We start from the raw sequence: 106953 nt of genomic DNA, 5'->3' as shown, positions 1-106953 counted from the left end.
GGCTGGTAACTCTAAATGAACTTCTCTGCATCAGAGGTAAATTTCCCCGGGATGGTCTTCACGAGGGCCAGTTTTATCATGGTGTTTGATGGGTTTTCCAAACGCACTTGATAATACTGTTCTTGCAAGAACAATTCCAGAACAGCTGACCTTTGTGTCTTAAAATAACAACTAATTTGACTGACTTGTTGTTATTACTTAATAACCTAATGCCATATGTTTTATTTTCTAACACATATCATAACACATATAAATCCAATATATGTGGAAATGTATAAATTAAATTCTAGAAGGTATAAAATAAATTTTAATCCAAACTTGTGTTCAAACTTTTGACTGGTGCTGTATTGTATGTTCATCTTCTATTAGATTAGATTAGATTAGATTAGATTAGATTAGATAAGATTAGATTAAATTCAACTTTATTGTCATTACACATGTACAAGTACAAGGCAATGAAATGCAGTTTAGGTCTAACCAGAAGTGCAATTAGCAGAAAGTGCAGGATAAAGGTATAAGTTCTAAGTACACTTAAGAGGGATATGTGCAGGGAGAAACTATGGGTAACTATTACAGAAGGATATTATAAAGATTGCTGGTAACTATACTTATAAATTTACATTGGATGAGCTGTATATACAGGTTGTTATTAACTGTAGTCAGAAATTTGCAAATAGGTATGAACATAATGTGTAGGATATTATGTAAGCATAGTATACATATTGCAGGTAACTATAATTATAAATTTACAGTGGGTGGTCAATATATACAAGTTGTTATTAACTGTAGGCAGGAATTTACAAATAGATATGAGCATAATGTACAGGTTGCTATTTTCTATAGACAGGAATTTACAAGTAGACATGCACAGGTGGATATGAACATAATGTACAGGAATTTACAAGTAGGCATGTAGGGGTATATACTCAGTCAGAAGTTTACAAATATATTGTGCATGGATATTTGTATTTTCAAACAGGTATGTACAGTGTAGTGCAGTCAATATTAAATAGTGTAAAGTGTAAATAGTGTAATGGGAGGAGTGTAGGGGTGTGTGAGGGGTGGGCAGGTGTCAGTGTGGGGCAGAGTTCAATAAGGAGACAGCTCTGGGAAAGAAGCTGTTCCTCAGTCTGCTGGTTCTTGACCTGGCACACCTGAAGCGCAGTTTGTGGGCGGAGTGAGAGTAATCCTTAAGAATACTGTGTGCTCGTCGCACACAGTGTTTCCTTTAAATGTCCTCAATGGCTGGAAGTGGGGTCCCTATAATACGCTGGGTAGTTTTTACCACCCGCTGCAGTGCCTTACGCTCAGCAACAGAGCAGCTTTCTATTGTGCAGCGATAGAAGTTCACCAGAGTAGTTGAGGACAGCTGGTTCTTCTCAAGAAGAATAGGTGTTGGTGAGCCTTCTTGACCAGGCTAGAGCTGTTAGTGGACCAGGATAGGTTCTCCGAAATGTGGGTCCCCAGGAACTAAAAGGATGAGACAGGCCCAACAACCATCCCGTTGATGTGGATGGGTTGATGTGAACCTCTTCTTCCTTTCCTGAAGTCCACAATGAGCTCCTTGGTCTTATTGGTGTTAAGGAGCAGATAATTGTTCGTGCACCAAGTGGCCAGGTGCTTGATCTCCTCTCTGTAGGCAGACTCATCGTTGTTGCTGATGTGGCCGATCACCGTAGTATCGTCTGCAAACTTGATGATGTTGTTAGATCCATACCCAGGCCTGCAGTCGTGGGTGAAGAGGGAGTAAAGGAAGGGTCTTAGCACACAGCCCTGTGGTACGCCAGTGTTGTTTTGTACTGCTTATCCTGTGTACAGGGTGCTGATTCATTGCAGGGTCCACACTACAGGCAATTTGGAAATGCCAATTAACCTTATGCAAATGTACGTGGAAGAAACCATCGAGCATGGGAGACCGGAGCCAGGAATTGACCTCTTGACCCTGGAGGTGCTTACCACTACGTCACTTCTTGAAAGATTGTCTACTGTGTGGAAGGCTCTTCATTAAAAATCAAGTTGTTAAAGGGACAGTGACATCGGTATAAAAACCTAGAGAAGAAACAAAAAACATTTTGTTTCTTTAGCACAATTTTTTGTTTCTTTAGTAAGCCATGCATAGTTTTGATTAATATAACTAGTAAATATCTGTGAAATCATAATGATTTTTTCTAGATGTCTGTGTGAAGGTTAACATTTTGTTTCTATTTGGAATTTTCCCAGGGTCTCCATTTTTTGGCGCTTTCCAAAAACATGCGGATAGATGAATTGGTTATGCTCAATCAACCATTGGTGTTAATATCTTTGGACTGTTGTCTGATACAGGGTAAAAATCCTACTTCAAACTCAGTGTTGCTATGGATCTATCATAACATAAGGATAAGAAGAATAAATGAATGTGTGAATGGCCAGTCCCAATTATTCTTTATGTCTCTGATATGTGTATATATACAGTCTATATATATATAGACTGTTTAGCAAATATATCAGATCAAATTCAACCTTATATTCTTAATCCAAAACTATTAGCAAGCTTGACCCCAAAACAAAAGCTAGCAATCCTAGCTATATAATAGCTATATAATTAGCTAGTAATGCCATCCCCCTTTTTTGTGGAAAACTTTAAGCTTTCCAGCTTTTTGAGTCTACAAAAACTTTATTTGATCAGACAGCTTAAGTGGAATGTGAACTAGTAGAAATTGTATCACTTAATTTTTAAACTTCATTCCTTGTGCAATTTGAATTCTTCAATACATCCACACCATTCCCCTATCTTTCTATGTTTTATGTTGTCCTGGTTTATTTGTTGCATGCACTTATGTGTAGAATTTTTTGAGGACGCGTCTGTAGGTTGACAGACCTCAAGATTCTATAAATTCTAAGTAGCTGCCTCCGAGAAGATTAAAATGCACAAATAATGCTTTTGAGGTTAAATGATTTGCCTCACATCATGCTGTGTCACATGACCCTGTTGCTAATTATTTTTCTAGTATAGCATGCACTATTGTGTTATAGTCCTTACCTATGTAATACAGCCTACAATAGTAGCTAACATGCAGGGTAAATAAAAAAAATGTGTTTGTTTCAGAAGAATAAGAAAAGGTACTATAATAAATGAAAGTCTATAATAAAATAGGTCAACACACTTGATTTGCAATGTATACATACTGTATTTAACATAACTACAGACAATGAAACTGGTAACTTTTTTTTTTTTTACAAACCTGTAAGTCATTACAAGGTTTTCACACACTGTTGGTGGTATTTTGGCCAATTTCTGTTGATGTTTTGGGGCTGTCGCTAGGCAGCACAGACTTTCAACTTCCTCCAAAGGTTTTCTATGGGACCTGGACACTGGCTAGGCCACTCCTTCATTGCCCAGGTGGTATGTTTGGGATCATTGTCATGGTGAAAGACCCAGACATGTTTCATGTTCAATGCCTTTGCTGATGGAAGGAGGTTTTCACTCCAAATCTCACGATACATGGCCCCATTCATTTTTTACTTTACACGGATCGGTCGTCCTGGTCCCTTTGCAGAAAAACAGCCCCAAAGCATGATGTTTCCACCCCCATGCTTCACAGTAGGTATGGTGTTCTTTGGATGCAATTCAGCATTCTTTCTCCTCTAAACGCAAAGTTCTATTTTGGTTTCATCTGACCATATGACATTTTCCCAATCCTCTTCTGGATCATCCAAATGCTCTCTAGCAAACTTCAGACGGGCCTGGGCATGTACTGGCTTAAGCAGGGGGACACGTCTGGCACTGGAGGATTTGAGTCCATGGTGGCACAGTGTGTTACTGATGGTAGCCTTTGTTACTTTGGTCCCAGCTCTCTGCAGGTCCCCCCATGTGGTTCTGTGATTTTTGCTAACAGTTCTTGCGATCTTTTTGACCCCATGGGGTGAGATCTTGGGGTGAGGTCTTGGCCATATTGGAGTTTGGAGTGTGACTGTTTAAGGTTGTGGACAGGTGTCTTTTATACTTATAACAGATGCCATTAATACAGGAAACGAATGGAGGACAGAGGACCCTCTTAAAGAAGAAGTTAAAGGTCTGTGAAAGGCAGAAATCTTGCTTGTTTATTTTCCACCATAATTTGCAAATGAATTCTTTAAAAATCCTATAATGTGACTTTCCGGATTTCCCCCCCCGAATTTTGTCTCTCATAGTTGAGGTATACCTATGATGAAAATTACAGGCCTTTCTCATCTTTTTAAGTGGGAGAACTTGCACAATTGGTGGCTGACTAAATACTTTTTAGCCCCACTGTATAAAGAGTATCATTATATGACTAATTTTCAGTTTTTTTACTAAACAATACCCTATATGTTTTACAAATCTTAAAAAAACTGAAATGGATTTATGAAAATGGGATTATGCTGTTATGAATATATACAAAATAGCCCAAAATATTTAGACATGGAAAAAGTTTACAAAATCTTTTCCCTATAAAATACCTAAAATTTATTGCGTAAGTACATATTCATGTTGGTGTAAAAGACCTAAAGTAGTTCTGGTGCAATCAGTTGCTATCAGAAGACATAATAATTCCACCTTGGTAAATTGTCATGCAATCTTAAAATATATATATATTTTTTCCTACCAGGTTGCCCTAGAAAAAAACTTGTAATAGTCTGGGGTGGAGGTTCACCTTCCATCCAGTACAACAATCCTAAGTATAATACTGCTCATTTTTACCAGAATGGGTAAAAATCAAGAACTTGATTGTGCTAGAAATACCCCGACAAGTGCGGACCACACTAAACCTTAAAATGTTAAATATGTCAAGTAATTGTGGTGAAAATACCAATAAATCCCTTCTTTAAATTTCAGGAATCTGCTTCAATTGTGGAAAAGTTTAAGTTAAGGACAATTAAATGCAGTGTATAATTCATATTACAGTATAACCTTTATTACTGCTGTTCATAAAAATGTAATAGAATTTAAATGGAACTTTAATAAGTAATTTAAATTCAATTTTCTTTTATCAAGAAGTTACAATGAGGTTCTAAGTGTGGACTTGATCATATACAGTTTTGATTGTGGTTAATGGAGGTTTGATGAAATGTATTGCATAGTACTGTACTGTATGTGCTCCAGAATTTTGTTTTGATTAAGAGGTCTTACATGGTCTTCCATAGTTTAAAAAGATCTGTTTTGAATCTAAATTGAACTAAGGTAAATAAGGGTCAATTCAATTAAAATCTTTTGATTAAAAATGGTAGCAACTAACATGTGTGAATGGTGACACCAGTTACCTTTTATTGCTTATCATTCATGAGTAGTTAATTGCTATGTATTTGATTTCTTTTTCTTTCAAACCAGTGCTCCATGTTATCACTTTTGACTAATGTCATGAAGATGTGACTAGTATATAAAAATCCCACTGAAGACTGTTTCCTCAGAAAGTGTGGTTCACAGTTATTATAGCCTGTAATGTTTTCTGACATACCTGGTTGGTTCTAGTTCCCATAATCTGTAATAGTAATTATTAGATTACATGATTAAAATAAATGCTCAGATATGCACAAGCACAGCCTTACGTACTTTATCCTACAAGCTTTATTTCCAACCACCTGTATTAAAGTATGTTTTTTGTAGAGATGCAAACTTGCCTGGCCTGATGAGCTAAATAAGTGCTGGATAAATTACAAGAAATAATCTGTTATAGAAGCTAAGCTACAGTAGGTAATTTTCAGAAAATAAGAATCAAAGAATTACAGCCAATGTTGTTTTCATACAGTATATGCTGTTGTTTTCATATATGTAGCAATGGTCCAGGACTGAATAACAGAGTACTACTTTCATTTCTCTCTATAATCCCCTGCTATACTAATGTATTTATCCCAGCATTTCACTAGTGCATGGATACAGTACCATTAAGGTAGAAAGTTTTCTCAGCATTCTGGAGCCATGGTCGAACTGCCTCCTTCATGTCTGAAACGCTGGCCTCTCAGGAACTCCTTTCATGTCCCAAACGTGTGGAAATGGCTTGATGTCAGGACTGTACGGGGGATGTGGCAATTACTTCCATCTGAGTTCCTGTAATATAAAAGTGGTGTTTGTGAATGATTGAGTGATTGCATGGCCGTTCTTTAAAGTGTTTGCACTATTCAAATGTTTTTCTGAGTCTCATCACCGTATTATGCTTGAAATCTTCTTTAAATGTCCATCAGTTTTACATGTTTGTTTAAGATACATTTTTGATAATATATTATTTTCCACAAGTCTTGGTTTGACTTGAATGTCCCCTGTACAAGTACTTATGTTAGATCATTTCCAAATATTTACTCTCAAAGGTACAGGTACCAGTTGTTATGGATGGCAAAATACATTTGCAAATCATTATTCTCCCTTTGACAGTTATGAAAAATATTATGTTAACATTTAATCTTAGTATGTTAATATGTTTAAATGTATTTTGAAATATGTTTATTGAACAAGGGACCTTTTTTTGAAAATGACAGATTTTCAAACTGTGCTTGAATGAATCCAATCGTTTATTTTTTTCCAATTCAGTTAAATTTCTTTTTTTTTTTTTTTTGTTACTTATGTTTTTGAGTAGAAGTGGTGCAGGGACTCTTTTTATGCCCCTTGTAACAGTATTATGTACCCGGTGATGCGGGAGTTGGGGGTATCTAGTAACGCGCACAAAGCTAATGTTGCTAATGTCGCTTTAGCGCCTGAACGCTTTGCGTTTTTGCGCTGTTTGCGAGTTTAAGTAGGAATGTAGAAAACCGCGATATATTTTGCACAGTCTTCGACGACAATTAGTATTATTTACGCTTGATATACCCTCGTGAATACTAAATATTAGGGGAAAATGGAGAAACTGTCCGGCTGCTAGCTAAGATAAACAGCAAGCGGAGGGTTTTTCCCCCTTTAATTAAAGGCCGTCGTCCTGGAGCTACACACACGACTACAACAACAACACTAGCTCGGCTTTTGGAGGAATTCTGTGGCTGTGTAGTAATAATATTTTTCAGAATGTAACCATCATCATTTGTGTACCTATGAAAGATGGAGATAAAGCCCCGGGCTCGGGTAAGTTAACGGGCATAGCACTGTTGATAACGTTAGGGCAGATGTGGCTAGCTGGCTAAATAATAATAACAGGCAACCGGAGCGCATTGTGTTGCTTAGGTGATACTATACGGAGAAAATATTTAATTTTTAATAATCGAAAAGTTTTAATTAAAAAATTGGATTCATGCAACACTAAAATATGAAGACAAGGTATTTATTTTTGTCTCGAATGTTAGCAAGCTAGCTAGCAACCGTGATGTCAACCAGCCTTCCAGAACAACCCTGAACTCTTTGTGCTAACTAGTAGAATTCAGCTCATACTTTAAAATGAACAGGAACTTATTAAATTTACTGACAAAATCCTTAAATATTGGTATCGTTTTTAAGTAAGTTAAATTTTGGTTAGTCTGTAGATGGCGGTTGACAACCAAACATCTGTAATAAACTGATGTTTTTTAATAAACTAAAATCTGCACACACAACTGGCACTGTTTATGTACATTTTGCAGTATAAATTTACACACACACACACACACACACGCACACAATAATGCATATAAACGCAAAATCTGCCCACACAACAATGTATGTAATGCACCATTTGTACACTGCTAATGTTTACAGTATAAATCCCAAGATCTGCACACACAACAGTGCATAGAAATGCAAAGTCTGCACACTGCTAATCTACACAGTATTAATGCAAACACTTTACACATGCATATGAATGCAACATCTGGCTGCATAACCATGTAGTGTGTATATGTATGTATGCATGTGGGTCATTGACGGATAAGACTTTTTAATAGGCCAATTTTAAAATACCAAAAATATGGATATGTTTTGCCATTTTCTAAACATTTGGAACGTAGTGTACACATGCCTTTAAAAAGAAAAGTAAAAAATTTTACATTTTAATGTTTTTACACTTATTTTATAATACATAGCCTTAAAAAAGTCATCTGGGGCGACTGTAATATATCTCAAAATTCCCATTTTTATGTATCATTAAGACTAGTTGAACTCCTATCAGTAAGTAGATAAACTGATGAAGAAAGATAAACTTTAGTGCCCTTTCATTTTATGAAGCCATTATTTTACAAGTTTATTCTATAATATCAGAGTCTCCCTCATTATCCAGTTACAATACTGATTTTTACTTCAAAAGCAAAAAAACTGAATAAGCATTTATACAGATATTACACATTCAACAATAGCATACCACTGATTAATATTTGAGGCTAAACTGATGGATATTTGGTTATGAATTTAGTGTAATTATTGCCATTTGTTGGTTACCCCACATGACATATGGTCGCCCCAAATGATAAGAAAACCACAGGTATAAAAATGTCAGTTAAAATGTACACAAAAGAGTTCAAGACGAAAAAAAATTTAACTCTTTTTATACAAATAACATTTCAACATTTAAATATGACAAATCAGAAGGACATTAACATTTAAAATATAATTTTTATTGCAACACACATTAAATGCTTCAAGAACTTGAGAAGCTGAGTAAAGAATCTCTTTTTTGGAACCTTTTTGATTTATTGGACAGGGATGAACACTACTTGCATCTCAATTATCCTTTTAACATTCAAATATCACAAATAATAAGTTTCTTGTTCTGGCCCTTTCTTTTCTCATTGTAAGGGCCATATTTCATTCTTGTAATTTGTTGTTGTGTTTATTCCATTTCAATTTGTTAGTTAAGCATTGTACGTTAAGTTAATTGAGTTTATTAGTTTAAGCACTTAGTATAATACTCGTAAGTTGTATTGTGACATCATTTCATAAGTTGTTCTGTGACATCATCCCACAGTTGTGTAGCTGCATGTCTATCACGCACGTTAGTTGCAAGTTGTTGTTACGACACGAAAGGATACAGAAAGGTGTGGAGAACACAAGCTTTTGACCGTGATACTGTGAGGTAAAGGATACAGTAAAATAAGTTGTTGTAACTGTAATCTACCGAATCTACAGAACACAGCAAACGACTTGTCGTGACTACAGTGGATTTATGCAAGAAACTGTAACAACCGTTGTACTTTAATGTTGAGATACTCTGCTCTTGCTGCAGGGTCGGAGTTGACTTTCTATGACGAGCAGTCTTCTCTTTGCTTGCTAATCGTGCCATCTAGGAAATAGGTAAAATAGGTTAAAACTTGTTTTAAATGACTAATACATGTATAGTAAGATAAATAGAATGTCATTGTGTAGTTTTTTTTTTTTTTTTTTACATTTTTCCTGTAGGATTGTACTACAACAAAAAAATAAATGTTTATCCCTATAAAAGGAATGGAAAATGGCTGAATAAAAAAAAAAGATAAAATATACAAATAACTATGCTTAAACAATTAACTCAATGTATATAATTGATGTATAGGATATGAAAACTACAAATATAGGACATATATCTATCATTTAAAACACTCAGCAGTGGTCGCCCCACATGATACTCGGTCGCCCCATATGATGTTTTCAAGTTTACTTAAGTATAACAGGCTAACTGTTAGCCTCAGAAACCAAACTAGCTTCTTCTAGTGACAAAGCACTATCAAATTTATCATCAAAATATAGATTTGTGGGAAAAAAATTATAATTCACAGTTTTGGGGTGGTCGCCCCACATGATGACCAAAAGTGACTACGACATCACAGCCGTTAAAAAACAGCTTTTTCTTACTATATGAAAGAGACTGATTTACTATACAGTTGTTTCCAGGGGGTCTTCACTTGTGTCTGGCTGATGCAGTATCCCATGCTTGAGATGTTTTTTAAAATAAAGGTCCCAAAATTGTGGTTTGTTGATAGCCGCCCCGGATGAAATGGATAGAATCAACATAATTCGGACAACATTCGTTTGTATATCATGATAGAAATATATGTGCAAATGCTTTATAGTTTTGTCAATGAGTGTAAAACATGTTTGAAATTATGTTAACTAGGAAAAGGAATATTTAAGTTGATTTAAAGTGTTTTTAAACCAGTTTTCCTAACAAAAGTCAAGGCCGGACGGTCGGCCCATATGGTGTTTTGGCACTTCGGATAGCAGAAAATGATGAAAAACTTAAAAATTTGGAGAAGTTAGAGTGGTTTAGTAGGTAAAAAAGGTATAACAAGTAGATGATAATTTTTTATGTATGTTTTAGTTTTTTCTGCAAAATAAAATTAACCTGGACAGAAAAAGAGGGCGTCACGTCATTGACCCATATACTGTACAGTGTGTGTGTGTATGTATATATTTTATATATGCAAAATCTGCACACAACTTATTTTTACAGTACAAGTGCTCTATCTGCGCACATTCCAGTTTATTTGTAAATGCACTATCTGCACCTGGTCTATTTATACAATGTATGCAACATCTGCATGCAGCTGACTTACACAGAAACAACAGTCTATAAAATTGCATCATCAGCACCCATCTAATTTATAAAGTGTAAACGCATCATCCATGTGAAACAGATTTATACATCTGCACAAAATTTATGCAACATGAATATAACATCTGCACACGTCTAATTTTTACGGTATAAATCCAACATTTACATATGACAGTTTATTTAAATGCAACATCCTCACCTGGTTAAATTATACTGTGTAAGTACAAAATTTATATTTATTTATTTATTACAAAAAAGGTATTATAGTTTTGTTGGTTACAAAATAAAATCAGGATAATACAGTAGGAAACAGAATGTAAAGGTCTTTTTTTTTTACAGGTTAGGTAGCAGTGTGAAAGTGAGACTACAGTATGTTCAGTACAACACAACTTGGGTAGAAATAATGTGGCTTAATCTAAAAAATTGGGAGTGGAAATGCCTTGATATAATTTAGTTTGTCAAGTGTATTATTATTATTATTATATCGATTTTTAGCTTTCACAAACCTTTAGCCTTCAATTTAGTCTTCTATATAAATCTTTTCTCGCTCTTACACATTTCCATAATTTTCTAGACCATTTTAAAGACCATTGTTAAAAGCGATATAAATAATATTGAATTGAACAACTCCTTTTTCACTGTTCTAATGATGATGATGAAGTGAACGCATTATCACTGCATGTTGAGATACTGGGTTCTTAAGAACTGTTTTAATTGCAAAAGTAAGTGACCTTTTGCAGTTTTTTTGCCTATATTTAATTGTGTAAATGTGGTTATACCGTTGAATTTCACATGGTGTTAACCATACATCTTTATTTTATTGAGTAAGGCAAGTTTATTTGTATAGCACATTTCATACACAATGGTAATTCAAAGTTCAGATCTGTCTCCCCTTGTTTTGTGTGTTAGTAGCCCTTCTAGTAGTACTGATTTTCTCAGAGAAAAAGGAAGCAACTTCATTGCATTTGCTGTCGGAGAGCATTTCAATGGGCAAAATAAGTATTTTAAATAAGTAATGGGCAATATTTTAATATAGCAAAAAGAGTGAGTGTTGTCTACGTTGCTGTTTATAATTTACATTTACATTTAGGCATTTGGCAGACGCTCTTATCCAGAGCGACTTACATTTTTTATCTCATTACACATCTGAGCAGTTGAGGGTTAAGGGCCTTGCTCAAGAGCCCAACAGTGGCAACTCTGTGATTGTGGGGTTTAAACCTGGGATCTTCCGAACCGTAGTCCAATGCCTTAACCACTGAGCTACCTCTGGCCCCCTTATAATGTTTGAGAAGAAGGTCTGTCTAGCTTTGGCTAGTTCCACATTGAAAGCACGAAGGCTGTCTTCATAGATGCTATAGTGAATTTCAAGTTTTGTCTTCCGCCACATACGTTCAGCTTTTCGACATTGCCCTTTTATATTCTGAACTGCTGTTGATTTTCTCAATGGTGATTTCTGTCTGCTCGCCTTTCGGAACTTTTCCGGAGCAATATCATGAATAACATTCTTAACTTTTAAGTGAAAGGAATCAAGGTGTTAAAGATATAGCCTTCATAAATAGTGCACTTCTCATTAATGCATCTTTTTCTGACAGACACAGATCTAGATTCAGTGGTAACAGAGATCAATATATCAAAGAAAATACAGAAGTGATCAGATAGTGCTATGTCTTTAATAAGAATGGATGAGATGTTTAGACCCTTACTGATGAGTAAGTCTAAAGTGTGTCCACGATTATGTGTGGGCCCGTGCACATGCTGAATCAGGTCAAAAGTGTTTAAAACACTTATCATTTCTTTTGTAATATTGATTTCTACATTATCAATGTGAATATTAAAGTCCCCTGCTATGGCAAAACAGTCAACCTCTAAGAAAAGCATTGATAGCAGTTCTGTAAACTCTTCAATAAAGTCTGGAGAATATTTTGGAGGTCTGTAAATAATGATAAACAGAATGCGTGGGGCAACTTTCAGCAAAATACCTAGATATTCAAAAGACAAGTACTGACCAAATGACATTTGCTTTCATTAATGGACATTTTTAAATAGAGCAGCTACACCTCCACCTCTCCTAACAGTTCTGCAGACACTCATGAAAGTGAAGTTAGGAGGGGCTGTTTCATTTAGGACTGTTGCACTGCAGCTATCGTCTAACCAATTAAAAAACATAAAATCCAATTTGTTTGTGGTGATCAAATCATTGATTAAAAATGATTTGTTTTTAGCAGGCTAATATTTAAAAATGCTAACTTGATGGCATTACTTTTTGTCCCCACAGTAATCTTAGTTTGATGCATAATAGGTCGGAGATTAGATGGGTCAGCTGTACGGCTTAAGAAGGCCTTGGCCTTTCTATCGTGATAAAACAGTGATAAAGAAAGTTGTTGTTGCTGTTTTTTAGTTGGCATCTGGGGGCTTGCAGCAAAAGAGTGGGAGAGTTTGGTCCCAGTATATACCAGTTCCTCCATTTTCTGTGAGAAGCTTAGAAGTGGAGATGCTGGAGAGAGGGATAATGTGTCTGTTGAGATGGGCTCTGGTTTTGGTGTTTCCAGTGGCTGTTGTATATTGTCCTGAATTCCATGTATGTCTTGTCACAGTCTGTCTGTGATGAGCTCTGTGGGCAGGACTGAGCCGGGATGCCCATGAGCAGTGGTTGTTTTGGCTGTGTGATGTTATCAGTGTCCTTGTGGGATTCTTTAACCACATGATGACTCGAAAACTGTCTGTGGTCACTCATACTTTGTCCAGGCGTACATGTGCCTTTTAGGTTAAGAGGATTGGCACACTCTGCTGAAGGATGATGGAAGAGGGAAATAGATATTTTCCTTTAGCACCCTTGCACCGAGTTTGTTTGTGTGGAGACCATCCAGTTTGAACAGTTTTCTATGGCCCCAGAAAAGATTGAAGTTGTCGATGAAGTTGACTCCTTTTGAACTGCAGGTTCTTTGTAGCCATGTGTTCAGCCCAGGCAACTGTAAGAACATGTTAGTTCCCCTTGCTGGGAGTGGTCCGCTGATGAACAACTGAACTTTAAGTCTTTGAAGTGTTTCAAAGAGTTCACTAAAATCCTTCTTTAGGACTTCCGACTGCTCTTTCTGAATGTTATTTTTCCCCACGTGTATAATGAGTCAGTCTTGTGCTTTGTCAGAATGTTCTAAAGTTCCCTGTTCACATCAGAGACGGTTGCTTGAGGAAATCAGCATAAAGTTGTTGTCCTGCTACTAATGTTTCTGATAGTTGAGTTCCCGCTTATCTTAACCTCGGTTTCGCTCTGAGCTGAGTGCCGCTGTCTGCTCGACCTTGAGCGTCTGTTGGTAGCGACATTAGTTGCTGGCTGATCCAATCCATATTCAGTCACATTTTCCTCACCCACATTCATTAACACTTTAAATCTGTTCTCAAGATGAATAGGTGGTGGCAAAATACCAGTCTTTGCAAGTCTTGTCATAGCCATATCTGGGTAAGAGGATGGTATTGCAGCAATGTGAGTACTCGTGACAATCTGATGCCTCGAGTGCCTTTGGGTCTCGCTCCCTGTTTGTGCCATCGATGAATGTGTCGATCAGTTTCTGAGGGGGTCCATGATGAAAATCTGCTGAGTATTCTGCCTGTTTTGAGAGTCCAGCAAGTAACTTTGTTTCTGCAATCCTTTGTAGAAGTGTTTGGCAGGTCATGCAGCAGGTAGATTCCACAAGAGGCATTTTCTTTCTTGTCTGTTTGAAGTAGGCAGCTGTGTTTTCCTGTCTCCGGAATGTAAGCTGCTGGCAGTGGGAGGAAAAAGTCCCCTTTTCGTCCAATCACAATTTGTTTTTTATTTTAGTGTTTCGTGTTTAGCCAAAAATGTTTTGTCTGAGCACTGTGCTGATCTGTTAAAGTAGAAATCCTACCTTTAGTAGAGAAATACTAGAATATTTTTTGTCACCTGCCTTTTTTGGCTTTTGTACATTCTTCATCAAAGTACTTTACCTGTGAGCAAAGAAAGACCTCTTCAATCATTGTCATCTGTCACCTGCAGGTGGAGGAGAGGATGGGTTCGGCTATGCTTGGCCTTTTCCTTTTCCTGCTCTTTCTGACCCCTGGATGTTGGGCAGGAGATTGTAAGGGCCATAGGCAGATTCTGCGAGGGCCACCGGGCTATGTAACAGATGGCCCAGGAAACTACTCAGTGAATGGCAACTGTGAATGGCTCATCACAGGTGAGTGTCAAAAAAACCCAATTCAAATCAATTGTTTTTGTACAGTGGGGGTGCAATTGGGGGAATTAGCACAATTGTTAAAGATTATAAAAGCTATATTATGGATTAGCTTTACTTCACAAATGCTAATATGAAAGGTTATTGACAAAGCTTTATACTTCATTGCCTTCTTTCCATTCTAAACTGCTTTCTGCATTACCTATGAAATGATTTTAAAAGGATTTAAGGGGTGCAGTTGTTTTAGGTTAATATATAAAAAAAGAATACCAAAAAATGTACACACTTAAGAAAAAGAAAAAGTTAAGTTAAGAAAAAGTAAGATTTAAGTACTAAATTTATTGCTATAGATAATGTATACAATATTATTATGATAGTATGATAATAGTAATAATATAATATACATCTTACTATTTTTCTTTTCCTGAAGTGTGTATACATTTTTTTGGCAGACTGTATTTAAAGGGATATTTTTTTCCCCCCAACTCTATCGTAAATCCAAATTGAGATGCATATAAGCACACTACAATAGGTCATGTTCTTTGTAATTCTTCCTGCTCTGCACACCTCTCATGAAGCTTGTCACCTGGAACGCGAGGGTTAGGGTTAAATGCATTCCAAAGTTTAGCTGAGGCTCTTTATAAAGCTCTTGGAGTCCCACTGAGCTAAATCTAGTTGGTATCTTTTAAAGTTATGGTGTATTTAGTAAAATTGGATCTTTTTTTATTTCCCTGAATCACTGGCACTTAGTGTAGTGACCATTTTATCTCAGGTAGTGAAATAAACGCTCAGTAATTTTAACAATCTTTTTTCCAGATGGCATGAAAGTATTGAAAATGCTATATGTTTTGTTTTCAGCTCCTGGCAGCAATTATTACATTGTGCTTAACTTCACATTCATGGACACAGAATGCACCTATGATTACTTGTTTGTGTATGATGGAGATTCCTATCAAAGTCCTCTACTTGCAAGTCTGAGTGGCAACACCTTACCTCAAACAATAGAGGCAAGGTCTGGCAAGGTGAGTTTAACATAAAGGCTACCTGAAGAATTTCTCACTACTGTTTGTGGTAGCTTTGTCGAATAATTCTCATGATTTTTTTTTTGTTCAGTGCACAATATTCTCAATAATCTTCAAATAATTCTTTCAGTAATTGATGTAATTTTATTTACTAGCTTTAGACTAGCATTAGAACAGTTTTATTCTACACCAGCTAGTCAACTTGGACTAAGTAACAGTGGTGTTTAATTGAAGAAGACAGATGTTTTTAAATATAAATGATTACACTTGGGTTTTCAGTGGTAGGTGTTTGGCTTGCCATGCGGAAGGCCTGGGTTCGAATCCCAGCCAGTGCTCAAACCCCAGCCACTGGATTCAGTGCCGGTCCCACGCCCGGATAAAATGGGAGGGTTTTGTCAGGAAGGGCATCCGGCGTAAAACTTGAGCCAAGTTGTAGTGCGGACTGGGTATTCCGCTGTGATAACCCCTTGCCGGGAGCAGCCGAAAGAACACTGTGCTTTTTTTTTATGTAAAGAAACATGGCTTTAAAAGAAACTGGGATTGATACAGAAACTGATACACCCTGATTATTTTATTATTAGGATGGATCTCTTATTTCGTACTCTATTTTGTACTCTTCTAAGTGATAAGGATTTCAGCTGTAGCATTAACCATTAGTCTTGATTTACAATGGGAGACATGTGACTTGTAATTAGATTACATAGTAACACTGGTTTCTCATTACTATACAACATTATCACTGGCTAATTCTATTCAAAACCTCTAGCGAGCATGATGAATGTCCACAGAATGTTTATTTTTCCTTGTCCTTTCTCAGTTAAATATTTTGTTATGCTGGGATAAAAATAATTTGCTATTGCTATTAAATTATATCGAGAACATTTCCTTTTTTTTCTTAATCAGTCTATTAACTTAAATTATTCTAGTAATTTGGCAAATGTAGTAAAAAACCACCAACAAGCAAAAAGACAATCTTGCTTTTTAGCAGAAGTGGTAACTTTTAAAATCTAAGGTACAAAACTAACATGCTGTTATAGAAAGATAATCAGTGATGAGGAAATTTCCAGATATCAACATGTCATGGAGTATTTTATTTTTCTTAAACCACTATATAAATGGATGTTAAAATAGAAATAAAATCATTTACTTCAAGTGGCTCTTTTTTTAAAACATTGACATATCTTTTCTTGTTATATAATAGAATATTAAAAGGATTTTATTAATTTTATGTATGCATGACCTTTATGTGGTACTTTGGGCCACCTTTGAAACTGTTCTTGCTCAGAATTTCATGTTACTGAATATTTTGTTGATTTACTATATAAAAGTTCAGTTTACAGCACAGTAGCACAGAGTCACAGCTGCAGGGTCTGTAGTTCCATCATGAACTTTGTGTTTGGAGTTTTGCAGGTTGCCTTGTGTGTGTAATTGTGTCCCCACCGTGTGGTCTTCTTTCCCAGGATGGGCTTATGACCATTGTGATCCTTACCAAGATAAAGCAGTTACTAAAGATGAATGAATTAAATATTTTTTCCTTCATCAGCTCATCACCTCTGATCTTTTTATTTCAGATGCTGCTCCACCTCTTTAGTGACGCCAACTACAACCTGCTAGGCTTCAACGCCACCTACACATTCTCGCTGTGTCCTGGGGACTGCGCAGGTCATGGGCGCTGTGATGTAGTCTCATCTCGCTGTCAGTGCCATCAGGGTTGGGGAGGGACAGACTGTTCCTTACCTGTCTGCTCCACGGACTGCACACAGCGTGGTCATGGACGCTGTGATAAGGTTTTTAGTTTTTTTGTTTGTTGCAAATTAGTTGGTTTGATTTTTAATTTCTAGAATTGATATTCATTCATTATAAAAGTTTAGATGTTATTTAACAGCAGCTTAAGGTTTAATATTGTTGCAGGTCTCCTGTTTAGTTTCTCTGCTAATGAGTTTGATCTATAACAATAACTTCTGAATCTCATGTAACATGAGTTTCCTCTCACTGTCCTGTCAGAGTCGAGACCATTGCATATGCAGTTCTGGCTTTGTGGGGCAGAGCTGCCAGCTGGGCCTGCGTGATAACAGTGGTGTGGGTCAGTGGTGGGAGGTGAAAAACAGGGATTTGAAGTTTTCTCCACGGACTGCATCAGGGGGTGTCTACCTGTCCTCCACCAGAACCTTTTACATGTTTGGCGGTAAGTACGAATAAGCAGAAATGTTATAACATAATTATCTATGAGATGGAGTTTGTTGTGTTTAAGATTTATTGGCTAATATGAAACTGGCATTATGGAATTCGGATAATGGTAGTGGATTTTTGTCACAATGTATGCATAGTTAGAAGCAACTCTAAAGACTGTTGTCATTGAAGATTTTCAGTTGTTTCAGTCCAAAATGTCAACACTGTAACACTAATCTGACTATATAGGATATACTTTTGATCTGCCCAAGTTTAAATGCTATAAGACAATGATTTCTACCAGAACAAATTTTAAAGAAATTATTCTGCAAGATGAAACCAGAAACGCTTGGTCAATTTCTTTAAAAAAGTGCATCTAAAGAATCTTGTATAGAATTTGCACATATAAAATCTTGTTCTTCTGGCCAAGGCAATGTTATAATCTGTCATTTATTTATTTGTACATTTGTTTAATTGATTTTACTATCTTTTTAAATCCCTTGCGTATGTATCTATAACTGTGTATTATATTGGTTCGTATAAATTGTTTAAATGTTAAATAGTTATCTGCCATGAAATAGCCTGTGAAGCTTATATGGCAATAAACCCTAATACAAACAAAAATCAGTTGTCTAGGTGAAGCTATATGGAAGAGATATGAAGTCATGTTTAGTGGACTTCTTTCTGTTGGGTTGAAACATTTTGATGCTTTATTGGCTTCAGTGGCTTTTTCAGTCCGAAGCTAAATTCATAAGTGGCCATTGCATACATCTGTGTGTATCTCTGCTTTACTTGTGCTTTTTTATAGTTAATGGAGTTTGCAATCAGAACTTGATGATGATTATATATTTATAACAACAAAAATGTTGATCATGGATGATATGGAAAAGTCACAGTTTCCCTTTCTTTTAGGTTTTGACTTGAACAGAGCATTAGGAGACCTTGTGGAATACAACTTTTCATTAAATCGGTGGGAGAAGAAGTTGCACTCTATCGCCCCTGTAAGATGGTTTCTGTTCAATGAGCCTTTTTGAATTGCATTGTTTTTTTTATACATGTTTATTGATTTACTTTGGGTTTTCTCTCTGTCTTTCCTCACTCAAGGCCCCAAGACATTCTCATACGGCAGTGGAATGGCAGGGTAACATGGTCATATACGGTGGCGAGCTTTCTAACCACTCTCTTGCTAGTGATGTCTGGTTGTACCGTCCACAACAAAATAGTTGGCAACAGCTTGGCCAGTCAGATGCTCCAGGGGCTCCCAGGCTAGCAAATCATGCAGCGGCTTTGGTGGACAGTGATCTCTATGTCTTTGGGGGTAAGTAGCCGCTTTCATAACCTAAAAAAGGATAGGCAGTCTAAGAACATGCTTATTAAATCCAGTTACTGAACAACGGAAAGCGTACTTTACAAACACAAAACAAACATATGCAAGATAATTGCAGTGGAGTTATATGATGAAATAGTACCAAGCTTTATTTTCTTTAAATTATCCAGTGTTTCCATACACTTTGCATGTTTTTGATTATGAAAAGATTGTATCCATTAACAGGTAGGAGTTAATGTGAGGGAGAAAAAAGGTAATAATATAATAGGGTACACATTTTGAAACTAAGCAAGGACCACAAATCTGACATACTTGTCCAAGAACTACGTATAACTTGTACACTGTAGTACTATCTGACTGGACCTGACCACTTGATTCAAAGCCAGTGTGTTTTTGGTATCTCTTGGTAACTCTTATTTCCTGTGTTCTCAGGACGTACAGAAATGGACATGTTCTCCTCCTCTCTGTATCGCTTTCGGTTGGGAGACAGGGTTTGGGAGGAAGTACACCCTCATGGGGGAAAAGCCCCTGCCACTGCTGGTCACAGCATGGTCTTCCACTCTCCATCCAGGACTCTGCTGGTATATGGAGGGCACAGACCCACTACAGCCAGGTACAACAACAGGGTCGTGTGTCACCAAGCCATGCTATTACATAGTATTTGCTAGGAGTAGAAGTAATACAACTCACTGTCATGACCTGTCAAACTTCTTATTACTTGTGTATCACTAAAACTGTATTTCAACAGCAGTATTTTTGCCTTAGCTAGTCTAGATTAGAAACTTTTTTTGGGCAGTGTAAGGGGGAATACATTTTCTGGTTAGAATTTGAAGTTTTCCAGGTTGCCCAATGCTGCATTAATGCCATGCACATATCTCGGTTATCTCTTTTATAGGTTCAGTGTTAGGGTGAACTCCACAGATATTTTCCATGTGGACAAGCGTTTCTGGACCTCCCTTCGTTCACGTTACCCAGCTAATGGACCTCGGGAGAGGGCTTTTCATTCTGCCACCATAATTGGCAATTACATGGTGGTATACGGTGAGTCTTGATCTCATTATTTTGTAGCTAATCACTAACAAGAATTTTAATATATGTTGGTATATAAGGTGTGATTTAAATGATTATGCTTTTGTTCTATTCAGGTTTTTATGTAGTGCTTTCAGCAAATATTTCAAAGCAACTTTATAATAATCATCTACATTCTGCATCTCCAAAAATGTTTGATGATTTACATGAAAATAAAAAAAAAATCCAGTACCTCTGTATGTTAACATTTTCCCCAAAATGGTCCCAAAATATCTGCCCAAAATAATAAAAAAAAATCTGGATTCTTTATTTACAATATAGAAATATAAAATTTATGAAAAGTGGTATGTTCATTTATGCGTTCAATACTTGGTCTGGGCTCCTTACGACCAAATGTTTGGGTCGGCATTTTTCCACATTGTCCTTTATACAATAAAATCATAGCTTTGAATCTATAGAGGTCAGGTGAGTTTGCTGGCTAGTCAAGCACAGTAATGTTATGTTAGCAAACCCGTTAGTGGTAGTCTTGAGACTGTGGGCAGGTGCTATGTCCTGCTATAAAAAGAAATCAGCATCTCTATATAGCCTGTCAGCAGATAAATCATGAAGTGCTTTAAAATCTTCTGGTAGATAGCTGTGACTTCAAAAAGGTTTATATACGGTGGACAAACACTAGCAGATGATGGGTAGGATGGTTCTTACATTAATGGGGACATAATACTAGCAGTGCAACAGTTTAAGAAGAATATTTTCAGGAGATATCTGCATGGTGACTCTTGTTGCACTTACTCCAGTCTCACTTCACCCTTGTGAAGTTCTCCTGTGTTTTTGAATTTGCAAGATAGAGAGATATACACAGAATTTGTATTGTATAAGTCTTTACTCTAATGTCTGTCTCTAAATGAAATACTCTAATATTGAGATACTGGATTTTTGCTGCAAATGAGTCATGAAATAGCATGACACGAAATTCACTTCACTTGTAAATAATTTAGAATATGAGTTTCCCTTATTGTATTAAATTATAAAAAATATTTTTTTTTATGATATATTTTTTTCAGATGCACTGTAGGTTTAAATTTATTATTAGCAAACCATGGTGGATTGCATCAGGAAGAAACCTTAAGTAAAATCCAGACTTGAAATGGAACTGATCTGATACTGAGCTGGGTGACACTAAATTATAAATAATTCATCTTCCCACATCTATCTAAGAGTGATAAAAGGATGGTCAGTACAAATAAAGGATTTTTCATGATTATAGCAAAAGATCTTTGGTACAAGTCTACCGTATTCTGATGAGATTTATCCAATGAAGCTGAATTCACTTTGAGAAGTGCAGCCCTTAGGATTTCTATACTGGACCAACAGGCACAACAGGAGAGAATGAATCACAAGGACAGAGGCTCCAAGCCAAAGAAGCATCAGGATAAATTAGCCAGGTCTGGAGGACAGGAAGAAGCACATCAGTAGCAGGGTTTTACGATCATACAGTACATGGGCATCATATTAGAGAGTCCATGTGTTGTTTGTATGGTTTTTAACTGAATTTAATACATTTTCCAGGTGGAAATGTGCACATCCATTACCTTGAAGAGAAATGTTATGATGAGGATATCTTCTTCTACCACCTGGGCTGCCACCAGTGGGTATCTGCAGGAGAAAGTCACATGCACCGTAAGTTTTTTATTAACCGCAGTGCAATCAGTGCATTTCTGGGGACATTAGGAATGCTGTTGCCCCCAGTGTACCTTAATGTGTGTCACTCCATGGATAAGACGTTCACCATTTAAATGAAGCTGTCAGAGGAGAGAATAAATATGAAAAGAATGCATTCTTGGCCTTCTCCACTATAATGACTAAAAATCAGCTATTTCGGAAATATATTTTCTTATATTTTTAAACAATTTGCATCTGCAGTAAAATTCGAGCATTTAATGAATGAGCTTGCCAAATAATTGTATGAGAGATTATTCTTAGGGTCCTGTATAAATTTATTGACCACAGCTGATTTTCAGTAGAAACAGTTTGTCTGGACTCAAATTCCTTTGTTTATTCTCTTATAGGAAGCAGATCTGTGAGAGGCCGTTACTCCCATGTTGCCGCTGTCATGGATGGCCGTGTTCTGCTTGTTGCTGGTGGTTACAGTGGTGTGGCCCTTGGTGACCTGGTGGCATACAAAGTCCCGCTGTTTGTCAGCAGTGACCCTGGGGACAGAGTGAGTTGATTTTAGGGAGTTAGACAGTTATTAAAGCTTCAGTTCATATTGACATCAAACATCAGAGCTTTTTTCACCATTCAGTATAAACTCTGAAGACTTTTTTTGTAAAGTTCTCAGGAGATCTGCTGTTTGTGCATTTGGCTGTATATATACAAGTGAAATATTAGTTATAACATTTTTAATATTGTGCTAAAACATTTTATAATCTGAATTGCCCGGATTAATAAAAGAAATCACTCAGCACTATCAGGTCTTATGCTTGTAATATTCACCCTGTCTGCCTTCTTAGACATCATTTCCCATCCTCTCTTTCTCTCCCTCTCTCTCTCTCTCTCTCTCTCTCTTTCTCTCTCTCTCTCTCTCTCTCTCTCTCTCTCTCCCTCTTTTTCTCTCGCTCTCTCTCTCTTTCTCTGTGTTCCTGTTGTGTCAGGATGCTCTATGTGCCGAGGCCCCAGATGAGAGAATGTGTCTAAAAAACCCAGAATGCAGCTGGTGTGAGGGTCGCTGTCGGGAATACCAGCCAACTAATCCGGTAATATATTTAGTACCCACTTGCTTTTTAAATTTTTTCCTTAGTTTTTTTTCCAGCAGAGTTTCTCATGATGAGTTTATTATTCAAAAATGCCTGTATTATGTTTTTGTATGCCCACAGTGTGGCAGCACCGGCTGTTTGGGTCTGGCACGCTTCCTTTCAGACTGCCAGTCATGTCTAGTATTCAGTGGCGTACCCAAGTCGCTTCCTCGTGCCCCCGGGGATTTTGGCTGGTGTGTCCAGAATGATTCATGTTTACCGGTCTCAGGTAGGAATATAGAAAAAGAGAGCAGAAGGAGTGAGGAATTAATACACAATGTGCACCACAGTTAATGTAGCAAATCAATATCTCATGACACTTCTAATTTCCTGTGTCTGTGAAATACTGACTTGTTGTTATTTCTGTGGGTGTAGTTTGGTTTTCGTGTTTTTTTTTGTTCCTGTATATAGGCTTATGTGTCAGGTTATTTAATAGTCACAGAGTCTTGTGTAACAACCGAATTCTGACCCCTCACAGAGCGTAGTGCATGCCGCGTGGACCAGATCTCGGGGGCGTACGGCTGGTGGGGGGAGCGGACGAGTTTCCTGACTTCCCTCCCCTACTGTCGCACCGAGAACTATGTCCCAGGACTGCACCTGCTCACCTTTCAGCACCCGCGCAACCACTCGCAACCGGACAAGGTATGTCAGGACTTAACACTCTAAACTCTGACTTGCATATAAGTAAAGTTAAGCAGTCACACTGGAGCCATGTCTTGAAACTTCTTAGTTTTCTGCAGTACAGTTAAACCTTGGATTGCAAGCATAATTTGTCTATAATACATTTTTCTACAAGTAATTTGTCTATTATAAATTTGTCAATAGTTTTTTTATATTTTATTCTTATTCTATTCCATAATTTATTTCTTATGATTTTTTAAGGTCACGAAAAAAAGAATTTTACTGCATATCGTACTGTGTATGAATCACAGGGACAGAGACAGTGTCTGGAAATGTGCTTGTATTCCAAAACACCCGTATATCAAAGCACATTTCCAAAATAATGGAAACTCAGATAATTTGTTCAATAACCCAGAAATATCCATATAAAATGATTAATACAATATATAAAGTAAAAATAAAACAAATGAACATCCCCTCTGGAGAGGAGGGAGGGGAAGAGGGGGGGGATTATGATATAGGACAACTTTTATCTGCACACACACACACTATAACAGAATGATTGCTTTCTGCTGGCTCACTGGAATCTTTTTCTTTTGGTGTGCTGTTAACAAGGAACCTCTCTAATAACACTTGCTTTTGACTTCTTTTGAGGTTTTTGCAGAAATGTGACTTTAAATGCTTTACGCGTGCACACACCTTACAACTTTTTAGTAAACTGTGTATGCACACACAGATGTTGACTTTACTATTGCTGCACGTGCACGGAGACCTAGCATGGCAGACGATTACTCACAATATCACAGCGCGAGAGGGAGAATAACCATAGGCTTAGATGTGATCATGTGATACCTGGCAGACAATGAATGCGTACTACTCGTCTTTCAATTTTAAGTGTTTGTTCAAAATTTATTTAAACTTTTTGTTCGTCTTGCAAAACACTCACAGACCAAGTTACTCGCAATCCAAGGTTTTACTGTGAATTTATTTAATTCCTTTTGATTTAAATCTTCTTGTCTACTTCCTTGTTTCCTTTGAAGGTGTCCATTCTAAGAAGTGCTTCCATAATACTCAACCCATCCACGGAGATGGACGTTACTCTGCAGTTTCGCGGTTTTATTCACCCTCTGTTAGGAGCTCCACCTCCCGCCACTCCTCCGCAAGAGACTGTGGCCATGTGGGCCAGGATTCAGAAGTTTCACTTCACAGTGAAGATGGCTGCAGGGCCCAACTCAGTTCAACTGGTAAGAAAATAATATGTTCTGATGTTTGCACCGGTGTTGATTTTAAGTCCACTAGCATATATTTTATACCTTTAGTACTAGAGTGAGTCAAAAATGATGCACGCCCTGGCTCTAGAATTTAATTCACTTTTAGGTAAGACAGATGAAGTTTTTGCAGAGTGTCCACAATGTGGGCAGAAGTGTGTAGATGTGCATTGTCATGCAAGATCACAACGCCCTTGAATAACTGTCCTCTGCATTTAATCCGAAGTTGAGGCTCTTCAATGAGCATCTCACTGTAATGAGTACTGTTGCTTGTTTAACCCATTTCCTGATAATGTTCCAATACTGGCTTTTAAGAATAAAATTAAAAAAATCACGAATTACAAGTTAAATCACAAATTAAAAAGTCAGGCATTGGCTTGCAGCGCAGTTAAGTGAACCAATGTAACATGTTCACAACTGCTCAAAAATGACTGGGGAGACAGTGAACCGAAAGCACTGAAAAGTAGCTTTAGTATATATCTTTAGTGCGGATAACTTTTAACACACTTTCGTATAAGCATTTGACAAATTTTGTACTCATGTATGTAACTGTTAGTATCTGTCCTAACCCAAACATTTGTCCTGTATTTTTGTGGGAAAATATAGAGGTATAAGTTTCAAAACTTCATAACCTTGGTAATTTTTTTACAATCTCTTGTCCACACAGACTGATGTACTTGGGCGCTGGTCAGCTCAAGAGGAAAAGGAGAGCCGTCTACTGTCCCGTCCGGATGGTTCTCGTCTGTTTCAGAATCTCACTCGGGGGAATCGTTATCTGGTGCAGGCAGAGGGCTACCTGAACAGTTCTACCTCAGGCCAGACAAGTGAGATGGCTCTTACCTGGAACCGAACTGCCATACCTGGAGGAAGTGTAAGGGCTGACTCTGGAATGATGATGATTTAGGGTTTTTTTTGAGAAATTGAGAAAGTTACTACATAAGAAGTGAAAGTAAATTTAAAAAAACGTCATTAAAATTTTTCCAATAATCTACGTATTATAATATGTAGTAGTAGTAGTAGTAGCAAGGGAGTAGCAAAGCGTTTTTAAACATTGTGGTATTTTCAGTCCAGTTGCCTTGACTCATAACCCACTTATCCATTTTCTTTTGTTCTTCATCAGGAGATCTCGTTTCTGTTCTTGGAGCCATATCGCTCAGGTTCATGTTCAGCATACCACTCTTGTTTAGCCTGCCTGTCCGATCAGTCCTGCGGCTGGTGCCCCACTACAAACGTCTGCATGCTGCGCTCCAATGTCAGCCATGAGCGTTGCCTAGAGCCACAAGGAGAAGAGCACCATCTGTTGCTCAGCCCACAGCACTGCACACTGTGTGAGGAGTACAGAGATTGCAGGGCCTGCACTCAGGTAAGGCGCTATAGTATTTAGCTCAGAGTTTTTGGGGGCAAAGGATTGTCATCACATGTTCTTGTTAAACACTCCACTTTATATTTTATCCTCCTTCAGTCACAAGAGTTTTACTGAGGGAAATGCACTGATGTTGGCATTTCAGTTCATCTCAAAGTGCTTAGTGAGGTTGAGGTCAGTGCTCTGTGCAAGTACTTTGTACAGCCCCTTGGTTTCAGTGAAGAAAATTAATGCTGCAGCATAAAAATCCATGCTGTTCAGTTGTGTGACTTAAATTTTATGATTTGTGGAAGAAGCCCTTACAGGTTTAATGTTCAGGGGTCCACAAACTTGTCGTATATTGACAGTGTAGTATGTATATACAGTGCATGTGTGTTTGTGTGTGTATGTATATAATGTGTATGTAATTAATACATTTTTTAAAATTAATTTTACATTTTTTGTTTTGTTTCTTTATAGGATTCTTACTGTGAATGGCAAATCAACTCCAGTAAGAAGGGGGATTACTTATGCAGTCGTCGAGGGAGACTGGAAGGCTCTATTCGTGATCCATTGGAGTGTCCTAAAGTCTGTAACCAGTGAGTAAGAATTCATCATGTTAATTGATTTTTTCCCTATACTGCTGTGATGCCACCATGTAACCTTATCCACAGATAATCCATTCTTCTGTTACTGTCTTGTTACAGCAATGTCTCAGAAAATATCAGACTTATGCATCTTCAAAAAGTTAAAACAAATTTAAAAAGTCTTTTTTTGTGTCCCTTTAAGTTCTATATATGTATAATCGAAAATACATTGTAACATAGAATAAAAATGACATTGAAATCAATTATTGTTCCATTTTCACCTAGCGTTTACACCAAAAAAGGCAGATTAATTCCTAAATGTGTAGTGGCATGTACCATGGACTGTTTTATTAATAGTTATAGTTCCACTTATATGAAGGGCCACATGGCTATAAACCGTTACATTTTTAAATGTTTCCTCTTTCCTATCTGTAAAAGGAGGACAACCTGTGGGGAGTGTCTGTCCAACTCTAGCCAGTGTGCATGGTGCGAGTCAGCTCAGACCTGCTTTTACTTTGCTGCTTATCTCACCAAGTTCCCATACGGAGAGTGCAGAGACTGGTATGACAGGTAAGGGTCGGCAAATTAATACTTTTGAAAAAATATGTATTTATTGATTCATTTTGCAATAGTTTCTAATTAGTAGTGATACTGTAGGCCATTTTTCAAGAGGCTAATCCCAGATTGAATTAAAGCTAAAAGGCTACACATCAATCACATCTTTATTGTACTGTACATCTGCCTTTAAAACTATAAAGATGTTACTAAAGAAGGCTTTTTGGTTTGTTTATACAGGATAGCTAATATCTGGAGACTAGTCTGGGGTCCAGGGTGCTTTTAAACTGATCTAAAATTGCTTACAGGGTTCATTAATTAGTCTTCATGTATTGTTTGTACAATTTAATGTAAATATTTTCTTAAAATCTTATGGCAATCAACTGACTTTGTTTGTAGTGTAAAATGTATTTGTGGTTTGTGTACTGTAAATCAAAATGATTAAGTTTCATTATTTTCCTTTATGGCTTATAGTGTGCACTCGGTTCCCCAGTGTAAGCAGTGCTCTTCTTTAGCCACGTGTACAGAATGCCTGCAGACATTTCAATGTGGCTGGTGCGGGGATTACAGCAATCCCACATTTGGCAGGTAGGACACATTTTCAATAACTTTAAAAATGTTTTCTACAATAACTCTTGCACTTCTTCATAAGGGTTTCAGCTGAATCCTAAGAGGTTTTGTTATTGGAAATAAAGTGTTAAACTGCTTCATCCTTTCAACATGTTAAATGAAAGTAACAGTAAATCAACACACTGAAACCAGCAGACTTGAAATGAATCCTCAAAATGTACTCATTTAAGTGGAAGTGAATGCAACCACAGTGCCAGTTCTTGTGGTTAATTTGGTCATGATTTGTTAGATATGATATCGCAGCTGGGGATGGATTTAAAGAAGTATACTTTTATTAGAAATAGGTAATCATTACGTGTCCACTTTGGTCTGCCTTTTTCAATTTGCTTTATTTTCTTTAATCTCTCTTTTTTCGTCAGGTGTCTAAAAGGAGACTGGGGAGGAATAATTGACTCATCTGTGACTAACTGCACTATTGCTGTTGCTGAAGTAAAGGCCTCAAGGTAATGCTATAACACAGTTCTGTTTCCTCCTGTCAGTGAATTTGTTCGTCTGCCATGCTAATGTCAAGGGGAAAATGCTATGCCAGTTTTAGTGGCTTTTATTAAAGTCAAAAACTTCAAAACAAACCAATTGTAAGAGTCATTGTTAATACTTAAGAACAGTAGTTTAATTTCCTACCAGTTTCAGACTTTTTCATTGAGAAATCTATTGTTAAAACAGACGAGATGGCAAAGGTAGTTCCAGAGTGTAATAGAGCTGAGAGAAATGAACAGATTAAAGGCATATCCGCTCTGCTGCATTTCTCTCTAGATAGAAGGTACACTATCGTTCAAAAGTTTTAGAACACTTGCAGATTTCTTGGTTTTTATTTAGTGATTTATTTTTCACGTTCTACAACAATACTAGGGATTTTAAAACTATAAAATAACACATATGGGATTAGGTAATTACATAACAACAAGAAAAACAACAGTTAGTTGTTATTTTAAGACACGGAGGTCATCTTTTCTGTAATAGTTTTTGCAAGAACAGAATTGTCAAGTGCATTTGCAAAATCCGTCAAGCACCATAATGAAACTGGCTCTTATGAAGGCCATCCCAGGAGGGTGAGACGAAAACCTACCTCTGCTGCAGACAAAAAGTTCATTTAGAGTTATCAGCCTGAAAAATGACCAATTAACAGCACCTCAGATTAGAGGCGTTATGAAGTCTTTACAGAGCATAAGTACAGTAGCAGACACATCTCAATATCAAATGTTCAAAGGAGATTAATGCATTTTTGGACGCCTTCAGCATTCCTTTACTATGTAGAAAGAAATAAAAATCAGGAACCATCATGGGGTTAGAAAGTGTTCTAAAACTTTTGAACGGTAGTTTAAACCAAAAACAAAATCCGGCTAACGTTGGTATCAGCAGCTAGTCAGATGGTGTTGTATGTAATGTAGGCAGTTGCTAATCAAAATGGAAACTGACCGTCTGAAGTTTAAACCATCTTGGATGAGGCTAAGGATTACTGTAGAGATATTATATTTTATTTAAGTTTCCTTGATTTACCTCAGATGCTGTTTTGAGACAGTAGCAAAGACCTACAGTTATCGTAAAGAGACTTCATACAAGATAATAGTGTAATGCAAGAGTTTACATACATGGGACAAAGAGTATTGTGTAAGTGAAATTCCTTGTAAAATTAATAGTGCAAATTGTTTAATAAGATTTAAAGTTTATAGTGCAGTTTTCAGAGAGGAGTTGAGACAGGCTCTGGGTTGTCAGGAGGTGCTTCCAGTTAACTGGACAACTACAGCTAAGGTGATCATGGAGACAATAGGAGGGTACTTGTGTATATGTGTATGGTGTATCGTCAGGAATGGGAAAAGTGGGCAAGGAGACTTGGTGGTGAAACAAGGAAGTCCAAGAGACTAGCTAGGAATAAGTGGGACACTGAGAGGACTGAAGAGACGTAGACAGGGTTACAGGGAGATGCAGTATAAGGTTAAGGTGAAGGTGGCAAAGGCCAAACAAAGAGCATATGAGGACTTGTATGCTAGGTTGGACAGTAAGGAGGGAAAGGTGCATCTGTACAGGTTGTCAAGGCAAAGAGATGGAAATGATGTGCAGCATGTTAGAGTGATTAAAGATAGATAGTACAATTGTACTGACAGGTGCCAGGAGGGTAATAGGAAGATGGCAGGAGTACTTTGAAGAGTTGATGAATGAGGAAAACGAAAGAGAACAAACAGTAGAAAAGGTGACTGTTGTGGAGCAGGAAGTAGCAAACACAAGTGTGTGAATGAGAAGGACCCAAGTGGAATGGTGAGGCTACAGGGAGCAGAGGTAAAGAACTTTAAGTATTTTGGGTCAACAGTCCAGAGCAACAGAGTGTGTGGAAAGGAGGTAAAGAGCAGGCAGGTTGGAATGGGTGGAGAAAAGTGTTGAGTGTGTTGTGCGATAAGAGTATCAGCGAGATTGAAAGGAAAGGTGTACAAGACAGTGGTGAGACCAGCGATGCTCTTTGGCTTAGAGACAGTGGCACTGAAGAAAAGACAGGAGGCATAGTTGAAGGTATAGCAGAGATGAAGAAGTTGAGGTTCTCTTTGGGAGTGACAAGGATAGATAGGATCAAGAATGAGTCCATCAGAGGGACAACCCATGTTAGATGTTTTGAAGATAAACCAGATTGAGGTGGTTTGGATATGTTCAGAGGAGAGATTGTGAGCATATTGGTAGAAGGATGCTGAGGTTGGAACTGCCAGGCAGGAGGTCTAGAAGAAGACCAAAGAGGAGATTTATAGATGTAATGAGGGAGGACATGAACGTAGTTGATGCGAGAGAAAAAAGTGCAGAGGATAGGGTTAGATGGAGGCAGAACACCTGAAAAGCGAAGAAGAAAAAGTTTTAAGGTTTATAGTTTAGTGCAAGTAGTGGTACATGCTATATGTGTTACTATTCAAGTCAGTTAAAGTGGATTTTACCTTTTAAAATACAGTAGAACCTTGGATTATGAGCATAATTCGTTCAGGAAGCGGGCTTATTTTTCAAAACACTCGTAAACCAAACCATATTTTCTCATAAGAATTAATTGAAACTCAAATGATTCATTCCACAGCCCCCAAAAATAATTACATAAATATAATAAATACAAAATATAAAGTAAAAATAAAACAAATTAACATACACTTTACCCTTATTTTTTTTTTATTTATAAATTCTGACAGATAAGTGTTTGTTTATGCGTGCATGCACTGTGTGTGTGTGTGTGTGTGTGTAAAGTTAAAGTAAGAGGAGAGGGGGAATTAGACCCCCTCTCCCTCTTCTTGTCTTACACAGTAACCCTTCTTTTTCTCTTATTTGAGTTTTACACATATACACACACATTAACGGAAAGACTTTTTCATCAAAAAAATTAACAAGGAACATCATTAATGACACTTGCGTGAGCGCATAAAAATTAAAAAATTTACCTGCATCTTACCTTTTGAGACCTGCACCTTTCCATTAGAGAGAGAGAGAGAGAGTGTGTGTATGTGTGTGAAAGTGAGGGGAGGACGAGTGTGTGCATGAAGACAAGAGGAGGCGTGTGTGTGTTTTACCTCTCTACTGAGCCTTTTTTTTACTTTATGTTGTACACACATGCTTACAAACACAAAATTAAAGATGTTTTACAGTAGTAAACAATACACGCGTACACGGATGTTGATTATACCAGTGAGAGTCGCGCACTAAGCAGGAGAGACGATTACCCACAATTCCACAGTGCAAGAGAAAGAAAAAACATTGGCTTACTTGTGAAAACAAGAAGCGCATGCGTGATACATGATACTCGGTACTCATAAACCAAGACTTGTTCGTTTTTGTTTATAAAATAATCTTTGCTCGTCTTGCGGAACACTCGCAAACCGCGTTACTCGTAATCCGAGGTTCCACTGTGCTAATAAAACATCTACTATCTTTTCGCTATTAGCCCTGAGCCACGCACCCTTTCTCCACCACGACCGATGGAACCAGAGCTGGAGATAGACCAGATGGAAGGAGTGGAAGTTGATGGGGAGGCTGTGTGGTCCTATGCATCGTGCCCTGATGTGGAAGAGTGCAGGCTGGGCCTCCACACCTGCCATCCCTCGGCCACATGCGTGAACACACCCACCTCCTATGAGTGCCACTGTGAGAGGGGTTTCACCGGAGACGGAGAGCATTACTGCAATCAGACGTAAGTCGTTATCACTTTACTTACTGTCTGTTTGAATATCGCTGCTATGTATTTTGTGTATTTTTTGTTCTTCAGCTTGACCTTGAAGCCCCCCCCCCCTTTTTTTTTCTTTTTTTTTTTTTTCTAAATGCAGACAAGCTAAGAATGGTTATTTTATATCATTATTTTCCTCATAAGGAAGTTATATTTACCCTGTGTTAGGTGTTTCCTTCAGTAGTGCTCTATTTTTCTACAAAGCAGACTATATGCTGAATATTGATGGGTTGTAGAAAGATTTATTTAAGGCTTTAATATTCATGCATGGTGTTTTGTAAATAAATATGTGCAAACATTATCCTTTCCCATTTCCTTTATATGCCTTAAGGGACACATTTTGACGGACATTGCTGATATCAGCTGACCAGCTTGATGCCATTTGATGATAGTATAATGGCTCGTCAATAGGTTTGAATCATGATTTGGATCCAGGGCTTCTCTGTGGCAGAACACAATAGTAATTAGAGACAACGATGCCTGATTGACACTCTAGAGACCGCATCTCACACTCGTCAGTACGGTGGCCGAGAAAGCAAAAGCAAAATAACAAAACTGAAACCAATAACAAATTAAAAAAACAAAAAGAAAACAAAATAACAAAACTGAAAACAATATAACAAATTTAAAAACTAAGTAACAACACCAACAAGAAAATACCAATAACGAAAACAATATAACAAATCGGAAAACACGACGACATATCCAGATACAAAATACCAAATGAGAAAACACAACGACAATTCCGTCAAACTGAAAAAGGTAGGTATAATTTGCAAATTAAATTCTTATCGCTGATCTTTAGTGGCAGATGTCTTGTCCAGTCAGCGGTAAGGATGTAATTCGCAAACCACACGTACCTTTTTTGGCTTATTGATTCTTACCGCTGATTGGACAACACGTCTGTCATTTAAAATATACTGGAGCCACACAGACATTTAGATGTATTTTTATTTAAGGATTCATTTCAGTATTTTAGGATTATACAGCACTTTGGTCAACTAAGTGTTAAATGTGCTTTAAAAATGATTCTGACCTCACTTGATAGTACTTCTTGTATGTCTTAAGTGACAGATGTCTCATCCGATCAGCGATAAGAATTTAATTCGCAAGCTATACCTACCCTTTCTGGTTTGAGTGAATTGTGATTTTTCATTTGGTATTTTGTTTCTGGATATGTTGTGTTTTCTGATTTGTTATATTATATTCGGTTTTGTTATTTTGTTTTTTGTTTCTTTGTTTTTGTTATTTTGTTTTGCACTTCAGACACCGTATGCCAGTCACACAGCTATGAGAAAACCCCATTAATAGCTAGGGATTTTTCTGCCTGTTGTAAAATGCGTTTGAGCATGGGTTATGGTCATAGGATGCTCTCTCGTGCCCAACAGGCTGCCTTTTGACCTAGTCCAAGACATCTACCCAAAACCCATGCCATTAAATGCATCTGTCCTTTTTTTTTCCACACAGGAGAATTAGCCAGTTATGCCTAGCCAGTTAGTTTAGCCAGTTATGGTTAGGCGTTTAGTTATCCTGGCAAGTATGGTTCTAGTGTGGTGTGTAGTCATAGTTCCAAACCCACTCAAGATATAATAAGGAAATTACTATTTCCTTGTGTTTATGGGTATGCTTGGTTCTATTCTTTTTTCTTAGGTGTTATAATGAATGTCGTGAGGGCAAGTGCAGTGGCAATCCGCACTTTGAGTGCGTTTGCTCTCTGGGTTGGACTTCAGAGCCTTCCACTCTGGTGCTTAGTGGCGTGGAGTGTGACGTCGACTGCGGCTGTAACTTCCACAGCACCTGCATTACGGCTCCAGGAATCTGCGACCAATGCCAAAGTAAATACCGCCTTAAGTTTACTTATGACATTTGCATACATTTATGTACCTTCACTGTGCATTGATTGTTTTTTTATTTTTTATTTTTCCAGATTGGACAACAGGGCCGCACTGTGAGCACTGTCGGCCTGGTAGCTTTGGTTCAGCAGTGGCTGGCGGTGAAGGCTGCGTCCCCTGCGAGTGTAATGGACATGGTGACCCACTTCAGGGATTCTGTCACAATCAAACGGGCCAGTGTTACTGTACACACCATACACAAGGACTACACTGCGAGTTTTGCTTGCCTGGCTACTATGGAGACCCCCGGTATGACACCAGTACTGTAATGAATTTTCTGCGCAGTAAATTTAATCCAAATTAATTTAAAGCCATATTTAAAATCTTATCTTCAATTTTTTTTAGGAACAATGGCACATGTTTCAAACAGTGTCAAGGTCGCTCTGTTGTCCTTTCTTCATCATCTTCCCCTTTCCTGCCCCTCTCATCCTCTCTTGGTTGGCATGGATCAGCAGGAGGCCAGGATGGTCTCTCGCACTGCCTGTGGGTTCTGTCTGTCTCTCAGGATCTGGCACCATGCTTGCCAGGCCAGTTGTGCCCACCTGTTGCATTGACTCTGCATCCAGACTCATATACACATTGCACAGTAAGTGCATTAAAATTATTACTATTCCCTTTAAAATAATGTGAATTTTTAAACAATTTTTTTCTTCTTCTTTAATTATTGTGCAGAACTCGTACGTGTACGTATTCGATGGTCTGCCACGTTTTCTCAGCGACGGCGTGATGCACTCAGATCATAACCTGATTGGAGCTTTTTGCGGCACAACTCGTAATCAACCAATCACAGTAGAAGCAACATCTGGTAATAAATTTTGACACTTTTTTATACCTTAACTTTTTAGCGAAGATTTATTTTTGTCTTTTAAAACTGCTTTAATATTTAGTTTCCTCTAGAAAAATGATTATACGCATTTTATTTCAGGTGTGATCTCTGTGTACTTTGAGGCGAATGTGTCCTCGACTCATCCTCAGGGTTTTAACGCCTCCTTCTGGGTGCGGCGTTGCACTGAGAGTGGATCTGAAGAGGCCATTGATGGATCTTCAGGATGCCAGGGCTTGGCTCAGTGCCGCAATGGTATCTGCGAGTGTCCCAGTGGTTACGGTGGGCCACTCTGTGATAGACCCATCTGCTCAGGAGGTTGCGGCGCCCGAGAGGGCCGAGGCACCTGCAACACGGTGAGATTAATGCAACCTTTTTTCTGATTTTTCTGAAGCCATTAGTCAGATGTGTTTGTAGAGTTTCATACATGGAAGAATTGTGACAAGATGTTGTGACCCCTTTTAATAGATTTCAGTTTTCTTTAAAACAGTAGATATCACTTTGATCCTGTGTTAATTAGCACTGTGTATTTTGGAGTGTCAGAGTGGTACAGTTTTAACATAATAATGTAGAAAAATAAAAAAATGTACTTAACAACATGCGGAACCTTGGGATGAGCGGACATGTGAATGAAAGGCAAAACAATATTATGATGTTCAGAATCAGTTAATAGCTTGTGCTTAGTCCTTGTAGAGGTGGCTCAGGACCTTAACCAGGATAAGGCAGTGACTAAAGAATAGTGCATGAATAGAAGGCAAATGTAAATGTGTAAATTAAGTTATTGGATATTTTTTAAAAGATATTAGAAGTACATCCATCACGGAACCTCTGTAGTCCAACTAGGGACTGTGAAGGCCAGCGGTGACCATTGTAAATGCCAATTAGCCTAATCTGAATGTTTTTGGACTGTGGGAGGAAACCGGAGGAAACCCACGAAGCACGGGGAGAACATAAAACCCCATGCACATGACCCAACGTGGGACATGAAAACCGTGTAAACTGTGGAAACAGTGCTAACCACTAAGCCACTGTGACATTAGAAGTACAATGCATCTTAAAGCCAAAGTCGCAGAGAATCTTATAATCTTAAAAATCATGAAAACTTTAAACCCTTTTAAATAGTGAAGAATCTTTAAACAAGTAAATCTATTTGCAGATTTTGCAAAGAATAGTCAGTGTGTTCTTGAGGCACAGCTCAGCATCAGGGCATTGCTGATAATAATTTTAAGTGATCTTATGTTGTTGCAGGTTCTAGGAATGTGTGTTTGCTCTCTCGGCTGGACTGGATCTGACTGCTCCACTGTCGCAGATGCAAACAGCCTGGTGTGGGAGAATCTGCTGGATACACAACTCACAGCGGTGAGACACCTTACTCAAACATTTTTTGTGCACAGATGAAGTGACACCAGATATATTCTCTTGCCATATTTTTGACTCCATCATACGTGCATTGCAATATTTAGGCTAAGCCGCAAACTTATTCCTGAATTTTAGTAAAACACAGAGAAAGTGTAAATTGAATTGAATTGAAGTGAAGTAAATATAATTTGATGGATTTTGTTATCAGTTTTTTTCTTGCAAGTTGATGCATGTTATAGAAAACATTAATGAAACTGAAATGATTTTTTCTTTTTCTTCATGACCACAGAATCCATCATACAGGTTTCTCCAGAGGATGGGACACTCACTTGTTTCTGGCCCCCAGGGCACACTCTGGTTATATGGTGGTCTCTCGCTCACGGAGGGAATTCTGGGAGATGTTTACAGGTATCAACAACTTTAAGATATGCAACTGCGATATGATGTGTATAAGGAGTAAAACGTGATTTTGTGTGATGAGGTAGAAACATAATCAACAACAGAATGGTGTGGCATGGCTTGGGATAAATTTATAATTGTTAATACAGTATATATCTGGAATTTGGATACGTCTGTAAAGTTGCTTTGTGACAATATCTATTGCTAAAATGCTATGCACATAAAACTGAATTGAATTGAATAGGTGAAGTTACTATGATTATTTCAAAGGTATATATTCGATTGTAGTTGTTTATTTAGCAATATAAGACCCTGTACTGCACTTTCACCTATTACATTTAATGTTTTGGAAGGTCCATGTAATAAGTTAGTTCCTACTTTAAACAGTTATTTGTTTACCGCTGTATCCTTACGGCTTATCTTGTTACTGCTCCTCTCCTCCTCACCCTTTGACACCCATGTTCATGAATGTCAGCCAAATATGAAAAGCTTTACCCGTCAACCATTATACATTTTTCTGTGTTAAACAGCACATTTTTGAAATGTGATTATTATTAGCCTTAGGTTTCTGTTGAGAAACCCTGTGAGTGGGAGGTTTCTATATAAATGCTGACACTTTAAAATAAACCTGATTTGAACAATAGCTCACACAAGTGTTATTAAAAACCTGTATTGGCTTAGGTACTTTGTTCAAGAGCGCCGCTGGAATCAGATGCTTACCAGTTCAGCAGAAGAAGGTTCTAGCCCCTCAGCCCGCTACCATCATGCCTCTGTTGTAGTAGCCATGCATGACCCTATGTCTGGTTCTCAGACAGAAGGTCATCACTTAATGCTTGTGGTGGGCGGAGTCACACGAAACAGTGTTCTGAATGATACATGGAGCCTTAATGTTAGCAGTTTGACGTGGACAGAGTACAAGGTATGAAACACTAGATATATTTTAAATTTTTTTCAGCTTTTCAACATTAAAGAAAAATAATAAAGTGATTACTTTTGTTTTCAGAGTTCAGTGCTGCCCCCTGTGGCTGGACACACACTAACAGTGCGCAGAGTGTCCTCTGTGCTTCTGATTGGAGGATACTCTCAAGAAAATGGTTTTAATCACCACTTACTGGAGTTTAATGCACAGTCTGGCAACTGGACTGCATTGCCACACACTGGTACACCACCTACAGGTAAAATCTGGACCCCAGATACTGAAAGAGAAGATGTCGGAAATTGTGTAGTCTTGAATCTTGAAGTTTTAATCTGCAATAAAATTATTTTGTCACAGGTCTTTATGGACATTCTGCAGTCTATCATGAGCAGACTGATGCTGTTTATGTTTTTGGAGGTTACCGTTTCCATGTAGAGGCAGTAGAACCTTCTGGAGAACTCTATACCCTTTACTACCCCAACCTCACCTGGTCTTTACTGGTCCCCTCCCGGGGAAACAAGGTGATTAAACAAAAAAGCCAAAAGATACATTTTTTTCCTTCATTAGCTATATTTAGGAATAAGGTACTTTTCTGTCTATTAAGTGTGCTTTTCTCTCTTCAGCCTCCCCCACATTTTTTTCATGCAGCAGCATTACTGAAAGACACCATGGTTGTTGTTGGAGGGCGGACAGGATCAGAAGATTACAGCAACAGTGTGTACGTGTATCAGATCAATTGCAACACATGGATAGAGCCAGGTAATTCTATATACACACACAACTGTAATACATATATGCTTACTGATTACGTTACTGGGAACCCCATGTGCACTTGCTCATTCATGTAGTTATAAAATCATGCAGATACAGGAAGGTTGTATCAGTATGAGAAAAATGTGATCTCTGATTTTGAGCATGAGACAATGGTGCCAGCCAGGCTGGTGCAGAAATTTCTATAACTACTGATCTCTCTTATAACAGTGTTTATTTAGAGTTGTGCAATAAGGAAAACTATCCAGTGAGGGGCAGATATAAGGATGGAAATGCTTTGTTGATCAAGTTGTGAGAAAGGCTACAATAACTTAGATAACTATTCTGAACCATTGTGGTGAGAAGATTGTACACACTGTGGATTGAATAAAACAGTTGTACACCACAGAGGGTACAAGAATAGACTAAGAATAGAACAGTAAGACTGCAGTGGGCACAGGCTCACCAAAATCAGACAGTCTAAGACTGGAAAAATGTAGCCTAGTCTGATGAATCCACATTTTTGCTGAGGCACACAGATAAGTAGGGTTAGAATTCTGCACCAACTTATGAGTCCAACCTTCCTTGCTGCTGACCATGTGCATCTTTTCATTCCATGTCAGTCTTGTTAACACACCGTGTTACAATGTAAAAGTTGTTTTAAATTGGTTTTATGAGCATGACAGTGACCATTCACCAACAGTGTTTCTCAGTTGCCTTGAACGTCAAAAGATCTGAATCCAGTAGAATAACTTCCTTAGGATACCTCACAAATGTGTCTTTAGGAAACCCACAGTCACATGCTAAGGCTGCCCCCCTTTTGAAGTGCACTTAAAACTTGGTTAAACACTTGGTAAAACATGGTAAATGGCTTCAATATATTTTTGCCATCAGATGTACCCTACCCTAGCTGCAGATGGATGTAAATGATTCTTGTCATACTGATCAATCTGATAATTATTTATTTTTTGTTCTTCCTGCAGTATCGTCAGTCGGCGAACCTGTTAATCATTCCATATCCTTGGCGATGACGAGTTGGGGAAATCATCTGTTCTTATCGGGTGGTTTTAATGGGGTCATGCTGGGGCGTTTGATCTCTCTCACTGTGCCATCTGACCCCTGTGTTCTTCTGCCAACACTTGAGGCTTGTAACAACAGCACAGGCAGCTGTGTATGGTGCAGGCATGTCTGTATTTCCTCAGACACAGGAGAGAGGTACAGCTTGAGGATCAGAGTAGTTGAAAATTTTGAATGAATATTAAAAGGCTCACTAGGAGTCAAAAGTTTTAATTAATATTTTAGTGTTGTAAAATTTAATAATAGTTACTTTTTCTTCAGCTTCATTTTATTATGTAACTTTTTTTCAGAATCGGCTGTGATGTTGGTCACTCCCCATGCTTTCCTACTCCCCGTGTCCCTGATCAGTGTCGAAGGCTGAAAACATGCAGTGAATGTCTGGCCCGACACCCCAAAACATTTTCCAGCCCTGGACAGGTAAGTGATGTGTGGCTCGCAGCAGTTCGGTAGTTTTCTACATCGCAAAATATAGTCCTCTCTAAAAGTATTGGACAGGCAAGGACAAATATTTTTATTTATGCTAGAAACTAAGGAAATTTGAGTTTAAGAACAAAAGATGAACATGAGACAACAGATCAGAAAATTGTCTTTTATTTAATATTATTCACGTGCAGCTGTTTATTGTGGACTACCTATTTTGGTTAGCAAAAATACTGATACAGATTGTCCTGATAAATTAAAGTTATTTACACTTAATATTTGGTTGCATGTTTTCTTTGCGCCAGTGCATAGTGAAAACAGAAGAATTGCCCTTGCCTGTTTATTACTTTTAGATGGCACTACGCAGGCCTACATAAATGTTAAAATTTTTTCCTTACATTATCACTTTCAATCTTTTGTATCCCTAGAACACTCTTCAGTGTAAGTGGTGCACAAACTGTCCTGAGGGAGCATGTATTAGCAGCTCTGTAAGTTGCACGTCAGAACATGACTGCAGAATAAACCAAAGGGAGATTTTTCTCTCCAGCAACTGCACGGAAACCAGCTGTGAGGCATCTGACTGCCCTAAGTGCACAGCTTCAGGAAAGTGTATGTGGACCCGTCAGTTTAAACGGACAGGTGCGTATAAATACACTAATTGTATTAAGTTGCCAAACACAGGGGTGTCAAATATACTGTTCCACATTTAGATGCAATTTATTTAGATTTTGTGTTCTGTTTGTTTGTTGCATTATGCTTCACAAAACATAAATGTAAACAATAGCCAAAATTTAAAACCTAAAATCACATTACAGCAGCCAAATAGCTATTACACTATATTGCCAAAAGTAATATGACAATGCGCTTCTGGGAGAATAATAAAAAATTCCCATAAAGACTCCTAAACCTTGTGGAAAGAGTTAAAGCTGTTATAGCTACAAAGGGTGTGCCAACATCATATTAAATCGTATGTATTAAGAGTTGGATGTTAATTAAGTTCATATTCATATGAAGGCAATGTGAGAATGCTTTTGGTAATGAAGTGTATATATTATGCTCTTCATTGCTGATTTATTTATCTTTCTTGTCCTGTTTTGCTTTCATCCCATAGTTTGTATTTATGGTTCAATATCCGTTAATGGTTCAATGTAATAAAAGATATTCATACTACTGTTACAGTTTTTTTTTTTTTTGACATATCACTAAGATGCATTACTGTGTATAGTGTGCATGCAATGCATTACTGTGTCTCATTTTTTCCTTATCTTTGTACTACAAAATTTTAATTATTATATTGTAACATAATTTTAAAAGTAATATGATTTGTAATTTTTTTTCTTGATTTTATGTATCACAATAATTGATAGTTTTTGTTATTTTTTATTAATTAATTAATTTATTTTTGTCCTTCTTCCCAGGGGAGACCAGGCGCATTCTGAGTGTTCACCCAACATATGACTGGACGTGTTTTAGCTATGCGCTACTTAATGTATCACCCATGCAAGTGGAATCGTCCCCACCTATGCCCTGCCCTGAGCCCTGCCACCAAATCCAGACTTGCAGCCAGTGTCTCAGCTCCAACGGTTCAGATGGGGGTTGGCAGCACTGTGTTTGGAGCATGGCACTGCAGCAGGTGAGAAGCTACTCGCATTTACTACATGAGTTGATTTCCCAGGTGGCTGCACTCGGGTCTGAGTGTCAAGAGGTCACTATATAGAAATTATTTTGTTTTATCAAAAGTTCTGATGGTGCTTTGGCAGTCATTTGATATTTTTGAACAGAGTCAATTCACTATGATCCTTCACTAATGCACCAAAGTGTCCCAACATGTTTGGTTTAGCTGTATTATTTACAACACCATAAAATTTTAAGTTTTCTGCTTCTTCAGCGCTTGTCAGACCAAAATGAATAAATGTCTGGTGGATAAGTCAGGTAGAATGTGAAATGAGCACGTTCGTCACTTTTTGTAGGGGTATGTAGGCATTGACATTTAATTGCTTTCCACTTAATTTAAAAAGCATGGAGTAACCTTTGATATGATTCTCATGAAAAATTTGCTCATTACACATGATAGAAGTGGTGTAACTCAGTCAAGTTTGTGGTCCTTCATGCTCAGTGACACTTTTTAGGTCAGTTGACAATTTTCTATGGGACTCTGGTCAGGACTATGAACACTCCAAAACATCGGACACTTTGTCGCCTTTGTCAATTTTTTATTATTCTTTTTTTTAATACAAATTCTGTCACTTGGGTTTGGATGCCTAGGATCATTGTCTTGCCTGGAGACCCAGTAGCACCCAATTTTTTTACTTTCTGTCTGATGTCTTAAGGTGAAGATTTAATATTACTGGATAAAATCCTTCCTCATGATGTCACCTACAGTGGGGCAAAAAAGTATTTAGTCAGCCACTAACTGTGCAAGTTCTCCTACTTAAAAAGATGAGAGAGGCCTGTAATTTTCATCATGGGAATACCTCAAATATGAGAGACAAAAAATGAAAAAAAAAAAACAACAACAGAAAATCTAATTGTAGAATTTTTAATGAATTAATTGGTAAATTCCTCTGTAAAAAAGTATTTGGCACCTACAAACAAGCAAAATTTCTAGCTCTCACAGACCTGTAACTTCTTCTTTAAGAGGCTCATCTGTCCTCCACTTGTTATCTGTATTAATGGCATCTGTTTGAACTCGTTATCAGGATAAAAGACCCCTGTCCACAACCTCAAACAGTCAGACTGCAAATTTTACTATGGCCAAGACCAAAGAGCTGTCTAAGGACACCAGAAAACAAAATTGTAGACTTGCACCAGGCTCAGAAGACTGAATCTGCGATAGGTTAGCAGCTTGGTGTGAAAAAATCAACTGTGGGAGCAATTATTAGAAAATAGAAGACATATAAGAACTCTGATAATCTCCCTCGATCTGGGACTCCACGCAAGATCTCACCCCGTGGGGTCAAAAAGATCACAAGAATTGTGAGCAAAACTCCCAGAGCCACACGGGGGACCTAGTGAATGACCTGCAGAGGGCTGGGACCAAAGTAACAAAGGCTAGCATCAGTAACACACTGTGCCACCAGGGACTCAAATCCTCCAATGCCAGACATGTCCCCCTGCTTAAGCCAGTACATGTCCAGGCCTGTCTGAAGTTTGCTAGAGAGCATTTGGATGATCCAGAAGAGGATTGGGAGAATGTCATATGGTCAGATGAAACCCAAATAGAACTTTTTGGTAAAAACTCAACCATCAGCAAGGGCATTGAAGATGAAATGTGGCTGGGTCTTTCAGCATGACAATAATCCCAAACACACTGCCCGGGCAACGAAGGAGTGGCTTCATAAGAAGCATTTTAAGCTCCAGATCTCAACCCTATAGAAAATCTTTGGAGGGAGTTGAAAGTTCGTGTTGCCCCAAAATATCACTGCTCCAGAGGAGATCTCCATGGAAGAATGGGCCAAAATACCAGCAACCAGTGTGTGAAAACCTTGTGAAGACTTACAGAAAACATTTGACCTCTGTCATTGCCAACAAAGGGTATACAGTGGAACCTCAGATTACCAGCAAATTCGTTCCGGAAGCGGGCTCATATTTCAAAACACTCATAAACCAAATTTCATTTTCCCATAAGAAATAATGTAAACTCAAATTATTCGTTCCACAGCCCAATAAATCCCGACAGATAAGTGTTTCTGTTTATGCGCGCAGGCGGTGTGTGTGAGTGAGAAGCCCTCCTGTCCCGAGAGAGAGTGTGTGAACTGGCACGGTGTCGAATTACGCGCACACACACAAAAGAGAAGCCGAGGGAGAAAATGGATTTTTACCTTCTAATAAACTTTTATTACAGAGTGAACCTTTCTTATTTAAATTTCGCATAAATTCACATTAACGGGAGACTGTTTTGTCTGAAAAATTAGCAAGGAACATCGCTAATGAAATTTGAATTTATTTTTAACATGTAATGAGACATTCTTTTGCTTTACATGCACGCACACGTGTGTTATAAAAAACAGTACACATGCGTTTACAAACACAAAATAAAATGTTTACACACTCACCTGGTCACAGTGTTAGAGTAAACAGTACACACGTTTACAGATGTTGATTATACGAGTGACAGACGTGCACTAAGACCCAGCAGGAGAGGCGATTTAACCACAATTCCGGAGCGCAAGAGAGAAAAAAAAACGTTGGCTCAGTTGTGATCACGTAAGGCTCTGCGTCAAAACAAGAAGCGCATGCGTGATACATGATATTCGGTGCTCGTAAACTAAGACTTGCTCGTTTTTCAAGTCAAAATTTATTTAAAATATTTGCTCATCTTGCGGAACACTCGCAAAACGCGTAATCCGAGGTTTCACTGTATAACAAAGTATTGAGATGAAATATTGTTATTGACCAAATACTTACTTTCTACCATAATTTGCAAATAAATTCTTTAAAAATCCTACAATTTTTTTCTTATTTTCTTAAGGTATACCTATGATAAAAAATACAGACCTCTCTCTCATGTTTTTAAGTGGGGGAACTTGCACAATTGTTGGCTGACTAAATACTTTTTTGCCCCACTGTATTTTCATAGTATCTTTTTTCAGCAAAAACACCCAGAGAATGATGCTACCACCCCATACTTCATTTCTCAACCATCAGTTCCTTTGTTGTTTTATTAGGAGTCTAATAAAGCTTTCGAAACAAAATTCATCAATCACTGGGAGTTATTTTTTGCTCAGTTCCTGAACAATGCATTGTATTTGTGGTCCCAATAAATGTTCCCCTGATGGTTGTGGAAACTTCAGTTGTTTGGAAATTGCACTCCATGAGGAAGCAGACCTGTGGAGATCCATATTTTTTCTTTTTTGTTTGTTTGTTTGTTTTTCTCTTCTGGCAGTTTCAGCCGAATTTCTTTTTAGAAAGAGCCAATTAAGTTGCTGTACTTAAGCTTATGACACACTAAAATAATGGATCAAAGCAGAAATAAATATGTCTTTAATCAGCTTTTTAAAATTATTTTCGGTTTTGGGGATGTAGGTGCATGGATTAGAGGATTAGCTTAATTTTTTTTTTTATTACAATCATTTTTCTTCCTTCCCTTTTCTGTTTTAGTGTATGAGCCCTTCATTTGTTCCATTGCGCTGTGAAGCTGGTCAGTGTGGTCGCCTGCTCTCAGGTGGAGACTCCTGCTCTCCTCAGTGCTCCCAGCTTACCCAGTGCTCCCAGTGCATTGCCCGGCCACAGTGTGGGTGGTGTGCCACCCGTGGCGATAATGGTGCAGGACACTGCCTGCAAGGAGGGTTGGATGGTATGTATCATTCTCTACAATACTCATGTTGTTTTATTTATACTGGCACTAAAGTTCTTTCTTTCTGACATCTTACTGCATGTCTTAAAGTGCTAAATAAAATAAGGATTACAATTTTGTATACACATTTTCTAAACATTTAAATTTTTTATTTTATTATAAAACTTTTATTTATATAAATCTTTTTTTATATGAATGATGTGCCTGGAAAGGAAGTCACCTTAAGTAGAGAAAGAAATAGAAGAAACTACACAGTATTCCCCTACCTAATTTTTTCACCATCAAGGCTCCTTTTAAACCCCTCTTGTAGGTGTCAGTGAATCTCTCTGTCCCTCATGGAACAGCAGCTGGTCATTCCTACACTGTCCTGAAGAGGATGAATGTGCCAACGGGCATCATCGTTGCAATGTTACCCAGGACTGCCATGACCTACCTGATGGCTACCACTGCACCTGCAGAAAGGGCTACATACTCAGCAGGTAAACTCAAAGGCTTAGGTTACTGAATTTATGTATTTGTGTGTTTTGGTAATATACTGTACAGTGGAATCTCGTGTTGCGAGTAACGCGGTTTGCAAGATTTTTAATTAATTTTGACTTGAAAAACGAACAAGTCTTGGGTTACGAGTACTGAGTATCATGCATCACGCATGCGCTTCTTGTTTTGGTGACTAGGGTCACGTGATAACACCTGAGCCAAAGGTTTTTCTCTCCCTTGTGCTGCGGAATTGTGGGTAATCGTCTTCCCTGCTGGGTCTTAGTGCTCGTCTCTTACTGGTATAATCAACATCCGTGCATGCGGGTACTGTTAACCATAACACTATGACCACGTGTGTGCACGTAAAGCATCTTTTACTTTGTGTTTGTATGCGTGTGTGTACAGCGCACATTAACTGTTTATTATAACACATGTGTGCGCTTTTTATTATAACACATGTGTGCGCTCATTTCAGAGGTTAAAGATCCATTTTTTTTCCTCTCTCTATCAGCCTGCCGTTATGTGTGCACACGTCATTGGACACCGGGCCTCTTTACACTCACACACACACACACACACACACACACACACACACACACACACTCTGCTCTACACAGAAACACTTCGATGTTGCGATTCTTTTCAAAGGTAAAGTGCAGGTTAATTTGTTTTATTTTTACTTTACAGCAGTGATTACGTTCACGCAAGTGTTATTAGCGATGTTCCTTGCTATTTTTTTTTTATAAAACAGTCTTTCGGTTAATGTGTGTGTGTGTGTGTGTGTGTGTGTGTGTAAAACTCAAATAAGAGAGGGGGAATGTTTACTCTGTAGGATGAGAAGAGGGAGAGGGGAGGGGCTGATTCCTCCTCTCCTTTTGCTTTAGCTTTATACACACACACACACACACACACACACACACACTCAGCGCCTGTGCGCATAAACAGAAACACTTATCTGTCTGGATTTATTTTTACTTTTTCAAAGGTAAAGTGCAGGTTAATTTTTTTCTTTTTACTTGTTATTTTGTTTATTTTGTATTAATTATTTTTATGTATTTATTGTTTGGGGCTGTGGAACAAACAATTTGAGTTTCCATTATTTCTTATTGGAAAATTCACTTTGGTTTACAAATGTTTTGAAATTTAACCCTGCTTTCAGAATGAATTATGCTCGTCATCCAAGGTTCCACTGTACATTATACTTTTTCTTTTAAGTATAACACAGAATACATTTTTGATTGAACAGTGATTCTTCATCTTAAAACTATGGTTTCATGATTTTATAAAAGAAATCGCATTGTGATTATTTTGACGCATATTGAGATTGCAATTTAAACTACGATATGCAAAATTTTAATGTGCCATTTAGTATTGAAGCATATTTAGTCAGGCTAACAGCAAATAATGGCACAAATGATCACATTAACAGAATGTTTGCCACTATTGGTTGAGCACCTCGACTACTTTAATTATTGACAAACTACATAAATTCCTAACTATGCATACACTTGTAATAAATTGCAGTCTTTTGCGATTAGATAATTGCACAGGTCCAGATCACGATTTAGATTTTAAAAAATTAATTGTGCAGAACTACTCAAAGCTATGCTTATTAGTGAACAGTGCAGAAGTATATGAGACATACACTGCCTCTCCAAAAAAGTCACCACCTGAATTTAACTAAGCAAGTAGTAAGGAGCTTATAATTATCCATTGAATAGTGAAGTAATTAATATGGTTTAGTTAAAAGTTAAAAAGTTATAAAAGTTATTTAAACCTAAATGATAAAGTGAGGAGCTTTTAATTTCTTAAACAGCAATATCAGAGGGCATATCCTTTGGTCATGGCAAAGCTATTACTCTGCTTCAGAAAGGTCGAATAACTGGCTTGCATCAAGCAAAGAAAACAACTAAGGAGAAACTGAAGCTACCAAAGTTGGGTTTGGTATGCATCTGTCCAATGCATAATTAAAACCTGGAAGGATAGTGGTGAACTATCATTTTTGAGGAAGAAAAGAGATCAGAAAAACATTTTGAATGATCATGATCAGATGTTAGTAAAATCAAACTGTAAAACAAAAAAAAATTAACCCATGGCTGTGTTTAATAATGAGAGATGACTTTACGCAGCAGTCCTACTCTTTCATTCTCAGTGCAAGATCTTAATTAATGTGACTCTGGATGGAAATAAATGTTAAGATGCATAAGCTTTTCAAATGTTGCGATGGTGAAGGTTGTCTAAAGAAATATTAGATTGAGTAATTTTTTTTATTTTTATTATTATTATATATTTTTTTTAGGTGGGCAGTGTATGATCACACACATGCAATTTGATTTGTCTGTACTTGTCGTTTTATGATGTTTAAAAAGTAGCAGGGCTGAGACAATTGTCAAAAGAACCAAAGCATGTTTATTCATGTGTGTATGAATCGTTATAAATAAGTTCTCTCTTTTGCTCTCACTTTCTTTTTTTAGTGCATCTGGGCAGTGTGAGCCGGTATGTTTGCAGGGCTGCGTTAATGGCACGTGCGTGTCCCCGGGAGAATGCCAGTGTCACTTTGGATTTGTCGGCGAGAACTGCTCATCTCAGTGCCGCTGTAACAAGCACAGCAACTGTAAGGGTGTCACTCAACTAGATACGTGTCTGGAGTGTCATAACCACACTAAGGTATCACAAGTCTGTTTTTAACTGTTGCCAGTTTCTTAGTTGGTTAGAAATTGGTTTCTTTGATAGAGCCTTTGTTAAACATTGATGTTTTTTTTTTCCAAGTGTAAGTCAATAATTTGATCAATACTTTATCATTTTCCCTCAGGGTCAGCACTGTGAGAAGTGTAAGCCGTTGTATGTAGGCTCTGCAGTAGGTGGGGGAATGTGTCGTCCCTGTCGGGAATTTTGTCGAGGAAATAGCGATGTGTGTTTGTCCAAAGATGAACTCAAGTTGGCACTTGATTTCCCAAAAGACCGTCCACTAGATCCTGAGACTGTAGGTCTGCTGTGGGCTTTTTCCATTTTTTAATCCTATCTCTCTTTTTCAAAGGTAACGTAATTGTTATAAATATCTTTTGCAGATCATTCACTGGGTTACGGAGGGCCCTACTGAGGATAATGCCGTGTGTGTGAACTGTCAAAACAACAGCGTTGGGGATAAGTGTGAGAGCTGCCTCAGCGGATACTTTCTCCTGCAGGGCAAGTGCGAAAAGTAAGTGACAAATGCTAAAACACGCAAATGACAAGTTAGTGTGGGTAACAGTTTGCATGAATACTGGGACATGAGAAGCACAGAGGTATTTTGTGGCAATAAAATATGTGGCGGATTTTTTTTATTAAACACTGCATCCCAAAATTAAATTTTTTCATTTCATGTCAGTATTTTTTGAGCATAGTTACAATTGAAACATTAACAAGTAAATATTGTTTGGAAAATAAAATCTAAATCAGTTGCAGTGGGCTAGTGTGCTACTCGCAAAATGAAAAAGGAACTTCAAATGATCATTGGAGCAAATTCTGGTCATTTATTTTTCATTAAACACTTTCATATTCAGGTGGACTCAATATATTGATTAGCTACAGTCTTGTTTAAAAATTTATACCTCCATTCTAATTCTCTGTTTTATTATCTGATTGTAGCAGATTGGGTTATTAGGTGAATACAACCTCAAACAAACATCTTTTTTCACCATGCCATTATTTAGTTTACAGAAACAAAGCCAAAATAAGAAAAGGTGAACAAAACTAAGTAATCGTTTGTTGTATGACTTTATCAGTCTTTCACATTGTTGTGAATGAATTTTAGTCTCGTTTAAAAAAAAAAAAAAAAAATAAATTGAACAAGGTGTGTGGCTGAAAAAAAAAACCCCAAATCTTAATCTCTCTACTATTATTATGATAATAGTTATAAGGTGTTTCTGCTGAAATGCTGTTTTGGTTTTCTCTGAAGGTTGTTTCGTTTGTCCAAGGGACATTGTTCCAGAAACCTTATGGTTTGTTCAGATGCAGCTGAGATTCTGTTTTAGACAGAAGTGCCTTTCTTCTGGCAATCCTTCCAAACGAACAGTACCTGTTCAGTCTTTTTTTTATTTGTACTATCAGAGATTTTAACATTTAACATGCTCAGTATGGGCTCAGATGTAGCTCTTGTTTTTTTTTTTGTTTCCTGTTTTGACTGTCGTGAATGCTTTCCACTTGTGAATAATCTTACTGCCTTTATTTATATATAAAAAATATATTTCTTTCCAAAATCTCTGTTTTTATATGCTTATTCATGTGTTTTTGATTTTGCCTTGATTACGTTTAAATATGTAAAAAATTCAATTAAATTAAATAAAATTTTATTTGTATAGCGCTTTTAACAATTGACATTGTCAAAAGCAGCTTTACACAATCAAAAGAATTATTTAAGGTTTGTATGGAATTTGAATGTGTATAAATCAAAATGGTCAGATAGTCCCTGGTGAGCAAGCTGAGGGCGACAGTGGCAAGGAAAAACTCCCTGAGATGGCAATAGGAAGAAACCTTGAGAGGAACCAGACTCAACAGGAAACCCATTCTCATTTGGGTGAAACAGAGAGCAGGAATTGATCTGCATTTATACTGTGTGTTAGTTGGCAGGCAGTTCAGCATAACAGTTGATGTTAATTGATTTTAATATGGAGTCCAGTTAGTTATTGAAAACTCAGGTAGACTTGTATGAAGTTCCAGTCCTGAACTATCGAATGGTCAAGTCCTCAGAGAATCAACTGCCAACACCAGTCGAGGCCAGAACCGTCTTTTAGGTAGAGAGAACCATCCCCAGACACGAGACGCATCCCAAAGAGACACACGGGGCATCCATGTAATGAGATCTCCAACCAGAAGCGGGGCACCAGGATGGGTCAGACAGGTCCGAAGGGGAGAGGGAGTCTGGATCACTGGCAGCTCAGGAACAACATGTGTAGCTCGACAAAGAGAGGGGAGGAAAGAGAGGGGGAGAGAGGGAAGAGAAAGAGCAGGAGAGAACAGTTAACAGTTAGGTCTGGTCACAGTCACATAATGTATAATGTAAATGTATATTTACTGTAGAGTGCAAGCAGAGACTCCGGCAGGACTAACTATGACAGCATAACTAAAGGGGGGAGCCAGAAGGAAACACAAACATGAGGGCTCCCTAAGATGTAAAGCAACCAATCACCTCAACATCAACAAACCTGAGTGATCAATGAGAGTGGGGAGGACAGCATCTAAACATACCAGTTCACCATAATACTCTATGACCATGAGTCCCCCAGATCTGCTCCTTTACCAAAGTCAAATCTTTTTATAAAAATGCTTGATTAAATAAATAGGTTTTTAGCCTGGACTTAAACACTGAGATTGTGTCTGAGTCCCAAACATTATTTGGAAGACTATTCCAAAATTTTGGGGCTTTGTAAGAAAAAGCTCTGCCCCCAGCTGTATTTTTCATAATACGCGGTACTGATAAGCAGCCTGCATCCTTTGATCGCAATAGGCGTGGAGGATCGTAAGACACTAACAGTTTACTCAGATACTGCGGTGCGAGACCATTTAATGCTTTATATGTCAAAAGTAGTATTTTAAAATCAATGTGAAATTTCACAGGGAGCCAATGAAGTGAAGTTAAGATGAAGTTAGTGAGGACTCTCGCTGCTGCATTCTGGACTAGCTGAAGCTTGTTTATGCACCTAGTTGAACAATTAGACAGTAGGGCATTACAATAGTCCAACCTAGAGGTGATAAAAGCATGAACTAGGTTTTCTGCATCGTTTAGCGACAATATATTATCTTGGCAATATTTCTTAGGTAAGAGAATGGTATCCTGGTAATATTATCTACATAAGCTTCAAATGGAAGGCTGGAATCTACAGTATAATCACACCGAGATCTTTTACTGTTGCACTTGATGGAACAGAAAGGCCATCTAAAGTTACAGAGTGATCTAGAATCTTACTTCTTGCTGTATGCGGTCCTATTACTAGAACTTCTGTCTTATCTAGATTAAGCAGAAGGAAGTTAATTAGCATCCAATTTCCTATGTCCTATACACATTGCTCAACTTTAGTGAGCTGGTTTATCTTATCAGGTTTTGCTGAGATATATAACTGTGTTCTCAGCATAACAGTGAAAACTAATACCATGCTTAAGGATTATGTTGCCCAGAGAAAGCATGTAAAGGGAAAAAAGCAGTGGGCCTAAAACTGTGGGCCCTGTGGAACACCAAACTCCACTAGAGAACATGCAGAATAATCACCATTTAAGTCTACATACTGATCGGTCAAATAGGATCTGAGGCAGGAGAGGGCTGTACCCTTAATTCCTACTACATTCTCGTATCTGTGAAGAAGAATACTATGATCAGTGGTGTCAAAAGCTGCACTGAGGTCGAGTAATACAAGCATGGTTACACAACCTTGATCAGAGGCCAATAGGCGGTCATTTACTACTTTTAACGAGTGCTGTCTCTGTGCTGTGATGAGGTCTAAATCCTGACTGATACAGTTCATTTATGCCATTTCTATGTAGATATGAGCATAGCTGCTCCACTACTATCTTTTCCAGAATCTTAGAGATAAAGAGTAGGTTTGATATTGGCCTGTAATTGGACAGCTAACAGGGGTCAAGGTTGGGTTTCTGAATAATCAGTTTAATAACTAATAATTTAAAAGATTTTGGAACATACCCAATGCTGAGTAAAGAATTAATTATTCTCAACAGGGGTTCTGTTATTTCTGGTACTATCTGTTTAAGAAAATGTGTCGGTACAGGATCTAATATACAGGTTGATAAATTTGCAGAAGAGATGAGTGAAATTAGTTCATTCTCTTCAAGGGGAGTAAAGTATTCTAGGTTCCGATCTGACATGGCTAGTTTAACATCTGCATAACTTACACTGTTTGGTTTTAAAGCCTCAATTTTATGCCTAATATTTACAATTTTATTATTAAAAAAGTTCATGAAGTCCTCACTATTAGACAATGCTGTTGTGGAGATTTCTGCAGTGGTCTTATTTCTGGTTAATTTGGTTACGGTATTAAATAAAAATGTAGGATTATTTCTGTTATTTTCTATAAGAGTGGAGAGATGCGTTGATCTAGCTACATTAAGAGCTTTTCTATAGTTCAGGGTGCTCTCCTTCCATGCTATTTGAAATACTAACAATTTAGTTTGATGCCATTTATGTTCTAATTTCCGAGCGGTCTGTTTTAAAGAGCGTGTATGATTGTTATACCAGGGAGCGAGTTTTTTATCTATAATAATTTTTATTTTAAAGAAAATAATTTTTCTTAAAGACTACCACTTTTAAGAACAGAGGTTCATTCAAGTGTTTTCGATCAGGTATTGAAAACACCTGTGGATGTCAACGAGCAGCAATCAAGCATAATAAGCACCAATTAGGCAGATTTAAAATGACTGTGATACTCAGCTCCTTCTAGACTTTACTGGTGTGTTTACAAACATGGTGAAGTCAAGAGAATGGTCCAGGAACACAAGAGAAGAGGTGATTTCTCTTCACAGGAAGGGCAATGGCTATAAGAAGATTGCAAAGATGTTAAACATTACAAGAGACACCATAGCAAGCATCATTCGCAAATTCAAGGCCAAGGGCACTGTTGAAACGCTACCTGGTCGTGGCAGAAAGAAGATGCTTACTTCGACTGCTGTGCGCTACCTAAAGTGCAAAGTGGAGAAAAGTCCCCGTGTGAAAAGATTTGTCAGATGCAGGTACTGAAGTTTCATTTCAGACAATAAGGCGCACACTGCTTAATGAAGGCCTCCATGCCAGAACTCCCAGGCGCACCCCCTTGCTGTCTCCAAAGAATAAGAAGAGTCGACTGCAGTATGCCAAAAGTCATGTGGACAAACCACAAAAGTTTTGGGATAGTGTTCTGTGGACTAATGAAACAAAATTGGGCCCATGGATCAACGCTATGTTTGGAGGAGGAAAAACAAGGCCTATGAAGAAAAGAACACCTTGCCCACTGTGAAGCATGGTGGGGGGGTCAATCATGCTTTGGGGCTGTTTTGCTTCTGCAGGTACAGGGAAGCTTTAGCGTGTGCAAGGTACCATGAATTCTCTTCAGTACCAGGTGATATTGGAAGAAAATGTGATGCAGTCCGTCACAAACCTGAGGCTTGGGAGACGTTGGACCTTTCAACAGGATAATGATCCCAAGCAGACCATTGGCCATCGCAGTTACCAGACTTAAATTCGATTGAGAACCTCTGGTGGGACTTAAAGAAAGCAGTTGCAGCGCGCAAGCTTAAGAATGTGACTGAACTGGAGGCTTTTGCCCATGAAGAATGGGCTAAGAAACCCGTAGATCGCTGCAAGACACTTGTGTCAGGCTATGCTTTACGTTTAAAAGCTGTTATAACTGTGGCACTTGGGGATGGAATAAAACTGATAATGATGTGAGCACAGAAAAGACATTTGTGGGTATTTCATTATAAATGTTATATTTGTCTGACTTACAAGTGCCTCTTTGATTTAATTGTAAACAAGATGACTGAAATGATCAAAATCAATGTCAAACTGGCCAAAACACTTAACCCCATTTCAGTGGGGGTTAAATAATTTTGAACACAACTGTAAATGCTTTACGCACAGCGTCTTCCGGATTCTTAAAATGATTATTAAAATCTCCAGCAATTAACGCCTTGTCTACAGAATCGACTAGGTTTGAGAGGAAATCTGCAAATTCACTAAGAAAATCAGAGTATGGCCCTGGAGGTCTGTAAATGACAGTTAGTGGAATCGACTGAGCTGACTTCATATTTGTAGCTACACTTGTTATGTTACTATAGAGAACTTTAAATGCATTAAATTTTTGTCCATGTTTTTGTATAATAGTCAAATTATCATTGTGAATAACTGCGACGCCTCCTCCTCTACCAGTTAACCGAGGCTGGTGTATGTAGCTGTATTCAGGAGGACTAGCTTTATTTAGAGCTACATACTCGTCCTGTTTAATCCATGTTTCTGTTTAACAGAGTATATCAAATTCCTGATCCGTGATAATTTCAGAGACATCTAATATTAAACAGTCCTAGCTTCAGATCAGAGGTGCCGGCTGCGCATTCAGTATGATCCGAGTTTGTGGTTAAGTTACTAAAACAGACTTTCTGGGTCTTAATACATTTTTGTTTAGCTCGGGGAACAGACACAGTCTCAATACAGTGAACCCTAAATGACGACTCTATGCAGCTAGCAGACGGTTGGTTTAGCCTGTCTGTCTACTCCCTGGCCAGGGCTCAAGATTGTTACCGGTTAACTAGGCCTCTTCTGAGACTATGAGCTATATTACAGGAAATGAGAGCAGCACCTTCCCGAGTGGGATGGACACAGTCCCGCCCTAACAGGCCAGTTTTGCCCTCAAAGGTCTTCCAATTATCTATAAAGCCCACATTGTTTTGGGAGCATCACCTGGACATTCAGCGGTTCAGCGACCATAACCTGCTGTAAGCTATGTCGTGACGTCTCAATGGGATGGGTCCAGAGCATATTACGTCATCGGACATTGCCTTCGCTAATTTAAACACCTCTGAAAAGTTACTCTTATACGCCTGTGTCAGTCGGAGGTTAGCATTATTAGCTCCGGCATGTACCACTATCTTAGAGAACCTGTGCTGTCCTAGAGCCCTAAGATTACCTGCTATGTCCGGTGCTCTGGCTCCCGGGATACACCTAACCACTGCCGCTGGCGCCCCTAAAGTCCTTTTGATTGGCTAAAACCGTGGCCTGCTATGATCAGATCATTATTATTATTATTATTATTATTATATTTTTTTCACAAAGAAACAGAGAATCAAAAGAGCGGGTGCTAACTTTTGAACATGACTGTATTGATGTGGTTAAGACTTGTTCACATTTATACTCGGGTGGTGAATTAAAGCATGTAGCAGATTGCCAGGATGAAAATTTAGTTGAATTATTATATGTATTATTTTATAGTCATATTCCTCCCTTTAGTCCATGAACAAAGCATGCATTAATCAACACCCCAGCTGCACATTCTCATTTTATTGACTTATTTTATAAAAAAAATATATATATATTTTCACCATCTTTGTGCATATGGTATATGTGTGAAGCAAATAGGAAATTGTAGTTTTTTACTATTTAAATTTTTACTTAAATTTATGCCACAAAAAGCCCATCGAAATCAAATTTAAGGCTTTGGAAACTGTTTTGCTGCAGTGCAAATTCTTTTGTTCTTTTGTGTCTTTAGGTGTCAGTGTAATGGCCATGCAGACACTTGTAATGAGCATGATGGAACAGGCTGCCCCTGCCAAAACAACACGGAAACATCATCATGTCTCAGCAGCTCACAGACTGATCGCAAAGAGTGTTACAGACAACAGGTATTATTAGTTTGTTTTACACTATTTAAAATGTTAATAACATTAGTTACCATTTAGTTTAAATCAAAACCTAAAGCAGGACTCTCACATGGTTTGGAGTAATTTCCTAGATTCACTTAGTAGCACTTAAAATATAGACGATTTGGAAGAATTTAAAGCATTTTTTTCAGCAATGCTTTTGTTTTCCCAGTGTGCCAAGTGCAAAGACGCCTTCAATGGCACACCAATTAATGGCCGTCAGTGCTACCGGCAGTTCAATGTGGACAACGAGTGCTGCTTTGACCCGACATCACAGGTCAACTGCTTCCATGAACCTAACATCCGCAACCTGCCTATGGGACGCACAGTGTTTTTTGCAGCTCAGCCCAAGTTCACTAACGTGGACATCCGAGTCACTATCGATGTTACTTTCGGTGAGGTGGAGGTGTACGTGTCTAATTCCCATGACACTTTCATCGTGAATGTTGACCGCCATTCGGGTATACACACCATTAAAATCGCAGACGATGTCGCCTCGGTTCCCATGACTCGAGATAAAGAGGTCCCATTAGCGCTGTCGCCGTTAAAAGTGAATGCGAATTCATCCTCCTCTGCCATTCTTGGTCTGCACACTAAACCACACAGCGCTGACCGGGAAGTGCGTGAAGAGCGAGCAGGGGGCCTAATCACGTACATCACAGTATGGAAGCCACAGACGGTGCTGATCGTGCGTGGTGTGCGTGATCGCGTCGTAATCACCTTCCCACATGAAGTGCACTCGCTCAAATCCAGCCGCTTCTTCATCGCGCTGCGTGGTGTTGGTACAGACAGCCATGGTGGAGAGTCGCAAGGCCTGCTGTTCCTGCGCCAAGATCAGGCACACATAGACCTGTTTGTTTTCTTCTCCGTCTTCTTTTCCTGCTTTTTCCTCTTCCTGTCTGTGTGTGTGCTTCTCTGGAAGGTCAAACAGTTCCTGGATTTCAGGCGTGAACAGCGGCGTCACATTCAAGAGATGACAAAGATGGCATCACGACCCTTTGCCAAGCTCACTGTCTACTTGGAGCCTGATGAGCCACAGCTTATCTATTTGCCCTCAGCTGGAGGAGGAAGTGCCGTCTCGCTTGCGCATGTTAGGACCGGCAAAATAGGCGGCATGGTCAGTCGAGGAAGACCTGGAGCTCCGTCCTACAAGCATGATCCTGGGTTGACTCGACACCATCACCACCACCCTGCCCTTGGTGGAGGCAACAGTGGACAGCACCTTTCCTTGCACTACCTGAATACGCATCAGTATGTTTCCAGCTCTGCTACCAATCCAGCAACACACCACCATCACCACCATCCAGCTTCTCATGGCAGTTACCAGCAGTTTTGTCGCTCTGACCCCTTCCTCTCACAACTTTTGGGCTTCTCCTACTCCTCCTTTAAGGTTGGACCGATCACCCTAGAGCCCACTGACGATGGCATGGCAGGAGTTGCAACTGTCCTTTTCCAGCTGCCTGGTGGAATCCTGGCACCTAACCGAGCATGTCTGGGATCTGCCCTGGTCACACTGAGACAGAACCTGCAGGAGTACTGTGGGCACGGTGGAGCAGGTACACACCCGGGGGTTGGTGTTGGCCGAAAGGGCATCCTGGGCCACCAAAATCTTACTACGATGGCCATGTGAGGAGCAGGAGAAAGGTTTTAAGTACAAGATTATTAAAGAAATACTGTGTAAAAGTGAAAATTATGGAACATGATGGACAGTTTCCAAAAACCTGAGAAGTAAATGTTTTTTGAAAGGGGCAAGTTACTTGAAGAATGTGTGGGGGTTTTATAAGGGATGTATTTATTGAAACAGTGGAACAGATTGTGTGGGATTAGATGTAATTATTCTTGTACATATATACTATTAAGTATTAAGCATCTTTCACTGATTTGTCTTTTGCCCTTTGTGGAAAGCTTTCTGTGAGCTTGCAGCAACATTCAGAAAATGCACTACATGTCTTGTTGCTGCAGCCTCCCTTTGTCCTTAATACGCACCACTGAAGTTAAAGTGACCTTTGCTTTCACAGAGACTTTGGATTGAATTTTACAGTACATTTTTGCCCATTGAAAATGATGGACTGGTTAAAGAAACCAAAACATGCTTTAAAGCTCTAATGACAATCTGAGCTGCCATTTACAAGATCATTTCAACTTAATAAAAAAAAGAAATCATCTGTCTACTAAGAAGGGCAATTACAACTGAAAATATTTTTAATGTGTACTTTAAAAGGCCATGTATATTAACCATACTTATATGAGCAAAAACAGTGCTGTAACTCAGTTAAATGATGAACCATGTGGGTGGATTTTAAACATATTTATTCTGGCAAAAATGCAATTTAGTGGTTTTGCAGTCCCCCTCCCCCTTACAGTATTTAAATGGTTTGTTACTGTAGTCATTTTGCTTCTTTAGCAGATTGTGACTTTTAATTGCAATGAGATTCATGTTGACTGGTGTGCTATAATGTTATGTCATGGCCCACAAATGAAGGAGTCACCTGCTATCTGGTCAATGTTAGAGTGTACACTAATGGATTAACCATTTTCAATCCAGCCGTTGTTGACTGAACAGTATTTATTTCCAATGGGTTAATAAGTTTGTCGGAAAAGGATTTCTTGGTGGAAAAAATTATCATTTTTTTACCTTAATGGAATTACCAATGCAGTGAAAATATCAAAAGTGTGAAAATTTGTATATTTATATATAAGTAAGAGTTTAGTAAATTTGTTATGGGAAAAAACAAGACCATGACACAGTTTGTCAGTATTTTCTTTAGTTGATGGTCAGAAGAGGATATTTTGACTCTAAAGGTTTATTAAGTAGTACAGCATTACCGAGCAGAGTATAGCTTTCTCTCCTCACACTTTTACAGTCCTGGGTTCAAAGCTTAGCTAAAACCCATGTCCACATGGGTTCCCTATCACATAGTGGCACTAAATTTGCTCTAGCGTGTGAATAATTTTTTTTTTTTTTTTTTTTTTGCTTGGAAAGCTGACCTGTAATGGACACACTCTGGAATCACACTAACCCTGACTTGGATAATGCAGTTACTGTAAATAAATGAATGAATGAATGTTGAATGATAAAGGAATTCACTATTATAACTGTTTTGCACCTTATAAAAAATGACACAAGAACCTCAAGCAGTAACAGCCTAGGTTGACATTTCAATTCCAACATCAAGATGTAACTGTTCTGGATTAATTTTGATGCTGGTATAAAAGTAAAAAAAAAAAGTATTTAGGAGTTAAAGTCCAAAATGTGTACAGATGTCTTTAAATATGTGGGTGCTATGTATTCTGTTCAGTTCTCCACACATGCTTTTATATTATGTGATTCATGCTCATGCTTTCTGTGTATATACCCTATTAAACCTCAAATAATAGTGGTTAATATTGTGATGTTGTGTTTGATTTCTTTTCTATTTTTTTTTATGAAAACATCGCATGAATCTGCATGTTCATGTGGTATTTTGGAATCAATCAACAACTGGGACAGGCATTTTAGTAATTTTACTTTAGTTCTCAGAACCCAAAAGCAAACAAAACTTGGGGATATCTTGTTTGGATAATTTCAGTAAGTTGTGATAACATTTTACATAGGATTGTGGTCCATGTGTAAATGATTGAATCACACCATTCTTGCAAAGTTTTCATGCTGCGAATCTCCTATTTTGATGGTTGATGTTAACATTACCATTACCAAAAGCTTATTAATATTGTATGCTTTGCACTGTTGCTACATGATTGTCTGGTTGAAAAAATGTTCAGGTTTTCCTGATAATTGCTTGGTAAGTGTACTGTATATTCTAGTAATGTCCTGCTTTGGCTGAATTCTAGGAATGCACCCAGCACCATAACAACTGCCTTCACAATACAATGTGTTCAATTTATTTTCAAAATAAAAGTTTGATATCAGCTGCAAAGAAGGTAATATAGGCTGCAGATGATGTAACATATGAATTCCCTGGCTATTTGGCATTGTGTTTTTTTTATTTATTTTAATTTTTTTAAGGTCAGCTCTTCTGGGTCAACAACTGAACAAAAAGTAAAACACTTAAGTCTGATTTTTCTCATCATCTCATCATACTATAGCTATGTCAGGTAATAAATGTTAATACATGCTTAGCCAAAAAAAATAATAAGTAATAATAATAATATTTTGTTGGACCACCTTTTGCATCGATTACGGCATGCATTTGCCATGGCATAGTTTTGATAAGCTTATGCTAGGTCATAGCATTTATTTCCATCCAGAGTTGCATTAATTTCTCTCTAAGATCTTGTATTGATAATGGAAGAGTTGGACCACTGCGTAAAGTCTTCCCCAGCACATCCCAAGTAGGGGTAAGGCCTTGACTCTATGCTGGCCATCTGTGAAAATGGTCTCATGCTCCCTGAATCCTGGCATTGCCATCTTGGAATATGCCCATGCCAAAAAATCCATTGATGAAAAAGCTGGTCATTCAATATATTCAGGTAGTCATTTAACCTTATTTTTGGGAACATAACATTGCAAAACCTGGGCCTGACCAATAGGAGCAACCCCAGATCATAACACTGCCCCCACAGATTTGTATTAGAATTCTGGTGAATGCAGTTTTTAAATGATGATTTCTTTTATTAAGTGAAAAAGTAAATTGCCCTCCTAAACCTAAAAACTGGTGATTCCTTCCTTGTCAGCAACAACAGCGTTCAATCAAGCACTTGATATAACTGGCAAAGAGTCTCACATTACTGTAAAGGTATTTTGGCCCACTATTCTATGCATAGTTGTTTTAATTTAGACACAATGAACAAGTCTACTCCAAGACCTTAATTTTTTTTTTGTTTGTTTGTTTGTTTCAGTCATTTAGACGTGGACTTGCTGAAATCATAATTTCAGAATATCATTTTGTATTTACGCAGGTCATTTTGTACATTTACTCTGGTATACTTTGCTTAATATAAAAATTTGTTTAATGATCTCAATAGATTAAGTTTGACAAATAAATAAATAAATCAGAAAAATCTGAAACTGTGTCAAATAAATGTTTTTTTTTTTTTTCTATTTTTGGCCAGGCAGTGTGTAAGGACTATTAGTTTGACGTGTTGAGTTCAACCAGTGCAGTACGCCATTAAACAATTCGTACTGTTTTGGTTATGGTTAATATGAGGTATTATGTATTAAATATACATGTTTGGTTGAATTTTTGTTATTATGCCGTTTTATGGCCACACTGACAGGGATTTTAGGCTTTTAAAAAAGCTGCTTTAAGTGCAGCCGGTAAAGCTTGAAGCTAACGCTGACATGCTGCGGTTTTATTTTGAAAAGCAGTCGTGTGTCGGCCATGTTCTCTCAGGTTGCTTGATTCCGACTTCACGACAAGTTAAGTTGTTTCTGCGGTTTTGTATTGTGCATAAACAAGCTGGTTTATCAGTATCTATAACCGCTGGGTTTTAGAAACACTGAACCTAATGACTGGTTGACTGTTCTCGTTTAACGTTAGTTGTGTTCTAGTATAATGGCTAATAGTTAATTGAGTGACAGGCTTCTTTGTACAAATCGCTTGTAGCTAATTAGCATGTTTTTGGTGGTGAGCTTTAAACAGGTTTACACCTCACGTGTTTATTTATAATGGAAGAAGTTATTTAATATAAAGGAGGAGGAGCAAATATATAATATATATATTCATTTCCCAAGCATAAAGCTCGAGGCTATTTAGTGATAGATGCACTTTTACCGTTGCTGTAGCTATTAACGGCGCTGCATTAGCTTTTGCATTGCGATTTAAACGTTTCTTTATAAGTAATCTTAACAGAAATGTCGCGTGCTGTCGGTGCAGACTGACGTCATGGTGAAAATCAGCGCCCTTTGTGCAAGCTCATCATCCCTCCACACGGACACGCGCATCAAAACAGAGCCCATAGAAGGGGCTTTACATTACATGGAAGCAGACAAACAGCCACTGTACGCCTGTAATGGAGCTGAAGACGTTTCCTCTGACTGCACCTCTTCAAAGCTTCACCAGATAAAGCAAGAACCAGAGCACTCTGAGGCTGACTTCATGCAAACAGGAAACAGAAATGTACAGCTTCAACCCTTAGACTCCAAAGTGTGTACAAAGACAGAGCCGGAAAGTGTTCCAATACATTTGGGTTTTGGTCTAAAAACTGAGCCTGAAGTTCATGATGCGGTGAAAGTAGAGATGCAGTTCGCCCTGAAGGAGGAGGACGAGGAGGTGACGAGGGTCAAGCTAGAGACAGTTGAAGAAGAAAGTGATCACGGACAGGATGATGAAACGGGTACACCTTTATATCATTTTTTATAGTTCACTGGGGGCGGCCTGGTTGTATAGTGGTTACCACTGTCGCCTTGCACCACCAGGGCCCGGGTTCGATTCCCGTCTCTGTTTGCATGGAGTGTGCATGTTCTCACCGTGCTTGGTGGGTTTCCTCCAGGTACTACGGATTCCTCTCACAGTCAAAAGACATGTGGATTAGGCTAATTGGCGTTCCCAAATTGCCTGTAGTGTTTGAATGAGTGTATTTGTGTGTGCCCTGCGATGGATTGGCACTCTGTACAGGGTGTATCCCGCTTTGTGCCCTAAACCTCTTGGGATAAGCCCCAGGTCCCTGTGACCCTAAATACAGCATAAAGCGGTATAGAAGATGAGTGAGTGAGTTCACTGGGACAAAATGTTGAGAAAATACATTGAAATTATTGAAGAATGAAATTATTATATTGTTGAAATTATATGAAGAAATTATTAATTATATAAAAAAAAACTCACCTTGTGTTTCCAAGTTAATTGAGTGACAGGCTTCTTTGTACAAATTGCTTGTAGCTGATTAGCATGTTTTTGGTGGTAATCATGTAATGTCACCCTGAGATTTTCCATACAAGTTGTACTTTCAGTGAGATATTAACTAAGAGTGATGCACAATGTTGCATGCAGTTTTAGAAAATTTTAGGGTGTAATTTGACCTGGTTGTACACATCCACAGAGTATAAAACCAAATTGAACGGTATAGGGCGGTGATCCTAAATTAAAATTTAAGAAGGTCCGGTCAATAAAATATTCTCTGAGCCAAGGTCTTTGTGTAAGGATTCAAATGTCTACATATGTAGTCATTCTAAGTCTATAAAAATAAGCAATTTATGAGTATATGAGTAAGTATATGAATGTGAACGGACTTTGCTTATTCTGTCATACTGGGCTCTCCATTCAGGTATTTTACACGCATTGCTGCGGAAATGTTTGCTCTAACGACCCATAATTTGTCTCGGTGGTACTTCACATTGCTGCTTTTAAATATTGCCACAGTTTTAGAACTTATGAGACAAACAGGGTTTTAAACTTCCTGCATAAAGTATAAATATCTATTAATCTGTTCATAATCTTTTTAGTTTTTCTAAACTATCATATAGATTGGCTCTGTTAAGTGATGCGTATAGTCACGCCCAGCTCGAGCGATAAAGAATTTAAATTTTGTTATATTAATTCATTTAATTTATCAGAAAGGCATAAATAAATAGCAGATCGTGGTCCGGATCCGGGCCGAGTGACAGTTCAGTCTGGACCCTGATGCTTTTCTGACAGAGAATGACTTGCCTTTAGACCAAAAACATCCAATCTTCATTCAGTCTTCATTTCAAAAGACTCTATGGTTTTGGGTTTGCATTCCAGTCAAAGCAACCAAGACCTAAAAAAAATAATTATTTAACGGATTGAAGCAGACCTAATGTGCGAAATTCAGGTTTTAGCAAGTTTTTTAGACATTCACATGGGTTTTCAGTACGTGTGTGTATACAAACAAGCATGTATATGAAGATACCCTCCACTCTGATATACTCCTCAGCTCTGTTGTTTTCTGCAACCAATTTAACTTTTAAAACAAATATAGTAAAATGTGGAGCTTTTAATGAAGGCCATAAAATTAATTACTAGAGACAATTCCTGGAGAAATTGTGAATTAGGGGCTGAGAGGCTGTGAACAGCTTTTCCCTGCGTAAAACAGTTAAAAACGGCTCATTTGTCTCCAACATGTTTCCTAAGATACCGTCATCTGTAAAAGTCATGTGTACCCCTCTTAAATTTTTTGTTTTTCTATGTAAAAACATAATAAAAAACTTCTGGTCGTAGAAAGTCTTGGGCAAATAGAACATCTGACCAATATATACACCCAACAATATATAACCATTTTATTGTGTCTTTTTTCTTCAACTAAAAGTAAGCCACAAAAAAAAAACGTGGGCAATACCAAGTATCCCATGAGTCAATGGCTTTTAGACTCACCTTTAGCGGCAATAACTTACAGTAGTTGCTTACAGTATGACGTCAGTCTCTCACATTGTTTTGGTTTATTTGGGAACTTCAGTCATGCTTCTAAACTTACTGGACTTGTTCAGTCTTATTCTAATTGTGCTGCCTTGGAACTTCTAATTTTACTACCGTGGAATTTAACCTTTCACATGCTCAGTGGGGCCTGTAGGGTCTGGGATGTAACTCTTCATCTTTTTTTTTTGTATTTCTCTGAGCATTGCACCGACTGAATGTTCTAAGACGTCCACTTTTTGGCAGATGGGTGACTGTCTTGGTTGCTTTCTGCTTGAGTAATCTTTTTAACCGTAGAACATTAAACTCCAAATTGTTCGGAAATGGTTTTATACAGTAACACTTTGCAGGATAATGTGCAGCAGCAATTGCTTCTCTAAGACCATTGCTTATGTCTTTCCCTCTTTACATTGTATTAATACACAACTAAATGCTCTAGACCAGCAAACTGCTAAAAACCCCTGGTAATTCAATTAAAGTCAATTTTTTAGACATTGTGATTATTAGTACAATTTGATTTAAAATCACCAATGTCTATTGTCTGATTTATTTAAAGCAGCTATATTTCTTAGAGGTTTTAAAGTATTAAAAAGATCTAACCTCATCTAACATGGATTAAAATGCTGTGTTACTTGTGGTAGCTCAGGAATGGCTTCTACAATATAGCTTGAGAGAGAGTTGCTAGACTGTAGGACAAGAGACTGTCTGAGTCCCCAACATTAATTGGAAGACTATTCTATAACTGAGGTTTGTTAAAAAAAAAAAAAAAAAAAAAAACTCTGCCCCTGCTGTAGTTTTCATGATACTGGGTACGGACAAGCAGCTCGCAACCTTTAAACGAAGTAGGTCTGGTGGATCATGAAATACTAGCAGTTCACTCAGGTATTGTGGCGCAAGACTATTTAGTGCTCTATACTGTAGGTCAAAAGTTATATTTAAGATAAGATAGGGGTGATGTGCTTATATCTTTTGGTTTTAGTGAGGACTCTGGCTGCTGCATTCTGGACTAACTGGAACTTGTTCATGCACCTAGTTGCACATCCAGACAGTAAGGTGCTATATTGATCCAACCTAGAGGTGGCAAAACCGTGAACTACTATTTTCTGCATCGCCAAGATAAGTAATCTACTGTCACTAGACAACACAGCGTTTCCCACACAGTATACTGTACGAGTGCAGGCTGCCTAAGTATATTGACAGCTGCCCAAGTATATTTGTCCACCCTTTTTTAAAAATCTGTTTGGTAAAATGACGTCATCTGCGATTGATTAACTAGTACTGTAGCTATCGCCCTTCTACCTGTTTATTATGCTACTGTGAGAGCGGCGTACTGAAGGGCAGTAAAAATAAGAAGTGCATAAGGACAATTGCACATGCTCACAAAAAACAGTGTTGCACAGTGACAAAACCTAGGTGGTTTAACCCTAAAAACTTTATTATTATTGTTATTATTATTATTATTATTAACTATTTATTTGTCACTCAAACAACCTAAACACTTGTAACACATGATCTTATAAATCTGTGCTATCTCTTTGCCTATGTGACCCATTAAAAAAAAAAAAAACTTTGCTTAGTCATACTTGTATAGTTGGTTAAAATACATATAAAACACCTCGTACATATTTATTAAAACAGTAATGGAAAAAATTGCTGAAAATGGCACCACACTTCACTTTTCGTACATGTAGAATAAACATAATTTACATCTAAAAACTGATAGCAATCAGTCAAATAAGACTTGAGGCAGAAGAGGGTGGTTCCCTTAACCCCTACAATATTTTTTAATCTATGAGGGAGAGATTAGTTTGATCAAAGGTGTCAAAGGCTGCACTAAGATCAGAGGCCAGTAGGTTATTTTCCACTTTAATCAGCGTTATCTCTGCTATCTGTGGTAAGGTCTAAATCTGTACTGATGCATTTCATGAATGTTATTCTTACATAGACATGAACATAGCTGATGTGCTACAACCTTTTCTAGGATCTCTGATATAAAGGCGATCTTTTTTTTATTTATCGGCGAGGTTTAATATCGATCTATAGTTGGACAGCTGACCGGATATCATCTACAGTCTTATACAAGTTGTACAAGTATTTTTCTGTCCATGAAAGTTAAAAATAAAAAGCTCAAGTAACTAGGCAGAATATTATTATATGCATTTAAGAACTACGTTTCTCTTGAATTGAACAGTTTTAAGTTAAATAGGTTCAGGCTGAGGGGAAACCTTTAAACAAAGGCTGTTCCTATTTTTAAATTATTTGAGAATGATTTTTCTAAAACATTATGGTTGTGCCTTTTTTTTTTTGTAATGCAGTGCTGGAAATTAAGCAGAGTATGAGATATGATGACTGAGCACTGTTGTGGCGAAATGTGTATCTTGCTCACTGATGATATTTACTTAAAGCTAGAAAAGTGGGGTCTCTTCTAAGAATGATTCACTAAAATATATTTCTTCCTATATGCTTTCTTATAAATAGTACATTTTATTTAAGAATAGATTAATGCTGTTAAACTGACTTTTTAATGACATAACCTACATTTAATTTTATTTCTGCATTGAAAACTAGATTGTTTTTCACTGCAAGCATGGGATTTTATCTGGAAGCCTGTAAATGTTTTAAAAGTCACCTTTTAATATAAATGTTTGATGTTTAATTGACCCGCAGTATTTGGAAGCAGGTGAAATCATGCATCCTGTCTCATGCCTACTTCTAAAATATTATCCCTTTGTGTTTCATTTGTTTCCATCCCCAGGCCGAGGGGGTTTCTTTCCCTGCCCCTATTGTGCTGTGTCCTTCACAGAGTCATCTTACCTCGAGAAGCACCTTAAATGGACCCATCGGAGTAATTATCTTGTTTGGCTTAAAACTCAGAAGTCACCACAGTGCATCAAAATATCCTCCCAGATGCTCAGCTGCACTACTTGCAACCACCACTTCTTCACTCAGGAGCAGCTGAAGGTGCATATGCGGCGCACCCACCTTCCTACGCCTGCACCGTCAAGAAAACGCTACACGTGTCCCCAGTGCGACCGCAGCTTCGACTACATCGGCAATCTGCAGAACCACTGCCGGCGGTGTCACAATTTGTCCACGGTGTGTACTGATGGAGAGCTAAGCTGTGCTTCATGTGGAGAAAACTTCTCAGGAATGTGGGGCCTAGGACCACATCAGTGCCACAAGCAAGAAAAAGAACAGAAACCACAAATAGATGGAAACGAACCGCTTTGTACAGACCGTGGTTATCTGTGTCAGCGCTGTGGGAAGAACTGTGCTACGCTGCAATGTTTAACCATACACACTCGCACGCATACCGGCGAGAAGCCGTATATATGCCCTGACTGTGGGAGTGGTTTTAAAGAGATGGGCAGTTTGCGCAAGCACATGGTCATTCACACTGGGGTCAAGCCGTACTCGTGCCCCGAGTGCGACAAGAGCTTTGCTCGAATGAGCCACCTGAGCACACACCTGCGCACACACACAGGTGAGAGGCCGTATCCTTGTCCGGAGTGCGGCATGAAGTTCAGTCACAGGTCGACGCTGCGTCTACATCGACGCGTCCATTCCGGAGAAAAGCCGTTCTCCTGTGTGGATTGTGGGAAAACATTCGCAACGTTAAGCAACCTGAAAGTGCACTTTCTGACACACAACCAGGAGAAGATCCACAAGTGCAATGAGTGCAGGAAGACATTTTCCAGACCCGACGTGCTGAAGAAACACCTCCGAATTCACAACGGCGAGCGGCCATACGTGTGCAAGGTCTGCAGCAAGAGATTCAATCGCGTCCAGCACCTCACCAACCACCAGCGCACACACACGGGCGAGAGGCCGTACCGCTGTGAAGAGTGCGGCGCAAGCTTCGCACAGTCGGGCGATCTGACCAAACACGTGCGTGGACACACTGGGGAAAAACCCTACGTGTGTCCTGAGTGCAATCGGTGCTACAGTAATTCTGGGGACCTGGGCAAGCACAGGCGCACTCACAGCGGCCAGAGGCCTTACAGGTGTCAGCAGTGTGACAAGGCATTCCTCATGCCACAGCATTTAAAAACACACATTCTTACACACACTGGAGAGAGGCCACACGTCTGCCCAAAGTGTGAGCGCACCTTTATACGATCGCACCACCTCACCCAGCACCTAAATACACACCACGTTTAATGTCTGTCTTTATATTCTATAATTACGTTCTTCCCCCTTTAAGAGTACTCATTGCTTGTAGTTCCGATTATTCCTGTCTTTTAAAACGGCTTTCCTTATAAAATGAAAGTACTTAGTAGTGAAAGGTATTTTTATATAATTATTATTGGATCGCTGACCCATATCATTCATAGTTTCCTTAAAGCTGACTATTCTGTTCCCAGCCAGTTCCTAGCTTATTTTAATCAAATAATCTAAATAAAGACTTGTATATCCAGTCTGATTTATAGGCAAATTTACCCATACGTTATAGTCTTTGGAAAAGAATGACCTTTTCATTATGACAGTGTAACAGATGATTTTAGGTTGGATTGTATTAGCTATGTATGTAATATTAGCAGTGCTCTTGACTTTAAAAAAAAAAAAAACTTTGGAAGTGGTAAATCAGATAAGCATGTGGCTTATTTTAAATGATTATTTATCTATTATTTAAAAAAAAATATTTAAGTGTAAAATGCACCAGATGCTAAACAACATTTGTAGCATAAAAGCAAGAACAAAGAATGTACATCCTAAGGCAGTAAAGCAATTTAAGGCCTAATAATTCCAAATGCATAACATCAATTATTTACATGAAAAACTGTAGAGTATGAACAATAATATTTCTTATGCCTTTTTGCTTGCTAATAGTTGTCATGTTTATACAAGCCCTAATAAGACTTGCTACTTTCAAACATGTAATAAATTATTCACTATTAAATTCTTAATCCACCCTCGATTACTTGCTTATTAATCTTTATAATTAGCATGTGATTTCCATGATGTACAATAGATCTGGTGATTGTTAACCCAGTTATCAGCGTGATGGTAAAAACTATATACCACCGGTTAAAATGTTCATCACTTTAAAAAAAAAAATTTATGCAAATCATAGCAGGACAGTAGTATTTCCCAATATATCAATATAATATGTTTAAACATGTTTGACGATGTGATGTACTATGTTATCACTGTATTACTGTACAGTGATACATTACTTACTGTATTTGACCTCACATAGATGTTTACCGTGAGGTCCAGCAGCGTGATATCATTCCGAATAATACGCTTTTCTAAAAGGCCTCCAGTGGTCTTACGTAGTCTAGAATATGTGAGCATAAAATAGTTCAAAGATACCTGACGGTGATGTGCAGAGCAATCTGCGAGTGTAGTCATTAAAATGAGCCTGAGGTGCCATAAATTGTGCGTGCACACTAAGGTATCTACTGTATGAGCGTGGGGCAGGGATTAAGCAAACAGGGAAGGTAAGCAGTTCAGTTGTGCGAACACTGAGTACTGAGGAGTGTGCACTTCCTCTCCCGTCACTTACCAGTTAACACTGTTTGTAAGTTAATTGGAAAGAAACCGTCCTTAGCAGGCTTTATTTTATTAGTGTTCTGAAAATTTATTATAATAACTTAAGTTGAAATAAAGTTGAAATTAAAAATGAGTGTCTTTGTGAGTTTTTGTTTTAAACATGACATTCAATAAACTATTAGTCTAATTATTATTTTCCTTTATAAAACAGATGTAGAAATTTATGCTAGTCTTGTCATCAACATCATTGTGGTTGTCATCTTATGAAGTGCTGATCCATATCTCAGCTGTGACAGCAGTATTTCAGTCTCACTTATTCTTTATATATGTAGTTCTGATCAAATCAGTAAAATGAGGAGGGCTCATGACCTTTATACAGTACTGTACGTTTCTCAGGAAACTTACTAGAAATGTATAGCAACCATGTTGTTTTAAGAATGTGCATCTAATTTTATCAGTTTGTATTTTTAAATAAATTTAAACATAGTGCATATAATTGCAAACTCTAAGTGAAAATCTGTAGTAGTGGTTACAAGTAAAAGTAGTCAATGAATTGCAACACAACAGCTTGTATTAAAATGAAAAAACATTAATGCAATGTTTGCATTATGAAACATCAAATTTGCATGCAAATCATTATTTATTGGTATTTACTCAGACATGTCTGTCTTTAATAAAAAAACCTTTTAAGTGTCTGTGTTTAACCAAATTTACACAGAAGTATTGTTTCATAATAAAGATTCATGACAAGTCTACAAATAAAATTATTTTTATTTTGTTTGCTGCATATTAGGCATGAAATGATCCATTTAACTAGTATAAAACCTTGCTTTATCTCTGAGAATTTCTTACTGATTTCTGTAGACATGCTTCATCAGTGTAAAAAGCGACAGCTTTTTCTGAAATTTAAAGTCAATCCAAATTAGGTTGGACCAGGAAAGGCTCTCTATAAACAGATGACACACTGCAATAATAATAAAAACAATCTAAAGCTTTTGATTATTTGCAGCTGTGTGTCAGGACAAAAGTGTTTCTTCATATAGTGTCTCATTTATCATTAATGAGGTTCAATATCTCAAACAGATATTTGCAGGTGTTTTCCTGCAAAAGTTGTGGGAAAGTTTCTTGGATAGCACGTTTGAAGTTTAAGCAGCCATTTTATTTAAATACCACCTTTAGTTGTTAAATCGTTTAACAGTGATGGTAAAGTATGTATTGCTTTTTTTGCTTTCACTCAAAATAATGTATTAGATTTTATCTAAGAAGATACTCCTAGAAAAACAAGTGCTGGTAACAGAATCCGGGTGTTAAATTCTTAATCCACCCACAGGATTACAGGTTTGTTATGACTGAGACAGAAGCGCCATTTCTATAATTTTTTTACTGTATAGTGTGGAATTAATAAGTCAATATAATTTAAGAGTTATAGATGCGCAGCTTTAAATGAGAGTCCCTGTGTCTACTATCAAAGTAAAAAAAAAAAATTCATCAGGTAAGTCGGACTCTTATTCTCCAGTTGTTAGGAGAGTCAGTGAGAGTGAAACCAAAATGAAATTAAATAATTCAGCATAAGAGTCTCAGAAAACATTGATCTGAGGCCCTTCAAATTATATACTGACTTAGATTATGAACATGCTCAACAAACACCATGACCTTTTTTTCCCTTCTTTTTTATAAGCAAAACAGCTTCTACAACGCACTATATACAGGAGTTTGCTGTGCCATGAGGGTAGGCTTATTTCTTTAGTAGTTTACTATGAGTTATGTTTAAGACAAAAAGGGAGGCATAAAACTGATTGACATTTTTAACGTTTTTTCAAGTTTTAAAGAAGGTTGTGTGTCCGAGAAGGATGATCATGGCTGGGTTGTCTCGGAGCCCACTGCAGCTGAACGTCAGATCCTTAAAACTTGATTTTAGCAAGATAACCTCTTGCATAATGCTGGAAGAGATGCATCTTTCTGTGGGAACTGTACACACAGTCATTCACTAACACCACTTTCACATTATAGGAACTTATGTGGAACTATATGTCTGGGATTTACTGCCACATCATTCATACACTCCTGACCTTCCTCCAAGCCCTTAAAGGATTTCCTGGGAGGCCAGATGCTGGGGATTATATAGATAAATAAAGGTAGTTTTAATAACTGTGGTGTTATAGTTTACAATCAAAAATCCTGGTTTGATTTGAACACACATTGTAAGCTTTTTTTAAATATATATATATAGTTATTAGTCATTTAGTCATCAAATGTGTTAACACTGTTAATGCGGGTTTTTATCAGATTGAATTCACAACCTCCTTTTATTTTTCTTAATGATTTCTTCTTAATGTCAGTTATTGTCCTAAGTACAATGGGTTTATTAAAATTTCAGTTTAAATTTTAAGATTTGGTTCAGGATGACTCTATACTAGTTCAAATTGTGAAAATCCTGCATTTGTATAGTTTTTTTCCCCATGCTTGCATTTGTTTTTCAATTAAAATATTGAAGGAAATACGATGACTGCTTTATCTCAATTTATCTCATAAATAATAATAAATGCCTGCTTTCATTTAATCTATGTTATCTTTAAAGATTTTGAATTTCTCGCTGTTTTAGGACACCACTTGTACTTGCACCAAGGTGTACTTACAAGCATTAAGATTAAACCGATACTTAAGAGACGGTTGGAACAGATGGATCATTCGGTTGGTCAAGGCGCGCAGAACAGGTCTGCTTCAGTCAGTGTTGGGGGAATTGCTCTATTATTTTTATGTCTACAATTACTAGGACAGCAGTGTAACTGGTGCAGCAACACAGATAACAAAGATGTATTTAGGGCTAAATAATATTGAGTGTACCTCTGTTTAAAGCTGGAATCAATACTTCTTTAAGCATGTCCATTTTTCATTTAGCAAGTGGGTCTGTCTGTTAGAGGAGGGGCATGGAGACGAATGGATGCGGTGAGTCATTCTTGTTGTTGCCATAGCAATAATAACCGCAAAGGACAAACTTTAGGATTAAAAGGAATAGTTTTAGCCAGAAATGACATTTCATAAGCTGTGACAGGTTTGGTATCTGACAGTTACTTCTTTAATTTGTGTCGGAGCTACAATGTTGATAGCAAGCAAGGGAAGTTTATGGATACCAGGTTAGTCTTGTGCAACATTGTGCACGTCAAAAGTTTCATAAAATAGAAGAAATTCTTATTAAATGCTCAATTATGATTTGTTAGAAGGTGTCCATTAATTTTCTATAAAGGCAGCTCTAAATGAATGTGAGCTTTTTAATATTTTTAACAGCATTTTTATGTCTACAAGGGACAGGGACATGTCTGGTAACTACAGTACTTCATGAAAAATATCTTTTTTTATTGTGTAGCTTTTTTAAATTAATTAATTCATTAATTGATTGATTTCAATTGTGATTTAAATAGTAAGTAAAATGAATATATTTCAGTATACATTCAGTACTTTTGGACTAAGTCAGGTGCACTCCATTATCAGTGCTCTTCTGTTCTCCATCTTCAGGATAAGAGGCTTCCATTTATTTTTTTATTTTTTTGGTAACAGGTCAAGCTGTTACTTTTTTGTCTGATTAAGTTAAAGAGAGAAAACAAGAGGCTGGTGAAACAATGGCAACATTTGTTTCATCGAGGGTCAACAATGCCACAAATGGATGATAAATTCTTCTGCGATAAGAGGAATAAAACTCTTCAGGACATGGTGTTTTTGAGAAATGATCAGCTTCATGATCATCCCACCTCATCACATCACATCACGCCATTGCTGATTCTTTTCTTATAGGATCACCTAGAAAAGGGTTTTATTCCTTTAAAACCACAACTTCAACATCTAAAGTAACAGACTTGTGGTGAAATCCCTCGAGAATGAAGCCATCACAGTACATGTCACCAATTTGAGGAAAAGACAAATCTGTCTGTTGGAACTGTACACACAATCATTTATGAACACCACTTGAACATTACAGGAACTCAGCTGGGAGTTATTGCCACATCCCTCATACAGTCCAGATCACGCTCAGAGCCATTAAAGCCATGCTTGAGTTCCGGCAGGTCAGTGTTTCAGATGTTAAGCAGGTAGTCTAAGCATGGCCCTGGTGTCCTGAGGAAACTTTCTACCTTGATGGTATTCAAGCACTAGTGAAATGATGGAATGAGTGCGTTAGTGTAGCAGGAGATTATATAGAAAAATAAATATTTTTAATCGTATAATTGTGTTCTGTTACTCTGTACAATCAAAAGTCCCAGTTTGACTTGAATGTCCCTTGTATGGTATTTGGTTCACTGTGGCTCCAGATATATCTATCGATATCTATTGTATAATCTTCCATATATGATGTTTTGTGTATTTCATAACCAGGCATATGATAAGTTAACTCCTTTAGCAACATTAGCCTCTTAGCTCCAGTGCAAGAGTTACGCAAATTTCAGAGTTCAGGTCAGGTCTATTTGGAGTAAAGTGGTTTACTTTATTTTTGGCTGTCATTTTAGTTGGAAAGGATGACTACAAACCTGATAGGTGAAGTGCATGTTCATGCATTTTTCCAAAATGGCTGTTACCCAAAATGTTCCTCAAACATGTACCAGAGGCCTTACTAATGCTGATGTTGCAGCAGTTCCTCTTTTAAAGCACCAGGGGGAAACAGATAGCTGTCCATAGGTGCTTTGGGAATTCTAGTGTAGAACCATGTGTGTGCATAATGCCTCTCATTATTCCCTTTCTTTAAGTATTAGCCTCAGTGTCATTCTCTCAATCTTGGAACTGTGGATCAGCTTTAAATGTGTTTAAATTAAAATGCAATAATTCAATACAGACAGTTTACAGTTTTCAATACAGAGTCGGCAGAACCGATTTGAACTGGAGTAGAGATAATATTGCCACCTAATGCAGTCTAAAACTGATTATTATTATTATTATTATTATTATTATTATCCTATTCACATGGACACATTTCTTGTTTAGTTGGTGCTTTAATGCAGTGATCAAAATATAAAAATTATAACCTCTAGTTTAAGATGCTAAAAAAGCAATAATCGAGGTCCCTTGAGTAAAGAAATAATATAAATGTTGGGGAAAACAACATGACCATAGCGGAGATTAAAAGGCCGTCAGACATGCAACTGTCAGAAGAATAGTCATGAAATAGCTTAATAACTTTTAAAGAGAAAATATATCGGAAAATAACATGTTTATCAAACCATCTCTGTAGGGCTTTGACTATTTGTTAAGTAAGGGAACGTCTTGTAGGGATAAATCCAGTGTCAAATGTACCTACTGGTGAAATCTACAACGTTTCCCATCTCAGTTCTGGAGGACGCTATGCCGTGCACATTTTAGTGGTTGCTCTGCTTCCAGAGAGCCTTATTGAACTAATTAGGTAATTACACACCTTTTCTGCATAGAAGTTTGTGTGGCAGAGAGAGTAAAACAATGAAATGTGTAGGACAGGGGTCCCTCCAGGACCAGGGGTTGGGAGCGAGTGCTGTAGACTTCGTGTCAGTGAAAATTAAATTTGTACCCATCTTCTTTACATTTTCCAAACAATTGTTTTTATTTATTTATTCATTTATTTTGATGTGACAATTTTTTCATTGCATGCTTGCAGAATAATTGTCCATTCTAACCTACATCGGTAATATTTCCAAACTTAAATTCTCTTGCCATTTTTAAAATCATTTTCTGTTCTGCAACCCCTAGACCTTTGTCTATTGTCTAAAAATTAAATTATGCTAGTGATGGATCCAGTAACTGTCCACTGCACTTTTTTTTTTTCCACCTTGGGTTTTCTCCCCAGGTTATTCGAGCAGCTCAATTTGGACCATATTTACTGTCTATATGTTTGTCAATTTAATGGAGGAACACATTGTTGGCTTTGGTGTTTTGGTGTCATGGTGTCGTCACACTGGAGTGGTTTTGCTGCTCATTGGCCCTGGAGGTCAGTGTGTGGGAAGAGCTGCCGGCTCTCAGGGTCTTTACAGGGCTTTGGGGCGTCTTCACCCGTGTCCCTTTGGGCTCAGCCAAGCCTGGATCCACTTCTCTCATTCATGAAGGGGTCAGAACATGGGTCAAATCACCGCTTTTCTGCTCCCCCGAATAACCCAGACCGTGTGTGTGAGGGAGGGTTTGTGTGGGCGTAGATGAAACTGTGTATTTTTAGATGGACGTGTTTTTGGGCTTGTCATAGTGATTTCTTGGCATGTATGGCTTTCCAAAAATGCCTTAAACCACAGACGGGCACAAAGAAATGTGGTGTTTTGTTGAGTAGAGCTTCAGGGATGCTGCTTAGTGCTGTTAGTGAATGGGGTTGGTGCTGTCAAAAGTAAAAATGAGGAGCTTCTCATATTCCATTAACTTCACTGCATCTGCAATTGTTGTCAGCTTGCCTTCATCAACAGTAGAACTCTTTGCACTCAGCCTTGCTGCTGGAATGCCTCTGCTTTCACTTTCTTCTGTAACCACTAACCAGCTGCAGCTAGTGCTTTCACACTGGTGACAGTCCCCACATCTCGTCTCTCTCCTTTTTTCCTCTTCTCCCTTTCCTTCCTCTGCTGGCCCGTGGCCTAACCTTTGCCTTTGAATGTCTGTTTAGTGTTGGGATAGAGATATCAAGGGAGAGCGAGACTGACACTCAGCGCTCCCCTGCTCAGTAAATATGAACTGCACCCAAACGGACAGCCTCATTTATCACAGGAGGAAGAGAGCCAGAGGGAGGGAGTGAGGGAATGAGTAACTGTGAAGAACAACATGGCTTTAGGATGCTGGAAAGGCAGTAAACTGGGTAAGAACATCAGTGTCCAGGTTAACGTCCAAGACAATAGCTGGACTATAGAAAAGAGTGGGTTCAGTTCAACTGCTACTATGAGGAGGGTTCACTTAATCTCGAGTCAAATTGTGGTGGATGTAGATCAAAACAGGTAATCTGCTCCTGATTGTGCTCCTGTAGCGGATAAGCCTAATCCTCACTACTGAACACAGCCGCTAAGACCCCACGTAACTGAGCTCTAAAAGGGTGAAATCATTAAAGCCAGCGTTCTGTAAGGCTCCGACTGGCTACAGGGGTGCTCAATGCATTAAATCATTACAAATAAATAAATATCAACTTATATAAGCTGTGCAGTAGACAATACCTGGAATATTCTGCAAGTCAGAAGATGGTGCACAGGATGAAATCATTAAATTATAGCTAAAACAAAAAGTTAAAGTAATAATAGCTGATAGGATTACAGGCTTATTTGGATCCTGTGCAAAAAAAAAACAAAAAAACTTTTAACTGAGATTTAAGGATTAAATGAAAAAAAAATTGATCACAGGTCTTGAGAATTTACTGACTTACAGAGTTTGGAGTACATCCTCCACCAGCACACCAGGTTCGGCTCATTAGCTAATTCTGAGTTGAATCATATACAGTATTTTGCTTCAGGAATATTCAAAACCTCTGCAGAGTAGTGATCCACTATTCGAATATACTGTATGCACATGCTCTTTGATGTAATACGTGATATAGTGGTGACACAGTACAAGCGTTGCTGTATCACCCCTCCAGGGCCCCCCTTTCAATCCTAAGCTTGTATGAGTGTTTGTGTGGAGCTTCAGACGTTTTCCGCTGTTTCTCTGGTTTTCTCACACCCCTGCAGATCGTGCCAAATGGTAGATTAGCTCCTATAAAATGCCCCTAGGTGTGAATATGTGTGCAAGGAACATACGTCTATAAAAACGCCCTATGGTGAAGATATTGTGAAAAACTCACATTTCACATTTTGGATTCTTTGCTCTGACTTTTGATTGTAGGAAGCAACTGCAACTGAAATGTTTAGGTAACTATTATTGTGTGCATAGACCAATAATCATGCAGTAACATTTCTATCTCTTGTATTTACATTTTTGTGTACTTTGAAATGTCATTGGAGGACAGATGATAATTGTGTCTTCAGATGCTGCTATTCAACACAATGCTAGTTGGATGGCACTACATGGGTTTAATTCACGGTAACTTTCCATTATGATGACATTGCAGAATAGTCATTTTACCATCCAATGTACTTTTAAAGAGAATTAAAGGTAACGTAAAGGATTTTTTTCTATAGGCCTATGACATTTTTTTTTATGAACCTCGGTCAAACACTACTAATTACATTCACTGTTAAAAAGGCTTATAATTATGGATCCTTGTAGCTTCCAGCCCCTTATGGTCTAATATTCTATAATTAACACTAATAACTACAACATCAGTGCTAATTGTCTGTCAATAGGCACTAAATACAGTCTCTTTAATCCTCAGTCTTGCCCATGTGACCTCGACGATTCCCTGAGGACCAATCGGCAGATTTATGATACATGGATTAACATCCTCTGAGCTGTTTCCAGAGCATAAATATAGCCTTGTAGAGACTTCAGCACTGCAAAGTGCTTTTTCGCCTTGTGTTTTCAATGCTGTCATTTTCAGTGTTAATTATGCCACTGAAAAGGCATTTTATATCCTAAAACCATTTTATTTTACACACATTCATTTATCTCTATGCAGAACTAAGATTAAGGTATATTACAGAGAAATGGTTTCTTAGTGATCATGGAACGTCTATTTATATTTGCAAGAGGATTTGTTTTTCCGAGTCGGTTTATGTGGCCTGTGCTTGCCATGGATGGCCATATTACAATAAGAGCTAAGATACTTTAAGCAGGTTTATAAATTAAATAAAAGCAACTATCGGTGCCTGACTGAAAGCTCATAAAGTGTATGCTCATAAAATCATCTCTGCTGGGTCTTCCCTATCTATTTCCCTGCATGATGTTGGATTGCTCTTCTTTTTTTTCTTAACCCCTTACCTTTTCCCTCATAGTTGCTCTTCCTTATTAACTTTTCCTCTGATATTTTTCCACTTGCAAATGAAGCCCATTTCCACATTGTCCATATCTGACCTAGGCCTCTGTCTTTGCATCTCTCTGTTTCTCTCTCTCCTCCTATATTTCCCAATTTCAGAAAGAGACAACTGAGAGGGAAGATGATGTGTGACAGTTGCCATATTTCGATCTTCTGTCAGTAAGATTAATATTGACACAATGAGTATTTTACCAGGAGCTATTTGAGTGTGTGTGATGTGTATTTATTTCATTACTTGGGGTTGGGGCAGTTTTTCTTAAGAATCAGATGGTAACTGATGTGTAGCCTGAAATTGATAAAGTGGATTGTGGCCTCAGACAATATAGTCAATATAGTCACACCAAAAGATGTATTTACCATAGCCTTTTTTTTTGTCCAGACAGAAATAAAGCTCAATTTACTTTATTTTTAGTTTTCATGTAATAAAACAGAGCAAAGATGGAAGATATAAAGCATATTTTTTAAATATTGTAGGGTAAATTGGACATTCCAATTTAGTAAAATTAAATCTAAACGCAAAACTTTTTTTTCCACTTTACTTCACTTTTCAACATGCACCAACCAAATAAACGTTTTACAAAATTAGATGTGTCCAACTCCAGTATGGGAGAGCTAACCTTTTTTATTGAAGGCTTAAAGTAGAGAGCCCAAGGGAATCCTCAACAATGACACTGTGGTGCTGATGAGTATTATTGTGTTATCAGGGGACTCAAGTAGATACCCTTGCTGTTAATTAATTATTGTGTTGCAGATGTTTTTGAGCACATAAATGCAACATTTGCAAATCTCACTACACTTGACTTTCACACATGAAGTAAATGCATCCCACAGGAGGCTCATGCAGAAACCTTTCCTAGTAATAACATGAAACACTAAATTCTATTTCATGCACAAAATGTCTTAGTTCTTGGATACCATCGAGGTAAAAAGTTTTCTCAGTACACCAGAGCCATGATTTGACTGGCTGTCCAATATACTGGCCTCCCAGGAACTCCTTTGATGGCCCAAATGTGTGGGAATAGCTTGCAGTGAGGTCAGCACTGTACAGGAGATGGCAATAACTCCCAGCCAAGTTCTTGTAATGTACAAGTGGTGTGCGTTTGCGTGTATAGTTCCCACAGACTGTTGCATCTCTTTCGCAAGTTGGTGTCTGTCAATCTGTCTTATCAAGTCTTCCGTAAATATTAATCTGTTTCACACGTTCAATCACACGTTCAATCAAAAGATTTATATATTTTTTTTACTTGAATGCCTCTCATACTTTTTTATATATAAAAAACACTTTTCTGTAAAATTTGTTCTTTATTAAAAAAAAACTTTAAAAAAAAAATTACAATTAGTTTACTACAAAGATTGTATTTTAAAACCATTCGTATCTATTAGTCACCAGGTCACCTACTGGCAAGTGTTGGGAAGGTGTGAGGAAACCAAAGAACTTGGAGGAAGCACATGGTAACAGTGGGAAAATAGTAAGCTCTGCACAGTCAGTAGCACAAGCTCAGCATGGAAACATGGGACTGTGGAGCTATAAAGCAACAATGATACCAGCTTTAACACCAAATTAAATAATTGTAGGCATGTTGCAATTCTTCTGACAAATACCTATTTAATTGATTATCTAAAATAAAAATGACAGAATACAGCCACTAAACAGAAGAAGACAATGTATTTCAAAGCTTTTTCAATACATGAAAACCCTAAGTCCTAATTTCAGAAGCTTTGAACTTCCACATTTTCGGCAAACCACAGCATGGAACAGCCATATTAAACAACAAAACATGATTTGTCTGGAATCATGCGGTGGTTCTTTTTGTCACATGATTAGTAAAGCGAAACTAACTCTGGGCAATGCATTAGCTGCTGTAAGTGAACTAAATGTCTTCAAAAGATTTTTTGAGAATGCTGAAGCCAACGGAAGGATGCATCACTTAAAGTCCGCAATACCTTTTTATGAAATAGGACACTATGCAATTTGGAAAATGCGAAAAATACTGGGTGCTGTTTTCTTGTATTTTACACCCAAATCCATACTCCATGCTAGTGATAATAAAAGCATCCCCTTTTAATGCTTTTATTATCACTAGCACTGGTTTTGTTGCATATGGGAGTCATGATGCACTTACTTAGTAATATTTTTAAAAGAATTTAACCATAACTGTATACAGACATATACACAGTTGTATGATGCACCGATGGATGCTATATGGTGCATACCCGCACTATAATAGGCAGTGTTGGTTGTAACGCGTTACAAAGTGTGTGTGTGAAAGTCGTCCTACAAGCCCCGCCCCCGATAACCCCCCCTTCATTTCTTCATTTTCTGCAATAAAAAAGTACCTTAACTAGTTATTTATCAGAATGTAACGTTGTAATGTATTTACTTTTTAATGACAGTTATTTTGTAATGTAATTAGTTACTTTAAAACGTAACGTCCCCCAACACTAATAATAGGGAGTTGTCATCAACTACTAAGGTGAAACTGAAACTGGGTCAGAAGACGGCAGATGATCCTCTAAACTAATTATATTGTTTTAAATGCTTCTCATGATCTTTAACAAGTAAAAATAATTTAAATTGTTTTGTTTGCACCAAAACTCAACATTCTTTTTTTGATCCAGTTTGCTGCCAGTGACTGTGTAAAAATAAACAATCAAAGCATGTGTTTTTATTAAAACACAACCAACATATTATTTATACTATACTGCACACTTACATTATCACAAACACATCTGCAGGCTGATTTATCCATCACTCACAATTCTCATTGATATAACAAAAACAATTTTAACATATTTTTTTAATTTTTTTAATGGAGACTTCTAGTCCTTTGATAAAATTAGACATATTCTTCAGGATATTTTCTACAAAACTGGAAAAGCATGGGTTAACACAAAATTAGCACATAATACAATATTTCATAAAGCAGAAGCTTAATAGAGCAATTAACATTGGCTTGGCTTTGCAGTTCAGATGAGGCATTTGTCCACTCATTGATGTCAGCCCCAGTGCCCACTTGGGTTGTGGGCCCCAATGCTAAAGCACCCATTGCACTGTAGTTGGAATTCTGCCAATGTCTAAGTATAAGAGGATATTTTTCATCAAGGTAAGAATTCTGTGATAATCCATTTTGGTTGTCTTCAATAGTCATTCAGGTCCTTTGGCGTTGCTGAGCTTTGTGCATTCCCTCTTTTTAACAGTTTATCAAATTGTTGATTTGGCCACTCAATGTTTCTCTTTTTATAGGTTTGCTTTATGATTTCAGCCTAATGATGCATCTTTTGGGACTTGGGAGTTCTCATGAACAGCTACCGAATGCGTAAACTTGCAATCTCTGTATGTGCATTCATCCCCTTAATTTATTATGAAATAATAAAGAAACAAGTCCCAACTGCACATCAACCTGCTTATTAGTCAGTTGTCCAGTTATAATGAAAAGTTAATGCATTTTGTTAAACCCCTTGAATTAAAGAACTCTGAGCTTCAATCCCATCTTTATTGTTACCTTTTAAAACAAATGCCATATGTGTAAGTTTGTACACACACACACACACACACACACACACACACACGCACACACACTATACATGACTATACATATAAGAAAAGAATCTGCAATAATCTTTTAATAGGCCATATTGAGATGTGTTTGCTACTTATGCTCTTTAAAAGCCTTCATAATGGCTTTAATTAATTTTTAATTAGTGATTTTCGTGGCTGGAAGCTCTAAAAGAACTTCTCCTTTGCAGGCTGTTTACTCTAAATGAACTTCTGTGTGTGTGTGTGTGTGTGTGTGTGTGTGACCAGCAGCATTGTGTTTTATGCAATCATGCAGCAAACTTACTAGGTAGCTAGAGATAAAAAGAAATATACAGGGTGGCCCAAAAGTCTGGATCCATAGGCAAAAATAAATATAAACTACAGCAAATGCTCCTATTGACAACCTCTGACTTCATGACACTTGTGTATACGCTAAATACAAGAATGTTGAATATTTTTTAACATATAAGGACTGATGTAACATGCAGAGATGATTTCCTTCTTTACTGCAGTAACTGTTCTGGGCTGATACTGAGAATACTGACTTCAGATGACCCCAAAGAAAAAAAGTTTAGTGGTGTTAGATCTGGTTCTATTAGGGCAAGAAAAATAAAAATGTAAGAAGATTACATATGGATCCAGACTTTAGGGCCACACTGTATATTTGAATTCCACGTTTTTGTTACTATGATTAAAAAGCTCTCCTTTAAACCTTGTGGTTTACAGAAAGTCAAGCACAAAATAGTTGCTTTATTTTAACACAAACTGTATGTGAGTTAATGATGACTGCAGCTGCAGGTACAATAAATATGTGCTATAATGAATGCTAATGTATACTACCTGTACAGAAGGTTTAGTGTACTTTAGTTAACTTTTTACACTGGGGATCTTTCTAGATTTAACTAAGTGTTCACCTGGTGAGATATAGCAGTACAGATAATAAAAACACTACAAACTGCAAAGTGAACAATAGTGCCAAGGGGTGTAGTATGGCCAAACAAAACCTCCAGGCTCCTGTTCCTGAGCAGTTGTGATGGGAAATGACTTCATTACAGCTTGCAAATTACCACTTACTTACAAGACACCACAAACAAAGCAAAAATGCTAGTTACATCTATTCAGGTTATCCTTCTTCACAGCTTGTGTATGTGAAATAGACTTTATCATGACTGGGATAAAGAGATTTTTGAACCAGTACAAGTACCATACACATCATGAGCATAGCACGTATGATGTATGTCATGCAGCACAGCTTTGAAAAAAATGTCTTAAAATGCATCATTTACATTCACAGCATTTGGCAGACACCCTTATCCAGAGAGACTTACATTTTGTCTCATTATACATCTGGGGAGCTGAGGGTTAACGCCCTTGCTCAAGAGCCCAACAGTGGTAGCTTGGTGGTGGTGGGGTTTGACCCCTGGATCTTCTGGTCAGCAGTCTAATGCCTTAAACACTGAGCTACACCTGAACGTCAAGGGCAAAAGGAGAAAAAAAACAGTCCTGTCCTGGTCTTGGAGGACCCCATATCCCACATGTTTTAGTGTTTTTCCTGCTCTTACACATTATTCGATGCGGCACAGGGGCTCAGTGGTTAGCACTGTCGCCTTGCACCTCAGGTTTGATTCCATCCTTGGGATCTATTTTTACTATAGAGTTTACATGTTATCCCTGTGTTTGCTGGGTTTCCTCTGGGTACCCTGGTTTTCTCCCACAATCCAAAGACATGAAGATTCCTAAATTGAATGCGTGTATGCATGTTGACCGGAGGTTCTACCACGGTCATAAAATGGGAATAAATACATTGATAAAAACCAGTGTGGCCTCTATGCTCCCTAGTTGGACTACAGAGGTTCCTAGATGGATGGATGGATAAATGGATAGATAGAACACATACTGCTAAATTACTTGTTAGAGAAGGGAAAGACTGATATGTGCATGACAGGAGGTATTCCAGGACCATGGTTGGCTACATGTCTCCTAGAGCATCATATTGATTTCGACATTCCCCACTTTAGCAGGTTTCTGTTGGAAATGTGGGGCCTAACACTCTGCACTGAGAGTGTAAGCGAGGGAATGCATTCGAGAGAAAAGCACACAGAAACAAAAAGAAAAACAAAGTCCAATGGGGGAAACAGTTATCTCTGGAGACTTTTATTGTCTTTCCACTTTGAATCACGTGACTGCCGCTCGCGCGCCGGGGCCGACAGATAAATTCACACACAGAGGGAGCGCGTGCGCGCGACAGAGGGAGAGAGAGAGATGAGAAAATAAATTACTCTGGAAAGATATGACGGTGGGCTACATGCGGCTTTAAATCTAAAAGGGAATTCGCGACACACTCGACCAATTTGTCACTGCGCTTTTTACGGTTGGAGCCAGTTTCTTTCTTTCTTTCTTTCTTTTTCCCCTCCTGATACTTTCCCCTTAACGCACGCGCTCTTGTGTCCACCTGCGGAAAATGTCCTGCTGATAAACTGCGAACTGTACTTATTAAGCAACGCCGTCTACAACCAATTAGAAACGCACAGTCATGATGTCTTCTTTGCGCATGTCTGTAAATGACCCATGAACTTGTCGGTCCGTTCAATTAGTCAGTGTGGAGCTGTGACTCCTCTCAGAGTCTAACATCATAACAAACCGAAAGAAGGAGGGAACCTGGATCCAGTGAAGAAAGAGAAAATGAAGGGAGGGGGGCAAACCAAAGTGGAAGATGGGTGGAAACGAGGGTGGGGGCATGGGGACGGATGGAAAAGAGAAAAGAAAGAAATGCAGTCTTAAAGCATACCCCCCTCTCTTTTATTTAATTTAGACGCCAGGCGAAAATCGATCCTGCCATTCGATACGCAATCCGAATCAAGGCGAATTAAGCGGGCGGAAATTAACTCTGAAAATATTTTTGATGGAGTGGCTTGTAGTCTCTCGGCCAAATGGACTGCAAAGTGGAACAAATGACAGGGGCCTAGTGGTGGAGACAGCGGCGCTCCATCTTCCATTAGGGCGTAATGGGATAGGTCCAGCCCCCTAGCTCGACTCGGCTGCATTAATCAAAACAGCCGCTATATGAAGATTTATGGTTCTCCGCGTCGCCGCTTCACTTCAGCGCCGCGGAAGCCTGAGCCAGGTCGTGTGTGTGTGTGTGTGTGTGTGTGTGAGAGAGAGAGAGAGAGAGAGAGAAAGAGAGAGACTGTGCTGCTTTCCCCCCCTTACAGCCTCTACCTCTGTCTAACCAGAATGCGCGTCTCCGTGCGTTCGTCTTTATAGCGGAACGCTGCGTAATCCCACCGAGGCATGTGTCATACATCAGTCGAACTTTGGGTTAAATAATAATTGAAATATACTAATTTAGCAAATGATGTCCTTTTTTCTTACTCGATTATAAGTTCATTGTTCACAGAATTTTCAAGTTTGGGATATAAACTTTACTTTTAGCTGATGGAGGAAAGGGAAAAACTCCCCAATACTGATGAAAACAAACTTTCATGCCATAAGGTCATGTTCAAAACATCCTTAGGGACATTTTTCTTAGTTATACAAGTGAGTATTTATTTATAATATAATTACATAGATTTTTAATGTATTGCATCCTCCCGGAGGCACCTCACCATATTTGTCAAACCGTGTCTTTGCTTTCAAGACAATTTTCTTAGAGCTTCTAAGCTACATGACTAGCTAGGTTTCCATTAGCATTTTCCCCAACACTTACCCCAGGGAACATAGAGCACAAGGCAGGAGCCACCCTGGATGAGGCACCAACCCATCAGATCACTTAAACTCCCTCTCTTACACACCTGGTCATATGGACAATTCAGAAATGCCGAGCAGCATACAGCATGTCTTTAGACTGTGAGGGAAATTGGGGTACCCGGAGGAAACCCATCCAACAATAGAAGGACGTGCAAATTTCATAAAGCAGCCTGGTGGTAAGATTTAAACACCCTCAACCCAGGAGGCACAAGGCAAAAATATGTAAAGATAAATAGCTAAAGTTTTTCTTTGTAATTTATGTTTCATTAAAAAAATGAAAATTAACAATGTCCTCTTTTCTTTTACTTTTTGAGAATTCTTTCTGTTATTCTGTATTAAACAAGAGTGAGAGCAACCAAATGAGTCTTTGGTGACCCCTGATCCTGCACCTGGCCCTCTCCCATCACTATATACACAACGATGTATACACCACAGCAAAGAGCCTTTTACAAAAAGCTGAAACTGTGTTTAATGCTAGGTTTCTTGTGGACCAGGCTAGCTGAAAGTTACGGAATAGTTTAGGCAAACCATTGCACAGAACAAAAAACAGGATATCACAATTCATATTCTTAAAAAAACATCTTGGTTTTCAGATTAATTTCTTAAATTGAGTAGGAACAAAAATGCTATATTTCCTAAAAGTGCATTGCCAAAATCCATACCATGTTATTTTTGACTTTGTATTTTTCTTTCCAAGCATTTCTAATTAAATGCAGTTCAAAATGGCAGTACTAAAACAGACCTACTGTATAACAAGCAAATGTTACTTAGATGAATAAATATTTAGCACTAGATTACTTGTAGTAACCTCACTATAGCTGGCAGTCTATCAAATAATTTAAAACTATCAGGCCAAAAAAAAAAAATTATAATAAGCCCAACCTTTTTTCTTGCTTTTAGGAAGCAGCTTTTGTCATTAACCTTGTTCAAATATTTTTCTAACATAATCTGTTTAACAGAAGCACCATAAAGAGGTGAGAAATTATCTCGATCGTTCCAGCCCTGAATAAGCAAAGCCTGAAGGTAGAACCTACAGAATGAGACTGTCTGGTTGGGTCTTGAGCTGTCAGGAACTTTGAAATTGCCATTGGTGCCTCTGCTGGTTAATCAAATGACCTATCAGGAACAATAATTCAGTTCCATTTATTGTAATTTGTATAGCACTTTAACATCAGATTTTTTAACAAATGAGCTTTGCAAAAATACAGATGTTAAATCCTTATGCAGCTTTATCCTATACTATACTATACTATACTATACTATACTATACTATACTATACTACTGTGCAAGTCAAAAGTGACAAAAAGCCTTGGGAAACCAGCCTTAATAAGAACCCATCCTCATATATGTGACAATGGTGGGATGAAACTGATCAGCCATAACATTAAAACCATTAACATGATAACCACGTAGGTTTTGGTGCAAGGTTTTTCCATCAGGCCAGATTTGGCTTCTGGATCTCTGGGTGTGAGCTGTGGATGTTGGCAGCAGATCCTTTGGGTGCTATAGGATACGGAATAGGGACTCCACTGGCCCATCCCATGGGTGCTAGATTGGATTGGGATCTGGGGAGTTTGTAGCTGGGCCCCATTCTGTTGTATGCTGGGTGTTCTGGTAGCTTTCTATCATGGCCAGCATTTACTTTTTAGTGATTTATGCTTCATTTGCCTTTTGGGCCTCCCTGGGCATAGACTTGGGTGCACTGTTAAATCCACCTGTCACCAGTTTGCTGGTGTATCAATGTTGTTCACTTCACCAATGGGTGTACAATTTAAGGTACAATTCAAATACAATACAATACAGTCTTATACAATATGTATAAGACTGTGACAAAGTACAATTTTAAAGAAGCCTGTTAAACATTAATTGTTAATTATGAGAATGTTCATGTATGTGTGAAAATTATTGAACGAGTATATACCATATAGACAAGTCCAGGGCCTACTGTTCTACTATGAAAGATGAGTCGCTTTCCAAAAAGTGATTGCTTTCCTTTAAAGAACGGGGCATATTCTTTTTTAAATATACAGTACCTAAAAATAAAATTAATTTGCTATGTAAATCTATCTTTAATCTGATCATCATAGTTGCTAGCTATTAATGCTGAAGTTTAAACTAGTCAATTAAATGACCTTTTATTTGTATAGCTTTTTTACCCATTGTTTCTAAGCTTTATAGCTTTATTAATTCCTCCATTATAAGCAAGCATAAAAAAAACCCTCTGTTTTGACATGCCAAAAAAAACCCTGAGAGGGGCCATGACTCAAAAGGTCAGCCATCTTAAATAATCCCTTCTATAGGCCTATATGTTATATGGTCAAAAAATACAGTTGTATAACAGGAAATGTATAAAAAAGTCATACTGAGTTCACTTTTTTAAAGTTACCAACTGTTCACATGGGTATAAAACTGATCATGACATAATAAGCCATCATGGCAAAACTAGTTATTAATGCAGTTCAAAATGACAGTACTAAAACAGACCTATAACAAGCAAATGTTACCTAGATGAATAAATAGTTAGCACTAGATTACTTGTAGTAACCTCACTATAGCTGGCAGTCTATCAAATAAATTAAAACTACCAGGCAAAAAAAGTTATAATAAGCCCAACCTTTTTTCTTGCTTTTGGGAAGCAGTTTTTGTGTAGCTTGTGACATACAGAAATGATGACGTTCTTTTCCTTTCTCTTGCTCTCTACGAACCATTCTGCATTTCATCAAGCAGAAAATTATGTCAGCATAGAAACTGCACCTAATAATTTGTACTATATATGAATATTTAGAAAATATCCCCTAGATTTCTTTTTCTTTTTAGCTTGTGATGTTTACTGAGCAGATCATGCCAGTCTGAATTACAGCAGATATTATATAAATGTTTTGCAAAAATAAACAAAATTGTTTTATATAGATAGAACCTAAAGATTATATATAAAACAGCATGTAGTTTTAGCTAAATTACAGTTCCTGAGGTGAACACAGTAAACACTTGCCCTCTAAATCCAGGCAAGGTTGTGGATAAATGTCTATAAACCTTTTTTACTGGTCAAGGTAGAAACAGTAAGGAGTTATAAAGTAATGTGTTTTTATTATTATTATTATTATTATTATTATTATTATTATTATTAAATTGAAATGCTTTCCCTGTGCTTGGAGGGTTTCCTCCAGTTGCTCTGGTTTCCTCCAACAGGTCAAAGACATGCAGATTTGGCTAGTTGGCATTCCCAAATTGCCAGTCATGTGTGCCCTGCAATGTATTGGCATGCCGTCCAGGGTGTACCCCGGGCCATGCCTCAAGTCTACTAGGATAAGCAGCAGCACCCATTGCCAAACCCCCTCCCCCTTGTATACAGTATAAAGCGTTATAGACAGAGTGAGTGACAGTGTGTAAAACATTTAACTGTCTATACTGTAGCTCCATTGCATGTTGTATTAGATTTACAAGACAAGTTAGCACCTGTTATCACTTAATAGCAGCTATAAACAGTCGTTTTTTTTTCTTCACAAACCTCTTTTTATTCTCTTTTTTGAAATTAACAAGTAAAAATAATAATTAAGTGAAAAACAAACTAACTAACAAAAAAAAAAAACACAGCTGGCCTTGTTTCCAAGGAACTGGAAACATGAGAAGTCCTGTTACAGTACCTGAATACCCTCACATAGGGAAAAAATAAATGTTAAATAAATATATATAAAAAATCCCTTTACTTTCTTATCCAGTATACAAATCCCTGAATAAGTCACTATAGAAATGACTGAAACATACAGTAAAATGCATGCTTTAATATAAACCTGATATTTAAAATATTACCAGTGTTACTGTTAAAGTTATTTTGTTAGAAAAAAATTAATTAATCAGATTTCAGAATTTTTTAGTACTTTGGTATAACCTGCTTTATTCTTTTTTTTTAAAGTTCTATATATGCATGTTATCATACAGATACATTCATGAGTACTTGCTAATGTCGTCCATGAAAGAGACTGGCATCAAAGATAGAAGACTTTTATCATTGCCTGACACGCAAAGGGCAGATGTTTATAAATACTTGGCATTTTGGACCTATAGAACCTAAACAACCGTTTTATGACCTTTGGCCTCTTAATTTATTTATACAAATACATTTCAAAAAATGTATTTTTCATAAGTCTAACTTTTGGTTTTTTTATATACTACTCTATCATAACTCAATTTGCCTGATTTACTGTAAAAGCCCCCACTTGCCTTCCTGTTCTGTCCTCCAGCATATATCTCTCTTTCCACCTTTTCATGATCTACTGCCACCTCTAGTTCACTCACCCACTGGTGCCAAACACACGTGGAGACACCTCTACGTATCTATTTATTTCACCCTTCCCTCTGCCCTTATTCTCTTCCCTTTTCTTTGTTTTGCTTCCTCTTCATGTGCACAGAGGGGAAGCTAGCTGCCAGTTTTAGTCTGCCAAAGGGTTTATTTAAATTATCAACACTTTAAACCCCCCATTCTCTCTCTCTCTCTCTCTCTCTCTCTTTCTCTCGCACCCCTATTTCTATCCTATGCCTGTCTTTTCTCTCTCACACCAATGCTCACTCTCTCAGGGCCCCAAGGGTTAATGTTAGTGGAGGGTTGAGAAAAACTTAATCAGTTTCTTCTCTCTTGTTCTAAACAACATGCAAAATCCAAGAGCAAAGTATTTTTTTTTACTTTGTTTTGCTCCAATAAAACAACAGGTACATTATAGGTTTTGGGAAAATGTTCAAGGCACTACAAAGTATTCATCTTTTCTCATTGGTTTTTGTTTTTACCTGAAGATGCCCTAGATGGGAAGTGAGACGTGCAGGTCTGGTCAGGTCATTTCACATAGTCAGCCCCTTCAACACTGCACTCCTTCTTTCCCATTCATTTAATTCCCACCTCATTAACATTTTATTATGCTGGCATCTGTTCTACACACCATTTGAATGCAATATAGAGTGTAATCAAATGTCCAGGTTTGACATGCCCATGTGTCTAAATGATATTAATCAAAGACCACACACATTAAACCACCTGCATTTATTCAAGCTTTGTACCTGTAAATATTTTTTTTTTGGCATGTGGAGAGATAATGTTTTTCCATGAATATATGTTTTGACAGATAGCAGTATTTAATAGTACCATTAAAACACCTATTTTTTTTCTTCTTTTAATGGCTGAAAGATTAACTCTTTCAAGTCATTATACAAATGAGCCAGGGACCCCAGATGGCCCTTAAAGCCTGTCTTGTGTAAATAGATTTGAATAACATGTGATCGCCACCTTAGAGACAGATAAAAGATGGAGCCTGGTTCTTTTGTGCAACCTATTAATTAGTGCAACCTATTAATTAGACTGACATCAAGACATTCTTGTGTATCACTTGCAATATCATCATTAATATACTTAAAGCTGCTGTCTGATAAGAACTAATTAGCCTAAGTAGAATTATTATAATCCAGTTTGATTGATACACTTGATTGAAACCTCAGTCTGAAAGCCACGCTGAGCCATTGATTTGTTTGAGCAACCAATAACACAACAAACCGGTCTCGATATTACTGCTTTCTTGGAGGCATAGGTGTTATGTGCACAGCAATTAAGATGAATGAGCAGGAAGGTTTAATCTCAATTAACATCTAATGACAATTTGACCATTTAGTAGAGGTTAGAGCTTTTTATTGTCAATGGAAGGCCTCAGGCAGTGCAATAACAATAATGATAAACAAATTATTTCTAACACTCACACGGGGCAGTAATACTTAAGCCATTTGTTAATGATCTGTTCTGGGCCAATATTAATTAGCTATATTAATTTTTATTCAGAGGAGAAAAATTATAGCGTGCAACCCCGTCCTAATGATTCCAGTTCATGAAATTGCCGCAAAGGCGTGAAATAATTAAATAACGGGACACTTCTTTATTACGCATTGTCTACATTGTCTTGAGCTGTTTCTTTGATTGATGTCTGTTTATGATTCGTTCCGCTAAGAAATTCCTACAACATTTCTTTCCCGATAATATATCAATTTATCAGGCGAGATTTGAAGTTAATCCCCCCCATCACACCCCACCACCCCCACCCGCCTCCGCCGAGCATTTTAGTCTTAAACGATCTCGAACTAATTAAGCAAGTGTTAATTAAAAATTCGAGGGAGTATGAACGCGGAGAATTGTTATGGAAACTCTGAAGTTAATCAAGCTTTCAAATTATTGATAACATCCTGAGAACAGTGATCGATCGGGAAGACATTAGGGGCCAAAATAAACGAAATAAAGCGGCGTGCGTGTGCGTGCCTAGCCGCGCGCGCTTGTGGTGTGCGCGCGCGCTTGTCGTGTGCGTGCTCTGTGCGTGTTCGTGTGTGTTTGTAGACGCTGCACTCTATCTATCTAATCATACTACACGTTATCGCTGCGTATGTGTGCGCGTGTTTAGCAAGACAGTTGCAGTTTGCATTCCTACAAAATGGTGTAAGCTTTGGAAAATAACAGGCTACAGCACGTGACAGTAACACAACTAAATGTCGCTTAAAAAGACGCAGAAAGTCAGTCAGCCCCTCTTCTGCGCATTCTCACAAATCCCAGGATGTTGTGTACATTACTTCACTCCAGTGTGTCTGTGCAGGCCTACCACCATGTCACTGTATGTTGTGTATTTAGGCTTACAAGCCCGGTTCATCATTCACCGATAGGAGCTATTCACCCATAAAGTGGCGCTTTCGTCCATAAATAATATTCAAGCCGGTCTATTGTTAAGTGAAAAGTTGACTGGTGTTTGATTTTTTTTTTCTTTTTCCCCTTCTTCTTCTTCTTTTCCACGGCGACCTCGGGTTAGGACTCATACATCACGGGATGACAGCTATAGAAAGGCCCTAAATTAGCAACTAAATCGAATATTGATCAGCTATGTGCGGCCCTGCGCGTCGCGGTTCCTTGCCGTTTTTTTCCAGCGGAGAATGAGAGTAGCAGAGGTGTTTGCAAAGAGGAGGTGGAGGGGAAAGAGCTCTCTCTCTCTCTCTCTCTCTCTTACACACGCGCGCGCGCACACACACACACACGTGCGCGTCTTTCTATCTTTATGAGGACTACATCTAACCCTAACCTCACCCTCAGTTACCATTTTGTTTATTTATTTAAAGTAAAACTCTCATATATTCTAGTTTCATTACACATAAAGTAAACAAGCCTTTTTGTTTTAAATTCTCACAGCTCATGAAAAAAATCCAGTATCTCAAATTATTAGGATATATCAATCAATCATAAAAAAAATAACAAGACAGAAATTCTGAACAGTTATGCCCATTTATGCGCTCAATATTTGTTCAGACTCTTTTTGCATGAATTACTGCATCAATGCATCATGGTATGAAGGCAATCACCCTGTGGCATTGCTAAGCTGTTACTGGAGACCAGGTTGCTTTGATAGCAGTCTTCAGCTCATCTGTATTGTTGGGTGAGGTGTTTTTCCTTGTTGTCCTCCTGACAAAACCACCCAAGACAATCTACGGGATTGTGGTCAGCCAAGTTGTTTGGCCAATCAAGTAGAGTAATGTTATGGTCAGCAAAGCAGTTATTAGTAGTTTTGGCACTGTGGGCACGTGCTAAGTCCTGCTGGAAAAGGAACGCTTGTCAGCAGACAAAGCATGAAGTGCTCTAAAATCTCCTGGTAGACCACTGCATTAACTTAAATGGACTTAAATATAAATAAATCAAAGTGGACCAACACCAGCAGATTGGATGGCACCTCAAAACATCACAGACTGTGGAAACTTCAAACAGCACTTCAAGCACTTTGCATTCTGTGCCTCTTCACTCTTTATTCAAACTCTGGGACCTTAATATTTTTTAAATGAAATGCAAAATTTACTTTCATCTAAAAAAAAGGGTCTCTTCTACTTCTTAGCACATGTAAGACACTTTTGACGTTGTCTCTAGTTCAGGAGTTGCCTTGATACTGGGAATGAAACAGTTGTAGCCCATTCACCGAATATATCTGTGTGTGTTGGCTCTTGATGCACTGACTGTAGTCTCAATCCACTCCTTTTTAAACTCCCGCAAATCCTTAAATCGGTTTTGCTTGACACCGCCTTTAGATTATGGTAATCCCTGTTGCTTATGCACTTTTTTCTTTACCACACTTTTCCCTTTCAGTCCACTTGGAACAAATATGCTTCAATACAGTACTATAATTGATCAGCCAGTCTTTTCAGCAATGCCCTTCTGTGGCTTACTCTCCTTGTGGAGGATGATATATATATATCATACATATTTTTTTGTGACACTGGATTTTAAGACACTGGAACCACAGTAGTTGAAATTATAACAAAAAAAGAAATGAATCTAAAATATATGAGCTTCACTTTTTAATTACAAAAGAAAATTACCTTTCAGCACCAACACACCCATGCCCATCTAGTCCAATCCCACAGAAAATGCGATGTGGGTGCGTTTATGTATATATACAGAGTCAATCCATAAAATATATACACACTTAAAATAGTATGATGTATATTATATTCATATAATATAAAAAATATTATTATATATATCAATATGTACTGTATAGCAATAATTATATTATTAAAATATTACAAGTTATACAAGTTTTTCTTTTTCTGAAGTGTGTTTTTTTTTGGCTGACTCTATATGCATTATGTATTATGTTATGTATATGTTTTTGTGTCTTCCGCACACACAGTCTTAACACAGTAAACTATCGCATTGAACTATCGTTAGGCTATGTTCATGTAGGTTCTGTTTTAAAATCATGCTTTGATTGGTTTTGATTCGGTAATGAACTAATATACATAACTTTAATTCTGAACATAAAAAAACAACAATGACTATATGCAGTGGGACATTTAAAGAAGTGATCAAGTGAATTCTCACAGGAAGGTGGTTTGTCCGGGTCACTGTGATCTAAACTCAGGGCTGTGGCATAGGTGGTCAAGGTTATGCCAGGTCATTCACATTAATCCCTTGTGCTGAGGCCAGTCTGTCAGGGTTGCATGTTCCAGATCAAAGTATTGAGTGTCAGTATCATGCTAGAATAAGCAGTGCATACACAGCAGAGAGCTGGGGGTTACAGCAGGGTAATTGAAATAGATGGATGGTAAAGGAGAGCAAATTTTGTATTTTTATACCATGCTGCTTCATACTTACTGTGACTGCCATTAGTGGCAAATATTGTCATTTAGGGCTATCTTTGTTGAAAAAAAAAATTAAAAGGCCCATTAAGCAAAAGTGGATGTAGGAAGGCAATTTTCAGGACCATAGACAGCTCTTAATTTCAGCCCATTGTAGAAATATAAACAGGTCATTTGCACTCCATGATTTATCCTTGTATTTACCACAAGTTAAAATATTCAGTCATATACAGTATGCTGTATTGTAATCAGTATTACTATATGACTATATATAAATTTAATTGTAATTAATTATTTTTTTCACATGAGAGTAAATCAACTCTAGTAAGGTGACTGTCTCCAAAAATGCTAAATAGAATCAATTTATTCAATACCCTGACTGCTTGTCAACCACATTCTTGACAAACAGTTTTAGAACTTTGCTTGAGGACAATTCCGGCAACCATCTGTTTCCGGCAGAAGCATGAGTGTGGGGCAGGAAGCTGAATTCACAAATTTTCAGGGGAAAGGTGTTTGTCAGCCAGTGAGGTTGTTCCTGTGAACATGCCCTGCTTGATGTATTTGTCTTCTCGCTCCCACCTTTATTGAGAAATAACAGAAGGTAAGAAAACATGTTCTTTTCCTCTTCCCCTTTTCTTGACAAAATGCCTGTGCTTGTTCCTGCTCTACGTCTTAATATGGGGCATTTCACTTATCACCACAGCAAAGAAGTTCCTTGTTTGTTGGACATTTTCCCCCAGTCTACTTCATAACAACATTTGCTGTGCCAAAATCAGATTGTTCTCTCCAAATAAATAACAAAGACCTGCAAGTATGGACGTTTAAGAAATGTAAATTGTGACTGTAATTTACGAGGCAATAAAAAAAGATGTGATACTTAAATCTCTGTCTTATATATATATATATATATATATATATATATATAAACTTGTATTAATATTTTAATATAAAATGTATTGCTATAAGTTATGTAATAATAATAATAGTATTATGATAACAACAACAACATGACAATATTATTCATGTCATATAGATATAATATACATATTATTATTTTTCCTGAAATGTTTGGCTGACTCTCTCACTCTCTCTAAGTGAAAAAATTGTAAATATAGTAAAATCTGTAAAGTGTTTCTAGTTTAAGTTAACAACAGTTTAAATATGAGATCAATAAACCAATATTTATACATCTCTCTCTCTTTTTCACTCTTTTTTAAACTAATTTAAAATGTTCTTGTTTAATAAGCTTAGATTTGGTTTAGTGTAATTATACTGTATAACAGCAAATATTAAATAAACCGCACTCTAATAGCAATAAATTATAGACTAAATTTTCAATTGCTATAATTTTTTGCTGCGTAGAAAAACTCTATATATTAAGAGTGATGTATTTTAAAGCAGCATTCGTTTGCTTTTAATTAAAAAGGCAATCTGCCAAGAAGTAGCAGGGGTGAGAAGAAGGTGTGAGAATTATCATATGATTTGAAACAGAGACAAGTCAACAACTTTTTGAGCGAGATGTGCAAAAGACAAGCAGTGTAAAAATGAACAAGGCTGTTTTTTTGTAACCCCCAAGGCATTTTCTAAAATGCCTCTGGGGGGCTCGTTTGTTTTCTTTGCTGCTTATAATCCATACGTATTTCTGGTTTAGTGCTTTATAAAGTTATTGCCAGCAACACTCATCAAGTCAGTTGAATATACCAAGGTGTGTTATTAAGTTTTTACAGTGGAAAATGAAGTTGTAAACAGAAACTATTTGAACAAGGGAAAAAAATGAATTTATTGAAAAGAAACAACAAAAATGGATAATGGCTATAGGAAAATAGAAATACACCCTTAGTATTGACTGCAGTTTGCAATGTGGTGGCCAGTTCACGTGTGAAAATGATCCCTTTCCGGAACCACTCTATTATAATTTAAGTCCTGGAAAGTGTCCATGCCATCAAGAAAGAAATAGTCCATTGATTGGATACCCTGGTCATTTAGTACATTCAGGTAATCAGTTGACTTAATTTTATTTCCACATAGTGTTGCTGAGTCTAGAGTTGACCAAATGAAGCAGTTATAACACTGCTTTCAGAGGCTTGTACATTTTGGCACTGTGCATGATAGGTGCATTGCTTTACGCATTTCCCTTCCTACCATGACTTTGCTTTTGCTCTAGAAGGGGGTCAATCTGGAGTATTCACATGATATGACCTTTTCCCATCAACCCAGAGTCCAATCTTTATACTGCATAACATGAAGACGTTTTTTTGTCCTGACTGGCCTCACTAACAAGTGGTTCTCTTATGTCCACGCAGCTGTTAGTCCCAATCTTATGAGTTCTTATCAAATGCAGATGATGCAGGACTATAATCTGACCCTTCTGAAACTGTGATTTCTTGTCCTGACATTATATAAAATAAACAAGTAGGATGTAAAGTGATACAGTTTGTAAGATGATAAAGTAACTTAGAGGAGGTGAAGAGGAAGAGAGAGATAAAATGTAATTAGATTACAATGAGAAAAGAGACCCAGAAGGAAGGAAACAATTACAGGGGACAGCAGCAATTGAAAGGGATTGAGGGAATTGGAAAAATGAGAAAGTGGAGTCACTATGGCATAGGGTTCAAATACATACTAACCACTGAATAGAGACTATGTATGTTCTGTGTATATTTGTCATTTGAGCCTGTTCCGTGTCTGTTCATTTGTGTGTGTGAATACAGAGAAAAACTATCAATAAGAAAGTAATACATAGAATATACAGTAAAGTCTAAATGTATGTTAACCGTGAAAATGTTTATTTTATTTTTTAGATTTTTTAGATTTGTATATAAGGTAAAAATGAAGCAATCAGGATGAATTGAAAGTTTATGATTTCAGCTTCATTCAAGGGTTTGTCAAACAATATTGCATTAAACCATTCTTAATAACAGTCAAGGCTTGGAAGTCATTTGACATGCTATTTCAATTTTAAATGCATTATCAGTTTATTAGTTTCCTCCTTTCAGATGCTTCAGATGCAGAATACACTTCAGAATTCATCCTAATATTTGTACCAGCAGCCACAGTATTAATAAACACCAGCTCCATAATCCCCAGTTCCAATGGCAGTCATACATGCCCATGCCACCACCATGTTTGACAGAAAACGTTCTGTACTTGAAACATGAGCCCTTCCCTTTTTTTTCTCCATACTTCTCTCTTCCAATCTTTCTGGTCCAAGTTAATCTTGGTTTTATCTTTTTTTTTAGAACTGGGCAGGATTTGTAAGATGGGTCTTAGAAAAGTCTAAACTGTTCTAACCTTTCTGTTCTCGTGTTTTAGCAGAGGCATGCATCTTGAGGTAAACCCACTGTACTGTATTTACATTCATGAAGGTGTCCCTTGATTGTAGACTAAGACCTCTAGAGTGCACTTGGATTTTTATTTTAGCTTAACAGTGCATTCTTTCTTTTGAGAATGTCTCAAACTGTTGATTTTGCCATTTGTAAATGCCTTTGATAGGCCAGTTTTGTTTCAAGCCTAATGGTCTCTTTCACTTGCATGGTAATTTTTTGCCATGCAAAAAGAAAGAGGTCCTATGCACAGCTACCTAATGCAAATTAAACACAAAATAAATTGCACAACTTTCATCTCTTAAACAGACTAGGAAAATAGCCAAAAATTGCCATTAAATTGCTTATCAGTCAATTGTCCAATTCCTGTATCTGTTCCTATGTAACCTGTGTTTCCCCTTATGAAAATGAAGGTCTTTGTAAAAAAAAAAAAAAAATGCCTGTAAAGCTAAAAGCATGCACTAACTGTCCAATCATTTGGCAAAAGCACTTTGCAGTATATATCTCAGATACATTTAAAGAGCTTAAGAAAAGCTGTGTAAACACAGTGAAACTTGATCATGGCTTGTTAGTGTCAGATGGACTGGGTTCAGCATTTCTCATCTCTATAGTTCATACAAAAATGGTGGGAAAATGAAAAACTTAAAAAAAATGAAATAACATGTTAGGGACAGAGGAGAGGTCAGAAGTTTAGTTTCAACTGACAGGAAATCTAGGTTACCTAAATAACGGCACTTTACAACCATGTTGAAAAAGAAAGCATCTCAAGTACACTACACAGCTAACCTTAAAATAAATGGTCTACAACTGCAGAAGTCTACTTTGGCTGCTTGTCCTGTTAGCCAAAAACAGGAATCTAAGGGCTACAGTGGGCACATTGTCTGGCACCAACTATCAGCATTGAGCAATTAAAACAATTAGATTGGTAATTGGCAATTAGATTGGCACATTCTTTTGGCACATGTACACCTCCATGCCAGCACAGGGCCCCATCTCCTAATGACCAATTTCCTCATTATTAATATTGCCACTTCCCGTTTATTTAGTTTGAACAGTTGTGGATATTCCTTTACTGTTTCATTATTGCTTGTTTGACCATGATAGTGGATTTTTTTGGTGTTCCCAAATTGCCTGTAAAGTATGTGTGTGTGTTAAAGGTCTGGCAGTTGAAACTAGGTGTTTCAATGTGATATTGACATTTATGAGCACAAATTTAAACTTTTCATTTTTTAATATTTTGTAATTTAATAAATAGTTTTTGCTTATTTTAACAATTAAATATATCTTATAAATAAATTATTTAAATAAATCTTTCTCGATCTCTCTCTCCTTTTATTATTATATATATATTTTATAAAATCAACTTCATTGCTAGCCATAACACATTATGGCTGTTACTCCAAAAGCACCAACTGGACATAAAATATATATATACAAACCCTGGAAAAATAAATAATATCATCAGGTTTATAAGCAAACAAACAACTTAATGTGATATTAAATCTCTTAAGGAGTTATTAAGTTTCTCCGTGGGATGATTTTTCCCCCTTCTTTTCTCTGCAAATAGCTTCACATTCTGACTGCAGGTTTCCCAGGTCCTGTGGTTGCAGAACAAGTTTACATCATCAACCCTCCAATACTATGCTTGACAGGTGCCATGAAGTGTTTATGGTGATGCAATATTTTGCACCAAAACATGGCTCTATGGTATCTGATGGACAAATATCTCTACCTTTCATATAGTTCCCAAACCTTTCTGGTTTAGTTAGATGCAATTTTGCAAACTTTTCTTTTTTGGTCAGAAGGGTCATTTCCACCTTTGAAAGGCATACTCCTTTAGTCTTTCTCTGATTATGCTGTCATAAACATAAACCATTAATGTGCATACAGAGGCCTGTTGGTCACGCTCTTGGGTGTTTCTTTAAATCTCAGAGTATAACATGGTCTGACCTTGGAATGAATTTCTGGGGCCGCCCACCCCTGGGAAGGTTGCCAACTGTCTTGAAGGCTCTCTATCTCCAACATATCTTCTTACTGTAGAAGGGTGAATTTCAAATTGTTTGGAAATGGCCTTATAACCCTTCACAGATTGATGAGCAGCAACAATTGCTCATCTGAGGTCATGGCTGATGTCCTTTCTTCTTGGCAAGTTGTAGAGCCATGTGAGTGCTCCTGAACACCAAACTACCAAAAGTCTGCTTTAATAGAGGTAGCCACACTTCCCAATAATTAACTAATCTTGAGTATTTCACTTGTTGACTTGCTGCTAATTTAATGATTGTGGAAGTAGAAAGTGTTCTTATTGAAATATTTGTATATAATCCAAATATAAAAATATATATATATTTTTAGTTTGAACTGACAAAATCTTTTCACCTGACTGGTCTTTGGTGAGCTTTTGCCTCTCTTGCGGACATTTCATATTTAACTACAGGTTAAAGAAATGAGGAAGAAGAAAACATGTAATGATCAATGCATTTTATTAGAAACTCATTTAAAACAAGAATTTGTTGAGACATACAGTATAAAAGCATAGACTTTTGTGCGCTTAAATAGTGCATTGGTGTCTCAGTAGTACTGTAGGCTATTGCCCACAATGCAGAAGGCTTCAGTTTGATATTGAGACACCTAATTCCAGGGCCAAGCTTGAATAATAAAGGGATGGTTGTGTTAGGAATTGTGTTTGGTGTAAAACCTCTGCCAAAACAAAAATGTGTAGATCTGGTACCCTGTGGCAACTCTTAATGGAACAACAACATTTCTTTTTGCTCAAGTATTATTTGAAGTTTTTGGCTGATCATCTATCAAACTTTAACCAGCACACACACACAATAATACATTAAGGGTAATTTGGACACAGCAATCAATCTACAGTGCATTTCTTTGCAAAACCCTTACAAAACCCACAGAGTTCAAGGAGAACATGCAAATTCCATGCACACAGACCAAAGTTCCAACCCCTGATATGCAAAGAAGGGGTAGAAACAATGCACATGAAGAGATGCATCGTTCTGGGAAAATAAGGAATGGTTTAAGCATGTGGATTGGCCACCACAAACTGTAATCAAAGCTAAAGATGGTGAAATGAAATATTACATCTTGCATTTTTAGCAATTATCTGTTTAAAATGTCAGTAGGTGGGCTAAGGCTAGACAAAGCCTGTTTACCTGGCAAAAAATATTATGGAAATTGATAATGAATCAGTTCCAAGATAAACACTGCTTAATCTCATAACCCCGCCTCTTTTCCTTCTTGGCATTGAATTCTGTCCCCTTTTTTCCTTATCTGAGCATCCACTGCTGGGTTGAGAGTCATTTGAGCTAACTGTCAATACTTACCTGGTTTAGACACCCTTAGAGCAATGGTCATCCAGACACTGGAAGAGTTGTTTGGAAATTGGATGGATAAGATGGGAAGAGAGAGCAAGAGAGTACTACACAATGAAAAACAGTGTATAAATATAAATGCATGTATATTAACATTGCAGTACATGTTCAGAGGATCAATATAAATTGTACATTATACACTGGTAACCATGTAAACCAATGTTATAACAAACACTAGTTTGAGAGAGAATCGGTTTGAGGCAATCATTTCTAAGATCATTTATAAAATCATTACTGCGTGCGTGACTTCATAGCTGTATTGTATTGACATTGAAACTTCTCGTAAGCACCCCGTAAAGAATGTGTCTCTATCGGCTCCTATTTTACAGTCCATTCCACCTCCTCCACGCTCCACCTCTCATTCTCATTCTTCGCCTTTCCTTTTTACTCTTTTCATTTCCTCTAATCTCTCACTCCCGATTCTTTCTACTTCCCTGTCACTTTGATTTCCCTATCCACAGCCATGTGCTGCCAGTGTTGTTGCATGTGTGTGTGTGTGTGTGTGTGTGTAATATACACACATTTATATTTGTTATGCTGTTTTGTATGAACAGAAAGGATGAGAAAGAGAGAGAGAGAGAGAGAGGAAGAGGTAGAAAGAAAGAGAGAGAGAATGTAGAATGGTTGATCATTTTGACAGACAAACTGAATTTAAACGCATGAAGAAGTGTGAAGGTTGTTCTTGTGTTTATAAGAAAACTATGAGACAGCTGTATATGGTCGTGCTGTGTCATTGTTCTGTCTGCTACTCGGCTGAATGAGGTTTATAGGTGTGTGCTGCCACTAAGAGCGTGTGTGTGTGTGTGTGTGTGTGTGTGTGTGTGTGTGTGAAGAGAGAGAGAGAGTTGGGGGTGAGGTGAAAGGGCCCCCTCTTGTAGACAGTTTGACTGATGACATGCATTAAACAGTTAATCTGTCTGATTGAATGTTTGCTTCCTCCAAATTGAAACATTAAACAACAAGGCGAGAAGAGTGAGGGGGTGCAGAAGCAGAGGAGGAGAGAGGGATATGGCTTCATCTACTCCCCAAATCATGCAAAGCATTGGACTGGAATATATAATGTTGTCCTGCAAGCCCAGAAAGGGGGAGCAAAGGCAAGAGTGAGATTGGAACGGACAGAATGTGTGTTTGTGTGCAGGGGGATGAATGAGAGAGACAGAAAACTGCTGGAAAGGAATGAGAAAAGAAAATAGAGAGGAAGATCATGAAAGATGAGCGAAGAAAGAAAGAGAGAAAGAAAGAAGGAAAGTCTTTGAATGAGTATGAAAATTCAGTAATCATATACTTAGCCATGCCATTTACCAGATCACCATGTAATGTAAAAGAAACTGATAACAGCTATACATTACTTCTTTTATCCACCAGAACTCATTGTCACCTTATTGTAGCTGTAAAACTGCACTTGACTCATTTGATTATAAAGTCTAAAGAAACATCGAATATCCTCAGCAAAAAGACCATTAGTCAGCTACAGCTTATCCAGGTGGAATTATCACGTGACTAGGATGTTTTATAGAACACAAATTAATTAAGCAATGAGCTTGAGTATAGCTTTTCACAAGTGTATATTACAGTAAAAAAAACGTCTTGAGCCGCCCCTCGTTTCTTTGATGTTTAAATGAAATTATTTAGATTAAAGGAAAGAAAGAAGAACAAATGTTTTGCTGAGGCAGGCTGCAAAGTGCCTAATACAATAAAAAAATTGGTTGTTTATGTAAAATCCTCAGCAGCAACCTCATTTCCCCTCTCGTCTGTTCCATTCACTCAGCATTCAGCATCACGAGTATACTAATCACTGGCCTGATCATCTGGCATTATCTGTATCTGTTTCTCACTGGCTTGTACCTTAAGTTTTTTTTATAGGTTATTGTGTGGCTTAGCAAACAAAGAAAACAACAAAGCTAAAGGGTGTCAATGAAATCTTTTTTGCCTGATAGCATACATACAGTATACTATCAGGCAATATATAAATATATACAGTATGCATATACTGTACAGTATAATATAATGTACAATGTACATGTATATGGACAGCTAAAAATATATCTTAATCCTAATGGAACATCCTGTGGGATGTATACACCCTATAGGGTATATACAAAAATGTATACACATTTCTACAGTTGTTGAAGTTTTTAAAACTTGAGTTGAATTATGGCAGCAATGTTTCCTCTAAAGATGTCAGTAGTCATACCATTGTTGATGTGATCATGTGACCATTAGAAGAGAGGCATATACAGTATGTTTTAATGCTGATGTGTGTATACATACGTTTTCGGGCCCCTCTGTATTATTAGGTTTTTACAGATATATTTGATCAAGGAGTCCAAAAAAATCCAAATAATTTAAAGGAAATTGTTTGTAGAGAAAAAAATGCTGGACATGTTGAGCAAATTCTTTAAATAAAATTGCATTTGTTTTGTTTTTCCTATAGATTTTTAGGACACCCTGTATATTTGAAAATAAATGAATCAGCACTGTTCAACAGATACCAATAAACTTTTTGCTATATTAAAATAAGGGACTATTTACCAAATTTAGTTTATCTTGTAATTATTAACATAAAATGTGGGTCCAGGATAAGCTTCTAGAACAGCTTCAATAAAAAAATATATTCTGTCTCTGGAATTATAGTGGAGGAATGAATACCATCTGGGAATTTGGAAACACCAATTAGCCTAATCTGCAAATTTTTGGGTTGTAGAAGGAAACTGTGGCATGCAGAGGAAACCCACCAAGTACATGGAGAACATGCATCAGAGAGCAGGAATCGAACCCGGACCATGTAGATGCAAAGCCACCCATTAAGTCACCGTGCCACCTCTTCTAAACCATGGTACCTCAATTGTTTATTAATGTTGGTGGTTTACACCAACTGTCCAACATGTCTCTCCAAAATGTATGTTTTACATTGTTACATATTATGTATGCTTTAAATTGGGCTCAGTTTTGTGGAATCTAAATGCCATAGCATATACTGTAAACTTATATGCTTTTATTAAATAACTAAGTTTATCCAGGAGTAACAGTTGCGGTATACTTCTTTAGATTTAGTAAACTTTTAGTGTAGTACGAAAAGGGTATTTCCAGAGAAATAGGATATATTTGCAATAAATCTCCCATTAGCTGTGGGGTGTGGTTTCTTTTGGCCCTAATTTCACATCTTGCCTCATCTAGTGACTGCAGACCTGTGAATCTGTGCTGCTTGGATGGCCAGAGTTGTTCTCTCTCACCCTCGATTTCCCCTTGTATTTCCGCTAAATGTTTAGTCCGCTGGGACCTGCTGCTCACTGTTGAGACTGTTACTTTTGCCAGGTTACTAATGCACAACACTGGGCCTGCACTGGGGTTGTCGTTTGCACACCATCTCCCCTGCTGTGTTAGACCCACCTTCACCATTTTCGCTCTGACTTCTCCACATGCCCTGACATCTATGTGACAAGAAAGCATGTGGCTAAGCGTCAATAGTGTGTTAAGGCATGTTCATAACTTGTTTACTGTGTTAGCCTGATTGCTAACACAACTTACCATGGCTAGAGTCAGGTTGCCTTTTTAACCCTTCATTCTCTCTCTCTCTCTCTCTCTCTCTCTCTAGGGTTAATTCCCCAGCTTCTACATACCCTATCAAGTTTATATCCTGATTCAAAGATCTTTGACCTAATTGCTGCAACATAAACCGTCTGGTCATAAATGTATATGTCCAAAGACTATTGATAAGCAAAATACAAAGGCTGGGAAAGCTGTCTGAGTCTCCATCTAGGTGTACAAATGACCTGAAATTGTTGGCCTTGAGCTGGAACTCCTTTCTTTGATTTGTTTTCAAGTAGCTAAAACATTTTTACTCTTTCCAGTGAATTCTGCCAATTAAAGTGACAAGGATTCTCTTTATGAACCCATAAAATATCCCAACCTGAAATATGTGTGTTTGGAGTGTAATGGGGCTAAAGATCACTTCAGCAAGGGGAAAAAATTACATGTTTGGGTAATGTTTTCTTTGATGAATTGGGGGATAGTTGGACCTGTGGTGATCTTCTGGGTAAATGTAGGGTTACTGCCCAAGGGCACATTACCTTAACTTACAATCACAGACTACTTTGTAAGGTACACGCAAAGCAAATATAATGCATTGCAGCAACTCAATGCATTTAGGCATCAGAATGGGGAAGAAAGGTGATTTAAGTGACTTTGAACATAGCATGGTTGTTGGTGCCCGATGGCTGGTCTGGGTATTTACAGAACTCCTGATCTACTGGGATTTTTACACAAACCATCTCTAGGTTTACAGAAAAAGAGTCTGAAAAAGTGCAGCAAATGTCCAAGAAGTGGCAGTTCCCTCGTCAAAATGCTTTGTTGATGCCAGAGGGGAGAGGAGGATGGCTAGGTTGGTTCGAGCTCAAGTAACATCTCATTACTAGTGGGATATGCCAGTAATTCATTGCTACTACCTGGTTGTCAACAGACACCATCTGCATTTGTGCAAGGTCAGTGGTAAATACCGTTCCAATGTGTCCTCATGGTATTGTGATGAACATTTTGATTGATGATTATCTAAATCATGATCATAATGTTCTTTATAGCACCATCAACATTCCACAGAGAACCCATTGTATATCATTTTTATACAATATTTTTAAATGGTTGTCTTTTTTCTTTCCAAAATCATTCCATAGGCTGTTTACAATAAGTTGTCTCTCTCTCTTCTAGCTTAAAAACAGCATAATCCATGCAAACTGCCCATCTTTGTGGCTATTTCTGAGAATCTTCCTTCCACTAGATCGGCTAAACTGTTATAGTCCTCATCCTTCTTGACCTTTCAGCAGGTTTTGATGCAGTCGTTGACAAGTCTCTCTTATCCTTCTTCATTAATCATGGAATTTGTGGCACAGCATGGCAGTGGTTCTTACCTGGTGGGGTGATAATATTAGGTGACATAGAGAGGGTCCTAATTTACTCCATGCATACTTTCCACTGGTGTTATAGTTTTTTATAGCTCAATACCTCTATATTTATTTATATATCTATATATAATTACATGGGTTTTCATACCTCTATTATTTTGAACCAACTGTTTGTTCCTCCCCTTAGACACTCATTTCCCAGCAAGAAAGCCCTGCTGTACAACCCTACATACTGTACACTGACAATTACCTAAAAAAACAAACATAGACCAAAACCCACCATTAAGTCACTTCATCATTATCCTGCACCATACACTTTTTGA

At 37.7% G+C, this 106953-nt stretch overlaps 2 protein-coding genes across 3 annotated transcripts; both read left to right on the top strand.

The window, feature by feature from the left end:
• Positions 1–6631: 6631 nt before the first annotated feature.
• Positions 6632–59295, top strand: megf8 (multiple EGF-like-domains 8). Of its 2 annotated transcripts, XM_053487654.1 has the most exons (44): positions 6632–7045; positions 14428–14608; positions 15464–15627; positions 17199–17414; positions 17632–17812; positions 18709–18797; positions 18901–19114; positions 19556–19736; positions 20019–20164; positions 21719–21829; positions 22219–22370; positions 22804–22905; positions 23026–23173; positions 23423–23586; positions 24606–24809; positions 25501–25704; positions 25954–26196; positions 26656–26774; positions 27201–27332; positions 27792–27905; positions 28307–28390; positions 31849–32094; positions 33778–33962; positions 34055–34268; positions 34365–34605; positions 34692–34824; positions 34945–35198; positions 36091–36201; positions 36491–36609; positions 37282–37519; positions 37604–37775; positions 37874–38037; positions 38140–38275; positions 39250–39481; positions 39634–39760; positions 40192–40402; positions 41182–41396; positions 44864–45059; positions 45370–45538; positions 48011–48203; positions 48349–48519; positions 48605–48735; positions 55760–55892; positions 56083–59295. In XM_053487654.1, the coding sequence occupies exons 1-44, from the start codon at positions 7022–7024 to the stop codon at positions 57538–57540; spliced, it is 8622 nt and encodes a 2873-aa protein (XP_053343629.1). In that variant the 5' UTR covers positions 6632–7021; the 3' UTR covers positions 57541–59295. The 2 variants fall into 2 exon arrangements, 1 of the variants encoding a protein (XP_053343629.1); XR_008356427.1 differs by lacking the exon at positions 56083–59295 and having other exon boundaries at positions 48349–48523.
• Positions 59296–61259: 1964 nt separating this feature from the next.
• On the top strand, positions 61260–68878 carry LOC128514459 (zinc finger protein ZFP2). The gene is made up of 2 exons (XM_053488316.1): positions 61260–62186; positions 66975–68878. Exons 1-2 carry the CDS (start codon positions 61736–61738, stop codon positions 68378–68380), a joined length of 1857 nt encoding a protein of 618 aa, XP_053344291.1. The 5' UTR covers positions 61260–61735; the 3' UTR covers positions 68381–68878.
• Positions 68879–106953: the final 38075 nt, after the last annotated feature.

Source organism: Clarias gariepinus, chromosome 26, assembly GCF_024256425.1.
Source record: "Clarias gariepinus isolate MV-2021 ecotype Netherlands chromosome 26, CGAR_prim_01v2, whole genome shotgun sequence".
In the NCBI taxonomy this organism is placed as follows: Eukaryota; Metazoa; Chordata; class Actinopteri; order Siluriformes; family Clariidae; genus Clarias; species Clarias gariepinus.
Note: the sequence above shows the minus strand (reverse complement) of the source record. Positions and strands in the feature narration are given on the sequence as shown.

Coding starts and splice junctions, on each gene's coding strand:
- megf8 (XM_053487654.1), top strand. CDS start 7,022: ATGGAGATAAAGCCCCGGGCTCGG. Junction 38,038..38,139: donor TCCCCTCCCGGGGAAACAAG/GTGATTAAACAA, acceptor TTCTCTCTTCAG/CCTCCCCCACATTTTTTTCA. Junction 48,204..48,348: donor AGTGTCATAACCACACTAAG/GTATCACAAGTC, acceptor ATTTTCCCTCAG/GGTCAGCACTGTGAGAAGTG.
- LOC128514459 (XM_053488316.1), top strand. CDS start 61,736: ATGGTGAAAATCAGCGCCCTTTGTGCAAGCTCATCATCCCTCCACACG. Junction 62,187..66,974: donor CGGACAGGATGATGAAACGG/GTACACCTTTAT, acceptor TTCCATCCCCAG/GCCGAGGGGGTTTCTTTCCC.